General features: G+C 36.2%; 1 protein-coding gene across 1 annotated transcript; it reads left to right on the forward strand.

Moving 5' to 3' along the window:
• The first annotated feature begins 25,963 nt into the window (after positions 1-25,963).
• On the forward strand, positions 25,964-72,053 carry LOC149541877 (2-oxoisovalerate dehydrogenase subunit beta 1, mitochondrial-like). The gene is made up of 13 exons (XM_089796953.1): positions 25,964-26,400; positions 43,857-43,968; positions 44,112-44,147; positions 44,356-44,415; positions 69,051-69,108; positions 69,221-69,318; positions 69,610-69,699; positions 70,020-70,088; positions 70,719-70,805; positions 70,893-70,988; positions 71,128-71,205; positions 71,333-71,419; positions 71,522-72,053. Exons 1-13 carry the CDS (start codon positions 26,216-26,218, stop codon positions 71,555-71,557), a joined length of 1,092 nt encoding a protein of 363 aa, XP_089653079.1. The 5' UTR covers positions 25,964-26,215; the 3' UTR covers positions 71,558-72,053.
• Positions 72,054-144,179: the final 72,126 nt, after the last annotated feature.

A 144,179-nucleotide genomic window follows, 5' to 3' on the forward strand; every position in this document is an offset into this window, starting at 1 on the left:
ATCTTCTCTGCCAAACTTTCATAGTTGGCCCCATCAAATCTAGGACTATCCTTTCTAAAAATATTTTCCACTAATCTCCCAAATTTGTTAAGCTTATCCTTTAAGGACCTGATGCTCTGATGCCAATAGTTAGAATATATAGTCCAACAATATAATTGAGAGGGGGTAGGGGGTGAATTAGTTATCCAACTATTATCACAATTATCAAATTTAAACAAACTTAACCATATGAGCAATACAATCATAAACCACTACAAGATACTTATGCACACTAACACTAGATATGTTAACTAGAGAAACCCTTGATCAGAGGGAAAACCTCAGTGGGGATGGTACCCACAAGATGATGTACTAATATAACTATTCCTTGTTAGAGGATGAAACCTATTAGGAGTATATAACAACATTCAATACATATCAGTTTCTATTAGGAGACTTTGAATCCCTATTAGGAGATTCCAACCCTGTTAAGAGTTGTTCCAACCTTGTTAGGAGTTGTGGAAGACAGTTGGACCCATTACCCAAATAGCTTCAAGGGCAAGACAAATGAACCCACTATCTAAATGATCTATGTATTATTCCTTGCAAAGTAATATAAATTAATAGTACTTCCTTCCTCTATCCTATCAACTAGACCTCTTCTCCTTTTTATCTTGTAACTAGATCACAAAACTTGCATCTAATAATCTCTTGGATCGCTTACTCACATTCGGTAAACACTCCACTCCTTTTTGCACTTCACACTTCATATAATGATCCCAACACACTTACTCATATTAAAAACAAGGAAAACATCTTTCCTTTATACCATATCTTCAAAATAATTCCTTGGGTCAACCTTGATGCTTTCTTAATTAATTACAATTATAATAGCATTGTTGGCTCACAGTCTTAAAAGGATTCACATGTGTAACACTAGGGCTTGCACATCTACTAATGTCACCATTTGACTATCCTCTGTCATTGGCTGACCACACATGTTCTTATTATATCTTAGATGAAAGATATAATACAAACATTAGAAACTACTTTCTAAGCACTCTATCTCTATACTTCTCTTAGTAAATCAAGTACAACTTTCATGCGTCTCTGACTTATGTGTTGCACATTGAACCTTGTCATCAGGACATAATATAAAACATGTCCATGATGTGCATCATCAGATAAGAAAAACCTTATCCATACAACTAAGATCTCTTGTTGTTACTCTGCCAGTCTTCATATATTTAGTGCTATGTTGACATGAATGACAAACACAATCATGAATACAACATGTCAATATTGTCCAATGATTAGGGTACTTCCCCAATGTAGTATCATCAACATTCATGCTAACATCTTCATCTTTGACCTAAATATGATTATAGCATGAAAATGCATTAAGCATGGATAACATTTGTGATTTGGTAAATGTGTACAAAACATGGTCCATGATTGGCAATGTGTAATTATCCTTCAAAGATGCCTGATTTAAATTCCAAAAATCCACATAGAAATGGATCTCACCATTCTTTTTTCTCACTAGAACAATGTTTTCCACCCAAGTTGATGCAGGACCACCTCAACCCCAGTGCATTATGATGAGTTTTGTAATGTTGAAATGTTTGAGTCCTGTTTGGATTCATGACACCATGTGAAGAAATGATGTAATTGTACTAAAATGTATTAAAAAATGCTTGAAATATATTCAAAATAAAGAAAGATGGATTTGCATTGAGTAAATATAAGGTGGATTAGATAACTACCTAGGATCTCTTTAAAAGAGAGAAATATGTAATTGAAAAGGGATATATAGAGAAAGGCATGAAGAGAAATTGATAGCAACAAGAAAGAGGGAAAAAGAATGATGGCTCTCCGCTAGAAATCCATGCAAAATATGCAATTGAAATGTTTGTTAATGGACTATATTTTTTGTGTCATCAATTTATGGTTAGTGATGTTTCATTCTTGTATTTCCTTTTTTTCATATGGTTATGTTGCTATTGTGTTTGAAGTTTCTTGCAATAGAAAATAGCATTGATTTAGAAAATAGATCCTCAGTGTGGAGGCCATATCTCCCTAATGCATTGGTGGATCTTCCTAATATTTAAGTATGTTTTTAAGAAATTAATTCCACCCATCTTCACTAGAGTGATTGAGGATATTTGGTCTGGTTCAAAAGTTATACCTCCCTGAGTACGAGTCTATCCAGAGGATAGCAAGAAGGTATATTCTTGGCTATTTGTTTTAAGAGTTTTGTTTAATGGATTTAGTGGATGGGAAAGCATATGGAAAGGGCCTAGAAGGATGTTAGGGAGTATATTTTATGAGAGGAATGTCCCTAAATGTTCATAGGGAATGTTTTAAGTGATTTTCTTGAGTGTGGAGTCAAGAGATGTTGAGTCACTATCTTTTAGGAGAGAAGTCCCTAGTTGGTGTTTAGATGTGGGAATGAGCAGTTTTGGGGTCTTGGGAATTTGATTTGAGGTGTCTCTGATTACATTTAGTAGCCATAAATGAGGAATGAGAGAGCATCACCAAGCCTATTACATCAGAGTGGTATCAGAGCCATGAAAGATCTGGGTGGAGTTTAGTGTTTGTTTAAGTTAAGGAGATTATAGTCACATGGTGGAAGTCCACAAGCTGTAGGAAGGTAGAAAAACAGTTTGTCAGGGGCCATAGAGATTGGTCCAAAGGCCTGCGTGAGAGGTCCAAAGGAAGCATTGTGAAGTGGACAAGAAGCAACATCGTGAGAGCAATCCATCTACACTTTTGTGATGGGAATCAACTACAACATCAGAGTGCACAACCAAAGCATGGGAAGACAAAACTTCATTTCAACTGAGTACAACCATTTTCATGGGACATGGAAATATTTTAAGTCTGAGAGTATGATGTAGGACCACCTTGACCCTAGTGTATTATGACGAGTTTTGTAATGTTAAAATGTTTGAGTCCTTTTTGGATTCATGATACCATGTGAAGAAATGGTGTAATTGTACTAAAATGTATTAAAAAATGCTTAAAATGTATTTAAAATAAAAAAGATAGATTTTCATTGTGTAAATATAAGGTGGTTTTAATAACTACCTAGGATCTCTTTAAAAGAGAGAAATATGTAACTGAAAAGAGACATATAGAGAAAGGTAGGAAGAGAAACTGATAGTGAGAAGAAAGAGGGAAAAATAATGAAGGCTCTCTGGTGGCAGCTAGAGAGCCATGCAAAATATGTAATTGCAATGTTTGTTAATGGAATTTATGTTTTTTTTATTGATTTCTGGTTAGTGATGTTTTGTTCTTGTATTTCCTTGTTTTAATATGGTTATGTGGCTATTGTGTTTGAAGTTTCTATAATAGAAAATAACATTGTTTCAAAAAATAGATCCTCAGTGCAGGGGCCATATCTCCCTAATGCACCATTGGATCTTCCTAATATTTAAGTATATTTTTTAGAAACTAATTGCACCCATCTTCACTAGAGCGATTGAGGATATTTGGTCTGGTTCAAAAGTTATACCTCCCTGAGTACAAGTCTATCTAGAAGACAACAAGAAGGTATTTTTTGGTTATTTGTTTTAAGAGTTTTGTTTAATGGATTTAGTGGATGGGAAAGTATATGGAAAGGGCCTAGAAGGATGTTAGGGAGTATGTTTGATGAGAGGAATATCCCTAAATATTCAAGGGGAATGTTTTAAGTGACTACCCCAAGTGTGGAGTCAAGAGATGTTGAGTCACTGCCTTTTAGGAGAGAAGTCCCTAGTTAGTGTGGAGATGTGGGAATGGGCAGTTTTGTGGTCTTGTCAATTCTATTTGAGGTGTCTCCAGTTACATTTAGTAGCCATGAAAAAGGAATGAGAGAGCATCACTAAGTATGTTACATCACAAGTATAATGTTGAACTGCACTCACCTTCAAGGGAATTTCATGTTGCAACTCTTTAGGATGAAAAGACTTGAGATCATCATATGAATATGCTAGGACATCCATGCATTCATGTAATAGATTTACGAAGTGATCCCTTTCTTTAGGCATACAACACTTATCAATATTCACAAATTTTGGATTAGCATCCGATCCAAGGTTGTACCTCTCAAATTCCATTGTTGAACTAGACCCAACTTCTTGTTGATGTTTGACATATCAATCATGCTTATCAAACAATCTTTCCAAAGAAACCAAACCATGAGGAATTTTTTTTACCTTTGAGTTGAATGAATTCCTCACCCATTATAGGGAAAGAATCTTGAGGAGGTGAATTACTACCTTCAAAATAAAGCTCATCAAAGTTTTCTTATGTCTTCAAGAAACTAATAATCTGATGATCATCATTGAAGAATTATCACTGCTCACAGTTGTTTGGAACACTGGGATCAAAGACCAGTTAGATAGAATATTTGTCTTGTTCAAAAATCTCATGAGGAATTAAGAGTGTTGCAAAAATAACAAAAGAATCAACTTTAGCATTAAATTCTCTAGCAACAATGGACATCTTGAAAGCATCAAATCCATCAACATAAACCCAAACCATAATTTTGTAATGCTTAAGCCTTTCATTCTTTGTTTGATACTGATTTTGAATTTGGCATACCATGAGCTCAGTATCACCTCAAGCATGCAAATTACATATTCCTTTAATTTGTGCAACATTAATCCCAAGTATCAATGCTTCATACTCTGCAATATTGATGGTGTTGTCAAACTAGAACTTGTAAGAGTAAGGAAATATTTCTCCTTCTAGTGAGATTAGAACCACCCCAACACCAACACTAGTTGATGCACACCTGCCCTCAAATTCTAATATCCAAACGTCATCACAATCAAAAACTTCATTACTTGGTTGGATAATACTTGCAACATCTTCATCTTCCATAGTAGGAAGCATAACTTTTTCAATCATAGTAGAGGGCCTTGTTGGTACTTCTTCACTTGCATATGCAAATCTATCACTATTTGAAACACAAGATGTAATAGAATCATTGGAGAGATAATATTTAGCAAATTCTAAAATTTCATTAGCATGAAGATAGTAATTTCCCATTCTAGCTGATTCAAAAAGGATTTGTGCATGAGGATCTTCCAACTTGATGATTGTGTACTTGGTTTCTCTTTCAGGAAGTAGCTTCTGCATAACATCCTTAACAGGTATTCTTGCTTAAGACATATCCATGCTAAGTTCTCCTCCCACATCTTTGTAGAAATTACGGCCAAGCAACATGCCATAGGAAGTAGGAACATCAACAACCAAAATAGTCATTTTGATTTTCTTTTTAAGGAAGGACGTGAATGAAAATTGAGCATTGTTAAGTTGTCTTCGAAGAGGAATTTACTTATTCTCCATGGAATAGCGATTTCCAAAAGTCTTTATTAGAGTAAGACCTAGTGCTTCAGCCACCTTAAATGACATGACATTATCGGAAGCACCAAAATCAATAACATAGTTACTCAACTTGAAACCATTGATTAACAAGGAAATATAAAAAGGTTCTATCTTTCTAGGAATACTTGAGGGAATAGTATCTAGGTTATTAGTAATACCTTTAGGTTCTGGAACACCACTTTGTGTTTGAGTAGGTTGAGACTCTTTAACAAACTTATTAATTCTTTCTAGCCAATCTATATATGCTTGTAGCTATTCAACCCTAGACATTTAAATTTTGGTTCTTTTAGCATGGTCAATGATATAAAATGCTTGAAAATAATTACTCAATGAAGAACTAAAAGTTTCAGCTTCAGGCTTTGGACTAGGCACACTAGGTTTTTGTATACTAAAGGAAGTAGGAGTAGTAGATGTACTTACTTGGTTGCTGCATTTTTGGAAGAATGGGCAGATGCATTCCTCTTTTGAAAAGAGTAATGGGTGTTTGAGCATCCAATTTTTCTTTTATAGCATCTTGTTATTGTCTTGCTAGTTGTGTTTGAGAATGTGTCATAACAACATATGCATGACCAAAGCTATCTTCAAGATCTTGATCTTCATAATAGACATACCCAATATTAGAGTCGCTAGCTATCTCATCATCATCATTGTATGGAACAACAATATCTTCCTGCAAATAATTCTCTGGTAGAGAACTGAATTTCTCTTTTTTAAAGTATCCTATAGCTTGATTGCTTGGTGGGGCTGTAAGTGCAAGCCTCTATGGAGGAGGGGGAATGTTTTCCTGATTCTTAGCTCTATAGATATGTGCAACATTAGGAAATGACCTTCGTGGAATATCTTTGTACGAAGCTTTAAATGAATTTTGAGATATTTTATTTTTCAAGGCAAGTACATCACTCACAAATTTTTTCATCATAGAATCCATTCATCTAGTGATGGAAACACCATTGGAATTGCTAAAATTATCTTTGCAATGATCCTTTTGTATCTTACCAGTCATGATAAGATCAATTTATGTCACCAATGTTTGGCTTGTAGTGAGATATGGAGGGGCATATCTTCTCAGCAAGAAGCTAACTTTGGGAAACTGAGTTTTGATAAAGAAGCACTTTATATTTTTAGCAGTAGGTTATGAAGAAGTAGGAATCCAACTACCCAACTTATTAAATTTGGCAATGAATTCACACGTGCCTTCTTGTGCTTCTTTCTTCATCTAGGTAAGTTGTGTGAGAAAATTGTACTCATCCTCAACAAGCATGAAATGGTCTTCAAACTTAGTCTTCAAAGAATTCCAATTGATGATTGCACCTGTAGCTAGGGTGTAGAACCTGTAATCACCTAAAAATGGTTACCTAGACCATAAACCCCCTTCTAGCATTTATTGCTAATATTTTTATTAAAAGAATTTGCTCCCTTTTATTTCAAATATAATTCTCAAAAATCCATCCACACATTTCTTATTTCATAAATAAAAGAAATGCATTTTTTTCCTACAAATGAGCCTTCTATTTTGACAAAATATTTTGTCTATACATGAAAGTTTAATTTTCCATGTGTAGAGCCTTCTATTTTGACAAAATATTTTGTCTACACATGAAATTTTAATTTTCCATGTGTAGAGCCTTCTATTTTGATAAAATATTTTGTCTACACTTGAAAGTGTAATTTTCCATGTGTTGAGAAGCCTCCCATTTTGACAAAACAAAATCATTTTCTATAAAAATGCATATTTTTCTATGAGTGGAGCTTTTTATTTTGACTAAGGACATTTTAATGTCAAAAATTAGGCAAGGATTATTCTCCACCCTTGATTAACCATTTCTTGTCTTTTGATCTCAACCATCCAATTTTCTTTAAAAAGAGGGCTCTCCCCTCATATGAAAACACACTCTTGAATATCGTTATGCTGCAGATTTTCTAACAAATTTTCTTGGAGCTTTTGGAGAACTTCTCATTTCTTGTCTCATTCTTTCATCCACTTCATATTAGTCTTAAGATCATATTGCATGTTAGTGTAGTTTCTTTGCAAATAGTTAGATCACATAGCTTAATAATTGGATTTGTAACATTCCCATCTCATTTTAGCATAGCTTGCATTGCACATCTCATCCTAATATAGTTTCATTTTTGCATTGCATGATCCAAGAGTTCTTTGACACTAGCACTCTTGCTCTTGTCTAAAGAATCTCCCATTTTGTGGTTTACTAACAAGGACTGCGTTTCTAAGGCTCAGCTGAGAGCTCTTACATGCTCATTTGTATGCCCCTTGCACTCCATGACTAGGGAGCTCTAAGTCGGCATTCAAGTTTTCCAATCTATGGAGAACCTCAAATAGAATGGTTTAGAGAAGTGCACCTTTTCTAGTGTACATTTTTGGCGCCCACCGTGGGGCATGAAACCAAGTTTCTAGCTCCATTTTTTTTATTTAAGTGTTAGTTGCATTCTCATTTATGATTTTTACAGCAACTCATTAGATCTAATCAATTGGTTTTTCACTTGATTCTCATTTTGTTATTAAGGCTCACTCTCATGCAAGTTGGTTGAGGATCAAAACAATAGAAATTTAAAAGATTTACTCATATCTTCAAAACCATTTATCATACGAGTTTGAATTTTTTTTTGGAGGGTGGTGATAGTCTAGAAAGACTCTAGTCTGAAATTCAGATTTATTCACGTTGATTTGCATTATTTGTAACAATTTCTTTTTTTTTCACAAAAACACGATTTCATGTGCAAATCGGTGAATTTTTAAGTAAACTCTGCATTTTTGGATAGGTCTGAAAATTATAGAGGGGGTTATTTTTTTGAATTTTTAATTTCTATGTCATATCAATGCTCAAATAGTCAATTTACTAAAAATGGTCTATTTTGACAAAGTGGGTCCCACATGAGCAAATGATAAGATACAACTAAAATTCTTACATTTTTAGAAACCTCTATCATTTTTGGTATGATTCTCTTCTTTTTACTTTTATTTTTGAAGCTGAAATCATGAGAAATAAATCAAATCTTGTTGACTAGTAAAAAACAAAGAGTAAAAAAGAGATCATTTTGTGATTAGCTTGCAATTCCTTGCATACACTTGGTGAAGAGGGATAACTTGAATGTTTGAGGAAACTAACCACTTTGCATTTTCAATCTTATTTGGTAACTATGCCCTAACCTATATTGTTTTGTAGGGATTCTCTCATTACTTGCTTGTTAAGCGCAAAGCAAATCAACAAAAAAAAGGAACACATGCCAAAAAAAAACTCATAAACAAATTTGCTAAACATTTCTTGCAAAACGCATGTCAAAGATGAAAAAATTTAAAAAAACAAGGTGAAGACCCTTAAAAATGTGCCTAGCCCTTGCTAGCTTCGAACAAGGTAAGCCTAAACTTTTGTTCTTTGCTTAAATTGTGGCATTCATTTTCGAAATCTAGCCTAAGTTAGGAGGGTTAATTCACTTTCATGTGCGACACTCTACTAGTTGTTTTCATTTCCTAGGCACATTAAACCTGTGATTGAGGTTCTTTGGTGATAGGAGAATATGCTTTTCACCCTTGTGGTGAATCAGAAATCTTGACCCACCTTTGAATTTTCAAAAGCAAGGGAATAATTGAATCTTTTTGGCATGTTTGGGAGAAACAATCAAGATACGAGAGTATGCTCTTCACCCTTGAGGTGAATCAAAAATCTTGACCCTTGAAAGTGGATCCAATTTTTTATAGTTAAGATCCTTTAGCGAGCTTGCTCTTGGGCAACCAAGAGGAATGACCCAAGTGGGGAGAAGCGAACTTGGCCATTTCAACCCACTATAAACTCAAGTCTATCAAAGACACAAAACCTTGTTAGACATAGCACTTTTCTAACCTAGTGTGATTTCTTGTAGGATTTTGACCATGAGGAGATCACTACGGAGGAATGCTTAAGGTACTCTTGTGGTCGCGAGATCGGTTACTCACCGTAAGGGGAGGGGCCATGTATCAGGGACAAGAGGAGTGCTATGAAGGAAAATCCTTTCTAAACACCCTAGTCTAGTAGCTACCCTATTTATCCACTCAACTTCTTAGTGCAAGGTTGATCCTAGTGGGTTACCCGGATCTCCCCAAGATTTTACACTCACCATTCATGTCCCTTGAGGGCACTTAGCATGGGCTAAGTTGTTGAGTAATGAGTTGTGACCTTTAGGTAGATCTGCTTGGCATGTGTTTTCGATTGTGAATGACCCATGTAAACATTCTTGAACATCAAACACAACGATAGCATTCATAGGCTTTCATTGGTTTCAAATATCACAACTGTGTGTTGGCAAGGTTGCTTTGTCCCTTGTTCAACTAATTGAGACATGTAATTACCCCTATTGTTTTCAAACCAAATGCTTGTTGATTACTACTTGGTGTTACTTTGCATCTAGACACGAAAAACAAAATAATCTGTTGGAGGCTAAATTTTGTGAGAGGCTATCTTAGGGAATTTCCTATTGCTCTAGTTTATAATCAATGCGTTCTACACCAATCTAAGCTGAAATTACTTCCTTGATGCATAGATTACACACTTAAGTTGAGGAATTGTTCACTTATTTTTTCCACTTGCCTTCTTGGCTATGCAACTACCTTGTTGCTCCTTTGGCTCGAGTCCTTGGTGTCGTAACTTGCTTAGACACCATTCTCACTGCTATGCTTAATTCCTACATTAAATGAACATTTTCTCTTCTTGGTGTGGACTTCTAGTAATCTTGCATTGTCCTATTAGTTGAGCATTGTGCTTTTTACATGTTAGTTACAACTAGGTTGTAGATTAACCAAGAAAACCACCCTTCCTTTAGATTTATAGAGTTACCTTTTCATACTAGATGCTCGCACAAACAAAACTTTGATTCTCAACCTATTTTTGACATAGAGGGGGATAACCACTCTATGAACCAGTTTGGTAGAACTCTAGACACTCCTCTCACTACTACTAGGTCAAAAAATAGTGTTTCTCTCACAATGAGTAGGGAGGAAAGGAATTGACGAATCGAAGCATTTTTTGCAAACAATGAAAGGTTACAATGACAAGAGGGGGAGAAAAAGGTTTATATGGATGAACAAGCTTCTCTCTTTGCCACGAGATTTAATGCCAAATTATTTGGAGGGTTGAGTACTAGTGAGCCTCGAAATAATGACAACATAAATCCTTTCGGTAATCATGGGGATGACGGGGGTAATTCTCCCCCTATAACTCCACGATCACATCATGGTGGTTTTGTATCACCTTCTAAATCATCTCAACATGGGCATGAATCCCATAAGTCCCACCATGAGAGTGATATAGACATGGATATAACCAATGAAGATCTCATAAAGTTTCAACAAGATGATTTCCTTCAAAAATTATTGCTCAAGTCACTGGAACAAAAGGGTGATCAATAGTTCATGCATCTTTCTCCTAAGGGGTCAAGCTACCACCTAATTTTGATGTAAAAAATCTAGTTCAAAAGAGGGAGCCCACTCCCCTTGAAATGGCTATGCAAAGAATACAAGACTTGGAAATACAAATGTCCAAATTAAAGACACAACAAGGGAAACCTAAGACCTCTTTAACTATAGAATCGATATGTGCATTGCCATTTGATAAGAATTTATACATGATACCATTCCCAAGAGATGTTGATATCCTGAAGTATGATAAGTACAATGGTAATGGAGACCCTCATGACCATATAAGACAATTCTATGCACTAAGTATGGACTTTATAACTGATGATACATATCTCATGCGATTATTTTCAAGAAGCTTAAATGGTCGGGCCATGGAGTGGTTCACCAAGATCACACCTCCTCTTAAATATTTTGATGAGCTAGTAAAACGATTTATCCAACATTATTCCTACAACATCTCACATCCTTTTACCATGTTAGACTTGTGCAACATGAAACAAAAGGTGGGAGAACCCTTTGTTACTTATTTACAAAGGTGGAGAAAGCTATATTCAAGTTACCCATGACAACTGCCCGAGAATGAGAAGATTGATATCTTTGTGTCTAGTCTCATTTCAGAATTGCATTATGACTTCAGAAAACAAATCTACCTCACTTTTAATGATATGGTTGCAAGTGCTTTTCGTATAGAAGATGTTGCCATTAAGAAGGGTGAGATTACTATTAGCAAGGATAAATCTAATAGTAATTGGAAAGATAAGAATAAATCTTTGAATAAGAACAAGTATGCAGTAAATGATGGTGTTGTGGATGTTCCATAGACTAAAGAACCCATTTTCAACTTGGCTAGTGCTCTACTTGCAACAAAAGAACAAGGGGTATCTACAAAAAAAATTCTAACAAGTTCAAGCTTGTAAAAAAACCCAAGCATGTGTTGACTCCTCTCGGAGATTCATATGAAATTATCCTCAAAACTCTACTTGCGCGTGGGATCATCACATTACTTGACAACTCTAAAGCATACGATCCTGTTGTTAAACCTCCTTGGTGGAGAGATGACGATTATTGCAACTATCATAGAAACAAAGGCCATACAACTGATAATTGTTTTAAACTAAAGGACATTATTCAAGATCTCATCGAGGATGGGAAGATTGGTGTGGATGGGCTCATTAAAAAATTAGATCATAAGGCTTTCAAGGAAACTTTACCTAAATGTAATCAAGGAGAAAGTTCAAACACCAACATGAATGTGGGAATGAAGAATCATGATGCTAAAATCAACTATACGTATGCTCATACTGACAATCTCATTGCTACGCTTGAACTTGTTTGTGAGAAAGTCACTATGATGAGGCCTAGATATGATGACTATGGTACTAATGATGAAAGACCAAAACTTATCTTAAAAGGTGTTGGTTCTATTGAAACACAAGATTCAACTAAACATGAACCCTTGATCATACTTAGAGGGGCTACTCCGTCATCTCATGGTGATAAATTGAATCCTGTTACTAGAAGCCATCCAAAATTTGTCCTTAGAGGAGCCAATGTTTCTAAACAACCAAGTGCTAAGGCAACCAGTTCATCAACTACCTCTGCCTTGACGTATGACCTTGTCAATCAACTGCAAAAGACCCCCGCACAAATTTCCATTTTTGAGTTGTTAGAGTTGTCACCTCTCCACAAATATATCCTTGAGAAAGCTTTACGCTCTACCAAAGTTTCCACAAACATTGATGCGGAACAATTCCAATCTATGGAGAACCTCAGATAGAATGGTTTAGAGAAGTGCACCTTTTTTAGTGTACAAAACCATCTGTTGTAATTCCTTGTAAAGTCTCAATAAAGAGCCTTATAGAAACATCTTGATGTTCCACACCAAACACACCACATGCTATGTAGAATTCCTTGATATGTTCATCTAGGTGTTATTTATCATCTCCATAAAACTTGTGAAAGTTCTTTTATGAACCTTGTGGTAAGGCGTGTAGAGGTGGTGCAAGATTTAGCAGACCAAAAGTTATCCCCCGTGGGCCAATAGAAGTAGGAGCAACAATGCTCTTAGGAATATGAGTATGGGTAATGGAAAGCAACTGTCTGAGAATGAGAAGATTGATATCTTTGTGTCTAGTCTCATTTCAGAATTGCATTATGAGTTGAGAAAACAAATCTACCTCACTTTTAATGATATGGTTGAAAGTGCTTTTCGTATAGAAGATGTTGCCATTAAGAAGGGTGAGATTACTATTAGCAAGGATAAATCTAATGCTAATTGGAAAGATAAGAATAAATCTTGGAATAAGAACAAGTATGTAGTAAATGATGGTGTTGTGGACGTTTCACAGACTAAAGAACCCATTTTCAACTTGGCTAGCACTCTACTTGCAACAAAAGAACAAGGGGTATCTACAAAAAAAGATTCTAACAAGGTCAAGCTTGTAAAAAAACCCAAGTGTGTGTTGATTCCTCTCGGAGATTCATATGAAATTATCCTCAAAACTCTACTTGCGCATGGGATCATCACATTACTTGACAACTCTAGAGCATACGATCCTGTTGTTAAACCTCTTTGGTGGAGAGATGATGATTATTGCAACTATCATAGAAACAAAGGCCATACAACTGATAATTGTTTTAAACTAAAGGACATTATTCAAGATCTCATCGAGGATGGGAAGATTGGTGTGGATGGGCTCATTAAAAACTCAGATCATAAGGCTTTCAATGAAACTTTACCTAAATGTAATCAAGGAGAAAGTTCAAACACCAACATGAATGTGGGAATGAAGAATCATGATGCTAAAATCAACTATACGTATGCTCATACTGACAATCTCATTGCTACGCTTGAACTTGTTTGTGAGAAAGTCACTATGATGAGGCCTAGATATGATGACTATGGTACTAATGATGAAAGACCAAAACTTATCTTAAGAGGTGTTGGTTCTATTGAAACACAAGATTCAACTAAACATGAACCCTTGATCATACTTAGAGGGGCTACTCCGTCATCTCATGGTGATAAATTGAATCCTGTTACTAGAAGCCATCCAAAAGTTGTCCTTAGAGGAGCCAATGTTTCTAAACAACCAAGTGCTAAGCCAACAAGTTCATCAACTACCTCTTCCTTGATGTATGACCTTATCAATCAACTACAAAAGACCCTCGCACAAATTTCCATTTTTGAGTTGTTAGAGTTGTCACCTCTCCACAAAGATATCCTTGAGAAATCTTTACGCTCTGCCAACATTCCCACAAACATTGATGCAGAACGATTCCAATCTATGGAGAACCTCATATAGAATGGTTTAGAGAAGTGCACCTTTTCTAGTGTACAGAACCATCTGCTGTAATTCCTTGTAAAGTCTCAATAAAGAGCCTTATAGAAACATCTTGATGTTCCACACCAAACACACCACATGCTATGTAGAATGCCTTGATATGTTCATCTAGGTGTTATTTATCATCTCCATAAAACTTGTGAAAGTTCTTTTATGAACCTTGTGGTAAGGCATGTAGAGGTGGTGCAAGATTTAGCGAACCAAAAGTTATCCCCCGTGGGCCAATAGAAGTAGGAGCAACAATGCTATTAGGAATATGAGTATGGGTAGTGGAAAGCAAAGGTTTAAGGAAAATCTGGGAATATTCATTGGGTACAATGGTTTTCTTTTTAGAAAGTGGGTAACTTGTGGTTCTAGAAAGAGAAGGGATTTTGGTGAGTAAATCAAAATGAGATTTTTGGGTCCAAAATGATCCAACAAAACTTGATGAACATTCAACCTTCTTTCTTTTCAAATACACGTACTCAAAACTAGCTAGTGTGATAACCTACAACTTTCCAAATACAAAAAACAAGGGTGTAAAAATTCAAACAAAAGCAAGAGGATTTCGAATGCATTTGATCCCTAGAAAATTTGCCAAAAACATTTGGCTAAATTTTTTGTAAGTAATTGTAACCATAACTTAGAAAATAGGAACTTTAGGCAACATTGTAGTAAGATAAATATCTCCTCTCAGCAATAAGGGAGGATTTCTTCCTACTATAGGTGGCTACAACAAAGACCTAACTGGAATTAACAAAAGGGTGTTTTACTGAATCAATTCCTCTTTTTTAAGGAATGATTTTATAGTACCAATTCCTACTTCAAACTAAACAAAAGGAATCTGTTGCTACGATAATACTAGTGGCTTAAGAATTGATGTGAAAATAACCTTAAGATAACAATAATACTTGACTTGTGTGGTTGATAATAAGAAACCAAAATATCCTACAATCAACCTTCTTGAAACACAAGGGTGAATAGCTAACAAAGCTCAAAGTCTTTGTTCAACTATCTGAATATGAAATAATATACTAAAAAATCAAGCTCAAAGTCTTCAAATCCTAGTACTTGCACCCACTAACAAACTAGATTAATCTTGTTTAAGAAAGCTCAAAGTCTTCCAAAAATAACATCAAACACTCAAATGCTTCCAAAGAGAGAAGTAAAAAAGATGAATGAATCAATGTAACATAAGAGACAATGATCAATTCCAAGTATATCAACACAAGTTTGGGAAAAACATGCTTCTTTATTCACTTCAAATTTTTGCAACAAGAAATACAAAGACTTCTAGTCATAAGCCAACCTTCTACTATAAAGAAAAAGATGATTATTTACAATGAACTCTCCTCTTTATATAAGAAAAAAGAAAAGATAAAGGTGGAGGAAAAAGTGGAACAACCTCAATCACCCATACTTATCCTAACTAACTACTTTGACTTTATTCAAAGTTGCATGCCTAATGCAATTACAACTAAACTACATGAGTTGATTATATGGGTTCATATTATCATGTATTTACAACACGAACACTCTTGTAGTCTTCCTACACCTATTCTGCTTAAAGCATATGAAAATTTGAAATGTTCACAAGGTCTCAACAATCTTTGCAAATTTTTGTAGTGAATTCCACACAACCTTGGCATCGGGCTCATGGGTGTACTCAACAACCATTATGATCCTTCAATATGTGTTGTTGCCTCCAAAATCTCCTTAAAAGAAACCTCCTTTTTAATTTTTAGTTCATCTAATGAACACTTCCAACTTGAAAATGTATTCATTACACTAAGATTGAAATCATCCACTTCAAGTTGTAAGCAAATTGTTTTAGTGAACTATGTAAGAATATCCTTTTCTTTCATGAGTTCATCATTATCAATGATATCTCCACATGATATCTTCTTGAAGGACTCATTGATCGTGTATTCTTTCTCATCAATCTTCACTGTTGCTGCTTCTACATCCTTCATGAGTTGTTGCAAAACTTATTCTTTATTAATCATCATATGCTTATAATCATGATACATCTCAACATATGGGATAACTTCATTAGCACATGAACCATCCAAGTCAAGCTCCATCATACTCTTCCAAGTACCAATATCCCCATCTAACAACTATAATTTTTGTTTAAGTGATCCTTGATTATCACTTAATCAATTAGCAACTTCATTACCCTTTCTCAACATTATGTAAATATCACAAATGAGTTAATAACCTTGTGATTCAATGTTGGTTACCCATTCATCTATGAAATGTACCTTCATCTTCTCTCTTTCTCTACATACAACTAAAATAGGTTCATTACCTACAAAGGACCACTTTATTTCTTCAATGATTCCCAACAGACATGCATTCTCCTCTTTGAGTTTCATTTTCTTTTCCCGCAGCTCATCATTCTTTCAAGAAAGAAAGTTAACTGCCTTATGTGCATCATGTTAATAACTTAGCCTTGTTTGTTTACCAAGTTCAACCCTTGTGATTAAGTAATCAGTAGGTTGCATGTCTTTAGTAGATTTTTCCACAAGTGGTTCAGTGACTTCAACATACTTGATGTGATTTTCATCAACCACTACTCGAGAAATTGTCTTAGTATTTTATTCTTTGAGACTCTTGGTTGTCTCACTTTCCTATTAGATTCCTCATGCAGGATTTCTTATTTCTTCCTTTCCTATGTGATAGTTCTCAAACAATGAGGAAGGTTGAAAGAAGATGCATTGATTGAAGAAGTAGTTACCATAGTTAATGCTAGATTACCTTGCATAACAGTGGTAACTATAGCTAGTGTCTTAGTTTGAATGGTCGTAGGAGAAGAACTGTTATGTGTGACCTCAATCATGAATTATTTAAACTGAGTTGAAGTCACATCAACTAATGTTGTAGACCGAACAATGATAGAAGGAATCAACATGGAATATGCATCAAAAACATTCTCAAAATCATACTAATCTCCTCGTGTTTCTAGTGTAGGTGTGACTGATGACATATACAACACTAGTGTAATAGTCATAGAATATTTAAAAGATGGATGCTCAATGGAGAATACATCCATAGCAATGCCTAAATGCAAATCATGGGATTTATTAGATACTAGAACCAAATTCAGAAGAGAAGTTGTAGTGAGAACTACAAGAGGACACTAAGTGAGAGGTGATGAATCCTTTTTGATGTTCTTGCTTCATCATCACTTGAGTCAACTTGAATTGATTGAGATTCAACCCTTTTCACCTCAAGTACTCTTGAATCATTTCCTCCTTGGATAGATAGCTTGTGAAAACTTTGAATAGGAGGTTCAAATGTAGATGAGGATGTGTCATCTTTACCTTTACCCTTTATTTCTGATCTCAAATGAATTAGACCAACAGGATCAAAATCTTTGCCAGGGTTTTTTTTTATGCATTTGAGACCCCTTCTCTTCATCCATATATTGGTATTAGCAATAACCATGTTGGAGGAAGAATGTATAACTTCTCCACATCGTGTTGAAAATATTTAGGATCTAGGATTTGATCATCATCTTCAAATCCAAGAGGGATTGATGCCAAGTTGCAATCTATAATCTTCTTCATTGTCAACCAATTATAATCCATGTGTTGTTTATCCACCTAAGTACATACATCAATCTAGAGATCTTCTAGATGATGTATGTGCAAGAACTGCTTCCTCATCTTGTCATGCAATCCTCTCTAATAAAAAAAAATCCTAGCTACAAAATTTTTCAATGTGATCCTTTGGAGTTCAAACTCCATGTTCTTTTCCTTAGGCACACTGTCTATCAAGTATCCTCCAATCTTTAATGGGTTTCAAGATGATATTCCCATTCCAAGCCGGTGCAAACTAGACTGATAAACCTAGAATTTCATAAGATGCCTTGCCAACTCCATGAGTAAGACTTTATTAGTTAGGTACCTTGGTAGTGTGTATGGCTCTCCCTTGAAGCATCCAAATCGCAGATATGTGAAGTTAAATATGTTCCATGCTTCATCAGATACTCACCTATTAGGAAGTTCTTTATCAAATAAGCACACAAGATACCCAAACAAGATATTTTGAACCCTTCTAAAGTGTATCCAAATTTTCTTTAAGGGTAGTTGCTCATAGTACTCCCACACACAAACTATAGAACTATGGTGTCTTGTTGATAAACTAGAAAAGGTTCTTAGAGCAGGAGTAATGTATACTATGTAGGAGATCATGTTGAACACACTAGTAGATAATACATTCACCAATTTCTCACATATTGAGTCACTCACCAATTCAACCCACAACACAATCATTTTTTACCATATTATGAGTGAGATGTACTTATATATGCAGGGTTCAAAGGTGTTTGAATCCTTGAGCCTTACCAAGCGACTCAAAAGTGTGATTAGGTCATTGATTTCTTCCTTGAAATCACATGTGTGCACTCCTTTGACTGGCCATTTGACAAGATTTGGCTTCTTGGTGATCAACCAATTGTCATTTACAAACTAAGTATAATAAGGAGTATCCTCATTCCACTTGTCCATATCCTTCTTCCTAGTGATATTTGTAACAACTAGAGTGTGAGGAACATGAAATATATGATCAATAGTCTCAGGATTGGGACTAATGATAGTATTATCATCTTGGTCTTTGATAGTTCATGAAGCTGCATCAAAGTGTCTTGCACATGCAAGGATGAATTCTGGTTCATGGGTTTCTAAGGGAAAAGTTGATAGAAAATGAATATGATTAAGCTTGATCCACACCATATCTTTAGTAGCTGCAACATCAACTCTTTGAATAAACTCTTCAATACTCATGTGTGATATATCAATATCCCGCACTTCATCACAATATGAAGTTACTTGTGATGAAGTGATGGAGTTATGATACTAATCATATTGAAACTTCATCTTCTTTTTGTCTCTGTCTTTTGCTAGAGTAGGTTTTCTTAACATTGCAAAATGGTATGCATGCACAATTGTTACATGAAAATCCCATTAAATGAGAACATCTTCATGTGAAGGATCCATAGCAATATTTTGATGGATTTTGGACAAGGAATAGATGGGGAAAATGGATGGAATGAACAAGGATAGAGAATGATTGAATGGATCAAGCTTAGAATGACTAAATTATGACTAAAATAGCCTAAAACAAGTTTTCTGGGATGAATTGCATATGCGAACAACAAACTTGGATTTAAGTGAGCAAGGGGAAAAATGAATAACATAATGATCATCTCATGTTTTAACAAGTGTAAAATGTGAAAATTTATCCAACAAGCATATGGGAAGGACTTCAACCATAGGGCAACCATATGGAGGCACATGGAATGTGTAATGGTGGGGTTTTAACTTCCATTCACATGTGCAAGAAAATAAAACTTATCTTTCTTTTAAGAATCCGATTTTACACCCAATTGCATATGCAAGTTAGATGAAACCTTGCATATGCAACTTGGAGAAGAAGACAAAAAATAGAAGTAACAACTTCAAAAACAAAAACATGCAAATCTGAAAATAAAAATGACAATGACTTGCAAGTACATTCAACAAATATATACAAATGCCTTAGAGAAAATAACTAAGGAAAATTACCTCAACTCCTCCAAAAATGAGAAAGACAAATCCTTATCCAAATCTTGAGCAAATCTCAAAAGAATCTAGAAGATTTTTATATTTTAGATTTGTCCAAAACCAATACTTAAATATATTTTAAAATGATCATAACATGGTTCAAATTTGGACATGTGGATATGGTTAGAGAAATGCAATGCCCAAAATGTGGAACAACCTTTGACCTAGAAACTTCAAATGCAAAGACATATGAAAATGATGTCTAGGGAAAAAATGAGCTTGCAAAATATTAAAAAATAAGCTTGGAATAAAAAAACCCTTACTTTAGGTAGCTTCTTAAAGAATTTTGATGCAAAAACACCTTGAGATCACAAAGTATTTTGATACAAATCAAGCCCAAAACAAGTTGTTTTGCTCAAATGAATGTATTGGGAATGTATGCAAAAGCCCTTAAAATTACTGCCTATAGCCTTAGAGAGGAATGAAAGCTACAAACACACTTTGGAGAAGCATCAACATGTTATGGAATGCATGTATCTCTTCCAAAAATGGCTGCCTAGAAGGGTTAAGGCATTTGTAAGCCAAAATAAACAATTTGGAAGTCATAACATATTACAAAACATATGTATTTCCTTTTGAAAATGTTGCTCAATCTAAAAGAAGGAAAACAATTTTTAGAAGGGCAAAACCATGTTTCAAAATACATGTAGTTGCAAGAAAAATTGCCATCCATGAGAGATAAGGCGTTTTCAAGATGAAACACATTTTTAGGAACTTATAACATGTTTGAAGTATATGCATTCCCTTTGAAAATCACCACTCAATCCTAGATAGAGAAAACACAAATTTTGGGAGAAAACATAGTTTATAAAATACATGCATATCACCAAAAATCACCACTCTTAGTTGATCATTTCGATTGCTAATGAAAACACATTTTTAGGAAGCATATGCATATTGGGAAATATATGCAACACGATATAAAATCTCCACTTTTTGTCCGAATGGAATTTATAAGTCAAAACACACATTTCAATAGCATTTACATGTTTTATAAAATGTATACAGTTGGCTTAAAAATCACCACTTATGACTTAGAATAAAAGGAAAGCATATTTTTAATAAAAATATATGTATTTTGGTCCAAAATCACCACTTTGGATTAAAATGAATAAAGAACTCATCTTAATTTTATATTTACATGTAAATGAGTTTGAAAAACCCACTTTAAATGGTGATTTAAAAACACATATGCATTTGATTATTAAAAATGAGCTTTAAACACAATACATATGCATTCATATTTAAAAAGCACTTTTAATGATGTTGGGACTTAAAATTTATTAAAAGTGAATTTTCATAGAGTATTTTGCATGGGGATATATGCAATATGAAATAAAAATTCCACTTATACACTTAAGTTGTCTCATGTAATTATATCTAATATTTAACTATAGTTTTAATGAGTAACATGAAAAATAACCTTGAAGTAAGCTATTTTCATAAAACATAAAAAGCTATGGTCAAATCAACTTAGAATGAGTTGAAATTTTAAAATGGACCATAAAAGCCACGTTAAATATCAAATATAACTTTATATCATGCAATTTCCAATAAAAAGCCACTTTTATGAGGTTTTTAATAAAAATATGTAGCTGACTTGAAAAACTCCACTTTTTCCCTTATAACTTGAGCCATACAATTTTGATTTGGACCTAAGTTAACTCAAATTAAGAAAAATTCTAAGGGCTATTCACGTAAGGAAAGAACAAGACCACAAACAAAAGAAAAACAAAGAAAAGATGAGAAATTTAACCGAAAATTGAGGGTTTGTAGTGAAAGAAGGAAAACTCTTACAAACAATTGAGATAATCTAAGCAGAGAACTTTCAAAAGAGCACATAAATATGACTTCATAGAGAATAATTCAGAGATAATAAATTGTTTTCATGATGCCTCATGAATGTGTTGAACAAAGATGACGCACCTACAAATCCATGAGAAAGTTCCGCAAGATTGCCTTAATTTTGTGATGTCAAAATTGAGAACAATATATATGCAAGTTTTGAACATGAAGCAACACAATACGAATAAACATTTTTTTTTAAGACTTTGTAGAAATAAAAGGGTATCATCAACATAATATGAATTAGTAACAACTCTGTTATCAAGGATAAACATTCCAAAGATCAATCTCATATTGTTAGTCTTTTGAAGTAAATATCTCAGAGCATTCGCAACAAGGACATATATGTATGGAGCTATTGGACAACCTTGATAGATAGATTTTTGTAAGGCAAATGAATACCCAATAACATTATTGATAACAATTAGAGCATTAACATCCTTAAAAAACATTTGAACATAAGCTTGAAGTTTAGGACTAAAACCAAGCTAGAAGTATTTTAAGATAAAGCTCCAATACATTCTATCATAAGCTTTACAAAAATTGATCTTGACCAAAACAATACTTTGATATATTTGTTGAGTTCATTTACAAGTCTCCCATGCTAACATGAGATTGTCAAGAATAAATTTGGGAGATAAACCTTGTGCATTCAACTCTAACAATGCCTTCCACCACTAATTTGATCCTAATAGCCAAGACTTTGACTATTATTTTGTGGGAAGTATTAGAGCAAGGTGATAAGGCTCCATCTAGAGACAAAGTCTTCATGCCTTCCTTTAAGCAAAAGTTTAGTTATATTGCTATTAGTAATGGGGCCTAATGACCTATTTTTAAAGGTCTCAAGGTATAAAAAGATAAAAAATAAAAACCACCCTTGACGTGCTGCCACATAACTTGGTAGAATTATATGAGAAAGCTATCGCTACGAGATCTTTGTAAGGGATCATAGAGAAGAATTTTTTTCTAGTTCTTCCAATAAAGATACTCTATTTAAATGTTGATGATAATTATAATGCAACATATTAAGAATACAAGTATTCAGTTTCTCTTTCTACTAATGAAACATAATCAACAAATATAAAAAAAATCAAGAGAAAGAATTTGTTTCTAGTTCTTCCAATTAAGATATTCTATTTAAATGTTGATGATAATTATATGTAACATATTAAGAATATAAGTATTCATCTTCTATATAATCAACAAAAATAAAAAGAATCAACAAGAACATATTTTTTTTCTAATTCTTTTAATTAAGATATTCTATTTAAATGTTGATGATAATTATAATGTCACATATTAAGAATATAAGTATTCATCTTCTCTTCTCTTTCTGCTAGTGAAACACAATCAATAAAAATAAAAAAATCAACAAGGGCTAAGATCACCTCTAAACTTATGAAAAAAGATGCAATATTTTCAAATGTTTTAAAAGATGATCAATGGCTCTTACAAGATTCTCCTCTAAATTTAAAGAAATGTATTGATGATGGAAGGCAACGTGGCATGCAAATCTTGAATGAATGCCTCGTCCGAGGATGAGATTGATATAATATACTAACATTAAACATTTTCTTCTCGTTTCAATATACCTACGTTAGGATCCTCTGTTTGGATTAAGAATAGGCAGCATTCTTTTTCATTGATATCCAAATTACATTACAACACATAATTTTTATTACCCTATGATGATTACCACTTCCTCATTAGAACAGGGTTATTAGTTCCTGCCTATGGCATGAATACTATTGCATTCATGCAGGTGCTTTTAATTTTTTAGTCAGACCAATAAAATCATAGTATTTTACCACTTCTATAATCTAGTCAAATGTTTGTTTTTTTAAAACTATTTTTAAAAAGAGGAAAATGTTGTTTATCTCATGCTTTATTGGTTGTGCTGAATTTAGGCAAGAGATAAATTATTTTCCTCAAAAGAAAAATAGGATAAACATAAACATCAAACTAAAAGTTATATACCAAAAAATAATTGCTGACTGACATACATATCTGTTGCTAGATACATGGACCACTTAAAATTCTTCATTTGTATTGGGTCGGCGCAGGAGATTACAGCCTTATTAATGCTTGGTTGAAAGGATAAACCTTCATTGAATGCTTCTAGTCAGTTGTAAAGCAGGTGAGGCGGTGCATTTGTGTATAAATGAATGCGAACATAAGAGTGCGGTGCAATAGCAGGCAGCTCCAGATGCCAGAAGAAAGCAGTATGTTGTTCCCGATAGTTACAGAAAATTAATTATTGGCACAAGCTCTAGATAGCTATAGAAGCTTTGTGTGTAATCATATCATATTTTGCGTTTGAAATCTTTGTAAGTGACGATTTTATGTTGAACAGGAAATGGTTTTTTTGTTTTTGCTTCCAACAATCTCTTCTAGTATTAATTTCAAGTGTACCGTCAACTGTTTGATAGACCAAATAGCAATTGAATGTATGTTTTGAATTTTATTTCAATCAAGTATGTCAGCTCATGTGCCGTCGAACTCTTCTTTCATGTATTGGTTTTTCTAAGCAGCCCCCCAATCAAGTGTAGTGATAACTAGAGTGTTATTTAAAAGTAATTGTTTCACAATAGTTCTGTGGATTTTCAGCATGTTTCTTCCATGATGCAGCTCATCAACATCTTCATGAAGGCTCTTCTTAAGGATTCTTAAAGCTTTGTGTTTGGAGAATGGGAAAAAACAGTTCATCTGCTAGCTCTGAAGAGCAACCACAGCACTAAGTGCTGACGAATCAGTCAATGTCCATAGCCCAACACTGAATGTGCACATTGCTCTTATGTGAAAATTTTATATCACTTTTCCCATAAATTTGAGCATGAGTAGAGAGAGAGACACATTGGGGATCTAAGTCAATGAACTCCAGAACTAGGTCATATTCATTACAACCACAACCAATTGGAGACGTGGAGGCATGGCAATGTTGTCCTATCAAATGAGAGTACAAAGACCTTGACAATATGTTGTTGGAGACTATGGGGAAGTGGAATAAAATAGTGCCCAGATGACAGAGTGTTGACCATTTGGGGAAGGTCCGTAGCCAACACAATATTAATGGTGCGGGTTACACTGAATTCATAATCACGTAAAGGGTTTGCAAATATTGCCATGGCTAATCAAGTATACATATTTTTAAATAGTTTTTCATTGTTAATGACAAGTCATTTAATTTGTCTATTCTTCTAGTTTATAAATCATTATATTATTCACTAGTAATCTTTTTACAATCATTTATATATTATATATATTTAATTGCATATTTATGTATACATACTTTTTTTCTTTTACTATTCTATTATAAATGATTATAATTAGAATATAATTCAAAATTAGATGAATCTAATATGAAGGATTTGATGAGCAATATCCACTATAAATAGTTATATTTCAAATAAAATTTGAAATTGAATAAGTTTAGTATGAAGGATTTGAAAACAATATCTACAAAGGTAATATCATGTTTAATTCTATCAATATTTTTAGTCTTAGTTAATGATTGATAAAACATTTTTCTAAAACTAATTAATTTGTGTATGAAATTAAGAGTAACCAATTTTAATATTTTAATGTTTCTGAGTATTTAAGAATGAATATATATGAAAATAATTTAAATGTAAAGATATATTTTTATAATAAAAGTTAATTTATAAATGTAAAATAATTTATTTTTATTTTGTAATAAATGGTTCAAATTTAATTGTATAAAATGATTCATTAAACTCTTATTTCACACTCTCATTCATCAATCAAGGTTAGAGGGCAAGAGAAAACATGAAAATGTTATGCTCATTATTTGACAGAAATTCTTTTACATAATTAATTCATAACATTCAATATTAGAGAAATTAGGAATTTTTATTATTCTAATATTTTGCTGAACAAGCTATGAAAATAAACATCATTTATATAGAATTATGTTTACTGACAATTTGGTCAAATAGAAATGTTTATTTACTTAATACTTAAAATTTCTTATTTCTTATTTTTTAAATATATTTCTCATTAGTTTTATATTAATATTTATCTTTAACAACTGTAAAATATTATTTCTTAAAGTTTACACTATGTTTTACTAGCCATTATTTTACAATTTTGCTCTAATTTTTTTAATACCATTTTACAAATTCTAAAACTAATATTGGTGGTCTGAATTAAGTAGTCAGCAAATTGTAGATTTTGTTATATTTAATTTGTTTTAAACTCATCAAAATATAATAGTTTTACTAACTATTAACATCTCTCCATTAGTTTATAGATTAGTACTAATTTGTATTAACATTGCAAATTGTGAGTTTTGTTATATTTGATTTGTTTTAAACTCATCAAAATATAATAGTTTTACTAACTATTAACATCTCTCCATTAGTTTATGGATTAGTACTAATTTGTATTAACATCTCTCCACCAGTTATAGATCAATACTAATTTCTTCATGTTCAATTTATAGTTAACTATCACCTAATCCCAAACTCTTCCTTTCATCCTCCATAACACTACAGCTATCATGCATATGGCAGGAACTATGACGCTACGCGTCGCTTGTTTGGAAAATGGATTGATGCACAGAAGTCCCTCCTCGAATTTTGACACAAATTTATAATTCTGTCAAGAACCCCCTCCCTGCATCGTTGTAATTAGTTTTAGAGTGTTAGGAGGAGGATATGGCAATAATGAAGATAATGGCGAGAAAACTAGGTTTAAGGAGATTAATGACAACATTATCTTCATCTCAATCTTCACCCTGTGCAACTTCAACTTCCCCTGCACTACAACCCGCGGGGAAGCGAATAAATTTGTTTACTGCAATAAACCAGGCCCTTCATATTGCTCTCGAGTCTGACCCACGGTAAGGATTTGTTTAGTTTTTCTCGAGTTTGTTAGATTGTCCCGGTCTTTCAGTATAAATAAATTTCAGTCTATTCTCCAAGTACCCATATCTATTTTTGGAATTTCAACATAAGTATCGTGAATGTTTTGTCTTTTCTAAGACTTCGCTCATCACTGGAAATTTCGATACGAAGGAAGTAAACTGTTGTCAATTGTAATCTGCATTAACTTTTATTGAACCGTAAACATTGATCTTGAAACAAGTGATTTTCGATGAAGAAAATTTGAGAAAACACAATTTTTTGACTGGTAGTAGTTTTTGAAAAATGAATTACCCTTGAAATAATATGAAACTATCATGTTTTCCTTTTTTTTCAGTTTTAAAAAATTCTGTAGTATGTTATATATTTGCTGGAAGTTAAGTGGAATCGAAAACGGGTTTTCTCTAGTCTGTAAAAGTTGGATGACATTTTATCCTCTATTTACAATTTCTTCCTCTGCCTTTATCAGTCAATGTTATTTCTATCTTTTGCTTTTCCCATGTTCGGGGAGAGAATAAAGAGTAGAGACCTTACTGGAACTATGCATCTCCAATCTGGTGAATCTAAGTTCGTAAAATAGAATTCTGCTGTGAAGGTTTTCAACTTATATAGAGCCTGGCCATGTTTATTCCGTAAGGCAATAGGGGATTAGGCCTGTGCAATTATCATTGTAGATTTGGGCTGATAAATCAGCCCTCAGCTTATCAGGAGTAAGGAGTTTGTGGGTGGGTTAGTTTCAACCTACAACCAGATAGAGGAGTGCCCCAGTTGATTGGGTAACCCGGTGATGGAGAAGGGAGAGTAGTAGTGTGGAATGAAATCCGATCACAAGGGCATATCAGTGCTGTAAACTACTTGCGAGTTACTAATGTCACATCAATAACAAGTATTAGTTATAGGGGGGCTTCAAGCCATGATTCTGAAATCACTGGGGATTTTTCTACTTGAAAGAGGGTGGATGCTAACATGCCAACACTTCGGTAGAGCAAAGTTGCAAAACTTTTTGGAAGCTACAAAGAGGTGATTGATGGGGTTTACCATTTGTGGACTGGGGAGACACCTTCTGCAATAGGCGCTCTCTAGTTTTGGTAGGGTCATTTGCGAAGTAGATTGTTATCTCCAGTCGACAAATCAAGCAGCAGCATTCACTTCAGAATCTCACATGCACATATATATCTTTCAACCTTGAACTTTAAATACTGGAGACTCGACATGCAATGCGCTATACCGAGGTAGTTTGTTGATTTGTTTTAAATTATAAATCTCCAAAGACAACAAAGTACACTAAGTATAGCAAACCAAGTTGCTCTGCTATAAAGAGCAAGAAAAGGTATCTAAGAAACTTTGTTTCTAATAGTTGGTTTAAAAAAATTAGTTGCCATAGAACAATTTCTCTGTGATTCAAATTCTCAATTATCATAGAGAGACTATTAACACAATGATTTTTCAAATGAAGGATCTCAATTCTGTATTGACATTTCCAAAAGTCTGACAATTTCATTGCATTAGCATTTGGCTTTTTCTCTATGATTGCACCTTTTCTACCTAGGGAACAAAGTACAATATTAATTTGACTGTCACATAATTAAATGCTGACTGTGTTGCATGATAAATTGAATTTTAAAAGAAATTTTGCACTGGGGTAACTTGTCCTTTAAAGCTTAGCTACTTCTAGAAAGAGAAAGATGTTTACATGAATCACTCATTGTGGCTATGGACAGTTCTATTCTTCTCTTGCTAGTGGATGTGATAGTTCTTATTTTTGTTTTAGATATTCTTTGAAAGACATTTTGCATTCTGAATAAGTGGTTCAGTAAATTCAACTACTCCAAGGAAGGGAAAATCCATTTGTGACGCTCAATGTGACAGAGATGGTTTGAATCTATCTTGAAAAACTCTTCTGCCTAGATGGAATTGAAGATAGCATTTTCATGAGTAGTCGTTTATTCAAAATTCTAACACTGAAACGTTTTAAGATTAATTGAAACATCGGTCTTTGAGTCTTGGGGTTTTTTTTCGCTCTACTAGGGTTTCATGCGTTCTTTGAGTTTCCTTGAGTACAGCTCTCTGTCTGAGCTCTCTTTCTGTGTTTACCACTTGTCAAACCGCATTTAGTGCTGGAGTTTCTAGGCTAGTTTATAATGGTCCCGGCCAGCGGTGACCTAGTTTTTGATACTAGTGTTCAAGCTGCTGCTTTGGAAAGCCATGGCGCCTCCATTGAACAAACGTCCTCGTAAATTCGTCCTGAAGGTCTTTCACAAGGTAATCTTGATATTATCCTTCCTTTGCAAGAATTTGATGCTACTTGTGATTGGTTAGAACAACATACCTTAATAGGGTATTTTGTGGGTAGGACTCCTCCCGAAGCTATGCTCTGAGAATGGGTTAACAAGAGCTGGACTCCTCGTGGAGTCCGCCTTGACGCTGTGCAAAACCTTACTAAAGGTTTTTTTTTATTTTGTTTTGCCAACCTGTCTCAAGCTGACGTGGTTCTTAACAATGGCCATTGGTCAGTGCGTTCTTCCCTGCTAGTTTTTCAAAGATGGTCGAGAGACTTCACTGTCTCCAACGAAAAAAAGCTTAGGATTCCTGTTTGGGTTGAGTTCCTAGGTTGAGCCTTGCCAGGTTGGCCTTTTATTGAGTCCATTGCCAATACTCTTGGCAAATTTATTACCAAGGAACATGAATTTTTTTCAATGCTTGTCCTCAAAAATGCGTGTGTTGAGGTTGATCTCTCCAAGGATCTCAAGGATTCTGTGGAGATACAGATTGGTTCTCAAACCTTCTCTCAGAAGGTCCTCTATTTGATCCTGCCCAATACTTGTTATAGGCGCCAGTCAGCGGAACATAAGATTAGGGATTGCCCTTTGGTTGTGCCCAGGGTTAAACCCCCGCCTAAGGAGGCCCCTGCCAAACTAGCAAAAGGGAAACAAAAAGAAGAATGGACTACTGTTGGGCACAAGGGCAAGACTCCCTAGGCTCCTAAATAGTCATATGCGGTTGTCATTTCGGTTCCTCCTATTTCAACAAGAGCACAAACCCCAGCCATTGTAGGGTTGACGACAATTTTTCCGAAATCAAACCCTATTGTTTCGTAGGTTTCAAACCTGGTAGTTTACAGGGGATCAAGGTGGCCGCAAGGGCTACCACTTCTGTTGTGGTTTGCACTCCGTTTGCTGCATCCTCCATTGCGACTCAGAATGTGTGGCGTTCTCGCAGTCCTCCCGGACGTGTTGAGAAACTAGACGAGAAACGACAGGCTATCAGTCCAAAGGAGTTTCCTTTTGGCTACAACCAAGTTTCAACTTTCTTGCAAAATAGTTACTCCTCTCTTGAGGACGAGGAAGATATGGAAGCATTTTCATGAATTTTTTATCATGGAACGTGCAGGGTCTTACAGACCTCTCCAGAAAGTACTATGTCAGGGACACCTGTCATAGACTTGGTAATTTAGATTTTCTTTGCATGCAAAAGGTTAAAATTTATGGTTTCATGCTTTCCTCTGCATGTTGTGTCATTTGGCCGGATGGCATTATGTTTTCCTCTTAGCACAAAACTGGTAGAGGTGGTGTTATTACTCCTTTGTCACCTCGTCTTCATTCTGCTATTATTTCACATGGTTCTGACCCCATGCACATAATAATTTGGCTTTTGCTTTCTATCAACAATCATTCTTGGAGTAGTTAATGTTTATGCTTCCAATGATGCTGTGGATAGATCTCAATTGTGGGGCCGAATGGCTGACAACTTGCCTTCAACTACCTGGGTTATGTGTGTTGACATTAATATGGTTGACTTGGCCTCTGACAAAGGCAACATTTTGCCTTTTTGCTGGACGGCTGGGGAAAGGTAAGTCTGGTACTACATGCATAATAAATTGGGCCTTTATAATCCCAATACTAAGCACCGCCACCATAGTGGGGTCTAACACACTTGGTCTAACTTTCGAGCTGGCTCTGATCTCATTTTAAAACCTCTTGATCGTGCCATGATTACTGCACAATCTTTTTTCTCCTTTTCTGAGGATCAAGATTTACTTGTCATTCCTCTACCAAATGTGACGTTATCAGACCACTATCCCATTTATTTTTCCATTTCTTGGCACACAGCTGTCCAAGGAGCTATCAGGATGTAGTTTTTCCTCAATATGTCAGTGAGCGAGCTGTCAGGATGCAATTTTTCCTCAATATGTCAGTGCTGACACATGCTTCCACTGTTGCTCATATCCAATGTGTCTAAAATTTGGAGCCACGTCCGCGTTCTCAGACCAGTTGGATTTAATGGTGGAATGATTCTGTTACCAAAGCTGCTAGATTTTTGCGCATCTATGGGCAGCAGTTGGTGGTTTTTAGATGACGATCTTATGAATCCACTACTACGACTCTCAAGAAAGCTTCTGAAGCTCTCACCGTCAACCCTTTTGATGTTGATTTGCAAATTTGGCTTGCCAAGCTTCATCATGACAAGCAAATTGCGGATAATTATGTTGCTCGAGGAGCCCAAATCAAAGCTCGCCTCCATTGGTTGGAGGTGGGTGATAAGGCTTCTAAAGAATTCTTCTAGGCTCTTAGAGCCCATCATACCAATTTTGGGATTAAAAAGATCAAACAAGGCAATTCTGTTCTCTCCGGTCTCCTTGACATCCTGCAAGCTTTTGCTCACCACTATGAAAATGTTTTTGCTTCGCAGGGAAATTCAGTTGCTTGGGAGGAAGCCCTCAAAAAGTGTATTTCTGTTACTCCAAACCGCTTAGCAGTCGAGCAACGCGCTTTTTGTGAGCAGCTTCTAACCATCCGAGACTTCAAGGAGGTGGTCTTTTCCATGGCTGATAACAAATCCCTCGGGTGTGATGGGTTTCTCTGTGAATTTTACAAACACTTTTGGGAGTCTATTGGTCCCGACTTGCACAAAGTTTATCTTGAAGTCTATCATTCTAAGAGTCTAGGAGCTATTATCAACAAAGGAAACATCAAATTCATACCTAAAGCTGGCGATCTTGAGAATATCTGTACTTGGAAGCTCATCACTTAGCTTAATGTGTCTTGTAAGATTATTGTTAAGGCAATTTCTCTTAAAATTTGCCATCTCCTGCCTTTAATTGTGCGGCTAGAGCAAATTGGCTTTATTAAGTCTAGGCATATTCTTGAGAACATCATTGCTGTTTGGGAAGGCATGGAGTGGGCTCGCAAATCCAATCAGCCGTCTATGTTTTTGAAAATTGATTTTGCTAAAGCTTATGACCGGATTGAATGACCTTTCGTCTTGGCTATGCTTCAAGCTCTTGGTTTTAGTCCTAATTTTCTTCAGTCTGTGGAGATGCTAATGCTTATATTACTATCAATAGCTCTCAATCTGAAGCCTTTGGGCTCTTTCGTTCCATCTGGTAGGGTTGCCCTTTGGCTCCGGCTTTATAGGTTCTTGTTGTTAAAGGGTTTGGTTGCTAGCCCTCTCCATTTCTTCTGGTTTGGTTCGTGGCATCTCCTTGCCAGATTCCTCTTCTCAGTTGGTCAATGGGCACTTTGTTGATGATTCCTTTCTCACTCTTTTGGAGGATGAGGAGAACATCACTAATGCCTTGCAATGCCAGGACACCTTTTGTCAAGCCTCTGGTTCTGCTATTCAATGACACAAAATGCTCTGTTATAGGCAATTTTTTCTTCCAGCTCCGCCATGGCTTGACCAATTCAAATAGAAATGGGTCACTCATGGGGAGATCTTTCGCTTTATGGGCATTCCCTTTGCCTTTCAAGCCTCGCCAGTTGATTTGTGGAACACTGTGCTTGTCAAGATTGAAAAGAAGCTTGACTATTGGCTTACTAAACCCCTTTCTCTTGCGATGAAATTTTAGATTTGTTTGTAATGTCCCCTTTTTAGCATTCATAGCATGATGTTGTCGTAAGCCTATTTCCCCACGGTACCGTAGGCTAACCAGGACATTAAAGGGGCTTAGAGGCCATTTGGCCTAGATAGTTTCAGTTGCAGGTCTTTTTGAGGGGTTTTGAGGCAACTTTGAGCATACTTACTATTTATAGTAAGTCATCTTGCGCATGGGTGGACATCTAGTGGCAACGGTATGTCGATGGTAATTGTTTAAAATCGACAAGAAGACTTGTTTATCATTGACAAGATTTGTTATGCATTGATAAAGCTATTTTATAAAGTTAAATCTAAATATTTAACTTTATTAATGCATAGACTATAGTTTGTGGGAAATATTTAAATTAAAAGTCCCCTTTATTTTATAACACATTGGAGACATAAGTTACATAAAGGGAGTTATGTTTTATCCCACATTGAGAAAACAAAGGATGAAGCTCTTGTGAGAACACTAAAAAAGAAATGGAAGAGCTTCTTTTATGCATGGTTGGAAATATCAAAGAAATTGGGAAATTTTCTGGAGATTATGTCTCAATAGTTTGAAGGACGAAATCCCTTCAAGTTGGAAATCTTGACGCTATTGAAAGATATGGTCTTGAGATTCAACAGGGTAGCAGTTTGGAAAAGCAGATACGAAAAAAACAGTCCGAAAAAGCGGAACTGAAAAAGCAGGCCGAAAAAGCAGCCCGAAAAAGCAATCCGAAAAAGCGGAACCAAAAAAGAAGGCCGAAAAAGCAGTCCAAAAAAGCAGAATCGAAAAAGTAGGCCAAAAAAGCAGGCGAAAAAAGCGGAACCGAAAAAGCAGGCTGAAAAAGCAGTCTGAAAAAGCAGTTCGAAAAAGCAAATCGGAAAAACAAAGCAGAAGGGGCAGCATTGAAGAAAATTATTACAGCCATCTACAACCAGGTTCCTTTATTAGTATTGTTTTTTTAGGGTGTTATAAGTTTCAGCTGTAAGTGTGCATTATACCAGCATTATCATTTTGTAATCCATGTAAATGCCCAAAGTCTTGGCCATATTTCATGAGCATTGTATTAGAAATTTCATTGCAAATTAAGAAGATAATAGTTGCTGGTGTCATTTGAGCAATTCACTATTATTATTTATCAGCTAGTTAGTTAGCATACCAACTGTTTGTAGAAATGCCAGTTGGCTGTAGGTGTTCATTTCATTCATGATCAGCTTATTAGTTTGCATGCCAATTGTTTGACAAAATGTCAATTGACTGTAGGTTCTCTTTTTGGCATAAATAATGTTATAATTTTACATCCCAAGTGTTTGTCAAAAATACTAGTTGCTGTAGCTGCATATTGCAAGTAGTTTTAGTCACATATATGCATTGAATATTGTCAGAATAAGTTGCACATTCATGTTAGGTCATTGTGTAGTCTATTTTGAGTCTTCTAGCACAAGATTCTATGCAAATTGAAGAAAAAGTCATTTAAAGCAAGCTGAAATACTATATCAGTCATACGTCCCATGCATGTGAATTGTTTGATGAAATTCCTTGAGCTTTTATCAACATTTTTGAGAGCAGATTTGAGGAGAGCCATTACAGTGGTATCAGAGCTTGCTTGCAAAGTGTTTGACAAAATGTCAAACAACTGAAGTATAAAATTTTTTGGTGTTTGAAGAAGTTATAACCTATTGGGGTTATTACAGTGGTATCAGAGCTATAAGTCTTGCCATCCTGTGGAGGTCTTATAGGGAATTTGGAATAGCCAGATAAAGAGAAAAATGTTTGACAAAATGAATGCCGGTCCAGATCAGGGAAAGGAAAGATTCTTACAATTATTAGACACCTTAGCACAGGGACAGCGATTAGCAGAGCAAAGAGCACAGGAACAGAGTCAGAGATTTGAGCTTATGATGCAGATGATGGCTTGTCAAATGGGGTTGAATGCTAATGTGGGTGGAGGAAATAATCAAAATGGTAATAATCAGGATGGGGCACATAATGGAGGCGAACAAGTTGGGAACAATTTCGGTCATGCACCCCAGCAAACTAGGACAGTGAATTCGCCGCCCATGATTCCCATATTTCCTCCTAGAGCTCCAGAGCAGCCCGTACCAGAGCCCCAGATCACTGATATACAAGACCAGCTGAGGAGAGATTGGGAAGCCGGAGGTCCAGATTTTATTGCTGCAATTACCTTTAGGGAGTATATAGATGTGCGGATGAAGCATATGCTACGTGGACATGACAGGAACCAGAGCTATGAGCTACAAAAGAAAGTAGGGAAACTTCAGTTACCATATTATGATGGCTCAGGGAAGTCTACAGCAAGAGCTTGGGTTCAAAAGCTTGACACATACTTTCAAATGAACCCTATGCCTGAGAAAGAAGCTATTAAGTATGCAGCAATTCACCTGGATGGGTTAGCACACAAGTGGTGGCATCATGGTATGGTCACTATGGGTCATGCACACATTACCTCATATGTGGAGTTTTCGAGAGACTGATTGAACGCTTTGATAGGCCTAAGGATCATACCTTCCCTATGACAAACAAAAACTTGTATGAGGAGTTTAACAGACATGCAGATTCGATACAGGGAGACTTCAACACATCTTCAGGTAATAGTTTATCTGCATCATCTTCACAGGCAGAAGGGGTTTCAGATGTTGTGCAGGTTGAGCCAGTTGCATCAGAAGGTGATATCATAGGCACACCGGATTGCATGATTGACACAAATAGTGATTCCAGTATAGTTGGGCTGGATGAAGTTACAGCAGTTGAGGATACTGTCATGTTTGAGGATAGTACAGTTGATCAGAAAGTGAGCATTCAGGACTTTGCAGAAAATGAGTATCAAGCACAGTTGGATGCTTCTTCACATGAGATAGAGGCTAGTAGCTCTTCACTTGGTTTGGCAAGCCAGTTGAAGACAAGGGACAAGGATATTTTTGTGGCTTTAGCTCATCATGACAGGATGTATGGATTGATTGAGAATCACATTTGGATGATTCAACTGCAGGAGAGACAGAAAGGAGTCACAACAGGTTCTTGTGACGACTTACAATAGATCAAGGAAGGCATGGAGGCAATGAAGGTAAGTTACATACATCGACTTTCAGATCACAATCATCTCCTTAATCTTGCAGGGATCTATTTAGATGCATTGAAGAAGAAGGAGGAGGAGGTTGACCAGCTTTCTCATGAGCTAGAGGATACTCGGAATTCCTTGGTGTGTATTCAGTTGGCTCTCCAGGATTCTGAGAGACATGTGGACGAGCTTTGTCTTGAGGTGAGCTCAGTTCGGGAGTTAGCGCTTATAGCAGGGACTCGGTTTTCTTTTACAGTCAGATCACATGTTGATGATTTCTCAAAGATGACAGAGTTTACAAGAGAGTCCCAGGATCTAATTATTACAGACGACACCCAGGGGGATGTTGTGGATAGTTTTGAGGACTTAGTTTCCTCAGCAGTTTCTTATGGTACGTAGGGGTTGGACAGCGATGCTACAGTTTTTGATACTATGTATGTTGATATGAGCTTTGGAGTTGATTCGCAGGATATGGATGGTAATAGTCTAGAGACCAGTAACTTTGAGGATGCTCCTTTAGACAGTGCGTCAGAGGAGGTTTGCAGGAGACAGTCTAGCCAGTGCCATCATGTGTCTAGTCAGTTGAGAGTTAGTGAGCGAGACATTTCTATCGCTTGCCAGCATTTCGACGCTGCTCGTCAGTTGTTAGCAGTTTATGGATGGGGTTGTCCTACTAGTGATGAGCAGGGAGGTAGTTATCTTTCCTTGACAGAGATCCACTCTTTATGGGAGGCTATTCGGATTCTGAGACAGGATTATATGCAGTTGGTAGCCGACAAAGATTATCTTATGGAGTGGGGGAGTACAGCATACGATGTATTATTGGCCAAGGAAGATGAGGTGAGTGAGCTTACTCAACAGCTCGAGGTGACTTCTGAGATTCTTGAGAGTACACAATTGGCTTTCGAGGAGTCACAGTTTCATTTGGCTAAGGTGACCATGGAGTTAGAGCGACTGCAGTCTTTACCAGATTCTGTACAGTCACAAGCTGTGGTGTCTAGTGATCCGAGGATGTCCATGGTCGAGATTGTCAGAGACAGTGGAGATGGGGATGCATCCACCCTTGATACTAACATTGGCATATCGGTTCCATTCCTACTAGAGTCAGGTTCAGTTGAGTTGGGTGCTATAGAAGATTGTTGTGGTATGCCTGACATGGTGGTGACCTCTAGTAATGATGGCTCGGAGATTAGAAATGTTGTATCAAAGATCATGTGTGCCAGCAGTTGGCATGGTTCCTGCTAGTGATACTACTCCCTTGGCGATGTCTTCGGAGGTAGTAGTCAGTTCCAGCTTGGTTAGTGATCAATTGTAGTTAGTTTCATTTGGGTTGCAGTCTGAGCCACTGACTAAGATTGGCGCATTCTATCGGCATTGCACTGTGAGGTATGCTCATCAATTTACCTTTGATGACCATGTTGATGAGATGATGATATGGAGATATACTTTGATTCCTAGTGCTTGTCATCAGTTATGGGATGGTTTGACGCCATAGGATGAGAGTTGTGATGGGCATGACATGGCAATAGGTTCTGCGGTTGATAGCTTGATAATACATGACTTAGAGCAGGAGTTTGGGAGTGATGCTTCAACGGTTGTTGTTATTGATTCTACTCCTTTGGCTATGACATCTCCTGACTTAGTTGGTGATCAGTCATAGTGGGTTGTATCACTTGTTCATGGTGAGCTGTTGACTGGGGTTGGTTCTTTTTATCAGCATTAAACTGCAGGGTATGTACATCAGTTAGCATTTGATCCTTGTGTTGAGGAGTTGGTGGCAGGCAGATTTGGTTTGGGTTCCATTTCTTGCTGTTTATCTTGTGATGTCTTTTCACCATCAGCGGTGCATGGGAGTTATGGTTATGAGACAGTGGCCCGTAATCTACAGAGTTGTGTTAATTGCAGTAGATGTACAGTGTGTGGATTCTTTGTATTTGGTGCAGTTTCATGTGGGAGTGGTCACCATTGTTGCAGAGTTGGATTGTACATTCCATATAGACCAGTGGGATGCGTTGATGGTATTTACTGTGTTGGCAGTTTGGGTTATGTACTCTACTTGGGTTCTGATATTTCGAGAGCTTGTTTCTCATGGGTTCTTGACTTTGGAGTTTGGGTGAGTTGTATTCGCCAATTTGATTATGGATTCCTCTTGGTTAATTTTTAGAGGTTGTTGCAGGAGCCTATGTTGACTGACAGCAGTATAGTTCATGACTACATTTGGGATCCAGGTGGATTGATTGGGTTGTTGTTCAGCCATTGCTTGGGGACAAGCATTTTTGGGAAGGGCAGACTGTAATGTCCCCTTTTTAGCATTCATAGCATGATGTTGTCGTTAGCCTATTTCCCCACGGTCCCGTAGGCTAACTAGGACATTAAAGGGGCTTAGAGGCCATTTGGCCTAGATAGTTTCAGTTGCAGGTCTTTCTGAGGGGTTTTGAGGCAACTTTGAGCATACTTACTATTTATAGTAAGTCATCTTGCGCATGGGTGGACATCCAGTGGCAACGGTATGTCGATGGTAATTGTTTAAAATCGACAAGAAGACTTGTTTATCATTGACAAGATTTGTTATGCATTGATAAAGCTATTTTATAAAGTTAAATCTAAATATTTAACTTTATTAATGCATAGACTATAGTTTGTGGGAAATATTTAAATTAAAAGTCCCTTTTATTTTATAACACATTGGAGACATAAGTTACATAAAGGGAGTTATGTTTTATCCCACATTGAGAAAACAAAGGATGGAGCTCTTGTGAGAACACTATAAAAGAAATGGAAGAGCTTCTTTTATGCATGGTTGGAAATATCAAAAAAATTGGGAAATTTTCTGGAGATTATGTCTCAATAGTTTGAAGGACGAAATCCCTTCAAGCTGAAAATCTTGATGCCATTGAAAGATATGGTCTTGAGATTCAACAGGGTAGCAGTCTGAAAAAGCAGATATGAAAAAACAGTCCGAAAAAGCGGAATCAGAAAAGCAGGCCGAAAAAGAAGCCTGAAAAAGCAGTCCGAAAAAGTGGAACCGAAAAAGCAGGCTGAAAAAGCAGTCCGAAAAAGCGGAATCAAAAAAGCAGGCGGAAAAAGCGGAACCGAAAAAGCAGGCTGAAAAAGCAGTCCGAAAAAGCAATTCGAAAAAGCAAATCGGAAAAACAAAGCAGAAGGGGCAGCATTGAAGAAAATTATTACAGCCATCTACAACCAGGTTCCTTTATTAGTATTGTTTTTTTAGGGTGTTATAAGTTTCAGCTGTAAGTGTGCATTATACCAGCATTATCATTTTGTAATCCATGTAAATGCCCAAAGTCTTGGCCATATTTCATGAGCATTGTATTAGAAATTTCATTGCAAATTAAGAAGATAATAGTTGCTGATGTCATTTGAGCAATTTACTATTATTATTTATCAGCTAGTTAGTTTGCATACCAACTGTTTGTAGAAATGCCAGATGGCTGTAGGTGTTCATTTTATTCATGATCAACTTATTAGTTTGCATGCCAATTGTTTGACAAAATGTCAATTGGCTATAGGTTCTCTTTTTGGCATAAATAATGTTATAATTTTACATCCCAAGTGTTTGTCAAAAATACTAGTTGCTATAGTTGCATATTGCAAGTAGTTTCAGTTACATATATGCATTGAATATTGTCAGAATAAGTTGCACATTCATGTTAGGTCATTGTGTAGTCCATTTTGAGTCTTCTAGCACAAGATTCTCATTGATGCAAATTGAAGAAAAAGTCATTTAAAGCAAGCTGAAATACTATATCAGTCATACGTCCCATGCATGTGAATTGTTTGATGAAATTCCTTGAGCATTTATCAGCATTTTTGAGAGCAGATTTGAGGAGGGCCATTACAGTGGTATCAGAGCTTGCTTGCAAAGTGTTTCATGAAATGTCAAACAACTGAAGTATAAAGTTTTTTGGTGTTTGAAGAAGTTATAACCTATTGGGGTTATTACATTGTTCAAAGGTCCTAGCAGCTACGCATGTTTATTATTCTTCCTGTTGGGCTCCTTCCAAAGCCTCTTATATGAGATTAGAGTGAACACTTTGTGACTTTCTTTGGGCTTCTGGTTCTGACCATCATGGCTTTCACAAAGTGGCTTGGGATTTTTGTTGTCTCCCCAAAGAGTTTGGAGGCCTTGGCCTTCTTTCCACATAGAAGCAAGGCCTCGCTCTTTGTGCCAAATGGATTATACGTGCCATTACTGGAGATGAAGCTTGGAAAGTTTTGGTTCGGCATTGTATTTCTTCTGGGTTTCCTGTTAATAGGCTTGCATGGAAGGGGATTGGCTTTCAAACCCTTCTCATCATGTGGGAACTTGTTCACATACAGGCCTCTTTTGTTATCAAGAGCATATGGAAAGCTTGGGAAGTTGTCAAGCCTTGACTTCATTGGTCTGATGATGGGTTCCGTGATGGGCTCTCTTTGAATCAACAGAATATTTGATGGTCTCCAATATTTGCCATCCAGGGTGTTCCTCTGGCCAAGACTCAAGGTGCTAGTGCTCTGCGTTTTTTCAAATGTCGCATCAAGACACCTAAGGACCTCTTTTCTAGGTTCTTTACGAGTCTCAGATCTTGGGAAGATATGCAAGTCCAGTTTTGTCTTGCCTGTTTAGATTGGCAAACTTTTGATCTATTGCTTTCTACAATACCATATCACTTAATTCACAAGGTGGGTATTCAGTCTGTTCGACCTTGGTGGACAGACTAGAAGTGGTATCCTGCCACTCCCTTCACCAGCTACAAACCAAGTTTGGGGTATCGATGACTTTCTCCGCATTTGCCGATGGCGGATACCCTCAACTAGTGCTGGCATCTATAGTCTTCCCTTTCTTAGTGGAGAAAGCGTTTCAACACTATATGGAGTGCCATTACTGAGAACAAGATTGCCCATTTTGCTTGTGCTTGATGTTTCAAGGTCTTCCCTTGGGCCTCGACTCAAGGATATTGGGGTTCTAGATCCTCGGTGTCCATTTTGTGGGCAACTAGTCTTTTTTGCATATATTTTGGTTCTGTAGATGTGCTCAAAACTATTGGCACTATATTCATGATTTCTTCAAGCCATTTTGGCCAGAACCTTTTTCTTGGCATATGGTTTTGTTGGGTGACTTCCCCAGGTTCTAGATTTGGCATACTTTCAGGATGAAGATTTTGTTTACTTTGTGGAAAGATAGGAATGTTGTTCTTTTCACTCACAGTTTTCTTGACATAAATGTTGCTATGTACACTAAAGCATGCATTTGTAACAATGTAATGATGCAGATTCAAGTCTAAGTCAATAAGGTGGCTCTAGAGGTGGCCCACCTCTAGGAGCTACTCAATCATTGCGGTAATGCTCCTTGTATAGTTGCTAGAGTGCCTCCTGATGTCTCGACAGATCACACTCCACCCAGGGGCTGCCATTGGGGGCATAGCTGATTTGCTTGCCGCTCTCACACACACCACTCTCACAGGCTTCCCGCACCACTCTCCTAGTGGTGGCGATGGTGGTTGGTGTCGCTGCTTGGTCTTCGCCTTGTTGTGGCTCCGGTTGGTCCCTAAGGCTGGTGGCTCCCCCTTTTGGTGCTCCTCGTGTGGTTTTTGGCAAATGGTCGTTTCAGTTGGAGTTGGCTATTTCACTCTCGCGAGCTGATATGAAGGATGGAGACGAGGTCCCTGATGATGTTGTTTATGGCTGGATTGTTCCCAGCTCGCCTGCCAATCCCAAGGATGATTGGGGTTTCCATGATCGCGATGAACCACCCCCCTTAGCTGGCATTGCTTTGGCAGCTCGAGGGGTTGCTTAATGTTGTTTTTTGATGAATAGTTGTTCATTTCGGCTTCGGCCGTGTGAACTCTCGCAGGGTGATATTGTATCCCCTGGCCCTTTTTTGTGAATTGTAACTAGTATATTATTTTTTAATAGAAAAGGACTATTCATTAAAAAAAAAAAATTCTAACACTGGTAATTTTTCAACTTTATATGTCCCGAAGGCATCCCATCTGATTTTTGAATTTCTCTTAGCAACTTCCAGACCAATTAACATACTGTAAAATATGCAACAAATAAGCCTGTTTGATGATGTAGATGGTTTATATCTTGACAAATGAAGCACATAATTTCTCTCAGGCTTTGATTTGTGCCATTGATAATCACAACATGGGTAATAACTGGCAATTGATCAAATCAAGAATTTAGTATTTTTCTTTATCTTGTGGTAAGGTAAAGCCTTTTTTTCCTCATAAATGATTTGTGAATCTTAGTTGGCTTTAAATTTTGCATCGAAACCAAGAATATTTAAATGAAATTTTGATCACCAAGAAAACGTTTGGGACGAGGAAAACTGAAAACTCTTCTCATCGATAACCTTGAACTTGTTTTTGCCAGCTCAACAAATTTCATCACGCTTCTATAAGCATTCATCACGCTTCTATAAGCATTAAATAATAGTCATCTACAATGAAAATGTTTGTTTAATTTGGATTAACAAGTGGGACTGGGGGTTACATTTGGGGATAATGCCCACTAGAATTTAAAAGGTATAATCTGAACAATACAATAACATAGGAAGAGTTAAAAACAAAGGGCATAATGCTTTTATCAGCCGCCAGCTGACTAATTAAGATCGAGTTTCAAACTGGTGTCCATGGCTATCAATTGCTACAAGCAGAAATCTATAAATGGACATAGTATGGAACCTCTATTACAATATGCTGAAACGACATACAAGAAAATAACTAAGAATCTAATCTTGACTACCAAAACTATATCTCAATAGAATCTGAAAGACAGATCAACTTACAGACTGGCAGGGCTATATTAAATACCAATTACATCAAGCTTCTTATTGTTTGCATGGCAATCCTTCAACTTTTGAACATTGACTACTGCCATCATCATTGCTAGAGCTGTCTTTCCTTGCACCATTCAATTGGCAGTAATTTCCATAGCTGGGAAGCCATAATATCTCTTGATTGGGAAGAGCGTAGGAGCAGATGAGCTACTACTCTGTGGCAGGCATGTCCTTGGAGGTAGAGGGGACTTATCCCCTAAAGAGTCTATCTCCTGGCTAGACCACTAGCTTCAGAGCTAAAGAGTTCTTTACATACTTGACAATCTAGATGAGATTCAGGCAGCTGATAGTGTATGATGTAAATCAATGCCTCTGTGTTCTTGACTCTATTGTGGAGTCTGATTGGGAAGCACTTGTATGAGTGGGCATGAAGCCTTGGTGCTAAGCACCTCCTTTTTCAAAACCTCACAAAGCCAAAGTGGGAGCATCACGAGTGCAGACAGATTGATTGAGTTACAGTTGCCAAAATCCCAAATTCTTCATCCATCTTAGCAAAAGCTGTTAACTTCAAAGTCCAAACACCAAAGATAAACCACACAAAGAAGACTGACCCAGATGAACCCCGAATGTATGGTTGGATGATTTATAGCCACAAAATGATGAAGAGATGTCAAGTCAGATACAGCTAGGGAGCAACTATGTTCTGGTAAATGAATATAGAATGTGAGTAGGGGATATGACAACGAGCTCAAAAAGTGTCAGTCTGTTCAACTTGACATGACATGGGGTCAAAATGATATTTAAGTGTTCCCAATCAGAGAGGGTTGACTTACTTTAAAACCGGGCCAATCTACATGTCAATTAGATAGATGGTCCACAGCATTGTTCCCTTATTCAAAATAATACTACCATTTGATTTTCTTGAATTCTTGAGCAAACAGATAGGCTTCTCTCAGGATACTAACCAACCACTAATCTATAGATACATTTTGATACATAGCTCCAAGGATGATTTTGTGATTCCTCTTAAATAACTAGATTACTGATGTACAATGACGTAGTTAACATAAGCCTTTCTCCAGAGCTGCAAAAGAGAATAGAACCTGTCCCATCACGATCAAAATTCAGCTTCTTGGGGCCCAATGAAGGGGTTCTGCAAAAGATATGATTGTGATCCCCATCTTTACGTTGCCTGTTATGACTGGGATTATTTTGGAACAAAAATTGAGGATCATCGTATGCAATTTTTCCCAAGGTCTGAATTCTCCTCTTGGATTGCACCCTAGAATAATGCCAAAGGAGCTCTTTACTTTTCACATTTACCTTTCACAAGCTCAAGATGGCTGGTGCTAAACAAAATGCATCATAGTTTCATATCAAAAAATGTCTCTGCTTTAAATTCCCAAGTTTGGTCTGACCATTCTACTGAGCAGCACTCACGGCATTTTAAAGTTTGTTTATATATTATAATCCTGTATTAGTATCGCTTGTATACATATATTTAGAAAGGCTTGTGTCTTCTCACTCAAATTTGTGAAAAATCTACACTAATAGTAAATAATCTTTATCATTTCCATTGACAGTCACAACTATTGTTAATGGATGACTGTGTTATGGTTATAGGGGTTTAAGGCTTTTGTTGTTCAACAATAATCATACTGGTTGTAGTTCATAAGGCAAAAGGTCCTTTCTATTTCTGTTATTTCAGAGAATTGTTGACATGCAGATCTTATGTATTTGGGGAGGATGTGGGCTTTGGTGGGGTTTTTCGTTGCACAACGGGATTAGCAGATCAGTTTGGTAGAGACCGAGTTTTTAACACTCCTCTTTGTGAACAGGTACTCTATTTTGTTTCTTTGTATTACTATTGATGCATGTCATTCATTGATTTAACTTTCCTATCAAATCCAGGTCAAATATTTTGCTAGAGATAGATAATGCACATTTATATGAATCTTACAACATAATTCCTGATATTCAGGGAATTGTTGGATTTGGAATTGGACTGGCTGCAATGGTGAGTACTGCACCTTTTTTAGTTACATCTTCCCATTAATTAGAATTGGACATCAATTTTTGTTTCCAAATCATGGACTTCGAATCAATATTGATCTGTTCAAGGGAAAAAGAAAATTCCCAGTCTACTTTTACATGAGTAAAGTTGTTTACAACTAATTTTTAATCACTCTTATTTGACATGCTTGTGATTATACAATTATATACAGGGAAACCGGGCAATAGTAGAAATTCAATTTGCAGATTACATTTTCCCTGCATTTGACCAGGTACTTATTCTACAATTCTACAACTTAAGCTGTTGATTTTTTTCATCAAGGAAACTGGAAACTGAAATTACAAAACTCTTTATACTCGTGAACATGTGATGTTTTGAAAAGCTAAATTTGTGTGCTTGTAAATGTTTAACTATTTTTCAAGTTATATATCTGCTTGTACATTTTTAACTTTTTTTTGGAAGACTGATCTTAATTTACATGAAGTTTCAATCTGAGGTGTTTGTGCTGGCATACAAAAGTATCATGGTTATATTTGATAAGTGGGAGATATTTTCCGCAGCAAGTCAAATTGTTATATTGCAATCAGGATTCAATTGTGTAGTTTATTGAGTCAAATTCATTGACTCATGTTTCATGAGTAGTGGTTCACAAGAACCCATCTTTCAAGAGAATGAATGGAACTCTTAGCACTCATTGCATCTAGGTGATGCTCACAGAGCTGAAGGACTGAAACTCCTTGAAGGTCACTCATCTCAGTACCACTCTAGCTCAAGTGCGCTTAACCATGGAGTTTCCTCCAAGGTTAAGCCCACTTTGCTTGCAAACCCATTTGCAAAACCTTCAACAAGTGTTGTGCTTTATGAACCATTCATTAGAAAGGCCATTAAGCTCATCAGTTCATAAATAGGAGATATTTGATATTGCTATAAGGATTCAACTGTGTAGTTTTTTTGAGGCAAACTCATTGACCCATACTTTTTTGTTTTTGATTTAGAAAGAGTGTTTCATATGCTCTTGTTCATAGATATCATGGGCATCAATTGAAGCCAAATCACTGTGATCATGTGTAATTTGTGTTTAATTTTTGAAATTAGACGTATTTCTTGTGTTATTCAGATGGTGAATTAATCATCATTGTCAATACATATCAGATTTTGATTGTTTGTAATTGTGATATTGTTTATTCTGGCTATTGGTGCAAGTCGGGTGAGTCCTGTTATTGATTAAAAAAGGGTAAAAGAGGTTTTGGAGGAACCCTAGGACCCTTCACAACTAGCGAAAATTTAGTAAACTATCAGTATAAATACCAACAAAGCTGAAGAAAGTTGCACAGAGTATCATACACAACAGAAAACACACCACTAGATAGACGTATGACCTTTTCAAAATTTCTTCAGCTTCAAGTTCTTGTTTGTAATAATTATATTGTAGGTCCAAAAAGTCTATGTTGATGTGTGTTTTATGACCCCTCAAACAATAGAACAAAATACCGAAATGCAAGAAGATCATACGATGACTCCAAGGTTCCTTCAATGTTAGGTCTTGACTGTAGACAAGCTTGGTGGTTGATGTGATTTTCTGATGATCACAAGGGGCCTTACCTATGTTTATTTAGATTCATTTCAAGCCATACTAGATGTGGGAGCTATCTAAAGGTTTTGCAATAAAGTACTTCTTTTTTTGGATTTTCACAAAAGATGCAGAAATGAAATAAGATAGGGTTTAGATGTTCTATTCTACTCCTAAGGGAAATGATGACAATAGATGGTATTCCGGTGGACAAATTCCTCAATTTACCGAGCTTTGCTTTGCGAAATTATACTACAACTACGTGTGAACTGGTGCAATCTTCAAGGGTTATGCGAAAGATTTTCAAACCACCACATACACCATCATAAAGAACAATGTATATGAATGATAGAAGTTAAACATATGCATGAAAGGGGTCCAAGCTAACTTTGCACAACGATTTAGAATCACTAAAATGTCAAAAGTATGGACCAAAGGAATTCATCAATACACCATCATCTTCTCCATTGCAATCACAACACTTTAACTAAACTAAACTTAAATCTAAATGAGAGAATTTAAGAGAACAAGCAAGCACCAAGACACATCAAGTATTCACCAAGCTTCAATGAAAACTCTATTTATCTCAGTAGCTCATAGCAACAATCTCAAAAAATCCTCCTCTTTACAAATGAGGAGTGAGGCCGTTATATGGGCCCTCGATTACAACAGGTGGCCTAGATGATCACAATAACCAATGACCTAGATCATGTCACATCAGCCCTAATTAGGGTTAGGGCAAAGAAAAGGAATCTACATTAATGCAATAAGAAACCCACTACCATTGTGGGTAATAAATTTCCACTATGCATGCTTGCGCAAAAAGAGAGTGAGGTGCAATAAATATCCATTATGCATGTCCATTCCTCGATAAATGCTTAGTCTTCCTTGAATAGATTATTCTTGATTCCATTCTCTGAATGCATAGAAGTCTGACTTGGAGACCTCAACTCATCAGTATAGATAATTGGGTACGACAAAATCATGATGGAGGCCACGTAAGCTTGATTCCTTTCTAATTGCGTCATTTTTTTAACTAAGATTTAACTTTTACTGACTTTTTTGACAATCTCTCCTCGAACATCCCATCTTTCATGTACCTGCTTGGAAATTTATCTCCTTGTAATGGATTGGAATCTGTTGCCGATGATTTTGTCACTTTAGAATTTCCTCATATTGAACTTCCTAAACCATGTTCTTGGACTTTTGGATTTGAACTTTGATCTTTGAACCTTGAATGCCTGGGACCAGATCACTTAGTACTTGGATGTCTTTGATGTTGGTACTAGAATTTTGGATTTGAGCATCTTTCTTGAATTTCTAGAACTAGAGTTTTCTCCTCATTTCTCCTAAAATGCTTTAAATTCACAGTTATGCCTTTTCTTATGTTTTTGAAGAATTCCCCCTTTTTGTTTATCATCATCAATCATTTTTCCAGTCATGGGTGCACACTTGAAGAGGGTGAAATTTGAGATTTGGAGGAGAAATTTTTCAATACCTAGCCATTTTTTCTTCTATGAGGTAGAAATTTCTAACACTTAACCTATCTTTTCTTCCATGAAGGAGAAATTTCCAACACTTCGCCAAATTTCATACTTACCAAATATTATCTATTCCTTGAACTTTGTTCGATGGAGAAGAAATTTTCCAACACTTAATCATAATTCATTTTTCCATGAAGGAGAAATTTCAATCACTTAGCCATTTTTCTTCCATGAAGGAGCCATTTTTCTCTTCCATGAAGGCAAAATTTTCCGAAACTGAGCCATTTTTTCTTCCATGGAGGAGAAATTTTTCAACACTTAAGCCATTCTTTCTTCTATGAAGGAGAAACTTTCCAACACTTAACCATTTTTTCTGCCATGAAAGAGAAATTTTCCAACACTTCGCTGTTTTTTCTTCCATGAAGGAGAAAATTTCCAACATTTAGCCATTTTTTCTTCCATGAAGGAGAAAATTTCCAACACTAAACCATTTTTTCTTCCATGAAGGAGAAATTTCCAACACTTAGACATTTTTTCCAAGATTTCCAGTTTTCTTGTTGGAGAAAATTTTGAGTGGTCATGGATTTTGTCCATGATGGAAGAATTTTGCAACAACTATCGTTCTCGAAGATGGGTTTTTTGAGTGGTCAAGGATTTTGTCCATGATGGAAGAATTCCGCAACAACCATTTTTCTCCAAGGTAGGATTTTTTGAGTGGTCATGGATTATGTCCATGATGGAAGAGTTCTGTGACAACTATTTTTCTCCAAGGCAGGAATTTTTAAGTGATCATGGATTTTGTTCGTGATGAAAGAATTCCACAACAACTATTTTTCTCCAAGGCAGGAATTTTTGAGTGGTCATGGATTTATCCATGATGGAAGAATTCCACAACCATTTTTCTCCATGGCGGTATTTTTGGAGTGATCGTGGATTTTGTCCATGATGAAAGAATTCCACGACAACCATTTTTCTCCAAGGCAGAATTTTTTGAATGATCATGTATTTTGTCCATGATAGAAGAATTCCACGAGAACCATTTTTCTTGATATTTTCATGGATTTCCACTTTTGGATATTTCAAAGGTGATTCTGGACTTAACCATTTTTTGATTGACTGTCTTGCTTGCTCATTCTTTTGGATATAGAAACAGATACCTTTTTTGCTCTTTATCAACTAGAGGTCACTTGTTGCCAAAATGAACCTGCCAAAATTAGACTTTCTAAAAATAGTAAGTTGTCCCAAAGTCAAAATAAGGGCAATCCAAGAGACAGTGAAATTTACTATAAATAGACTTACTAAAAATAGACTTTTAAAAAATAGTAAGTTGTTCCAAAGTCAAAATAAGCTCAATCTGGGAGGTAGTGAAATTTGCTATAGATAGACTTACTAATAATAGTAAGTTATTCCTAGGTTGAAATAAGGTCAATCTAAGAGACAGTTGAAATTTACTATAAATAGACTTACTAAAAATAGTATGTCAAGACATTCAATTTTCAGACAAGCAAACAATTTCCACTTTGGGAGCCACATGGACAACACTTTCTAGACTTGACCAATTTTACCAATTCTTATTCGAAAGAGGGGACCTTAGAAGACCTAGCCCAAGACTACCAAGAACTCAAGCCAAAAGGACAAGACCAAGAGAAAAAAGGGGGTCCCCATTTGCAATGGGGCCATGGTGTGAAAACCCCACAACAGTCTATATAAGTATATATATACTTCTTTGTGGCTTCTTTTCCTGCTGCTTCTTATTCTAGCAATGTGATCTGTTGTCTCATCATACCCTTTGAAATGGAAATCTTCAGTTCTCCATCAGTCTTCTGTAGCCTCTGAGTCAGGATCTTGATTCCCATCTTGCCGTTTCAAATATTGCGTTTACTAACTTCAATAAACCTGTTTAGGTTGTCTTTTATGGTCTCCATTTTCTTTCCAGCAGCCACAGTCTATTATTTTAGTTATCTGGCCCCTTTTTAAATCTTCACTCAGGGTTTGAATTTTAACCTTTTGTTTTCTGTATTCATTGATTAGTTTGTTGACCTGAGGGATGACTTCTCAATTCTGGAAGATATAATCATCCTTCACGTTCTTAATTTTGAGTTTGCCCAATGTGTTTGTTTTCCTTCATTGACAACTTAATAGCGAGTCTGTTAACTTCAACATAAAACTATCTGACAAGGATGTGCTGCGCCTCATAAACTTCCTGCAGGGTCTCCATTTTTTGAATCACACAGTTCACAATTTCAGACAATTTATTTAAAGAGCAAGGTTAGACTCCAGCAAGGTAAACTTCATAGGAAATGGTGGACATGGATCAGGTACCAGGGAAGGGAACACCAGCAGCTGGTTCTCAAAACAGTTGGCTTTCTCCTTTCTCTTAGTAACTAGATCCTTCAAATGCTTAGGTTTTTCCAGAATATTAATATCTTCCTTTTTACCATTTTCATTTATAGCCCTGGGGTCCTGAGTTTGACCTTTGATGGGTTCTCCTTTCTTTCTTCAACCCTCTTTACAAATATTGATTGAAGGTCTGGCAGCCTAGGATTTACCCTTGATGGGTCACCTTTCTTACTTTGACCCTTCGTTTCTTTCTCAATTTCTAATGCTCATCTTCCATCAACCTCCCATCTTGTAATCTGCCTTCATCAAGTAATCCTGGACTATCAACGTAGATTGTGTTTCCTTGGTATCTGAACCATGGCAAACACCTCTCATGTTGCAAACAAAAAACTAATCAATTTTTATTACATTGGTAAGAATTCTAAAACAAAATTGACTTATAATGCATTGCATTTTCCAAAAGCTCTACGTAAGGGGAAAGAGGCTAGAGGGTGAGAAGCCCAAAGAAGTGGAACATGTTTTCCTTTCCTTTCTCATACAAACAAATGCTTTAAGGTAATTGTGTGCGAAGTGGGCATTCTTTTCTTGTGACAATTGGAGACATACGCAAGGAAGAGTATCATGAGTCATATGAGTCTGTTGATGTTTTTTTAGTTCAGTTGGATGAACCTATGAGACTGAACTAATTGAAGATATATATATATATATATATATATATATATATATATATATATATATATCAAGATAAATTAGTATATTAATGAGTCATGGAAACTATATATATATAGTTATATATAGATATATAGATATAGATATAGATATATATTTTAATAACTATTATTAAAATTGTCATTATAATAAGCAACAACCTTCAACACAACGGTAACTTGTGAGCCTCTCATGTGAGAGATCTTGGGTTCGAATTTTCTTAATACAAAAATAATTAATTATAACAAATAACAATAACTAATCTAGGCTTCGGTCGTTTACCGATCCAAAAAAATAAAATAAAAAAATTGTCATTATAATAATTGTATACACTAATCTAATATGCTAGAAATACTAATTTAATAGAAGCATTTACACATTAAACTACCATAACATATGAAAGAGACAAAGACAAGCCCTCAATTGAGAATATGAACCATTAAGAGGTTCTCTCAATGAGGCCTTTCTTGTTTTGGGGATGAGTCTATTTGATAGATTTAGGATGTATGCTCAAATACTCAAAATGGCTTCAATGGAGGATTTGGATTTGGATGTGGATGTATGTAAAAGTTATGGAGTTTTGTTCTCAAAATGGCATTATAACTTTAGCTAATGGATTCTGATGAAATGGCTTGGGAGGGGATTTAATTTATAGGCCAAGGGCTTGAGGGATTGATGGCCAAAATGCAAGGAGAGATGAAAGCTTAAGGAGGGCTTAGATTGCATGAGAGGAGAGCACATGGATTGTGCTTCCTTACAGCCAATCAGGGAGTGACACATGTCACAGGGTGAGTTGGTGGAAGAAAGGGCATGGAAGAGTCAACAAAGGAGGCTCAAGGCCTTAAATGGCCCTCATAAGTGCTTGTAAGAGCATTTAAGGGCATTTAAGGGATAGTGGGCTTCCTTTATGACTAGGTGGGTGGGATATTTGGAGAGGAGACTTTGGTTTGGTTTAGGAAAGTCTTAAGCTCACTTAGGAATGTGCAAATGATTAAGGGATGGGTTAGGCTTGGGTTAGGATTAGATTAGGGAGGTTAGAGATGGGCAAGTGGATGACATTAATGAGGGTGGGTGAGTTAGTGGCTAAGCTTGGTTAGTATGGGTGGATGGGATGGTTTAGGCTAAATGGAGGATTTAGGGATAGGTTAGGGGCTATTAGATTTGAGGGCTTTATTTATCAAATAGACTTATTTAATAAATGAGGGTTTTGGAATATTATAGGAGAATAGGATTTAATTGATAAATGATAGGTTATTTGATTCATCAATTAGGACTATAGATGATTTAATAAGATTAATCAGCTAAGGGATGACAAAAGATTAATTAAATAAGAATTTAACTAATGATGCCTTTAGAGATAGCTATATAGGATTACCAAAGTGGTGTAATCAAATTTAGGTGTCTACATTTTGCCCCTCTTTGACATAGTGTTGAGACAACACTATTTCAAAGAAGTTTGAACGGAGACGACACGAGGAAGATGTTTTAGCAACAAGGTTGCCCCAGTCTCGGATAAGAAGAGGAGAGACTAGACTTAGATGATGCCCCCTCAAGCAGGCGGCGGGGAGAGAAATGGGGCTCGACGGCTTCTTGAAAAGTACAAGAAATCGAGACGAGCAGAGACACAGATTGGCAAAGAGAAGGGGCTGAATTAGTTGAAACTCTCGCTACGGGAGAATGATAAAGGGCTATCAGATGCACAAGAGGAAGCAAGCTTAGGACGTTCCAGGATTGGGGGGAAGATGAAGGAGCGGAGCGCGATAAAAAGGAATCCAGGATAAGGGAAGTGATGATGGGATGAGATGGATGATGCTAATGTAACAGGATTTCCAAGAGTCGGTTTGATGGAAGATGGGTTTCAGAGATCCCTAGGACTAGGATTGTGGATCTCGAAAGATGAGGCTTGGTGGATTGATTTGATTGGTGGATCCCTAAGACTAGGATTGTGGATCCTTAAAGTTAAAAGTGATGATTGATCCAAAGAGATACTGATGCACAAGCTGGGGTAGGAGAGACAAATGCGGGATATGGATGGGGGATAATGGGGATGAAGGGAATCCATTGAAGCTTTTGAGCAGGGGATACTTCAAAGAGAAGTACCACCATGTAGTTGAGCACTAGATTTGCTATAGGACTGTTGGTTAATGGCCAAGGTTACCAAGAACATCAAGGCCTTTTCACCAACCGTCCAGAGGACTGACGGACTGACTCAAAACAAACACGCAAGGATTGCCCCAGCATCACACATGATTCCCAGAGGAAGTAGCGTGGAACCGACACTGGGTAAACCACAAGCAGAAAAGAAAAACAAACAAAAGACTTGATTAAGACCTTACGCTCTGATTGCCCCATTCGCAGTATACCATGATATGGAAGATTGTGGCAACCTTGAGGAGGGAACAAGGAGATTGCTTGGAAAAGATACTTCAAGACCCAAAAGGGAAGATTCCAAATCAAAAGAAAGCGAAAATCCAAAAGAGAATCGTTTGCCAACAAGATGGGTAGGACGAGGTACTAACGGACCAAGATCAGACATGAGGAAAGCTATATCCTGCAAGGATCTATCTGAGAGCACCTAAGCTGATGGATTTGGATGGGTGATGCGTTTGGCAAGCTGAACTAAGAAGGATAACACTTTGGTGACAGGAGATCTAGCTAAAGGATGCATTGGAATAGCTAACCAAGATGTGCGATGTGTGCAAGATGCTGATCAAGAATGAACTGACACGAAAGCTGGATAGATACAATGGTACTAAGCTAAAGAGGATGTACAAGCTGACAGACCAAGATATGTTACAAATGTACAAGATTGTTCATGTTTTGGTTTTGTGAGATGGAAATGGTTGTGAAGGGTGGGATGTCTGTAATAGTTGATAGGTGGATAGGTAGATGGTTTGTGAAAAGCTTAAGTGAAAATGGGATTCTTTGTGTGCATGTGGTAGGATACAAACTAGGATACAAGCTTTGGCATATAATACAAGCTGGAATATGGTACAAGTTTTGGACAAGATTTGGATGTACAAGGTATGGTACAAGATTTACAAGGTGGGGTACAAGATTTACAAGCTGTACAGGAGATATTTACAAGCTTCATTAGATGTTGGATATTTGGTTGGAACACCAAGGGAACAAGCAGGTGTTTTATGGAATGGTGGGTGGATGAGGGATAGGATAGTGATAGATAATGGATTAGTCTTAGTACACAAGGCGCCTGAATTGCCAGGTTTTCACCAAGGTAGTTGTCCAAGGCGCTTGAATTGCCAAGTTTTCACCATTGGACGCTTATTTCTTTTTACTATTTTTTTGTATCTTTCAAAAGCTGGGTATACCAAGGATCTTCAAGCATAGAACTTCTTGAGATGAATGATGTTAGTAGGATCATTCAAGAGTTCTCCTTCTGGTGTAGATAGCTGATAGGCTCCGGAGCCGAAGGATGCAGTGACAACATAAGGACCAAGCCATGTAGGTTGAAACTTACCTTTCTTTTCTCAATCTGCTTGGACTTTCATTTTCTCTTTGAGGACCATGTGGCCCGGCTGAAAGTGTCGTGGAAGCACCTTCTTGTTGAAATTCCTTTTGAGACGAGTTTGATAGACTGTGAGGTGATCATAGGCTTGTTGTCGCTTCTTGTCTAAGAGATCTAGCTGGGTGAGCCGAGCTACCCTGTATTCTTCATCTGATATTTGCCCTCGCAAAGATATGCGCAAGGAGGGAAGTTCAACCTCTATGGGTAGTACCGCTTCGGCACCATAGACTAGGGAGTATGGAGTTGTTCTTGTGGATGTATGGAAGGAGGTTCGATAGGCCCATAGGGCTGGATTTATTTGTAGATGCCAATCGTGGCCGGAATCATTGACAACTTTCTTTAGGATTTTGGGAAGGGTTTTATTAGTTGCCTCTGCTTGGCCATTACCTTGTGGGAAATATGGGCTAGAAAAGTGGTGATGGATGCGGAGGGAAGTGCATAATTCTTCCATGTTGAGATTTTTGAAGTTACCTCCGTGGTCGGTGAAGATGGTGGATGGGATGCCAAAGCGGCAAACAATGTGGTACAAGATGAACTTGGAGACTTGAACTCCTGTAGCTGAGACTAGGGGGACTGCTTCCACACACTTAGTGAAGTAGTCTGTAGCTGTTATTATCCATTTATGTCTATCAGATGAGAGAGGTGTGATAGTTCCAACTAGATCAAGGCCCCAACATGCAAAGGGCCAAGGTGGTGCAATAGGCTGTAGATCCTGTGCTGGAGCGTGCACAAGATTTGCGTGCTGCTCACATGGGAGACACTTTCTGACAAAGTCACAGGAGTCTTCTTTAATGGTAGGCCAATAGTAGCCTGCTTTAACGATTTGTCGTGCGAGGACAATACCACTCGTGTGGGCACCGCAAAGTCCGGAGTGTACTTTTTTTAACGCCATCGTGGCCTCATTTTCATCTAAACATCGAGAGAGAGTATCGTGATAACCTCGACGATATAGGGTATTGGCTATGATAGCATAGCGGGATGACTTTCGAATAAGGTTTTGGCGTTGGGTACGTGTGAGGTGAGGGGATATGATACCATCGTTAAGGTAAGCATGAATCTCATGGTACCAAGGGGATTGGGGACCAACCAAGGTGCAAACACGGTTTGAATCCTCATTCGCATAGGTGGTTGTGAGGAGTTGCTCGACTAAGAACTCATACTGCGTAGCCGCTTGCGGAATTTCCAAGAGCGAGCCAATAGTAGCCATAGCGTCTGCTGCTTTGTTTTGCATTCGAGGAACTTGTGTAAACTGAAGCTTTGTAAAATGCTGGGTTAGCTGATCAACTAGCTCTTTGTAGCGTAATAGCTTTTCATCTTTGGTTTGATATTCATTTAAGACTTTCTTGATGATGAGCTGAGAATCCCCAAAGATTTGTAACTCAGTGATGTTCCATTTTGCGGCTATCTTTAATCCTGCTACGAGAGCTTCATATTCTGCTATATTGTTGGTGTTAGGAAGTTGTAGCTTAAAAGCTTTTGGAATGTAATCTCCTTGAGGTGTGACTAACAATATTCCTGCCCCTGATCCACGAGATGTGTATGAGCCATCAAAATAAAGTTTCCATGGGGGCTGTTCTTCAATTAGACAGATATGCTCGTCTGGAAATTCTGTGATCAAAGGATATGTATCTACTAGAGGTGCATCGGCTAGGTGATCTGCTATAGCTTGCCCTTTGATTGCCTTTCTGTCCACATACTGGATGTTGAATTCGCTAAGGAGAATAACCCATTTGGCCAAACGGCCTGTAAGTGCTGTTCTAGAGAGCATATACTTGAGAGGATCAATTTTGGATACTAGCTGGATGGTATGACTTAGCATGTAGTGGTGAAGCTTTTGAGTTGAGAAAACAACTGCTAGACAAGCTTTTTCCATAGGAGTGTAATTGAGTTCATAACCAACTAGGGTTCTACTGATATAGGAGATGGCTCGTTCTCTGCTGTAGTCATCGTGTTGTGCTAGAAGTGCCCCTAGAGCAGTAGGCGTTGCTGATATGTACAAGATCAAGGGACGACCAGGAACTGGTGAAACCAAGATAGGGGGATTGGCGAGATACTGCTTGAGCTGATCAAAGCTGCGTTGACATAAAGGATCCCACTTGAAGTTTTCATCCTTTAGTAAATGTGCAAATGGTGTACACTTATCTGCAAGCTGGGAGATGAAGCGCCGGACGGATTGAAGCTTTCCCTGAAGAGTGTGAAGCTGTCGCAGTGTCTGGGGAGGAGACATGTCTAAGATAGCCTTGACCTTCTTGGGGTCGATCTCTATACCTCGTTTAGAAACTATAAAGCCTAGAAGCTTGCCAGATGTGACCCCAAAGACACACTTCTTGGGATTCAGCATGAGATGATATTTGGATAACCTATCGAAGACTTTCTCCAGGTCAGCAAGATGATCCATGAAGGTATGAGATTTGACCAAGATATCATCCACATAATCTTCCAAAATGCTATGGATAAGATCATGGAAAATGGCTGTCATAGCTCTTTGATAGGTAGCTCGAGCATTCTTTAGGCCAAAAGGCATCATGTTGTAGCAAAAGGTTCTCCAAGGGGTAGTGAATGCTATTTTATGCTGATCTTCTGCTGCAATCTTGATTTGATTGTACCCGGAGAATCCATCCATGAGGGACAAAATTTCATGTCCAGCTGTAAGATCTACAATCATATCTATGTTGGGCAAGGGAAAATCATCTTTTGGACAAGCTTTGTTAAGATCTCTGAAATTAGTGCAGATTCTGATGTCACCGGAAGGCTTAGTGACGGGGACCATGTTGGAGATCCACTCTGAGTAGTCGATAGGTCGAATAACCTTAGCAGCTAACATTCTTTCTAACTCAGCTTTGACCAGTAATGCCACCTTGGGGTGCATTTTTCTAAGCTTTTGTCTGACGGGCTTGATCTTTGGATCGACTGCAAGATGATGAACTACAAGCTTTGGATCAAGTCCTGGCATGTCCTGATATGACCATGCAAATCGGCCAATGTTCTCTCTTAAGACCTTAAAGAGGAGGTCAGCTTGGTCTTGCGATAGGGATGCAACAATGTGAACAAGTCTGGGGATCTCTGAAGAACCGATGTTGACTTCTCTAGTATCCTCAATTAGAATAGAAGACACCTCTGGTCGATTATCTTGAGGAGGCAATGCTAAATTCTCATGTTCTACTTGTGACTCTGGATTTTCTTGCCGAGGGGCTCTCTTTGCTGCCTTAGCTAGTCTCAGATTCACCGTAGTTCCAGTTTTGGGTGTATCGGAACTAGGTTGGGGATTTTCTCCAAAATATCTCTTGGGATCTAGCTTATAGATATAGGTAGAATTTGGCTTTGTTTGCTTGTGAGGAGTTTCGGCTCCCATGAATCTTAGAAGCGCTTCCTCTGATGTGAACTCATCAATGTGTATGACGCTTGGTTGGTCCCAATCTATGAGTTGTGGATGGGCGAGTGGTAGGTCAATGAAATGGATGGATAGTTCTTGGAGAACAGAGTCTCCGAGGAAGATTTGGTCTGGGATATCGTCGTAGGCTCTCTTTTCAACTTCCTCTGGAATGTCTTCGATTTCGACAAGGTTGCGGTGGATGTTCGAAAAAGCATGACCGTTTTCATTGGTGCCCCTAGTTGTGGATATGCCAAAGCCAAGACCTGACTTCATTTCCCAATTGTGTGCTTCGATGGGGCAGTGCATACCTCTTTCCTCTGGTCCTAGACCACCACCTTGATAGTTCCATTTGTTAGTGATGAGCTTATTTTCTTGGGGATACTTCTGGCTGGAGTGATCAAGGCGTGCTTGATTTCTTGAAGGTGCATCCTTATGTAACCAATTGTTGATATCTGGAGTGAGCTCCTCATGAAGAGGGATTTTTGAGGATACAAAGGTTGTTGGGCCAAGTTGTTTGTATCGAGGAGGTGGAATCTCCTTAGGTTTGTGATATGTAGGTCGTCCATGGGCTTGTGGATCAAGTGGGAGTGCCTCGACAACAAATGCATCTGACAGACTATACTCTCCACAGCCTTTGTTATTGATCTTCACGGTAGATAGGGTGGAGGCGAGAATGGATTCTGGGTCATTACAAGTGTGGGATGAGTTGGCGATGGCTGTGCTGATATCAATTCCAGGGCAATGGTTTGCATATGAAGCTTCAATCGCATTGCAGTAAGCAAAGGGTTCTGAATCGGCATGGATGGTTACCTCAGTGCCCTGATGCGGGAATTTGACGCATTGATGGTAAGTGGATGGAACGGTTTTCATGGCATGAATCCATGGGCGACCGAGGAGGATGTTAAATGGTAGGTTTAGATCAATAACATTTTTCCTTGATTGGCAGCAAAATATTTCCTTCTGTGGTTCTTTCCAAGTTGTCATAAGCTTTGATGGTGATAACCTCATTGATGATATCTGCCTTAGTATACCTAGCTTGTTTTATGAATTTTAGGGTGCAAATATTCAAGGCTGATCCATTATCTATCATTACTCTTTTTACGGCAAAATTGGATACCATGATGGCTATGTGAAGCGGAAGGGTGTGATCTGGCTCGACCACGGGTATGTCGGTGGGTTTGAATGATAGGGCACATGAGGATGAAAGGTGTCCAACAAGATTATGAAAATCAGTTGCATTAATATCCGAAGGGACACGGGATTCTATGAGAGCATTGTCAAGGATGTCTTTATACAGAGGACTGGTGCGGAGAAGGTCTAAAATGGAGATTTGAGCTGGCATGTTCCCAAGGTGTTCCAAGATATTGTATTGGCTTTTGGACGGAGCTGATGATACTGCTGGGGTTGATAGTGTTGATGGGATTGATGGGGCTGCGATGTTCAATCGCGCTCTTCTAGTGGTGACTCCACACTCATTGTTTGGGCCTTGGATATTGATAACATTGACAGAAGGCTCTTTTTCAGATATACAACCGATGAGGCTACCATAGTCTATGTAGGATGAAGTGTGGTCATTGTTCTTCCCATGCTATTGGTTTGGCTGGCAGTTGTTGGTGTTGTTGTTGGTTTGGATAGGTGCTTTTCCAGGATTTTGGTTGTTGTGAGGAGGAAAAGCATTTTGATAGATCTGTAAGCCTACGTTGGGAGAGGTTTGGGCACCAACGGTGATTTCTTTCCGATCAATGAAGTCCTGCACATAATCTTTCAGTTTCATGCATCTGAGGGTGACCCTATGAAATTTGCAGTACTGATTGTCTTTGTACCATGCAACTTTGGATTGACCTGGGTCAATTTGCTGGGTAGGAGGAAATTTGATGAGGTTTTCTTTAGTCAATTTCTCAAAAATGACATCCAATGGCTCACCAAGGGGTGTATAATTTCTAGGTGTAGGTTGGAACTTGGGCTTTGGTCCTGCAGCTACATTGATGGCATTAGCTTGATTGCTAGACCTTTGAAAGTTGGGTCTTGGATTGTGGCTTTGATAGCTTTGGTGATTCTACTGTGGGTAGTTGATAGCTTGTTGATTGTTTGGTTGATATGGTGGGTTGGACTGATTTTGGGAAGGACCAACAATATTCACATGTCTGGTGTCAGTGATGCCATCTGTTGCAACGTGCTTGTTTTTGTTTCAATACCTAGACTTGTCATTTGAATGTGTTTGATTTTGGTTGGCTTCCTTGTAAATCTTGACCACACCATCTTTAATGAGTCCTTGCTCAAGGATCATTCCTTTCTCTTTGATATCTTTGTAGGTCTGCAAACAATTCATGGTCATGTGGTGGGCCAAGCTGGGATGGGCATTATCAATAAACATTTTCACCAAATGGCGCTCTGGGAAGGTGCAAGATATGTGGGTGGTAAGGGTTTGCCATCTTTGCAGATATTCGGGAAGGCTTTTTCCACCTTTTTGCTTAGTGTGGACAAGATCAACTACTGATAGTTCTGTTTCAACAAGATGGGCATATTGGGCTACAAATGCCTCAGACAATTCAGCAAAGTTTTTAATTGTGCCATATGGTATTCTATAAAACCATTCAAGAGCTGGTCCGGCCAAGCTTTTGGGAAAGAGACGCAAGAGGAAGACGTCACCGTATGCCACTTCTTGGCAGTGCATGTAAAATTCTTTGATATGTGTGACAGGGTCTCCTTTTCCTCTGAATTTGTCAAACTTGGGTATCTCAAAGTGTTTGGGAAATGGTGTCATGGTAATGGCTTTGTCAAAGGGGTAAGGACACACATTCTCAAACTTGAAGGTTTTTGGATCATTTCCCTCCTGGATGTTCTTCAAAGCTGTCTTCATGGCTTCCCATTCTGAATTAATGGGTGATGGCTGGGGTGCCCCCAATGTAGGAGTGCCCTGAGGTAGGTATGTGCTAGATGGGGCAATGGAATATGGATGGCTTTGAGGTATGGGCTGGTAGGGATTGTACATGGCTTGGGCAACTGAATGGTGGATGATGGGTTGCTGAGGTGGAGGTGGCACATATTGCTGCATGTGTTGCGAGGCTTGCTGCTGATATTGGATTTGAGGTTGGGATTGAGGAACATGAGCTGGCTTTGGGATAAATGGATTGCTTTGTGGAGGCAAGGTGTAAGATGGTTGTGGAGCTTGGGGAAAGGATCGGGGAGCTTGTGGAACGTGACTTTGGATTTGAGGATTTGACCAATATATGTGGGTTGTGCCCCCATTTGGGAAGGTATCTGCATGGCAAAAGAGGCCAAGTATTTGGTGGTTGGGGGTGGTGGATTTCCTCCCAAAAGTGGCATAGAAAAATAGTTGGTAATAGGAGGTAATGGATTAGTTGGTGGTGGAGGTGGTGGGAATTGAAAACTTGGGAATGGAACTGATGGGGTTCGGTAGCTTGGTAGAGTGGTGGCAGGAGCTTGGGTCACTTGAGAGCTTGGCAGAACATTGGTAGTAGCTTGTGGGGTTTGATAGCTTTGTGGAGTGAGGGTAGTAGCTTGTGGATTTGTGGCTGATGGCACTGAGCTCCAAGGACCTAGTGGAAATGATGGAATTGTGCTCTGGGCTGTGGTGAATAAGCTAGGGGAGATGAAAGGCTGATTACTTGGCCCCATGGGTGGCATCCCTGTTGTATATTGCTGAGGTTGGCCAGAGATGCTAGCACTAATTTGGGAGATGGGTGGATTTGGAAGGCTGGGTTGGAGAGCAGCAACAACAATAATGAAGGGAGCTAATGGTGAAGTGTTTTGGGCAAAGATAGTTTGGAGCGGCGAGGTATGAACCAAGGTTGGAGTGGTGGTGGCTGGATTGGCTTGCGGAATGGAGATTTCAACTTGGGTGGAGGATGGTATGTTTGGGTCTGTTGGATCAAAAGGATTGGCTTGAGGCTCTTCTTTTGGCACATATTGAGGATAATATGAATCAAAAGAGCCCATTGGGAGTGGTAGTTGTCCAAACAACGGGTGAGATGGATCTGATAAGGGAGGAGGTCTTCCAAAGTCGAAGGCTCCTATATTGTCCCTTCGAAAGTTAGCCATGATTGTTTCTTTGTTCTTGTCTATAAATGCGTTCACCAATACAGCATTTCCTGGTTGGTTCATGAAAGCTTCAATGTCAGTAGGTGATGGTATAGCGTTCTCTGGGCTAAAGGATGGTTGAGTGCTCAAAGGGAGCGATGCTGTTTGATCCAAATGATAGGGCTCCATTGTTTCCTTCTTCTTCTTGGCTAATCGAGTGATGGGTGGCATGAAAATGTTCTTAGGGATGAGATGCAACAATGCTGATGGATGCAAAGGGGGAAGGCTTTTCTATGCAAATGATTTACTAAGGTGAGGCAAAGCTATATGACAAACCTAAGGAGGATTGGGTTGGGGATTCTAACTTCAAAGATATGTTGCCAAAGCACGAAAGGTCTGTTTTCCTATGTGCAAGCTTGGTGCTGATTGTGTCAACTTAAAGATAGACTAATGATCCTTTAGGAAGAACACGAGATTGACCACTTGTGGATCCCAACCTTTAGCTCAAGGTGTTGAGGGATAACAAGTGACAAAGCTAGATTACCCTAAACAAAGCTCTGTCAAAGGGATAACCTTGGTGAGGCTGGTGGATTTGCAAGATGGTAGGAATGTTAAACTTTTGGCAAGGTGACAACAATTCTGAAGGCTTGGGTGCGAGGTTTAGGCTTTTGGGATGCTAGCTAGGTTTGAGGGGATTAGTTTGGTTCTAAGGCAAAGATCTAAATGAGATGGATGAGCTAAAATGCTTAAGGTTATGACTAAGGATAATTGGCTTTCCTACAAAGATGACTCTAAAGTGAAGCTTATGCAAGAAGATGTGGAGAAACAAGGAGTTCTAATCATAGAAATCATGCCTTGTTGGTAAGGCATAAGCAGGGTTAATTCCTAGATGTTTGCTAAATTTGATAGTGCGATCTAACCAGGTGTCTTGACGGGCTTCGTCAGTAGCTTTGTCTTCTGCTTTGTGGAGCTTGGCAATTCGAGGGCTTGGTGTTACTTCCTTTTTTTTGGCTGAAATTTCTTGGTATGCCTGAGATGGCTTGAGTTTGGCTTTGTGAAACTTCTGTTTGGGTTTGGGTTGTTCTGACATAAATTCCTGAATCTGCTTGGCTTTGAGAGATCTCGGTTACTTTGCTTCAACTTGCTCAACTTTTGAAACAGGCAGTGACTACGCTAAGTGTGCCCTAAGCTAGGATTGACCAAGTTTGGCAAACATTCATTCAACAAGTAAAAGATCAATCAATAGATAGGAACAACTAGATAGAAGTTTGTGATTCTCAGAAGATAGTACCTGCGCCGTGGAGTGTGTATGTTTTACAAACGTTTCGAACAATCACTTCAAGCACATGAACATCCTAAACAGTTGTCTACAAGGCTGACAGTTGGTTTAGCTAAGGAGTCCTCGATATACCTAAGGTACGTGAGGCCCAAATCCGTAGATGAAACCAAAAAGATGTCACACAGCCGAGAGGAGCGGTAACCCACTTCTCCTCTTTCACTTCTCAAGGGTATAAAGTTCCTTGAGGCTTAGCCTGACTGACAAAATCTTGATCCCAAGAGAGGTGTCTTTGGATTCACCTCCCGATCTTTATACTCTGCCGAAACACTAGAGTTGAGGTCGTCCCAAGGGGTGATGAAATCCCCAAGCAGGCCCCCTAAAACTTAAACAAGATTTTGGATCCTAATCTTATGCACCCAAGATGGCCTCGAAAGACGACAAGGGGAGAGAAGACTTGGATGATCTTGGGCTAAAAGACAAAGTTCTTTTCCAATTGACACTTAAGTTTTCTGATCTAGACTTTGCAAGCACTCATGTTTAAGATACAATGTTTATTACAATTTTGAAGTGTCAACAAAAGCAAAATCGATCGAAGAATGCGAACAAGAAGAAGAGTTAGGGTCAACAAGAAAATAAACCCGTGCGCTTGGAGGCCCTCCACGTCAAGTATCAATTGATTTTCTTTAAGGCATTCAAGATTGAGTGTGATTTTGTTTTAAGCCCAAAATAAAGATGTGTGTAAAGCTCGATTTCAAGCACACGCCTGGAGGCCTTTCACGTCAATTGATTTTTGTTCAATTTTAAAACCCAAACTTGAAGTGTGATCGATTTAATCTAGATTTTTGGACATTTAAGAAATCTTATAAGTTAAGACAAACCCTCAAAACTAATTAAGTAGAATCCGATTATGGAACACTTAACACTCTCTTAGGTAGACCCATCCCCATATATGGCACTGATATTGCAACCAATGGTTAGAATGATGGGTGATTAAAGAGGGTGAGTCCAATGAAAAACTACTTAATTTGATTTTTGTTGATTTGTTTTTTAACTTAACAAATTTCGTAAGTGTTCAAAAACATCAAATTTGCCTAAGTTGCATGCAAAAGAGAGATTTGTTTGTTCTTTTTAAAGCACCAAAATGAAGTGTTGATTCGTACCTAGTGATTATGCAAACAAGTCAATTTCTCCTAACTTAGAAGCATTCAAGACAATGACTAAACATGACAGCCAAAATAAGGCAACATTTCCGTAGGAAAAAGGCAAGAAACAATGTTCCCGCGAGGGTACCCGCGTTCCTGCAGGCAAGTTCGCGATCCCGCTGGAGTTCCTGTTTGTGGGAATGACAATCCCGCCACGATTCTGGATCGCAGTAATGACAGGAAAGACTGTAAAAAGAAAAAATTAAAATCACGAGCCAAAAACCCGAGAGCTCTTTTTGACAGAGCGATCTCGCGGGTTTATGCCCTTACAACGTTCCCGCAAGTGGGAATGACGATCCCGCGGACAAAAGTTTATTACAGTTTGAGAAGTTTAAGACAAGAAAGGTAAGCGTTCCCGCAAGGCGGGAATGACGATCTTGCTGTTCTTAGGCACGTTCCCGTTGAAAGATTGGCCGGTGGGTTCGTTTGTAGGGTTTATCAACACGTGTGAGTTGGTTGGCACTGGTCTGTTGGCGTTCCCGCTGGTCTTTCTACGTTCTCGGGGCTGCGGGTTCGCGATCTCGCCGGAGTATGGCGCGTTCCCGGGACTGCGGGATCGTGTTCTTGGGGTCGCGAGGATGCATAAAGTTTTGTTTTTTTGACCGTTCACTGGGTAAAAGTCGAGGATAGGGTTGGGAGCATGTTCTTGAGGCGTTCAATGTGGCCCTGCAAGCAAAATCAAAAAGTAACACAAACAAAAGATATTGCCATTAATGTTAGTTTTGCATGGTTAGCCAAAACATGAAAATGAAAAATAAGCATGTAAAACTAGCATAAATGAAGATTAAAATGACCCTTGCGGGGTCCCACCGGACGTGCCAAAATGTATACACTAATCTAATATGCTAGAAATACTAATTTAATAGAAGCATTTACACATTAAACTACCATAACATATGAGAGAGACAAAGACAAGCCCTCAATTGAGAATATGAACCATTAAGATGTTCTCTCAATGAGGCCTTTCTTGTTTTGGGGATGAGTCTATTTTATAGATTTAGGATGTATGCTCAAATACTCAAAATGGCTTCAATGGAGGATTTGGATTTGGGTGTGGATGTATATAAAAGCTATGGAGTTTTGTTCTCAAAATGGCATTATAACTTTAGCTAATGGATTGTGATGAAATGGCTTGGGAGGGGATTTAATTTATAGGCCAAGGGCTTAAGGGATTGATAGCCAAGATGCAAGGAGAGATGAAAGCTTAAGGAGGGCTTAGATTGCATGAGAGGAGAGCACATGGATTGTGCTTCCTTACAGCCAATCAGAGAGTGACACATGTCACAGGGTGAGTGGGTGGAGGAAAGGGCATGGATGAGTCAACAAAGGAGGCTCAAGGCCTTAAATGGCTTTCATAAGTGCTTGTAAGAGCATTTAAGGGCATTTAAGGGATAGTGGGCTTCCTTTATGACTAGGTGGGTGGGATATTTGGAGAGGAGACTTTGGTTTGGTTTAGGAAAGTCTTAAGCTCACTTAGGAATGTGCAAATGATTAAGGGATGGGTTAGGCTTGGGTTAGGATTAGATTAGGGAGGTTAGAGATGGGCAAGTGGATGGCATTAATGAGGGTGGGTGAGTTAGTGGCTAAGCTTGGTTAGTATGGGTGGATGGGGTGGATTACGCTAAATGGAGGATTTAGGGATAGGTTAGGGGCTATTAGATTTGAGGGCTTTATTTATCAAATAGACTTATTTAATAAATGAGGGTTTTGGAATTAGATAGGAGAATAGAATTTAATTGATAAATGATAGGTTATTTGATTTATCAATTAGGATTATAGATGATTTAATAAGATTAATCAGCTAGGGGATGGCAAAAGATTAATTAAATAAGAATTTAATTAATGATGCCTTTAGAGATAGCTAAATAGGATTACCAAAGCGGTGTAATCATAAATACAAGAGATCGCTGCCTTTGGAAAATACATACCATATAGGCTGTGCTATTACATTTGCAGCGATCCTCATAAAACATGGTATCAGAGCTAGGCTGCAATTATAAGAATGGATTATAAAGAAAACAAGAGAAATAAGAATGAAACCAATGCTAAGGAAATTGATCAGAAATGAACATAGGTTGACCAACTCCATGTAAAAAAATAATTATCCTTATTTGCAAAAAAATCGACTTCCGAATGTTGACTTCAGCGAATAGAGCTCATTGTATTGCCTTAGATTTGGCGATAAGGCTATGAGGGATAGTGGACACCAGACAAGAAGACTATCACCAACTCAACGATAAGTACAAAATCACACACCCATTGATTGCTAATCTTCAATAGCCAAAGTTTTATTTGATCTAGGGCTAAAAATTGTTACCTGGTACCCATCAACATTCGTGAAAGAAGAATACAATGGTATCTATGACCTGAAAAATATTAATTGGTGGAAGACATTTACTGTGATATGCCTTAGTGTTATGGAACAATATCTAATTTGGAAGTAGGTTGAATCTCATATTTCTGCAAGTATTTTTAATTGGAATCCAACCAAAGAACACCCTAGTCAATACAAAATCCATGTCAAAAGAAATTAATTGACCATTTAATAGAAATACGATTGGATGCATAGTGTTAAGATGATATGATCAGACCTTGCAATGATATCCATTGTGGCAGAATATTTAATTTTCAACATGTCTGCAAATGTTATCCCCACGCGAATAAACAACTATCAGTTGTATAAACATTTCTCCCAATGCTATCAAAGAAAATATTTGAAGGGGTGAATCCTGCAACTATCTATCCAATATAGATACAATTTGTATTACCATCGAATCATATGTGGGCTCCATATGTGGGCAAGACGAATTCAATCTGATTTTGAATCTAACAAATGTGCAGGTGGCCATTACAATTGTGAACCAATCATAAGGCATCTACCATGTGTTCTGGTGACATTTAAAAAGGACGAGTAATTAATGAGCAGAGGAATCCAATTCTATATTGGTCTGCAAGTAAATCAAGGAGATCCATCCAACTTGGCAAGGGAATATCGTACCTGCCAAACTTTCCAAGGCAAGCAATCGGAAAATGGAATTGGAAATTTCATCAGGATAGGTTGGGAAGAGAACACGATGCTCATTGCACGGATTGGCAGAAACCATCAGTGCCAAGCTGGATAGATAAAGGGGATAAAGCAAGACTCCTTTGACCTCCGGTCATCCTGACAAGACCCACCATTAATTGCAGTAATTAATTGGAGTAGATCTAATATAAAGAGATCCATTATGGGAGTATAAAAGTTAAAGACAAGGTGTAGTTATATTTTAACTTCTATACATCTTTATATAAAAATTAAGTATTATGTTATCTTATTTCTATCATTGAAAGTATAAAATGAAGAGTTATGTTATAATCATTTATTTTTTTGTTAGTAATAGGCATGAGTTAAATTACTAACATCCTAACTAATGTTAACATTCTTATTTGCTTTGATCTTTTCCAAGGATTTTCTTGCTGGAAAAAGAAGATCAATACCATATTCAAAGGGAGTCCGACAGTTCATTAGAGGCAACATTGGATGAAGAGCTCAGAAAATTGATATTTAGAGAGAGTCCAAAATTCCATTTGTGTGACTGCATGATTTTAATGGGCCTACCCCCTGTGTACATCATGAGGAAGTGACTACTCATCACTTCCAAATGATTATCCCTTGTATTTGTAGAAGCTATTGAAAGTTGACGATCTCTCAATAATTAATATTCTATTATGATGGACATCTTATGATGTCTAAGAAGATCATGATAGATTATAACTTGCATAGTGGATTAAGTTCCTTATACAGACCATGGCCTTCTATTGTGATGGACATCTTATGATGTCTAAACAGATCATGATAGATGATAACTTGCATGATGGATTAAGCTCCTTAAACATACCATAGCCTTCTATTGTAATGGACATCTCATGATGTCTAAGTAGATCATGATAGATGATAACTCGCATGGTGTATTAAGTTCCTTCAATAGATCATGAATGTTTCTATGGTAAGTATTATTGAGGATACATTATCTATGGACATTTTTTTGAGTACTTGGTGAATATCATGTAACTTGATATTCTAAGGCCATTTCTCTTGATATCATGAGATGATATCTAAATGGTGGATATCTTCTGATCAAAGATATCCTTAAATCTTGTCTTTCTTGATTTTACATTGAGGTAACCTTGTGTTTATCCTCCCTAGCTAAGAGGGAGTGTTGATGTTTAGTAGCTTCAGTTGGATAAACCTACGAGACTGAACTATTGAAGATATTATATGTATTTAATTAATATCATCTAATATATATCAAGAGAAATTAATATAATAATGAGTTATATATATATATATATATATATATAAATTGTCATTAAATTAATGAATAGACATGTCTCTCCCTGTTTATTCTTGAATATAAATACAAGAGCGCTGCCTTTGAAAAACACATACCGTATAGGCAGTGCTATTACATTTGCAGCGATCCTCATTAAACAACATAGTCAACTATCCATGTAGGTCATCTTGAGATACTTTTTGTGCACACAGAAAATCTTGAGATACATTTTTCTTCTGATTTCCATCATGGATTTCAACATTTTGTACTGCTCTCTAGCTTACTGGCTATTGGGTGCTAACCTTTGTTACCCTAGGTCAGGACGAGGGGAAAGGGAAATGGGTTTCTGGGACGACAGAGGGATCAACTATATAAAAAATCATATAAAACCATGGATAAGACATGCTTATATGAATTATAAAACCTTAACATATAATATTTGTGTTAAATAATTTAACTTTAGAGTTCACATGAGATGGAAATTAAACAAATTATTAAAACTGAAACATTAGTTTTATGAGACAGCCAAGGGAAAGGCTTCTAGAAGTTTTTGAGTTTCTAGGAAGTGGGGATGGGTCAAATTTTGCAGGAAACGCGTCCCTGGGTAACACTGGTGCTAACTTACACTACATGGATACTAGAAGGAAGTAGTCAACTGCATCTCTGACTTAGTGAAACAAAGTTCTTTTTTTGTTTTCTTGTTTTCAGATTTTGTTGATCAAATACCATGATCAAGAACGACTCATCTTGGGACAGGGTTGTATTGCTATTGCGTTTTCAGTGCTTCAACATTCAAATCTTTCTGCTTTCAAATCTAGGACTAGAGATATGTTGTGTATGTTTTTTAAAGTATTATAGCTACTACAGCTGTTCTCATGACATAATTCTGCACATTTTTTAATGATTATTAGACATCTGAGGTAACCTAAAACAGTCATCCTATGTATTTTGATTGCTAGTTGACAGTCACACTCATATATCAGAGAGGTTATTTAGTACTACATCATATTAATTTTCTGTAATGGTATAGTCCTCAATGCTCACCGAGAAGATGCTTTTGTCAATTGTAGATTGTGAATGAAGCTGCAAAGTTTCGTTATCGGAGTGGAAATGAATTCAATTGTGGAGGTAGTATTTCAGTTGTTATGTTGACTGTCAAATATCCCTGGATCAACAGGGGTATCCTAGATGCAGCTTAACGATTATAATTTGATTTTCCCTGATATTGTTATCTTTATAGGGCTCACTATAAGATCTCCTTATGGTGCTGTTGGCCATGGTGGGCATTATCATTCACAGTCACCTGAAGCCTTCTTTTGTCATACACCAGGGATCAAGGTGAACTCTATATATTTTACTTTCTATGCACACAGTTGATTCCTTTTCAGTTTGGCTTGTGACAATGTGACCACAATGAGCCTTCTTGTTTACTTCTTGTTGAGATTTGAAAGACTGAATATAAGTGTGGGCCAATAATGAAATCTGCTTGTCTAATGTTTTAGTTGTCTGGAATTTTTTTGTAATCATGAACAGTGGAAACTTTGCTTGAAATGTACTAATGGACAGTAATAGGAGTTGGCATGCAGCTGAAATGTTGTGTTTCATATGTTTGATCTTTTTTTTGCTTAGGTGGTTATTCCTCGGAGCCCAATGCAAGCAAAAGGTCTACTTCTTGCATCAATACGTGATCCAAATCCTGTTGTCTTTTTTGAGCCTAAGGTATGCTTGTTCTTTTTATTAATCCTAATAAAAAATAGTTCCTTGTAGTCACTGCAAAAGACAAACAAGGGTTTATTGCTTTGTAAGTTTAACATCAAGCAGAGATTTGGGTCAGCATCCATTCCATCTGTTTTCTACTTTCATTATTGAAGTTTATGATTTGTATGTTTAAAATGCCGAGCAGTGGGAAAATGCTGGATTTGGAATTCCTATATAGTGACCTAAAATAGCTACATTATTTATGTATCAACTTTTATAGGACTCATGGAGTTTGCTAATTCACTCTAGTAATGATGTTCTTATTTGTTCATTCTCTGCAGTGGCTGTATCGATTGGCAGTAGAAGAGGTTCCTGAGCAGGATTATACACTGCCTTTGTCCCAAGCAGAGGTAGAAAATTTGGCATTACATATATTCCCCTCTTTATGATCATTAAAACATAGATCCAATCACCAATATGACAGATAAACATTCTTACTGGCTTCACCCAAACTTGGATTGGAGTTTTTATACAATGAACATGTTGGGTGGATAAAACTGGTTTGGACTGGATACATCCTTATAAATTTTAATTGAGAAACCTTTAAACATCAAGGACAGTACCTTTATATTAGTGTCGGATTGCAACCATAAATGAAAAGATTTGTTACCATTAGAGTTTCATTTTGAAAGGAACAAACTGGATGGCAGAGAGGGAAGGTGTTCAAACAGTTCCTGGAAACTGACATAGATTTAGTGATTAATGATGGGTGTTACTGTTCCATTTTGCCAAATTTAATGCTTCTGGTATGCAAGGATGGATGATGTTGGTTTTGCTTAACCAAAAAGTTAAAAAAAAAAAAAAAAAAAAAAAAAACCCTTTAGAAAGCTCTTTACATTTGTGAGAGAAAGCAAAAGTCAAACATATCAAATGCCATGGAATGATTGTTATTGTCAGGGATACACACACACCGTAGCTTCGAACCATTTTCCTCAAATTTTTTGCAATTGTCAAAATATGTAACCATGCTGATAATACAGGTGATTCATGAGGGGACAGATATTACTCTTGTAGGATGGGGAGCTCAGCTTGCAATTATGGAACAAGCTTGCCTTGATGCTAGTAAGGTACATGCAAGATCATGTGATAGTATTTTATGTTGATATGCTCAACTATAAGTCATGCAGTCTCATAATTATGAGGCTATTTGTCAGGAGGGGATTTCATGTGAGTTAATAGATTTACGAACATTGATGCCATGGGACAAAGAGACAGTTGAATCATCTGTCAGAAAGACAGGGAGGCTTCTTGTGAGTGATATCTTTCAGCCCCCATGAAACAGTGCTAAATGCTGGTTTATGCTTCCCCCAAATGAATATGTTGATTGCGATGAATAATTTTTGTTAATTTAAATTTTAATCGTAGAAAACTGTGTTCATTTGGTCTCAGATTAGTCATGAGGCTCCTATTACCGGAGGGTTTGGTGCAGAAATAGCTGCTTCTATCGTAGAGCGTTGTTTCTTAAGAGTATGTTATGATGTTTCTAATAGAACTGTGCTTAGTATTCAATTCCAAATTAATTTGATTTTGTATAAATGTTATATATAATTGGGTCATTGATATATCTGATAGCTGATATGTATTCATGATGCAGTTAGAGGCTCCAGTGGCTAGAGTTTGTGGCCTTGATACTCCATTCCCGTTGGTCTTTGAGCCTTTCTATATGCCAACAAAAAATAAGGTGCTTCACCTGAAACAAAGAAGCAATAATTCAAATGCTGGTGTGTAAAACTGGAAGCATTCTAATGATATTGATTTTGAAAATTTCTCTTTCATTTTGCAGGTCTTGGATGCCATTAGAGCTACTGTAAATTACTAACACTAAAGAAACATTGCATCTGATTATTTTGCTGGAACCACTGCAACATATATAGCCTGGAGCTTTCCTAAAACCATTCTGATAACTAGTCTTGCACGTTGTCTGAAGTTACAAATTCTCAGCGCCATAAAAAATTGTAGTCTGCATGTGGCAATGTCTCAAAGTTTTGGACAGAAATTCAAATTCATAATTTGATATCCTATAAAAAATCAAGATGTAAGATCTTGAATCTGGAGTCAAGATTAGTTGCATATTATCTATCCATTTCATGAGACACCATAGTACAGAGGAAAAGGATTATGCTGGCAGTCTCCAAGTTACAGACTTTGCTGGAGTCGACAATTACATAAATTCTACATCCATATTGTGATTGAACCATTCTTAGATTCATTTCAAATGCCTGTTTGTGGGTGTGCAGAAATGTATGGATGTCATACCTCTATGTATGGTATAACTTATCGGTAACTTCTCAAGTTTAAATTTCTGATTTTGTAAATTTGCTAGTATTCAAAATAAACTAAAAATAGCAATAAATGAATGTAGATATGGCGGTACATCATGAATCTTGTGGCTGAGATTAAAAAAATGCTAATAACAGTAGAGATTAAACGAGAAAAGCGAATATAACACTGGAATTTTACCATCAAAACTTCAGTGTGGGTCGACCAGCTTAGTTGTGCTAACTGATCACCACCTTACCTTCTCTCTACTTTGGCAAGTTACAGAGAACACCAATGTAGTCTGCCAAGTTACAGAGAGCACCAATGTAGTCTGCCACAACAACATTATTCTCTCTCTCTCTCTCTCTGTTAGCTCTTACACTTTCATTGCTTGCAAGACTAGTTCCTTCCTTACTTTCTATAGTTATGCTTTAGCCAATTATCCATGCTTGTTACTTGTACGGATGTCCATAAGTTTCACTCCAAAGGGACCTTGAAGAGACAATGTTCTACAAATGTTCCTAATGCTTTCTTTTGCACCATAGCAAGACCATCAGTTTGAACTTTGCACAAAAGGCTTGTAACTGCCATGTGCAATCACCCACATGTAGAGCAAGACATGTTGGGATAAGGTGACTCAGCCTTACCATAATTTAATGTTTTATTTATGCTTTCATGGAAAGTTGCTAAATAAAACTGGATTCTTCCACAAGAAGAGACCCTCGTTTCTAGTTTTCCATTATATTTTTGTATACCCTTGCAGTTCAACAACCTCATAATATCCTTTGTATCCTTATTTTATCTTTTCAAAATCTTGGTTTGTTGTTCCAAAGTAAAACTCCTTTTGTAATGTATTGATTTTTTGTTTTGTTTAGAATTTCTGTAATACTTATATATATTAAAATTCATGTTCTTTACCTTTTGATTCATCCATCTTATCTAATTTCGTTGACCACTATTTCCTACACACACACAGACACACTTACTTTCATGTTCATTACCTTTTGACTCATCCATCTTATCTAATTTCCTTGACCACTATTTCCTATATATATATATACAATGTACATACATACTTTCATGTTCATTACCTTTTGACTCATTCATCTTATCTAATTTCCTTGACCACTATTTCAGATATATATATACACTCCTTTTGTAATTTTTTTTGTAATGTATAGGATTTTTTTTTGTTTTCAATTTCTATAATACTTATATATTAAAATACATGTTCATTTCCTTTTGACTCATCGATCTTATCTAATTTCGTTGACCACTATTTCCTTCATAGATACATATAAACTCCTTTTGTAATTTTTTATTATTTATAGATTTTTTAAATAAAAAATTGCTATAATACTAATATATATATATATATATATCATGTTCATTACCTTGTGACTCATCAATCTTATCTAATTTCGTTAATTTCCTTGACCACTATTTCTTATATATATATATTGTTCTATTACTTGTAACTGTTCCTTCCCATTTATCGAATTTCAACTTTACCTATGATAGATGATAGTGGACAACTAGCCATGATCCAATCTAGACAACAAATTTGGACATAACTAATTGCTAATACTAGTACCATAGAACAACATTATCAGAGTGCGAAGAACTATGAAGACATTAGAGATAATGACTTGAGGGCCCATAGGAAACTCAAAAGTAAACATCTTATAGCAACCTATCCTCTAAATGATGCAGATGAAGCTATCCTAGCTTATGTCAATGAAATAACCTCCAACTTTCCCCAGAAACCCATTCCCCACACAAAATGCCTAGTGGAGATCCCATATCCCTCAATTTGAGCACAAGAATTGATTGTGAGCCAATCTCATCTGATTGACAAATCCGTACGTGCTCTGTACCCTTTTATTGATCATTTACTACTGACCACACATTATTTCTCTTCTTACATTTTCAAGTTCATTTAGAATCATCGCAGACCAACTATATCAATAGATTTTTTTAAATAGAAAACTATGGTCCACAACTAAAAGAATGCTCAAAAACTCTTTCATATCGACAAATTCTTCAAAGAGCAGTTATCGAGCAAATCCTAGAATGGGTTTTTACCAAGGTTCACATTTAAAGTCATACTAGTTTCTTTAACACACTTTTTTGCCATTTTTACAATTAGAAAATTATGTGGAAAGAGGCCACACTAGCTAACCCCAACTCACCTAATTGACTTGAAAAGTTTCCTCCCTCAATTAGAACCAATATAATTATTTTGTTTCTTCATCTCTAAATGACCTCCCTACTGTCATCAGCGACTATATTAATTCATAATAGTCCAGGATACTACACAAACAATAATACAACCTAACAAGGGAATTGTAACTAAGCATCATAGAGACATTAAGACTAGAATATTAAGCAATTGGAAAATGTGGAATATTTTCTCATTCACGAATATCTCTTGATATTCAATGGCTATCTTTATTATCTTGTAATTAGATTACAAATGACGAAGGCATTTCATTACAAGGAGAATTGGTGTCTAGTGATAAGAAAATCAACATGGATGCCTACCCACAAAAAAGGTGTACACTACCCTCCAGAGATAAAACCACACATCCAGCTCCTGATGTGACCAATGCACTGGGTCTTGATAGCAATTCACACCCTCCTATGCATTGTGAGCAAAATACTACAATTGCAGTCACATTTCACACTCATAGAGCCAGGGATGTTACTCCTTCAAATTTAGAAGTGGACTTGCTTTAGCCAGTGGAGATTGATTCAAATTATCTATTACATATGGTTCATGTAGGTGAGAATGAATGAAATTCTCAAATTGACTTGGTTCTTCCATAGAAGTATGAAAGTGTGAGCCTTGGATTGCCATCATAGCGAATACCACTCGCATGGTTTGCGTAAATGGTTGAAAATGTGGGTTTCAACTTGGTAGCCCCACACTTTTTGATGGAGTTCCTCTTTCTTCAACAATCCCCTCAGCTATTTGTCCCGATCTTTCATCCCTAAGAGGTCGGTGACCAATCAATCTATATGTGAATTCATTTGCTGATGCAACTAGTTTCTCAAACTTACACTCAATCCACCACTTTGTAAAATCCAAGATTGACTTTGAAAGAGCTATACATTTGTAACCTCTTTCCTTTTCCAATCATATGGATGAGCTATCATTTCTGGATTGAATCCTTTCTGCATCATGTTTGGATCCTCCATTTGATCAAGAACTCCGAATATTTTGCATGTTCTGATAATGTTCAATGGTAATCTTGAATGCATCTTCTTTTTAATCTCATTCTCATTTGCAATATTTGCCCAAAAATCTTCAAGGCGAACTTTATGTTGGTAGTTTGATCCTGCTACTGATGTGATCTTGTTGTAGTGATCAAAATCAGGGCTTTTTAGAGAAAGCAAAAGATGGAAGAAGTGGAGCTCATTTGATGATCTCTCTGCAACCTTTAGACATGGGCATACCTCAGTTTTTCTTTCTATGGAATTTGGGAATTGCAATCCCAACTTCTTCTAGATCTTTTCATAGGCTGTAAGTCATCGAGTAAGCTCTAACAAGACCATCTTATCCATTGGGTACCTGGGAAGTTTGTATGGCTCTATGGAAAACACTAAACTCAGATGTATTGAAAGGTAGGAAATTGAATGAACCAAGCATTGTAATCTTCGACCAACTTCATCACACCAACTGACAATCTCATATGTAGCATCTTTTGTAGTGTTCTCACTATGTGCATGGAAAAGGTATCATTAACCCTTATGTAATCATCTTTTCAATACAAATGCAACTTTAGGTTGTATTCATGAACTTTCAAGTGTTGGGTTCCGCTTCTAATTGGTCATTTGCATCGCAATCTATCATAATTCATCCTCAGTGCTAGCACGTAGGTATTGAAGTTGATGAAAGATCAACCCTACAGCTCCCAAGAATCCCCTGCATGCAAACACGTGTCAAAGAAGAGAGAAGTCAAAAGCTATGGAGGTTGGAATTACCAGATCCATAGATGAGACATTCTTGATGAGCAAAAAAAGAGATTGCTAATATCAAAACTAAATAATAATTTGCAATGAGAAATCATCCTTATAAAGGGGATCAAAAAAGTAAAAAAGTCTAACCTAGGTTGCATCATAATAATTAATAAAAGAATTAATGATTAGATGCCTAAAGTTTAGCTTAAGTAGACTATAGCTAATTAGAAAACATCTAATTACTCTAACACCCGCCTTTAAGATAAACTTAAGGAGTATCTAAAAAATTTAGAAACTACTACAGAAAGTAGATTTGGGTCACGACAACAAAGCCTGATAAGGTACCCAAGCACAACCAAATATCTGAAAAGAAGAGATAGAGAAAACCACATGGGAAAAACCCTACTCCAAAAAGAGGTGGAAAACATGCTGAAAGAAACTAGTGAAGGACTAAAGAAGCCTCCAAATTAGGGAATGTCCTAGAAGATAGGAACAAAAGATGATCATGAAGAACATCACTGAAGCATGTAGAAGCTGCAAAGCTTTGTTAAAAGTAATTGCTGATTTGAATTACCTCCACTGAAATAGAACCTGACCAAGTAGAGAAGACTATAATCTACATTGAATCAAGAGGCACACAAAGGCAAACAACTGAACTTGAAGATACAAATGACATGACACATCAAAGCCCGAAGAGCTGATCAATCAAACATGGAAGGATGCATCCGAAATGCATAGGTACCCAGTCTCTACATCCACCTAGTACATAGGAAAATATATTAAATACATAGCTCATTCCATCAAACCAAGGAAGCATGAGAAATAACAGAAGAACCCCCCCTAATGCAGACAAGGGTGAAGTGATAGGCAACTAGAAAAGTGGGCCAAAGGAACTACATGTCAAGGAATCATGATCAAGATGCACAAAAGAGTACAAACGTATGTACTAAGGTGATCAATCTCAGACACGTCATGAAGCTAATGTCATAGAAGGAAAACTCACTAGACAAAGGAAGATGGCCAACAAAGGCAAAAACATCAACCCCCCATGGCACTTTAATCAGAGTAGTGCATGTACAATAAGACACAAGAAATGGTGAATACCAAGAATACAATAATCTATATGAGTGTCCTCATATGACATTGCTCAAATTAGAAGGCAAAACAAGGCAAAACAACTAAAACAAAAATATAGATACAGTATGACACTTTATCTTAGTGTGTTTGCAAGAATGTATACAAATGATGTTTAAATAGACCACAAGAGACATAAGACTAATACAATAGATAGTACAAGTCATGACGAATCATCTGAAGCAAGGAAATCGATCCTCAGACCCGAAACAACCAAGATATCCACCAGAATGCAAAAATGCAAAAGACTAAATAGAATGTGCCTAGAGAATAATTTGGAAAAACAACCAACATCATTGAAAAGAGCTTGGAAGACCTTTCCAATGATATAAAGAATTCCAAAATCGGAGATTAGATGCTCAAGATATGTCTCCCGAAGTGCAAAAATGTACTCTTGACTATGATAGCAGAAAAACAATAACAAAAGTATTAAAACTGAAAAGCACCTATACCACTGTGGCGACCTTAGAACCAACTTTCTGACAATATTTTGTTTATAGAAAATAGAGTCTGTATGCTCAAGATATGAGCAAAAATACAAAGGTAGGTCCAAACAGAGCTTGAAGAGCTAATAACAATGTTGATGCAATGTTGATGTTAGGAAGTGACAAGCATAAATTTGACAGTCAAACGACCATCGAGAAAAAAAATGCCTAAAAAAGACCCCCACTGGAAAAAATCTAGTCACCGAAAATAAGAGTTGCATCAAAGGGTTAGTGCTAGAAAAATAATTCGGTGGCCAATAAAAGTACGCCATGTGTCACAAATAGATTTGTGGGATGAGAACCGCCCAAAGAAGGCATAAAAAATGCTAGACCCACTCCATCAACATTTCATCAAAAAATGTTGCACCAATCTAGAATGGGCTCGCCAAGGAAGTGATAAAAACCACCATAATAGAGAAACAATCCACTAAATAAATTGTATCACTAAACCATGCATGAAAAAATCTATGCTGATGTGGCATGGCGAGACCCCTAAGTGATTGCTACACTCCTTGAAATTTGTAAAAAAAAATTATGTGAGGTCAAGGTCACAAAAAATGGGCCCATAAAAAACAAGGCTTTTTGAAGGAAAAATGTGCCGAGTTTTTGAAAAACACTGGCAAAGTTTTGGAAAGGAGCCCGTGCTAAGGGGCTGCATGTGTTGGTGGGCAGAAGGCTTTTGTCCAAACTGCTCCACTATCCAAGTTCGTGTGAAACCCACAACCTAAAAATTTGCGACTCCAATAAATGCCATAAGTATTGCCCATGAATGCATGCGTAGACCAAGATGAAACAAGAGTTGATGGCTCTTAAATAGGCATTGACATAGGAGTTGGTGCTAACCATGCCTCCTTAGAATCGCACGAGAGCAAAACAAAAATAAAAATGCCCATTCAAATGTAATATTCTCCAACCAAAAGAGAAGGCAAAGGTTGGACATGGGTAAGAGCCCATGATTGGAGGGCAGTTGATAGAGGACATCCATGGTGGTGGCTGAAATGGGCCTATCCAGGGCACATGTTGTGTAAGGTGATGTCCATTGAAGACGTGGTGACATGTAGGGAAGAGAGTGCTCTACTTCTCAATCATAAAAAATTGCTCATTCACCAATGCATTGATGGCACTCCAATGATCAAATCCTTCATGATCCACCAAATCCGCAAAAAAGAAGCCCAAGGCGTGGTAGAAAACTATAGTCACCCTTCAAAAAATCATGGCTTCAAATGTCACGTCACATCTCACCACTGCAAAACCCAAAGAAATGATTTGCATAACCAATGATCCATGTAGCCTCCAAATAAAGCATGCATAGTTTGGAAAACCACCAATGGAATGAATATCGATCACCAAATATAAGTAAGGAAGTGCTGATGGTGTACTATGTCCAAAAAAATTGCTCTTCAATAATGTATGGCGTACTGTCCAAAGTCCTAGGCACTGATGAGGTTGTATAGGGAGAGGACCCAGTACTAGAACACCCTAACTTTGCACTTATCAAAACCCTATGTAAAAATTTCAAATCGCTCCCAACTTTTTATAGCAGTTTACTTGGCGAGTCACCTACTTATAACTAAGGTTTCAAGTCCGCGTCACCTATTATGATGCCACATCAACATGCTTTTTGCCAAGTTGTCCAAAACAACCCAAAAAAAAGAAGTGAGACCAATGGTTGTGCATAAAGGGTACCCATAGTTGAACAACTGATGTGGCATCACATTATTGGTTAATTTTTATAACTAAGGGTATATTTTATTCAATTTGGGGTAGCTAGCATTGTACTAACAACTTTAAAGTCACAAGTATTGGTACAATGTTGTAAAAAAAATTGGACATTAAGTCGATAAGTGTAGGTATCAAGTGAACAACTACTATCACAACTATTGGAACGTGTTCAAGTACTGACTCCTCTCCCCTAGTGCACAAAAAAAAATGAAGCAAAAAAAACTAGAGTGGGCCACAAAAAATGTTATCCATAACAAAGTGGCATGAGAAGTGCTTTACAAAATAGGGGTCCACTGAAAGTGATAAGGAAGGCACAATACCCAATAACTTGTATGCAAAGGGGCGTGAATATCATGTGGGTTGAAGATGCCCAAAACATTTGTGTTATAGGGGCCACCAAAAGGGTCTATAGGAAATTATTTTGCATAAACTAGAGCGTGACCTTGACTGTCCAAAAAAAATAATGGCTCCCAAAGAAAACACGCATTGGAATCAAAGACCACAAACCACCCAAGTAGAGAGGTCACATACCCCAAACAACCATGCCTTGTCTTAATCAAAAAATTGTTGCCTCCATTTGCATGCGTAGGTCAAAACGACCTGGGTGCAAAATTGTTTTTGCCTCAAATTTCAACATCATCGAAACTAGACATATTTTATATGGAAATGGGGAATTTTGAGCACTCTTAGCTCAACGATGATGTCCGTTTGAGGTCAAAGTGCTCTGAGAAATAGGTTCCCCTAGATCGAGAAATAGGTTCCCTAGATCCAATACAAAACACTTCTAAAAATTGAGACCCTCTAAAAGAGAAAAATTAGATTTGATGTAGTGCCTCTCCCATTTGACTTTTGTAAGTCGTCCTGTTGGATGCAACCTTGATGATCTTTTGTTGTGATAGGATCATGATTGTGACCCTGAGTGGTCTACACCATTGAGGTGTTTGGATTTATGGTTATGTATCAGTTGCTTTGTTTATGCTTTTGTCTGATCGATGAGATTATGATGTGATTTTGGTTCACTGAGGTTTGTGCCAGTTGTTACCAGGATTGATGTGGTATCATGAGGTTGTTCCGTGATTACCCTGAGATGTGTGTAGAGATTGCACTGTGTACTATTACCATGCTACACTGGACTAGGTTCCTGTAGTAGTGGTTAGTCATGTTTATGACCATTTTTGCTTATGCGTTTTAAGTGCCCTTTTTAATGTTGTTTAATCAATCATTATTAAAGCTGAAGTAATTAGAATGGATTGTTCATGTTGGATTCTTTGGTTAGGTATTGCAAACCTTTACCTTGTTATTTCTCTGATTAGAGATATATTTGTTACTCATGTTATGTTTACATTTGAGATGACCTGAAGGTCAGATGTTACACTTTGATTTCAGTATCATAGATTTTAGACTACTATGCTGTTCAGTTAATCATATTGCATGATGATGCCATTTTGAGATGACAGTGTGTTTTATGATGATATCTGGTTATCTGGTTTTAGGACATACCTCTGATTTTGTTATGTGATGGATTTAATGCTATGGTTATTTATTTCATTCCTGCGTTGTTGTGCTTTATGCGAACGTGAGTGATGTAAATAGATTATTTTAATATAATTAATTAAATGGTTAAATTAGGTGATTTAATGCATTTATTGCTTCGGCTATGTTATTATATGCAATTGCACTTGATCGTGTTATTTAGTGTGTAGGATTTATATCCCTGGCAGTGGCACATAGAGTTAGTGATTCAGCCATTCATATTTTACCAATGTCGTCCTTATATGGTCGACGTATCCTTTATTAAAATGTTTAAATTAAACCTTTTGGTGATTATTAAATCCGAACTCATTTGCATTATCTGATTAGACCAGTAAGCGTGTCTATACATTTAGAGGTTCGCATTGTCGTGAAAGTTATTAAGGAGATTTATGTGTTTTTGGGTTTTCAGGCTTTTTAATTGATTTATTTTAATTTCTGGCAGCTTTGCCATAGATGAATTCCTATTTATAGGAATAGCCTATTTTTGTTTGGGTCAATTCGGGGTTTAACTAGGTTGGTTGGTTAAATGCCCTAATCGATTATTCACTTGAAAAGTGAATAAGTATCCAAAGAGGAATTTAATTCCTCACTTCTCACTTTCAAATTGGAAAGTTGGAGAGTAAAACCCAAAATTCTCTTCATGAGGATTTACTGTTTTGTTTGTTGTGGGAGCTACGGGCGTGGGATCGTCGCAAGGTTGAGCTCATTGGATCCAGCTCGGGGAAACCTTGGATTGCTGCGATTTTCAGCCACTTCTACGAGCATTTTATTTTCTAGTTCAATTTTTCGTTTTGCCTTTTTGGCTGTGAGGTAGGGCTTTCCTATTTTATTGTTTCTGCTCTGTTTCTGCTTCTATTTTTGGCAGCCATTTGTTTAGAGGTTGAGAACTAGTGTTCCCCTTCGTTTTTGTATGTTAGTTCTACCCGGTTGGGCAGGTATGAACATTTCCTTGTTTTCTGTAATGAGGGTTTGGGATTTTACGCCGTTATGCTGGCCATTTTTGCATACGGTGTCTAATTTCATTTATTTTTGGATTTTTGGAGTTTTTGAACCCAAAGGTCAAATGGGTTTTAATTTTGGAATTTTTCTAAAATTTGAGGTTTTTACCTCATTTTGCGTGTCGCCCTATTTTTTAGTTTTTTTGGCACAATGTGGGTCGTGGACTTGGATGATCCATTTGGATATCAGTCAGACCACTTTTGCACTTTTTTGTTGCATTGGGATGCGTGTTGCATCTGTACTCCCGACGTTGTGATCGATTGAGTGATTTTATATCTGTTATTTTTGTTCCTTTTAGACCTTTGCTTTTGTTTCGTGAATGCTAGGATTCGTGTAGAATCCATACTCTCGGATTGAGGCCAGTTGAGTGAGTTCATGATGTTTGGTCTTGTGTCATCATTGGGATTCGTGTAGAATCCATACTCTCGGATTGAGGCCGGTTGAGTGATTTCATGATGTATGATTTTGTTGGCTTTGGGATTCATGTAGAATTCGTCCTTCCCGTGTTGCTTTCAGTTGGGTGTTTTCTTTGCATTGTGTTCTCATTCCTGTCCTTGTGTTATGATCTTGGTGATGGTGGTGCGCCACACACGAGTACGTATGCGTACATTTGTTGGGTGACTTGCGAGGCTCGATCTTCCGTGGATTTGTCAGAAGTTATGATCATTGGGGTTGGGATGGGAGTATGCATGCCCACAGGCACTTATCGTAGGATGAGCATGGGTAGGGTAGGGTAGCATATGGAGGGGGCTTCTATCTCGCAACTCGACGATCATGGTGTCATGGGTTGGAAGAGGAAGCTTTATATAAGTGATAATTAAATAAAATGTGTGAATGATAATAAAATTTAAGATAATAAAAAGGTTTGGGGTGCTAGAGCCTTTCCGTTGAGGGATGTTGAATCTACATAAGTCCTAGCTTGAGCTTTTTGATGCCAAGCAACTCTCCATGATGTTAGCCCCTACTTAGTAGCCTTTTGAGTGTCTGACTAGGACCTGTACTCCTTGCATTGTCTTAGGTTCTTGGTTGTAACCATCATACTATCTGGCGTGAGTGTTAGCCTTGGATGTTGTGCTTTATGTGTGTTTGTGGTTGGATCTTTATCTCCATCAGCACGGCCGGTGTGGACCTACGGGTTCCACGTGGTTGGGAGGCATAGCTACCTTCACCACTGCTAGGGATCGGTGTACAGAGATGATCTTTTTTCCTAGTGCGAGCGTTGCTGGATGTCTTCACTTGGTACTTCGAGTTCTGGAGTATGCTTTCTTGTGATTTATGCTTTCATTGGGATGCTTATATATCATGTTTAGATGATGTTATTTTATTTGGCGCATTCTCTTATTATGATGTTTAGCATATGATTAGATGATGTGATTTGCTTTAGCAGTATATCTGTTGCTTACTACTGTTTAGCATGTGATAGGTGATGTTATCTACTGTAGGATTATCTTATGCGTTATCACTAGCATGTTAGATTTTTTTATGTTGTTATTGTGCATGTTTTAGTAGTGATGTCCCTATTACAACAGTACTGACGATTTGGTTGGTGGCTTGGGATGTTACGCGTGGGAGATGGCTAGGACCCACGATGGTCTTATGATGCTATTGACGGTTGGGAGGAACCACACACTTAGTTTGGTTGTTCAATTCACTGCGATGTTTATTTCAGTGTGTTCTTTGCTGCTGTAGTTTAGATGGATAGATGTTCTCCTTTCTGTGTTGTTCTTGCACTCGAGTGTTCATTCCTCAAGCCTTTGTGGATCCGGTACTCCCTAGTGTGGAGGTTCTTTTCTCTATTTTTGGTCCTTTTTGCTTCTGGGAGTGTTTTCGTGTTTCTATGGGCGACATTTGTTCAGCATGGTGTGACACTTTAAAAAGTATCGCACGCTCATGCAAACTATGTCGTACGACACTGTAAAGTATCACACGCCTTCTTAAGAAATGTCGTACAACACTGGAAGAGTGTCACACGCCTTCTTGAAAAATGCCGTACGATGCTAAAAAGTGTCACATGCTTTCTTGAGAAATGTTGTACGATACTGGAAGAGTGTTGCACGCCTTAAGGAGAAGTGTCTCCCTCCCTTAGTAAAAAGTGTCACACGATTTTTGTGAAAAACCTGCGCGTGCCATCAGCGAGCACTTTTTTTCGTGATCCGATCTTTTTGTGAGTTATTTTGGATACCCTTTTGGGCATTCTTGGACCCTGTGTTGTTGTCTTGGGGTTTAATTTCTTATACTTAAGATATATTTTAATATATGCGACGAATCTTTTGAGATAGGTTTCAGACCTCTCGGAGATAAGTTATGGATTCTAGGAAATTTTAGGTCTTCAGAAATCCAGACTTAGCCAATTTTCAGGGCTTCAGGATTTCAGGCTTAGCCAAATTTTCATGTTTCTGCATTTTACCCCAGCTTGGTGTTTTGTTGATGAGTGGTTGTTTCTTGTGCCCTCATCAAGTGCGTTGTCATTGTTGGCTTTGTTTGTGTGTGTCAGTTTGGTAGTGGCATTTGGAGATTCGTTGGTTGCCGGAATTGTGGCAAAGTCTTCTGTTGCGATCGTTGTGATCCCTGTATGATGTTGTCATGTGCATTCATACTTGTAAAAAAAAATTCTTGGCTTGTATTTCATCCTTGTTTCCAAGGATCTCCGAGCGGGGCACTACATCTGGTATCAGAGCCCATGTTTAAACATTGGGATCTTTGTGTTTATGTTGCCCTTGTTGTTGTTGTTGCGTTGGTTGAGTGCGAGTGTCTTGGTGAGAACTCGTGATCTTTGTTGCTTTGGTATCTACTCATGATGGACTTGCTTGTCTAGTAGATGCAACTAGAGCAGTGTGTAGAGAAGGAAGTGAGTCTTCCTGGCCTTGTTGGTGGGATTGATGTGCCTTGGTTGGTTGGTTGCTTGTGTGACCCTCTTTGGATGGAACCACTGATTGTTGTCCATGTATTGGCTTGTGTGCCTCTTTTTGTTTCTCCTTGTGGAGTAGGTGCATTGTTTCCCTATTTTCTCCTAATTGTAAGTTGATGAATGAATCTTATTTGTGATTCTATGTTTTATCTTTAGGGTGATAAAATGGTTCCTTTCATTAAAAATGAGTGTTTATTGTGAATCATTGCAAAGAGTAGGTTTGCATTATATCCTTGGGTTAATGACTTAAGTCCCCAATTTGATTGTTTCTTAAGCTTATGTAGAACTGTATTAATTTGATGGATATCTAAATGTTGCATTGCATGGAAATTATTGTTGTCTGCATATGCATGAGGTTACTGATGGTATATTGTTTGACGTGTGTGAGTGTGTTCTCTAACATTGCTAGGATGATGTATTCCTTAGCATTGTGTGGCGATCTATCCCTCTTGTGTGACTGTTCTCAGTCATCACCTGTAATTTGATTTGTTTGATGCCTTATTTTATTTGGCTGGAGGTACTTTCCTCATGTTGTTGGGCTAGCATTGGTTTTTAGTTTCTTCCTCTCTTGGAGTAGTCATCAAATTTTACCTATCGCTCTCTTTGTGACAGTTGTCACATTTGACTTATTGTTGAAATGAGCTCTTTTTGGTACTTACTGCTGGAATTGATAATTCCCCCATTTGGGCTTCTTGATTATGTTTCATGATGACTATTCTGGATGTGTTTTATTGCTGCCCAGTTGTGTGTTGTGACTCTATTATGTTCATATCGAACCTTTGGTAGTACGTTCAAGGGATAATATCATGGAGAACATGCTAGTGTGTCTTTGTTAGATTTAAAGTTGTTATTGTTATTGAATGGTTTAAAAGATGAGTAAACGTAGTGTATTCTTAAAGAAATTGAAAGATATGTACTTGATTTAAGGAAAGTGACTCTTGAACCCTTTCTTGAAAAACCTTTCATTTTCATTGTGCATTAGTGCTTATATTATGTTTAATTAATGAAATTATGAAAGACGAGTAATGATGGTTTCAATGTGTGAACTACCTTTCATTCCATGTCTTATGTTGTTTTGGGCATGTGTGGTCTTGTGTGGATTTGGATGTTTTGTCCGTCGCTTGTCTTGGTGACCAAGACTGTTGTTTTTACCTTTGTGGTTTTGTTTTGAGTGGTGACTCAATCGTAGGTCTTAGGTCTCTCTTAGCTTCTTCATGTTGTTTTCCTTGTTGATATCTTTTCGACGCTTTTGTCTTGGTGACCAAGACTGTTGTTTTTGCCTTTGTGGTTTTGTTTTGAGTGGTGACTCAATCGTAGGTCTTAGGTCTCTCTTAGCTTCTTCATGTTGTTGTCCTTGTCGATATCTTTTCGATGCTTTTCAAATGGATTCAATCCGAGTCCGGACGTGAAGCTATGGCTTCTGGAGTTGTTGATCACTGTTCTGAGCACCTTCTCAAGTAGAGGCCAATTCAATCATGACATATCATATTTATGGCCATTGGAGAAGTTTAACTCTTCATGATATTCATATGGAAGAGTTATCTTGTCTTCATAATCTACCAGGTACTTGTTGGGGTTCGTGCTTGGGTTTTTGTGTTTCCTATTGCATTGAATCACCCTTGTGAGGTGTAGTGTGGTTTGTGAGCATTCCTTGGTTGAGGATGATGTTGCCTTGTCTTTTGGGAGTGACTCATTTCTTTGATGAGTCTAGATTCTCCTTCTTGGACGTTGTCTTGGGTGCACCTCTGTATCCTTTTCTCTCTTGTGAGAGTAGGCTAGTATGGTTATGCCACTAGCTCAGTTAGTGTTTTTTGGTGAGTATGTTGATGGATGGTGAAATTGTGAGTTTCCTAATGCATCATGGACTGGTTAGTGTAGAGGTTGAGAGAGAGACCCCCTCTCAGTCCTAATACTCTGTAGTATCCTTCTCCCTAAGCTTATATCTTCATGTGGATTGTCTCAGTCAAGTTTTCTCATTAACCATTGACTTGAGGCTAGAGATTGAGTTTAGCAGTAGATTAGGTGTAGTTTTCCTAGCATGGTGCTATAGGGACATGGTATCGTTGGACACATGTTACCATCTCATGAGTTGGTATGAAGACATTTGATGATTGTGTCCACTGACGAAAGTCTGTGCAACCTTGTGGAAAGGTGATATCTTGTCTAGTTGGGTTATGTTACCCTATTTTCTAGTGGTAGTTGAGCTTTTATGCCTTGGTGAGGTGTTGTGCTCCTATGCTTGGTGGTGAGTAGTCTTTTAGAGCGTGTCCTTTTGTTGGTAAAATTTCATCCTCTTTGTTCTAAGGGTGAGTTTACGTGGATTCTAGAATGATCATGTGTGACATGATAGTATTCTTGAGAGTTTGGGATGGTTATTCCCCATGATTCCAACTTTTTTTGGAAGTGCTTAGTGTTTTAACCTAGTTTTGTGGTCATGTGGTTGGTGCATGTTGTGGTTGGGCACCTGTTGACAAGGTAGAGTGGCTTGTTCCTTACCTTGTATTGTTGATTTTATGGCTAGATGGTTTTTCCTAGCGCATAGAAGGCTCCTTGTGTCTGTGTGACACCCATTCTCTTGTGATTAACCTATTTGGGGGTTAACGTGATGGTTTGATAATGTTGGAGTGTTTTGGGTTTGACTTGTAGAGAGTTGTTGAGTCATTCCTATTGCTCACTTTTGATTTTGTTCTTGGTGTGTTTTGGTTTCTATTCTTGGATTGCAGGCTTCTAGGAGTAAGCCTAGTCTTTGGGGGGGATGATGTAGTGCCTCTCCCATTTGAATTTTGTAAGTCATCCTGATGGATGCAACCTTGATGATCTTTTGTTGTGATGGGATCATGATTGTGACCCTAAGTGGTCTACACCGTTGAGGTGTTTGGATTTATGGTTATGTATCAGTTGCTTTGTTTATGCTTTTGTCTGATCGATGAGATTATGATGTGATTTTGGTTCACTGAGGTTTGTGCCAATGGTTACCAGGATCAATGTGGTATCATGAGGTTGTTCCGTGATTACCCTGAGATGTGTCCAGAGATTGCACTGTGTACTATTACCATGCTACACTGGACTAGGTTCCTGTAGCAGTGGTTAGTCATGTTTATGACTGTGTTTGCTTATGCGTTTTAAGTGCCCTTTTTAATGTTGTTTAGTCAATCATTATTAAATGCTGAAGTAATTAGAATGGATTGTTCATGTTGGATTCTTTGGTTACGTATTGCGGACCTTTACCTTGTTATTTTTCTGATTATAGAGATATTTGTTACTCATGTTATGTTTACATTTGAGATGACCTAAAGGTCAGATGTTACACTTTGATTTCAGTATCATAGATTCTAGACTACTATGCTGTTTAGTTAATCATATTGCATGATGATGCCATTTTGAGATAACAGTGTGTTTTATGATGATATCTGGTTATTTGGTTTTAGGACATACCTCTGATTTTGTTATGTGATGGATTTAATGTTATGGTTATTTACTTCATTCTTGCGTTGTTATGCTTTATGCAACGTGAGTGATGTAAATAGATTATTTTAATATAATTAATTAAATGGTTAAATTAGGTGATTTAATGCATTTATTGCTTTGGCTATGTTATTATATGCAATTGCATTTGATCGTGTTGTTTAGTGTGCAAGATTTATATCCCTGGCAGTGGCACATGGAGTTAGTGATTCAGCCATTCATATTTTACCAATGTCATCCTTATATAGTCGACGTATCCTTTATTAAAATGTTTAAATTAAACCTTTCGATGATTATTAAATCTGAACTCATTTGCATTATGTGATTAGACCAGTAAGCGTGTCTGTGCATTTAGAGATTCGCATTGTCGCGAAAGTTATTAAGGAGATTTATGTGTTTTTGGGTTTTCGATAATTGATTTATTTTAATTTCTGGCAGCTTTTCCATAGATGAATTCCTATTTATAGGAATAGCCTATTTTCATTTGGGTCGATTTGGGGTTTAACTAGGTTGGCTGGTTAAATGCCCTAATCGATTATTCACCTGAAAAGTGAATAAGTATCAAAAGAGGAATTTAATTCCTCACTTCTCACTTTCAAATTGGAAAGTTGGAGAGTAAAACCCAAAATCCTCTTCATGAGGATTTACTATTTTGTTCGTTGTGGGAGCTACGGGCGTGGGATCGTCGCAAGGTTGAGCTCGTTAGATCCAGCTCGGGAAAACCTTGGATTGTAGCGATTTTCAGCCACTTCTACAAGCATTTTATTTTCTGGTTCAGTTTTTCGTTTTGCCCTTTTGGCTGTGAGGTAGGGCTTTCTTGTTTTATTGTTTTTGCTCTGTTTCTGCTTCTATTTTTGGTAGCCGTTTGTTTGGAGGCTGAGAACTAGTGTTCCCCTCCATTTCTGTATGTTAGTTCTACCTGGTTGGGCGGGTATGAACATTTCCTTATTTTTTGTAATGAGGGTTTGGGATTTTATGCCGTTATGCTAGCTGTTTTTGCATACGGTGTCTGATTTCATTTATTTTTGCATTTTTGGGATTTTTGAACCCAAAGGCCAAATGGGTTTTAAGTTTGAAATTTTTTTAAAATTTGAGATTTTTACCTCGTTTTGCATGTCACCCTGTTTTCTTGGGTTTTCTTGGCACAATGTGGGTTGTGGACTTGGATGATCCGTTTGGATATCAGTCAGACCACTTTTGCACTTTTTTGTTGCATTGGGATGCGTGTTGCATCCGTACTCCTAACGTTGTGATTGGTTGAGTGATTTTATACCTGTTGTTTTTGTTCCTTTTAGACCTTTGCTTTTGTTTTGTGAATGCTAGGATTCGTGTAGAATTCATACTCTCGGATTGAGGCCGGTTGAGTGAGTTCATGATGTTTGGTCTTGTTATGTCATTGGGATTCGTGTAGAATCCATACTCTCGGATTGAGGCCGGTTGAGTAATTTCATGATGTATGATTTTGTTGGCTTTGGGATTCATGTAAAATCCATCCTTCCCGTGTTGCTTTTAGTTGGGTGTTTTCTTTGCATTGTGTTCTCATTCCTGTCCTTGTGTTATGATCTTTGTGATAGTGGTGTGCCACACACGAGTACACACGCGTACATTTGTTGGGTGATTGCGAAGCCCGATCTTTCGTGAATTTTTTGAAAGTTATGATCATTGGGGTTGGGATGGGAGTATGCATGCCCATGGGCACTTGTCATAGGATGAGCATGGGTAGGGTAGGGTAGCATACAGAGGGGGCTTCTATCTCACAGTCTGACAATAATGGCGTCATGGGTTGGCAGAGGAAGCTTTATATAAGTGATAATTAAATAAAATGTGTGAATGATAATAAAACTTAAGATAATAAAAAGGTTTGGGGTGCTAGAGCCTTTTCGTTGAGGGATGTTGAATTTGCACAAGTCCTAGCTTGGGCTTTTTGATGCCAAGTGACTCTCCATGATGTTAGCCCCTACTTAGTAGCCTTATGAGTGTCTGACCAGGACCTGTACTCCTTGCATTGTCTTAGGTTCTTGGTTGCAACCATCATACTGTCTGGCGTGAGTGTTAGCCTTGGATGTTGTGCTTTATGTGTGTTTGTGGTTGGATCTTTATCTCCATCAGCACGATGGGTGTGGACCTACGGGTTCCACGTGGTTGGGAGGCGTAGGTACCTTCACCACTGTTAGGGATCGGTGTACAAAGACGATCTTTTGTCCTAGTGAGACCATTGTTGGATGTCTTCAGTTGGTACTTCGAGTTTCGGAGTATGCTTTCTTGTGATTTATGCTTTCATTGGGATGCTTGTATATCATGCTTAGATGATGCTATTTTATTTGGCGCATTCCCTTATTATGATGTTTAGCATATGATTAGATGATGTGATTTTCTTTAGTAGTATATCTATTGCTTACTGTTGTTTAGCATGTGATAGGTGATGTTATCTACTGTAGGATTATCTTATGCGTTATCACTAGCATGTTAGATTTTTTTATGTTGTTATTGTGCATGTTTTAGTAGTGACGTCCCTATTACGACTGTATTGACGATTTGGTCGGTGGCTTGGGATGTTACACGTGGGGGATGGCTAGGACCCATGATGGTCTTATGATACTATTGATGGTTGGGAGGAACCGCACACTTAGTTTGGTTGTTTAGTTCACTGCGATGTTTATTTTAGTGTGTTCTTTGCTGCTGTAGTTTAGATGGATAGATGTTCTCCTTTCTGTGTTGTTCTTGCACTCGACTGTTCATTCCTCGAGCCTTTGTGGATTCAGTTTTCTTTGGTGTGGAGGTTCTTTGCTCTATTTTTGGTCCTTTTTGCTTCTGGGAGTGCTTTTGTGTTTCTATGTGCGACATTTGTTCAGCATGGTGCGACACTTTAAAAAGTATTGCACGCCCATGCAAACTATGTCGTACGACACTATAAAGTATCGCACGCCTTCTTGAGAAATGTTGTACGACATTGGAAGAGTGTCGCACGCCTTCTTGAGAAATGTCGTACAATGCTGAAAAGTGTCACATGCCTTCTTGAGAAATGTCGTATGACACTGGAAGAGTGTCACACGCCTTAAGGAGAAGCGTCGCCCTCCCTTAGTAAAAAGTGTCACACGAGTTTTGTGAAAACCTGCGTGTGCCATCAACGAGCACTTGTCTTCATGATGCAATTTTTTTGTGAGTTGTTTTGAATACCCTTTTGGGTGTTCTTCGACCCTATGTTGTTGTCTTGGGGTTTAAAATATATCGTTTAAGCATAAGTTGACGTATATTTAATTTCTTATACTTAAGATATATTTTAATATATGCGACGAATCTTTTGAGATAGGTTTCAGACCTCTCGGAGATAAGTTATGGATTCTAGAAAATTTCAGGGCTTCCAAAATCTAGACTTAGCCAATTTTTAGGGCTTCAGGATTTCAGGCTTAGCCAAATTTTCAAGTTTCTGCATTTTACCCCAGCTTGGTGTTTTGTTGATGAGTGGTTGTTTCTTGTGCCCTCATCAAGTGCGTTGTTGTTTTTGGATTTGTTTGTGTGTGTCAGTTTGGTAGGGGCGTTTGGAGATTCGTTGGTTGCTAGGATTGTGGCGAAGTCTTTCGTTGCTATCGTTGTGATCCCTGTATGATGTTGTCATGTGCATTCATACTTGTAAAAAAAAATTCTTGGCTTGTATTTCATCCTTGTTTCCAAGGATCTCTGGGTGGGGCACTACATTTGAAAACTGATGTAAAATCTCTCACAAATAGACCAGGGGCATGAAGATCCAAAGCTTTGATACCATATTGAAGTTGATGAAAGATCAACCCCACAGCTCCCAAGAATCATTTGCATGCAAACACCTATCACAGAAGAGAGAAGCAAAAAGCTATGGAGTCCAAAAATTGTCAGATCCATAGATGAGACATTCTTGATGAGAAAAAAAAGAGATTTCTAATATCAAAACTAAATAATGATTTATAATGAGAGATTGTCCTATATAGGAGATCGAAACCCTAGAAAGGTCTAACCTAAGTTGCATCATAATAATTAATAAAAGATTTAATTATTAGATGCCTAAAGTTTAGCTTAAGTAGACTAGAGTTAATTAGAAAATATCTAATTACTCTAACAATATGAGATCGTGTAAAATTGCCTTCTATGCTCTAGATTCATCAACAATTCATTCAAATTGTCACTTATGAGCCCAACCCAATCTATTCTATTACCTTCCTCCATCACTCGATCAACAAAATACCACATTTAAGATTCAAATCTATAAGAATGAGGCATGCCAAATATGTGACTCAACATCATGATCATGTCACTATACTCCCTCTCCAAGACAAGCCATACTATTTCCTTAGGAATCTTCGAATGATGCAATCTATTCTTTTTCAACCATATTTTGTTGATTATTTCTTCACAGAAATGTAGATTTGAAGTGCCTGCTCCTGTGTTTTCATGTGCATCCTTGGGTGAAAAGAAATCCCAAATACTTCAGAAATGGATGCTGGGGAAAATTTCGCTAGAATATTTTCTTCAGAATCCTTGATGGTTATGTCCCTAGGACTATATTGTTTGGTGCATTCCATGACCAACTCCAGTAGCTGAAAGGAAGGAGGGAAACCAACTGTAGAAACAATTCCACTTCTCACAATTCTTGTAGCTAGGTGCATTGGATGATGGTCATTGTATCCAAACATTCTCCAATTAAACTCTTTCAAATCAAGGCCACCGAGGCTTGTATCTCCAGTTTCTACCCACTTTGACATGATTTTGGATTTGGGGTAGAATCCTCTCCTTTCATTCTTTATCAACTGTCCATGCGTTTCTCCTATTCCCCTAGGTTCTGCCATTCTTCGTTCCTGCAAAATAGAAAATGTCCATATGTAAGAATATGTAGAAAACATAAAATGTAGATGCAATTTGTCCAAGACAAAGATTCTAGAACTTCGTCAAGATTTAAAATTCTTCTCCTCAGAATTTACTTTTCTAGATTTCCTCAAGAAACATGCAATTTTCTATAACTAACTAAAGAGTTCTTTTCTGATAAAATTTAGAATCCTTTGACACAAATTCCAAGAAAATTCCTCAACAATCTCAAAAATTTATCCAAAAATCTTCCTTCCAACCTCTCAAGATTTTTCTCCCTTTTCTCAATTTGCTCTCCAAATTTCTAGGTGTGAGAGAAAGAATGAAATGGTTTCTTATATAGTTTCCCTTTTAAAAAGCTGCCATTAAAGCCAGAGGCTAAAATTAGTCAACTACTTTTCTTAGCCACCAAGCTTCCCACTTTTCTGCAACTTGTCGGCTTTTGTCCTTGTTTTTCAAGAAGTTGCCAATTTGTTGCTTTTAGCTTCAGGATGAAGCTAAGTCTTCAATTATCCCATTATGATTATTTTGAAATTAATTGATTAAATATCAATTAAAATCAATATTTAATTAATTTTCATTTTTTAATGCAATTTTTTTTCCTTTCAATTTCTTCTCCATTATTTTGTTTTTGGATTATTCTTTAAAATAATCAAATTAAATATCAATAAAATTAATATTTAATTTCCCATGTAAATGTAAAAGAAAATTGCTTTTTAAAATCCAACTTTTCAATTCATGAAGAATTTTTCATTCTTTCACTCTTTTCGATTTCGATTGTTTTCTTTCCAAATTTGGGATTTTTTTCAAATTTTCCAAAAAAAACAACTTTTCATGACTTCCACACCTATTTGGACTTCACAATTTTTCTCATTGTCATGAATTCTCCAAAATTCAAAAATTTTAGACTTTCTCAAAAAATTTCAATTCTCATTTTTTTTCCTAGATTTCTCTGGAACTTTTCTCATTTAGATTCCAAAATTGTCGCCCTTTAGGATTTTCGAGACGTCTTGGATTTTCATGCTTTACAAGTTGTCAAAAATTTCTGAACCTTTTCCATGGCAGTTCTGAAATTTCTCATTTTTTGTTTTTTGCCACTTGAATTTTGCGATTTTTACAATTTTTTTGAAAATTTTCAATTTTTTCAAATATTTTGAAAATTTTCCAATTCTTTTCCCATTTGGATTTTGGAATTTTCATGGATTCCAAAATTTTCACAAATTTTCAATTTTTCAAATTTCAAATTTATCATAACAAGTCATATATTTTTATTCAGAGTAGACAAATTTCTTAGTGAGGTCAAATGTGCACTACAAAAGGTTAAGAGAGTGTGGTTTAGCATGATAGTGAATTCTATTCATGAGGGAAAATAAAAATCCACACCCCTCATCCTTTTATGTTCCAAGAAGTGTAGAGTGAAGTTTTAGGGGAATCATTAATTCTCATCCATGATAAGCATTTCATGAAAAGATAAAAAATATGCCCTATTCATTGAGGAAAGTGGAATTTTAGTGATATTAAGGATAACCATCCTTTGGAGACTTTTCCTGCCATGCACAAAAGTGTGCTTCACAATTTGTGGAGAGAACAATTTTCACCGTGCAAAGGATTTTGTCCCTTCAAAGCACATTCCAACACCATCGCAAAATTTCGCTTCAAGGTTTTGGGAGAGCACATTTTTTAGGACACCATGGAATTATCTTGCTTTGACCATTCCTTGAGATGTGTTGACCAATGCTCTAGAAAACTAGGAATCCACGACGGGTCATGGAATGTGTTGATTTCTATTTTACAACATCTTCCTTTCCTCCAAGCTACATTGACATGCAAATAAGGGGACTTTGCATATTACTTCACTGGCGAACACTAGTTTCTACATTAGACCTATTGTTTATACTATGATCACCATCCATCGCTTCCACAATCCACTCTAAGCATAAAGACAAGCATGAACAGGGAACCCATGAAATGGGCGATGGTCATAAGGAGTCACAACATAACGTATTGCATATCTTTCACTTGGTTTACAAGATTGTATTTTTCTCCTGCTTTGTATTTAGGTTTCAAGGCCCCTTCAAAACTTTTTTTCCTAATAAAAAATATTGAACCAAGACATATCGACAGTTGCCACCTCAATGGTACTATTCATACCTATATTGCCTTTGTATATGTTACCACCCTTTAGCACTTAAACATGACCCCATCCCATCAATCTAGGAAAACTATATCGTGATTCTTCCTTAAGTGTACAATATGTGGTCACCTAAACATTAGACCACCCAAAAATTCAAAAAAAAAATTCAAGGGCACCAACAATCATTAAAGACCCATCAAAGCATAATTGAAAGCAAATATCACATGAAATCTTGCAAGAAAAGCTTGAAATTCAAAATTCTAAGACTACTCAAAGTAAAGACAAGTAAACTTCAAAGATCTCATTCAATACATTCAACATGTAGCAAATAACACAAAGAAAGAAGAACAAAGTGCAGGAAAAAATGAAGATGTTTAGCCAGGTATGTACACCTTTACTACTGGTTAGTATTGTTTTTATATCACCTTTTTTATTGAATCCATTTGCACGTATGTATCTGCTCTATTATTTCCTTCATATTATTTTTGTTTGAAGTTTATAGATATAGTTTCATAAGTATATACGATCCTATTGTTTCTACCGTTTCATTCATTTATTGTTTTTTATACATCCATGTACTTATTGTTTTTTATAAATCCATGTTTCTATCTTGTCTGCTATTATGATTCTCTTCATTTCATTTCATTTCATGATATCTATACCATTATTTATGGTCTTTGCTTCATTCCACTTATTGTTTTCTAGACACTTACTTCTATGCTTTGTATATGTTCATTTTGGTTACAGTTATCTAAAAGCTCATATATAAGGGAGACAACTAATAGTTGAATAATATTCCATGTATTTATGTGTTCATTAGTCTTATGTTTTCTTCATTTCTTGTCCTTTTTGTTCAAAATTCCTATCTGCCATTTCTTTCATCTTAATTTCACTTACAGTTTTGAAGACCCTTGTTTCTAGTTTTCCGTTACTGTCAATTTTACTTGCATTTTCGTATATACTTGCAGTTTAACAACCTCATGGTTTTCTTGTATCCTTATTTTATCTTTTCAAAATCTTGGTTTGCTGTTCCAAAGTAAAACTCCTTTTTCAACGCATTAATTTTTTTTGTTTTCAATTTCTATAATACTTAGTATATTAAAATTCATGCTCATTATCTTTTGACTCATCCATCTTATCTAATTTCCTTGACCACTATATATATAAACTCCTTTTGCAATTTTTTTGTTATGTATAGATTTTTTTTGTTTGTTATCAATTTCTATAATACTTATTTATTAAAATTCATGTTCATTACCTTCTAACTCATCGATCTTATCTAATTTTCTTGACCACTATTCTCTTCACAGACACACACACACACACGAACTCCTTTTGTAATTTTTGTTGTTGTTTTTAATTTCTATAATACTTATATATTAAAATTCATGTTCATTACCTTTTGACTCATCGATCTTATTTTATTTCCTTGACCACTATTCTTTATATATATATTTCTATAATACTTCCATATTAAAATTCATGTTCATTACCTTTTGACTCATCGATCTTATCTCATTTCCTTGTCCACTATTCTCTTTATATATATATAATGTTTTGTTACTTGTATTTGTTCCTTCCCATTTATCAAATTTCAACTTTATCTATGATAGATGATAGTGGACAACTAGCCATGATCCAATCTAGACAATGAGTTTAGACATAACTAAGTGCTTATACTAATACCATAGACCAACATTATTAGATTACAAAGCACTATGAATATGTTAGAGGCAACTACTCGAGGGCCCATAGGAAACTCAAAAGTAAACAACTTATAGAAACCTATCCTCTAAATGGTGCAGATGAAGATGCCCTAGCTTAAAATCGAGTAGACTCAAACCCAAGATCTCCCACATGACAAGCTCACAAGTTATTGTTGTGCTATAGGCTATTGCCTAAAACAATTTCATACTTAAGGGATATACAATTCATTTCATTTTATTTGTGGTGGGGTTTCAAAATTAGTGTTGAGGGTTTTCAATGCAAAAATTTAATGCACATAAATTAGAATACATAACTTGCAATTGACATATAGAGGGGAGAGGAGCCAAAATGTGCACACCCTACCATTTGTGACCCACATAGCCACTCTCATTTAAAAAAATTTTCACCTTAGATGTTCTAGTTGGCAACTCTAATGTAATGAAATATTAATCTATTAAGGTCGGTCAACCTTAACTTGTAGGGTTAAAACTTCTAGATCCTTCTTGAGTGGAGGAAAATTGCCTATATAATGAAGGCTCGTAGAGTTGTCTATGAAAACTTTTTGGGGATGTTTATGGTGGCTCTAACTTACAAAACATTGGAAGGAAAATACCCATGTGTCTTTGCATGTTATATAATTTCTAAAATTTATAATTCCATACTTTTGGAGATAATAAGAAGCCAAGTTTCTATTCTCGCAACTTGTTATTTCTCTAATTTTGTTGTGTTTTTGTGTTAGTAAAGGGAGTGCTCTTCATTAGGCGTACATGATCACAAAATGATATCTTAACTTTTATAATTGATGAATACTTGCTAGATGTCAAAGGAATATTGGAATTGAGAAGGTAAAAGAGGGGGATTGGATGCAGTTAGACCTCTACTCATTTTTTAATGAAAATGGCTTGTTTTATGATGATTTTGTGAAGAAGAATTTTCTTGAAAATCAAATGGACCTTTGAGAAAATTTGAATTTCATTTACCAATGAATTGTCTCCTGTATATAAGTATAAACCATATTAGACATGGATAATAAGAGCATCCAAATAAAATGATAATGATCAAAAGATAGGGGTATAGAATCAAAAAAAAAAATCCAAAACATCTTCAAACATGGCAAAACCAACTAGAAAAATTATATTATTAAATTACCTAATTGCGATAAAATATGAGGAATAAGACCATAGTAATGTTTTATGCTTGTAGTCAGTTTAAGTTCACTTATCAATGCACTATTTTAAACTATCAAAGTACTTAGTAATCAACACGCAATAATGACTTGGAATGTGCAATAAGCATTGTTAAAGCTATCAAAGCCCTTTTGTAATGATTATTCATCTAATATAATAAGATCATTATGCAATGTATTATGTTAGGGATCATCCTCAATATTTTATCAACATGGTGTACATTAAGATCATTATCCATTGTAGGGGAAGGAAACATGCTTGAAGGAACAAAAATAAGTGAAAGATATCCAAAAAAGAAGGATGAATAATCATCAACTCTATAAAGGATGTAAGATCACAAACATTAATAAATAGTAGTTCCATAAAAAATGCATTTTCATCCATAGGATAAAATATATAAAAATATTAGTGATTGAAGGAACAAAACAAATGTTAAGAAAAATAATTCAACTCCAATATCGGTTGTTATGAAATAATGGAGCAGAAATGTGTAAATGGCAAAACAATAATCACAACAAGAGTAAGAATAGAGAAAAAAGAGAGAAAGAAGATTCAATCAAATAATACTTTCTATATTCAAGCTCTTAAACAACATTCTATTCTATTACATTCTATCATGAGATACATTTGGTGTATAGATTATAAGAACAATAAATAGGGCACCAAAAACTAATTTGAAATACAACATTGGGCGCCACCATCTAGAAGCTTCAATAATTCAAACTTCATAATAAATACTTCAACTACTCGTGGATGACTTTTACACGCATGGTTAACACATCGTATCACTATTTTGCAATGGGCAACAAGGTGAATATTGCAAAATAGAGAAGCACACATAGCACAATGTTTATTGACAAACCTAACTTGATGTTAACTAATGTATTTGTTAGTGTAAATAATTAATTATTATTACACTTTACTTAAGTTTACTTAGGTTAATGCATTATTTTATTATTTATTAGTTAGACACTTAGGAGTACACACACTCATATGAGTTGTCTTGTTGACAACATAGGAGTTAGCAACTCATTTTAGCACATGGTGTCTACAAAACAAGAGTTTGCATATTTATCTGAGTTGTCATGTAAACAACACAGTTGTTCACATTCTAATTAAGCACATGGTGTCTACAACATCTCTTTACAAGATACATCTATGTAAGTTTATCCTCTCATCATCGCACTAACTTTTGTGCTCAATGGAGGATAATCCACTCTTAGTGGACATGTGCTTAGTTGTAAGACTTATCACTTTGCTAACTCTTGGTCATTCTAGAGGCCTTTATATATAGGCACTCCTAGTGTGTATGTACATCAATTCAATTTCATATTTTTATTCTAATCATACTTTATTGGTCCATATTGTGCTAGTGCTTGAGCTTCTTGATCTTGGGTGATTTTTCCCTAAGGAAAATTCTTATAGTATTTAATAAATTACATCTCAGGACTTCATTTGCTTCACGCATACATATTATTCTCCCACTTGAAGCAAATGAAGAAGTTCCCACTTGAAGAACACAATCAATGAGACATGCATACATAATGATTGAAGGTAATGATGTTTGATTATTCATAAGGAATGATCAATTGACAAAGAATAATCATAAAGGTGGGTTAGTAAGGAAAAAATATAAATCCTAGTTGGAATAGAGATAATAAATAGTTAAGGGTACACTCAAACCCTAATGCAAATTGAAATAAAACTAAGTAATTTAAGAATTAGTTATGAAAGTATTAGTAAAAGGATAAACTTGATGGTTAAACTTTAGGTAATGTAAGAAATAATATGTCAACCAAACATTAAATTGACTGGCTATGCAAATCTAATTTATAACTTTTTTTCCTTAAAAATTGTTTGTTGTGCTCTTTAATTTAATAAAATATGAACTCAATATTCTTTTATATGACAAGGGTAACCCCTCCACATTTCAAGTTGTATGATAATATAGAGTCAATGGCTGATTAATAGTCAAACACAAAAAGTAACCATGGAATATACCCTAGAATGCTAGTACATTTTTAGTTTAGCTAGATGATTTTTTTAAAACTAGTTGGTTTGTACAAGAGAGGCCATCATTCCAAAATTTACTAGATATTTAAATGAATAAAGTTAGACCTAAAATACAACTCCACATGTGAAAATGAAACATTTTTTCCTATATGTTAACAAATAGTAGCTAAATATAAGAAAATCCAAAGGTTTAAAGACCATTTGTACAAATGTATAGGCAATAGATCATTGTTATAAATTCTGGATTTGCTATGGGTCAATAAATGAGTGAATGTAAAAGATAGGATAAACTCTTCAAAATGGATGAAAATAGAAGTATAGGTTATGTTGTGTAAGGACCCTAACCAAAAGTCGCACTACTTATACACTTATTATTACACCAAATAATCTAATTGTATTTTATCCTTTTGGTAGTTATTCTTGTTTTCCTCTTCCTTAAAGAGAACTTCTTTCCACCCTCCTTATTTCATATCTTTGAAAACTTTAAAGATAAAAAATCTTAAATATAAAATAAAATACAAGATATATGATTTTCATAATTACAAATATAGAATACTTACACCAATTATAAAGACTAAAGATTACTAAATGTTGACAAAAGAAATTAAAAAAATCATTTTCAATAATATAATTAGATGTATAAATAAAGTAGAAACTATAATGTACCCATGTGGAAGCTACTTATTTATCCCTTCTGAATAATCTTGTAATCGATCAAGTTTGTTTGCTGAATGGGTTTGATCTCCTCCTCGTTCACAAGGAAAAAAAGATAAACAAAGGATTAGAGGTTACTAAAATTGAACTTTGAGGGAAAAAATTAAAAAAAAATGAAAGCATAAATAGAAAGAAAATATATTTCCTTTGAATATTTTAACTTGTATAAAAAGAAACTTCCATAGTGATTATAAATGCTTACTTTTTTCCTTCCATGGGAATCACATCGTTTATTTGTAGAAATATACATTTATTATAAATCATTACATTTATAGATTAAGTAGACACAACTATCATTCCTACAAACATTACAATTTTATTTATTCTTGATAAAACCATTATTCTTAATTTGCCTTGCATAAGAGAATATGGGTGTTAAATAGTGCACAATTTATTGACTTTGATTAGGAGACATATTGAATTTGATTAGGAGACATGTTTTTGTAAGATGAGGAGCCTTTTTAGGTTCAATATATTTGAAGTATCTTCTAATTATATACCACTATTATGATTCATTGTACTGTAGTTTTCAGATGGGTAAAGGTTAGCATCAATATGGATAGAATTATGATAATGCAATTGAAGGATTTGAGCAATACAAATCCACAAAACTTGAAGAACACTTGCATGCAATAAATTTTCACAGAGAAGCAAAGACAAAGAGAAGGCAATGGTTTGGCTCTGGGAACATGGAAGAATACATTACCAAACTACAAGAATGAATGAAAATACAATGCATCAATCCTAATAAAGGATATCGTAAAACCCTAGTAGGGAAACCAAAGAGATAAATGACATCTAATAATTAATATTTAAGTATTGAATGGAAATACATGTGCACAAGTGAAATCTTAAGAAGGGAGTAAAGGTTAATAAATGAAATGAAATTAATCCTTTACTTTAACAACTTTCTATGGAGAAGTTGATGGTTTAGGCATATTGGATAAGCCTTATATTGTCTATTTTGTCAATTTCAATAAAAATAGCAGAGATTTGATCTTATATAGATTATATGCACTCACATGTATTGATCAAACATTCTATATATACTCACAATTTGAATGGCTCTGCGTGACGCCTCTTCGATGATTCCTGCACCCTCTGCTGCGCTCGTCTCTGTGCCACTGTGCACTGCTTCTCCTGTTGCACCCATATCTGTGCCTACTGCATCCAAGTTGTTGCATAGGTTTGGCACTCCTATGGGTGTGTGGGCTACTGGGCTGGCCCCTATTGTGGCATCGGCTCCTAAAATGACTTTTCATGATGCCCTAGCTCGGGCGCATTCCCTGTCTACAACCATTGGGCCTGGTTTTGGTGGCTTTGATCCTGTGGGGCTGGCCTCTCTATCGCATTGTGAAGGGGGTAGGTCAGCTATTTCATACGCTGATGTTGCAGCGTATGAGGCCGACATTGACCCGATCAAACCTTTGGGGGTGCAGGAGGCTATTCCTATTGCTGTTGGCATCCCTATCTGTTTGGATCTTGAGGATGAATTTTTTGATGAGATAGCCTCATTCGTGGATGATTACTCATCCAATGCTGCTATCTTCCAGTTTAAGGACTTTTAGCCCTCTTTGTTGGCCCTGCATGCCTGGATCTCTTGTGAATGGGAACCCCTCATTACGGATGAGGCCCAGATCTTCCCTGTGGCTCAGGGTTTTTTCATTGTGAAGTTTTCCTCTACTAATGATAGAAATGCCATTTTGGAATAGGGTTTCTCATGGGGGGAGAAGTTCCCCTTGATGGCCAAACCCTGGTTTTAGGATTTCGACCCATTGACTGAATCCTTCAATAAAATCTCACTTTGGGTTAGGCTACCAAATCTCCCCCTTCACCTTTGGTTGGATTTTGTCCTTGAGGCTATAGGGATGGCCCTTGGGGAATTCTTACTAGTTGATACAACGTCATCCAATGTGTTTTGAATGAGGTATGCTCGCATTCTTGTGGAGATTGACGTCTCCAACGGACTCCCTAAAAAGATTAAGCTGGTTTCCTCTTTTGGATCTTGGATTCAAATGCTTGGCTATGATGACATCCTATTGGAATGTCTTAATGGGAAGAGTGCTTCTAAGAGGGGGGGTGAATCAGAAGTACTAGCCTTTTAACCACTTTTAAACCCTTAATAACATATAACTAAAATTAAAATGCATGCATATAAACATTAAACAATCATTAGAAACAAACATGCATCACCACATAACACTTGAGATTTTGGTGACCCAGAAACCCGCCAAGAATAAGAAGGTAAAACTGGGGTGGGGATGATACCCACAAAATTACTTCAGCAATTGATTTCAACCACTTCTGATGGTTTGCCCTGTTAAAGGCTACAACACACTGTTAAATGTGACCCTGTTAAAGGATTTCTACACCCTATTAGGAGTGTTCCTTGTTAGAGGACTTAAAAGCATTCAACTTAGAATGCCACCCTGTTAAAAGATTTACATAGAGCTGTTAAACCCACCTAACTCAATAGGAATTTTTAAATTCCTAATACAATTGTGAGAGAGTATTAGAATAATACACTTGATCTATTGCAATCTCTAATGCTAATCTCAGGCTCTTGATCTGCTCTTCTATAAATGATCTCTGCTAGATCTAATCTACTGATTGTGTTCCTTGTTTTGTTCTGATCAACTAGATGTGTAAATACTGTCCTTTCCACTAAATCATTGACACCAAATGTTCTATAACGACCTTAATAACAGGCTCTACTTTTCTTTCTTCTTTTTGCACTTATCACTCCTTACTTCTTTGTTCAATTACGTCAAGACTCCCTTATAAAGATTAGTGGTTTTTTATGCATCCTTGATTCAAGTGTTCTCGCTCAAATCCTAAAAATTCACCCGTTGGCTGCATGCAATCTCCAATTTTTTGATTGGCTGCATGTAAAATGCATGGACAAAAGAAAGGGTTCGATCTTATCTCCTTATCCTGCTATGAGTCATGCATAATAATTTTACATCTTTGTTTGTGATTGCAAAAACTTTCATGTTGATCATGCATTGCTTGGCACATGAAGTAATACTGATGCTCGACATCATCTATTCTGGATTTCTCAGCATCCACTGTGCTTCTATGTTACTCGGCTCTTGTAGAATTACTGTGTCACTTGGCACCTGTTAGTTTTCTTCATTGCTCGACACTTGTTGGATCCTGAGTCACTCGGCACATGTTGACATCTGTATAGCTTGGCATTTTCTATAATGTGTTCTGCTTGGTAGCAATTGTAGTTTTCTTGGCACAATATGTGACTCAGCACATAAAGAAATTCTAGCTTGGCTTCCATTGTATACTTGACATGTATAGTGAAAATGGTTAAGTGTGTTGACACTCATTTGTCAATCTTATTTATTTGATCAACAATCTCCCCCTTTGACATAAGTGTCAAAAACACTTAACTGATCATTCATGATCTAAACCTTATGTGTCCATTCTTCACTTACAAAATTTCAGAAAAAAAAAAATTGTGAACAACAATATACCTTATGACTCCCCTTGAATTGATTATGTCATGAATTCTGATGTCTTGTGCCATTGTGCCTGATGTATTTTGTTCTTTGATCTGTTCTTAACTTCTGATCATGTTATCTCCTTATTTTACTATATGCATTTCTCCTCCTTTAATATATCTCCCCCATATTCACTATATGCATTTCTCCTCCTTTAATATATCTCCCCCTTAGAATATGTTCTCCCTCTTTTTGACACTTATGTCAAAGGATCCTAAATGGTAATGCCATGCTTGGCCAAAAATGTTATATTTACCTCAAGGAGTATTTTGAGAGCTACATCCCAGTTATTCAATGCAATATCCAATGACTTGTGTTGGATTGCAAGCTCTGTTGCTAGATCAAAAAGTCCTTCATGTGTAGAGATGTTTGGATCCTTCTTCAAGACTATTTCTACATACATTTTCTCCTTGTGTAAGATTTCAAAATGGGGAGTGATAGAGGCTTGTATTTGCATTAGCTTTTCTTTAATAGTGGCCTCTTCTGCTAATAATGCAGCTAATTCCTTCTGAGTGTGAAGCGTTTGAGTGAAATGCTTTTCACTGTGTGCAGGATTTGAGGGTAGTTGCATGCTGGAGAGCTTTAGTTTTCTTTCAAGGTTCAAAATTTTTGGATTTATTTCTTGTGTAAACCTAGAAAAATCACACAATTTTCTATAAAGGGAAAAGATGTTCCCTAGTACAACCTTTACCTTATCCAATTTCTTGGCTAGGTCAACCTGTCCCAAAATAATGTTGTTGCCTATCTTTTGGTTGACTTGGACTAGAAACTTCTTCTCTAACCATTCCATGAGTTTTAAATTTGTATCATGGTCTTCATTATTTACTTGGTCAACTATATCAGATAGTTTCTTAGGGATTGGCCTGCTTGAATTTGGAGGTTTTAGGCTGAATGCATCCATGAATATATCTTTGATCTCATTTATTGCCTACTTATATTTGTAGTCTTTCCTCAATGCCTCTTGCCTCCTTCTCTTATCCAATGCACTCTGTATTTCATTCATCTTTTCTTCAGTTAAAGTGCTTGAATCATAATAGGGTATTTTAATTTCTTCATCAAGCTCATGAATACCATAATGAATGGTCCTAACTACCCTAGTAGAACTTGAGCTTGGTGTACTGACTTGTAAGGTCAACTTGTCAGTACTCGGCTGCTGAACAGGTTTGGTAGGAGTCTCTATTTTTGGCAATTCAACCAAAGTTTGTATTGCAGACTCCTTCTTATCCTGTGTTTCTTCCTTATCCTCTTCTTGTGTCACTGCGGCTGGGGGTGTACTTGTTATCTATACTGATGTACCTGTGACTTCCCCTACTATTGCACTCGGCTCCTGATGAGCTTGCATGGCTATTCTTGGTGGTGATGGAGATGGTAGAAATGAAAGTCCATTAGTTTGAATGATCTGAGGTGGTTCTTGTGGTGACACCTTGGCTTCTTTTAGTTTATCTACTGAATTTTGGAGCTCATCTATGTTGACCTATATAGGATTTGTACACAACTGTGCTTGAAGAGTTATTTGGTCAAGGATCTTAGTGAGATCCTGTATAGTTAATGGATTGATGTTTTGACTTGAGGTGTCAACAACATCCTTAATCTTTATGATTTTTGCAGGTGTGATAGTAGAGTGAAGAGGGCTAGGAGGTGGAAGTTGTGTGTCTTACACACTTTGCTACTCACTAGTACCCTTGTCTTCATCTTTTCCTTCCTCCTCTTCAACCTTTTTCTCTACTATTGTCTTCTCTTCTCTCCTCTTTCTTCTCTCTTCTAGATTAGCAGTGGCTTCTTCTTTGTATTCCTCTTCAAGGACATCTTCAGTTTTCTTATACAAATTCTTTCATTATCTTGTGGTTTTCTGTACAACTTCTTCAATTTTGTTTTGGAGAATGGAGAATGCCCTATACTTAGGTCTAAACCTAGTGTTATGCCTTTTGACTACTTTAGTTATCTGTTGCTTGGTCAAATCAGGTAGTATGCTTGCTAGGGTTGATTCCCTCATCTCCTCCATTTTCAAATAGAAATGCCATTTGTCTTCTACAATTTTACACAATTCCTTTGTCAATTGTCCATCTAGTTCAAGAGGTGTATACTTGAACTGTGTCATCATTACATAGACTGATTCTTCTATTTTGTTTTGTTCCTCTTTAGTGAACTTATTGAAATCAATCTTTTCCATGTTACTTAAGTTTCCATTCCTAATCTTTTCACATAATATATCAACTGAAGACTTAGGAGGATGACTTAACTTTTCAGACTGATCTTCTTCATCAGTATCAGGTTGAGCCACACATCTTTTCCTTTTCCTTGGCTCTTCCTAAGCCTTACTAGTTGTCTTCTTCTTTTTAGCTTTCTCTTTGGCTTTTTGTGTGGTGGCCCTTGTTGTAGCTCTGGTTGTTGGCTTCTTTGGTGTAGGCTGAGAAGCAGGAGGTATTTTTGCCTTCCTTTTAATGACTTTGCCTTTGATGGGTGCTTCCTTGGCTCCTTCTTCCTCGACACTCTCATCTTTGTCACCTTAGCCTTGTGACAATTCAAGTGGCCCTTGTTTTGGCTCATCTTCATCTTTCTCATTATTCCCTTCCTCTTCATCATCACTAATCTCCTTTGCTTCTCCTGCTGCACTTGTTGCTTCAACACCAAATTTGTTCTTTATTTTCTTTTCCAACTTTTCCTTCTTCGTCACTGCTGTGGTAGTCTTGAGTTCTGTAACAACTCTTGATTTGACAATGTCACAAGTTCCAAATGCCTTGGAAGATTCGTCCATTTCCTCTACAAGTAATGCTGTAATAGCTGTAGAAGCTTGATCAACATCAAGCTCATATCGCAATGGTCTAAGCCATCTTACTCTTGGAAGGACTGCTTGGATATAAGTATAGTCAATATCAACAAGAAAGAATATGTCATTTACATGCTTTTCTACCAGTGAAATTGGTATCCTCATTCTTTTCTTCATTGCATTCTTGAAATCATCAAAATAGATAAATATTTGATTATCAAAGCTATCTCCCATTTGTGCAATGAAATCATTTATTTGATCAACAATTGTTTTGTTCTGACTCCAGTTGACTTTGCCAAATGAAGGGAATTCTTTCATCACATAGAAGAACATACAAACTAGTACTGACCCAAATTTACATTGTGCTCCCTTGGACTTTCTAATATCTCCAAGATTTTGATTAATCTGTTGCAACATGAGCTCTGCAAGGTCATATGTATGATCCTTCTTTATCAGTTTGTATGCAACATCAATGGCTATACAAGGCACACTATTCAATCTACTGGACTGATAAAATTTGTGTGATATGATCCTCACAACAAAATCTAATAGGGGCTCTTTTACTATGTCAATTGTCATTCCCTTGTTATTCCATTTTGCACCTATCTTCTTCTCTATTGTTTCCTTCTTTTCACTTCTCAGAGTCTTGGGCCGATCTAGGGTTGGAAAACCTGTGACCCTATGAACCATTTTCTTGTTAATTTTAACTGGTACTTGCTCTAACCTGAATGATCCATCATGAATTCTGCTAAGTATTATGCGTATCCACTTAGTTTTTAATATGATTGGAAAAACTAGGGCTTTGGTTAAACCCTTCTTCTCTATGATTGAAAATTCATCCTTCAATATACCGTTGTCACAAAGTTTTTCAAAGGCATTAAAGATTTCCAAGTCTCCTATGGATCCTATTTTGTAGTTATAACACTTTGGAACATCCTGAACCATAACAACTTTTTCAGGGTTCGCAAATAGGGCACCAACAAGATCATTTTTATATGCAACTTCTAGGATTGGCTTGAATTCGGGTTACTTAACCTCGTTACTAACAAGTTGAATTTTATGGCTCTCTTTTCTTTGGGTCGACTTTGAACTAGATGCCATTTTTAACTGAACTAGGGTTTGACGATTTTAAAATAAATTTCTCAAATTGTACAACTTGGCACCTGAAGGAAAATACCTGGTTAAATGCTTAGATTGCTTGGGTAGATGCTGAATCACTATAAATCGCTGGTTGAATGCTCAAAAATTGCTCAATTGTGCTCTTGGTAATCGCTCTTCATTTGAATGGCTCAAGATGAATTGATTTTTACCTTTAAGTGACTCAAAAATCTTGCATTTAATGCATTTTGTACCTTCACCGGTCACTCGGCTTCAAAAGGTTTTCAACTCAGCATTTGTTCTATTTCACTCGGCAACTCTTCTCACTCGGCATCTACTAATTTTGGTAGTAACTCGGCAACCACTGTGGTTTTACTTGGCTTCCACTAAACTTCTTAACTCAGCATTCAATCAGTTTTACTCAACAACCAAAGATAGCTCGACATCATCATTCAAGTTTTGTCTTAGCATCTCATCTCATGCAAATTTATACTTTGCAGTGCTTCTTCTCTGTTTAGGGCTGATGTATTTTACTTCCTTATATGTATTAGCCCCAAAGGCTCATCTTATGATTAGTTGGATGAGATATGATCACTTGACCTCTTGGGTGAAGTGACCTTTCCATTGGATGTACTTGGTCCATCCTTTTTGTGCCATGTCTTCTTTATGTTTGTTTTGATGTGTTCCTCATCAACTTTTTCTTTGCCCTTATTTACTTCAGTCTTGGGGGCCTTGGCCTTTGTTGGATAGTTCCTGTTGACATGTCCAATTTTCAAGCAACTGAAACAAGTAGTTTGGTTCAACCATCTTTTATAGTTCCCCTTGAAATGTGTTCTTATGCAATTCTAGGGCATATGTCCATACTCTTGACAATAGTGATAGCTTTGCCTTGTATTGTAGTCCCAATTGTAATGATGTACATAGTTGTCCCTTCTTACATGCTGATTTGGTGTCCATATAGGCTTTGATCTACATTCAAAGGCTCTATGTCCATACCTTTTGCAATTGTGGTAGTGTCCATAGAATCTTTGTGTCCTTGTGACTTTAGACCTGCAGTCTTGTGTCATATGTCCTTGCATGTTGCACTTGTGACAGTAACCCTTTCTTTAGGGTGTGTTTGACTAATTGACCTGTCTACTCCTGCAAATATTAATAATATGCCCTTTTTTATTACAGTAATGACAAGTGGGTTTAGAATCCTTACCTTTGTCACTTCTTTGCTCAGCACTCTTTGATGATTCACCACCTTCAGTGTTGATGTATCCAAGTCTTGATGTATCATGGGTTGATCTTGGGGATTTCAGCAACTATTCAAAGTACTTGATAGCTTCACTTGACTTTTTGAGATTCTCTGCTATTTCTTTTTCTCTCTTCAATTCATTCTGTAGTTGTTCATTCTGCATCCTCAAAGTAGAGATCTCAATATCTTTCATGTTGAGTTCATGATGAAGGTTCATCAATTGGGCAAGTGTATCCATCTGCATGTTTGAGATCCTTGTTAATTCAATACATTTTTCTTCAAGTCTATTTGTAAGATTTCTTTTGTCATCTTCCATCACGACTCTATCCTCAACTGCTCTTTTCTTTTGCTCAGTGATTTCACATAGCATCATATACTATGATTCATGCTCTATCTTAAGAGTTCTTATCTCTTCTGCTTGAACTCTATTTTTCTCCATCAGTTCTGCTATTGCTGCATCAAATTCTTTGGAATCTCCTTTGGCAAATACTTGTGTGGTGTCAATCTCCTTGTAGTGAATATCATTTTTGGCTATAGCTATTTCCTTCCTTCTTTTTAAGGATTTTCTTAATTCCTCTCTAGCTTCCTCTATCTTGTGTAGAGCGAAATGCACATCTATCACTTGGTTCTCAATGATCTTCCCAAGTTTGAAGATTTCCATCTTCAGATCTTTTCCTCCAAGCTATTATACTTCTTCTTAAGAGAACTTGGCTCTGATACCAATTTTTGGAATGTCTTAATGGGAAGAGTGCTTCTGAGAGGGGGGGTGAATTAGAAGTACTAGCCTTTTAACCACTTTTAAACCCTTAATAACATATAACTAAAATTAACATGCATGCATATAAACATTAAACAATCATGAGAAAAAAACATGCATCACCACATAACACTTGAGATTTTGGTGACCTAGAAACCCTCCATGAATAAGAAGGTAAAAATAGGGTGGGGATGATACTCACATAATTACTACAGCAATTGATTTCAACCACTTCTAATGGTTTGCCTTGTTAAAGGCCTACCCTATTAAAGGCTACAACACACTGTTAAATGTGACCCTATCAAAGGATTTCTACACCCTTTTAGGAGTGTGCCTTGTTAGAGGACTTAAGAACATTCAACTTAGAATGCCACCTATTAAAGAATTTACATAGAGCTATTAAACCCACCTAACTCAATAGGAATTTTTAAATTCCTAATACAATTGTGAGAGAGTATTAGAATAATAAACTTGATCTATTGCAATCTCTAATGCTGATCGCAGGCTCTTGATCTGCTCTTCTATAATTGATCTCTGCTAGATCTGATCTATTGATTGTGTTCCTTGTTCCGTTCTGATCAACTAGATGTGTAAATGTTGTCCTTTCCACTAAATCATTGACACCAAATGTTCTGTAATGACCTTAATAACATGCTTTTCTTTTCTTTCTTCTTTCCACACTTCTCACTCCTTACTTCTTTGTTCAATGGCATCAAGACTCCCTTATAAAGATTAGTGGTTCGTTATGCATCCTTGATTCAAGTGTTCTTGCTCAAATCCTCAAAATTCACCCGTTGGCTGCATGTAATCTCCAATTTTCTGATTGGCTACATGTAGAATGCATGGACAAAAGAAAGGATTAGATCTTATCTCCTTATCCTGCTATGAGTCATGCATAACCATTTTACATCTTTGTTTGTGATTGCACAAACTTTCATGCTGATCCTGCATTGCTCAGCACATGAAGTAATACTGATGCTCAACATCATCTATTCTAGATTTCTCAGCATCCACTGTGTTTCTACATTACTTGGCTCCTATAGAATTATTGCGTCACTCGACACCTATTAGTTTTCTTCACTGCTCGGCACCTGTTGGATCCTGAGTCACTTGGCATATGTTGAGTTCTATATAGCTCGGCATATACTATAATGTGTTTTGCTTGGCAATAATTGTAGTTTTCTCGGCACAATCTGTGACTCGACACATAAAGAAATTCTAGCTCGGCTTCCATTATATACTCGACATGTATAGTGAAAATGGTTAAGTGTGTTGACGCTCATTTGTCAATCTTACTTATTTGATCAACACATCCCCTTCTGATGCCAGAAATGCCACAAAACTAGACACCTTGCTGCTCACTGTTGTTCTGATATTTCCAGACCGAAGAAGTCTCCCTCTTAGTGGAAAGGGGTTTTAGAAGATCACTACATGGTTCAAAAGGCCTCACATGTTGGGGATGTTTGCTCGCCTATAGTTTCTTTGGTGGTTGACTCAAATGGTGACGTTGTTGCCCCATTTGCGTTCTCATCTAGTATTGCTGATGCCCCTTCAGTGGTGCCATATTTTATTCCCCATCCTCCAGTAGTGGAGTCCCCTCCTTCAATTCTTGCCTCAGTTGTGGGCTCCTCTCTTGTGGTTCCTTCTGCTGTGGATGTTCCTACCTCGTTCCAGTGTCTTCAGGCTACAAGGGTTGTGGGGGATGGCTACGTAGATGATGACTTCGCTTGGTAGAAGGCTGCCAGTTTGGTGGAGGACAAATGGACTACTGTCAAGAAGAAAAAGGTCAAGTTCTCCAACTCAGCTTTTGACATGGCTTTACGTTCTCAAAAGGTGGGACCGATTGGGAAATCTGGAGTCCTGCCCCACTTTCTGTTGTTGTGGTTCATGGTTAGGGACTTAATGCTAATCTTTTTTAACCATGGGTTTCCAGGTGCCCAGTCAAAACTTGGTGTAGTGGCTGAGTTATACTGTGTTATCTTTGTAGCCACCTTGGTCACCTTTTTGGTTGGTGACCTATCTCTCCTTTGGTCTGTTTATACTATGTAATGGGGTTTCAGGGCCCTTTCAAATCCTATTTTCCTTAATCAAAAAAATTCTGCAGATACTTACCTCTAATTATTTTATAGAATTTTGATATTAGTTTCTCTTATTATGATCTCTCATCTTCCACAATAGTGTATATATTAGAGGTATATCATTTTGGTTTACCTTTATTATTTGGAATTGTATTGTATTGAATTTTATAATATTTGATTGTCATTGTTGTAATGCCCTACCAAGGGATCCAAAAGAATTAACCTAAAGTTTTACTAAATTTGCTAAATATTACAAAAAAAAATGAAATAACATACACATCAAACATAAAGTAGCGGAAGCAATAACATACAATCATACATAAGCAACAAAACAGATTACATTCCTTAAGGATCCCAAGACGTTGAGTCACATTTAAATTTAATTAATACTAAGTGTAATAAATACCACATCAATATTAAAGTATTATTAAAAGTCTACTATCCATTTAAATAATATACATTTGTTCCAAATGTCACTTGGCAATAAAATTCAAAATGATCAATGATCCACTATACATGTCATAGGGTATGAAAGGCTAAAAGAATAAACATTTATAAAAATAGAATTACATCATCCTTCTCAGATCCATAATACAAAGTACAATACCATAAATGAAACCATCCATCATGAAAGATATAAACATCAATCATAAGATATAACCATCCATCATAATGATACAAAGATATAATGAAAGGAAATGCAGACGAGGAAACTCCAGCCACAGTATCAACGGATGGATCTCAATGGTAAGAGTGAAAAGCACTACCACCCGACTGCATGGTAACCCAAAAAGGTCCACTCCCACCATGCTAAGGAGATAGTCTCAAGTCCCAAATAGGATATCAATCCAAGTATCAAATGTACTCTCTAAGTCCAGGAAGTCCTAAAAGTAATCTAACTCAAAGGTTCCAAGATAAATCAACATCTAAACCTAGAGGCACAGAAAGACATGTAGGAAACCTACTATGTAAGCAGACAAGTGTCATCATACGAATCAATGCTAGAGCTACCCTGGCAGTCTCTTAGGACTCTAACCCCCTAGTGATCCATATGCGGCACTAGTATCTTCTCGTACTAGCAAGGCATACTAATGATGCAAGGTCACAACCAAGCACTCTCTCTACTCCCGTCCTAGTCTGTACTAGCACTTGAGGCATGGGTGAGAACATACAAAAACTCTTATTGGGTTCATTTTAATCTCATTTAGCGTAGTGTTTTCACTTATTAAACAACTTACAATGGGTTACCTTGGTAGCCACTTAGGGCCTCAACCTCCATTACAAGCCACTTCCCAACATTACATATAGATAACCTACCCTAAGCTCATGAAATCAAAAATCTAAGAATCATAGAAAAATCACCTCAGCCCTATACAAGTGACTAGAAAGCATCAAAAGATAAATCACAATACCCATCAGTTGTCAATGAGCAACCAGAAAGTATTCCAATAATATTGATCCAAGACTCAAAATGGTTAAGTCAAATATATCATAGCAGCTATGTCGCTATCCCACAATGACAATAAAAAATAGTAAACAATAATATAATCACACTCATCATAGAGCATACCAACACATTACCAGGGTTGAGTTAAAAAAGACCAAGATCAGATCAATATAACATCACATTCACAAAAACCCCAAGCCTCTAGTCGACGTCCTAAAAATAGTCAACACTATAATCAACCCAAAACTAAAACATAGACAACATACAGATAAACAAAGTATAGGTTTCATAGTTTGGTTTGATTTTGAAAACTTATTGATGAGTTAAATGTAAGGTTTCAGTTTTTGTTTCAAGTACGTTTCAAGTAAAAGATTCCTAGTTTACTCTACAAGTCCACCCATTCATTTATTCAATTAAAATATAGAATTACCCCATTATATTTTAAATCAATTTCCTAGAAATAATAAGAGGATAATTATTTATTTATTTAAATTATTAAAATAATTCCATTGATTTAAAATAAAATAATTTGAAAATTTATTAAAAAACAAGGATTATTAATAATTAAATAAATCTCCATTTCTATTTAAATAATTCTCATTATTAAATAAATTAATTAACTTCAATTTGGTTTCATTAATTAATTATTATAAATATATATAAAATAATTATATTTTAATTAATTATTAATAATTAAAAATAGTTAATAAAATTTATTTATTAAATAATAATTAAAATTAATAAAAATATCAGGACCCAATAGGATGCAATCCTCTAGATAGTCCCAGTCAAAGGTGTATGACAAGGATGACCATACAAGGCCTAAAAGGTGCCATGCCAATAGAACTCTGATATCCATTGTTGTGAGCAAACTCCACTAGGTAGAGATAGTCCTCGCACAAAGTCTATCTATCCATCACATACATCCTCAACATATCCTCCAATACCTAATTCACCCTCTCTATCTACCTATCTATCTGTAGGTGATATGCTGAACTAAAATTGAACTGCGCTCCAAGATCATGCTACAACGATGTCCAAAATGCAAAAGTGAATACTAGATCCCTATCCAAAATGATCTTCTGGGGAATTCCATGTAGTCTCATGATGTCATGCATTAAGACATTAGCTACAAAAGCTACAATGTAGGATGACCTCATCGGTGAAAAATGTGCCACCTTAGTCAACTGATCAACAGTGACCATGATAATGTCTTGTTGACGAGTAGTCATAGGTAATCCTACTATGAAATCCATAGAGATGATGTCCCACTTCCATGAAGGATAGTGGGCTGCAATGTGTCCAATCTACCCACAAGAATAACATCCTATGCATTTTCTAGATCTCCTTTCTATAGAAGGTCCACTTGATTGATGGTGGCTACCCCTACTAGGAAAAGACTAGTTGCTCTACATAGGCTGAGTGTACTAGTTTCGCCTATTGTGCTATGCATTGTGATTATTCTTAAAGTTAGAACCACCACCACCACTCTATGCTTGAGGGTGTGATCCCTTTTGCTGCTATGATTTCTTTTGGTTTTGATTCCCCTTAGGAAACATAGGCTTCCTATTCCCACCTAAATTGTGGTTGCCCTTAGGTCTTGATGCTATAGATGCTCCCACAAAATCCCCATGTCCCAGGTTGACACTTTTCTCTACAAGGATGGCTCAATGTACTGCATCTTTGAGGGTTTTGGGCTCAAACACCTTAACACCCCCAATGAGATAGTTGTTCAAGCCTCTAATGAAATGTTGTGCCAATTGTGATAGGTTATCACTAATTCCTGAGAAGGGCATGAGCTCATAGAACTTGCACTCATACTCTACTATGGTCATAGTGAATTGTCTCAAGTTGTGGAACTCATCTACTCTATGCTACTTCCATTGCTCTGGTAGGAATCAGTCACAAAAGTTTTCCAAGAATATCTCCCATGTGACACTGTTCATGTCTATGACTAGCTTCTTCTCTTTGATAGTCCACCAATTGGCTTTGAAGTTTTCCAAGTTGGTAATAGTAAACCTTGCTTTGACATTACTGTTAAAGTCCTGAATAGTAAAAACCCTATCAAGAGCAATAAGCCACTACTTGGCTACATATCCTAAACCATGCCCATTAAAGGGATTGACCTTGGACCTCAGAAGGTCCTTTATTTGAGTAGCTACTATGGATCTATGTCGATCCCTCCAAGGGTTCCTAGACCTAGGTCTATGCTTATGTCCTCCATGCTATGATCTATCCTGATCCTGAATAGGAGGTAGGTGATCAATGATGGTTTTCATCATTTGCCTAAGGTCAACCTCCTCAGAGTCAGCCTAGTGCTCTCTATGGTTCTCTTCCTAATGCTCACTAACATACCCCTCCCTATTCTCTTCTTGAATTGGGCCTTCATGGATAGACTCATGTACACGGATAACTCTACCTCATCCACAACCTCTACCATGGATGAGGCTATGACCTCTAATAGAAGATCTCATCCTAGATACCATCCTATAATAATATCCAAGATATCAGATACTATAACAACCATAAAACATACTACTATAAGGCATACATAAAAGACACATTTTTGAAAACAATAAGTTCAATTTTCAATTTTTCCTAATTTTAGGTTTACATATATTTCAGTTTTGAAGTTTAAGTGTTCAAGTATGAAAATATATAACTTCAAGTTTAAATTCTGTTTTAGTTCAAGTTTCAATTTGAAATAGATATACATAATAGTTTTAAGTTTTGATTTTTTTTTTCAACTAGTTAACAACTAGTGGCGTTCCAATATACACAAAGCTCTCAATGTAGAAACTTAGGCTCTGATACCAAATGTAATGCCTCGAAAAGGGATCCAAAAGAATTAACCTAAAGTTTTACTAAGTCTGCCAAACATTTTTTTAAAAAGAAATAACATACACATCAAACATAAAGTAGTAGAATCAATAACATACAATTATACATAAGCAACAAAATAGATTACATCCCTTAAGGATCCCAAGACATTAAGTCACATTTAAATTTAATTAATACTAAGTCTAATAAATACCACATCTAAATGAAAGAATAATTAAAAGTCCAATGTCTATTTAAATAATATACATTTGTTCAAAATGCCACGTGGCAATAAAATTCATAATGCTCAATCATCTACTATACATGTCATAGGGTATGAAAGGCTAAAAGAATAAACATTTATAAAAATAGAATTACATCATCCTTCTCAGATCCATGATACAAAGTACAATAACATAAATGAAACCATTCATCATAAAATATATAAACATCCATCATAATGATACAAAGATATAATGAAGAAAAAGTAGACAAGGAAACTCCAAACATAGTATTAGCGGACGAATCTCAATGGTAAGTGTAAAAAGCACTACCACCCGACTGCATGGTAACCCAAAAATGGCCACTCCCACTACGCTAAGGAGATAGTCTCAAGTCCCAAACAAGATATCAATCGAAATATCAAAAGTACTCTCTAAGTCTAGGAAGTCCTAAAAGTAATCTAACTCAAAGGTTCCAAGATAAATCAACATCTAAGCCCAGAGGCACACAAAGACACGTAGGAAACCTATTATGTAAGTGGACAAGTGTCATCACGTGAATCAATGCTAGAGTTACCCTGGTAGTCTCTGAGGACCCCGACCCCCTAGTGATCCATATGTGACACTAGTGTCCTCTCGTACTAACAAGGCATAGTAACAATGTAAGGTCGCAACCAAGCATTCTCTCTACTCCTATCCTAGTTTTTACTAGCACTTGAGGCATGGGTGAGAACATAAAAAGACTCTTAATAGGTTCATTTTACTCTCATTTAGTGTAGTGTTTTTACTTATTAAAAAACTTACAATGGGTTACCCTAGCAGCCACTTAGGGCCTCTATCTCCATTGCAAGCCACTTCTCGACATTACATATAGATAACCTACCCTAAGCTCATGAAATCACAAATCAAAGAATTATATTAAAATCACGTTAGCCCTATACAAGTGACTGGAAAGCATCAAAAGATAAATCACAATACTCATCAATTCTCAGCGAGCAACCAAAAAGTATCCCAATAATACTAATCAAAGAATCAAAATGGTTAAGTCAAATATATCATAGCACTTATCTCGCTATCCCATAATGACAATAAATAGTAGTAAACAACAATATAATCACACTCATCATAGAGCATACCAACACATTACCATGGTTGAGTTAAAAAAGACCAAGATTAGATCAACATAACACCACATTCATAAAACCCCCAAGCCTCTAGTAGACCTCCTAAAATTGGTCAACACTCTAGTCAACCCAAACCCAAAACATAGACAACATACATATAAACAAAGTGTAGGTTTCATAGTTTGGTTTGATTTTGAAAACTTAATAATGACTTAAATGTAAGCTTTCATTTTTCATTTCAAGTACATTTCAAGTAAAAGATTCCTAGTTTACCCTACAAGTCAACCCATTCATTTATTCAATTAAAATATAGAATTACCCCATTATATTTTAAATATATTTCCTAAAAATAACAAGAGGATAATTATTTATTTATTTAAATTATTAAAATAATTTTGTTGTTTTAAAATAAAACAATTTGAAATTTTATAAAAAAACCAAGATTATTAATAATTAAATAAATCTCCATTTCTATTTAGATAACTTTCATTATTAAATAAACAAATTAGCTTAAATTTGATTAGATTAATTAATTATTATAAAAATATATAAAATAATTATATTTCAATTAACTTTTTAAAATTAAAAATAGTTAAAAAAATTTATTTATTAAATAATAATTAAAACTTTTAATAAAATTAAATTTAAAATCAAAACCCAATTTTATATCGTTGACATTTATTTTTACAAGGCCCGTTAGCCTTACGAATACGGGACCCTTTTGCCGCAAGCCTACGCCAACAGTGGTACCCCATAACACTGCTATCACAGTTCTATGGCAACAGTAAATGGATATCAAAAGGTATAACAACAGTGGGGGGTGTGGGGTTTCCCACCCTTTATCCAATCAATTTTTAAATTTTTTTTAAAATATATTTTCCTTAAAAGATTTTGTTACCAAACAAAATAATGAAACCCCCCCCTCTATAAATAGTTATATATATATATATATATATATATATATATATATATATATATATATATATATATATATATATATATATATATATATATATATATATATATATATATATATATATATTTTAATAGAATTATGACCAAACTCTGATAGGGAAAATTCAGTGAACCAGTTGAATTTTTAATATAAAATTTCCATATCATTTCAAACCCTTCCTGAATGAAATTGAGACTCCAAATCTATAGAACATGATTTATTTTACTATATTTTAAACCTCCACATATACAGAAGATATTGACATGCATTCATTAATTTACACTATTGAAATATTCACGAGTTCATCATAGAGAAATTTTGATTTACAATCCACAGTCACGAAGAAGACATGAAAGGAAAAAGTGTAATAAATTTTGCAAATAATCACAAGCATCTTGTAGTGCCTCTCCCATTTGACTTTTGTAAGTTGTCCTGATGGATGCACCCTTGCTAATCTTTTGTTGTGATGGATCATGATTGTGACCCTGAGTGGTCTACACCGTTGAGGTGTTTGGATTTATGTTTCTTTATTAGTTGTATTGATTATGATTTTGACTGATCTTTGAGATCATGATGTGATTTTTGGTTCACTGAGGTTTGTGCCAGTGGTTACTAGGATCGATGTGGTATCATGAGGTTGTTCCGTGATTACCCTGAGATGTGTGTAGAGATTGCACTATGTTCTTTTACCATGCTACATTGGACTAGGTTCCTGTAGCAGTGGTTAGTCATGTTTATGACTGTGTTTGCTTATGTGTTTTAAATTCCTTTTTAATGCAGACTAATCAATCATTATTAAATGCTTAAGTAATTAGAATGGATTGTTCTTGTTGGATTATTTGGTTATGTGCTGCAGACATTTACCTTGTTTTATTTTGATCTGAGAGATATAAGTTACTCATGTTATGTTTACATTTGAGATGACCTGAGGGTCAGATGTTACTCTTTGATTTCAATATCATAGGTATTAGACTACTGTTTAGTTAATCATATTGCATGATGATGCCATTTTGAGATGACAGTGTGTTTTATGATGATATCTGGTTATTTGGTATTTGGACATACCTCTGATTATGTTATGTGATGGATTTAATGCTATGGTTATTTACTTCATTCCTATGTTGTTATGCTTTATGCGAACGTGAGTGATGTAAATAGATTATTTTAATATAATTAATTAAATGGCTAAATTAGGTGATTTAATGCAATTATTGCTTCGGCTATGTTATTATATGCAATTGCACTTGATCATGTTGTTTAGTGTGCAGGATTTATATCCCTGGCAGTGGCACATGGAGTTAGTGATTCAGCCTTTCATATTTTACCAATGTCATCCTTGTATGGTCGACGTATCCTTTATTAAAATGTTTAATTTAAACCTTTTGGTGATTATTAAATCCAAACTCATTGCATTATGTGACTAGACCAGTAAGCGTGTTTGTGCATTTAGAGGTTCGCATTGTTACGAAAGTTGTTTAAGGAGATTTATGTGTTTTTGGGTTTTCGAGCTTTTTAATTGATTTATTTTAATTTTTGGCAGCTTTGCCATAGATGAATTCCTATTTATAAGAATAGCCTGTTTTCGTTTGGGTCGATTCAGGGTTTAACTAGATTGGCTGGTTAAATGCCCTAATCGATTATTCACCCGAAAAGTGAATAAGTATCCAAAGAGGAATTTAATTCCTCACTTCTCACTTTCAAATTGGAAAGTTGGAGAGTAAAACCCAAAATCCTCTTCATGAGGATTTACTATTTTGTTCGTTGTGGGAGCTACGGGCATGGGATCGTTGCGAGGTTGAGCTCGTTGGATCCAGCTCGGGGAAACTTTGGATTGCCATGATTTTCAACCACTTCTATGGGCGTTTTATTTTATGGTTCAGATTTCTGTTTTGCCTTTTTGGCTGTGAGGTAGGGCTTTCCTGTTTTATTATTTTTGCTCCGTTTCTACTTCTATTTTTGGTAGCCATTTGTTTGGAGGCTGAGAACTAGTGTTCCCCTCTGTTTTTGTATGCTAGTTCTACCTGGTTGGGCGGGTATGAACATTTCCCTATTTTTTTGGGATGAGGGTTTGGAATTTTACACCGTTATGCTGGCCGTTTTTGCATACGGTGTCCGATTCCATTGATTTTTGGAATTTTGGGGTTTTTGAACCCAAAGGCGAAATGGGTTTTAATTTTAAAGTTTTCCAATTTTTAGGATTTTTACCTCATTTTGCGTGCCACCTTGTTTTCTCGAGTTTTTTTGGCACAATGTGGGTCGTGGACCTTGATGATCCATTTGGATATCAGTTAGACCACTTTTGCACTTTTATGTTGCATTGGGATGCGTGTTGCATCCGTACTCTCGACGTTGTGTTCGATTGAGTGATTTTATACTTGTTATGGTTTTTGTTGGACCTTTGCTTTTGTTTCATGAATGCTAAGATTCATGTAGAATCCATACTCTCAGATTGGGGCCGGTTGAGTGAGTTCACGATGTTTGGTCTTGTTACATCATTAGGATTTGTGTAGAATCCATACTCTCAGATTGAGGCCGGTTGAGTGATTTCATGATGTATGATTTTATTGGCTTTGGGATTCATGTAGAATTCGTCCTTCCTGTGTTGCTTTCAGTTGGGTGTTTTCTTTGCATTGTGTTCTCATTCCTATCCTTGTGTTATGATCTTCATGATGGTGGTGTGCCACACATGAGTATGTGCGCGTACATTTGTTGGGTGACTTGCGAGGCTCGATCTTTCGTAGATTTTCCAAAAGTTATGATCATTGGGGTTGGGATGGGAGTATGCATGCCCGTGGGCACTTGTCGTAGGATGAGCATGGTTAGGGTAGGGTAGCATATGGAGGGGGTTTCTATCTCACAACTCGACGATCATGACGCCATGGGTATGGCTGAGAGGAGCTTGTTTAAGTGATAACTAAAGAAAATGTGTGACTGGTAATAAAACTTAAGATAATAAAATATTTGGGGTGCAAGAGCCTTTCCGTTGAGGGATGTTGAATCTGTGCAAGTCCTAGCTTGGGCTTTTTGATGCCAAGCGACTCTCAATGATGTTAGTCCCTACATAGTAGCCTATTGAGTGTCTGACTAGGACTTGTACTCCTTACATTGTCTTAGGTTCTTGGTTCAGCCATCATACTGTCTAGTGTGAGTGTTAGCCATGGATGTTGTGATTTTTGTGTGTTTGTGGTTGGATCTTTATCTCCATCAGCACGGCGGGTGTGGACCTATGGGTGCCATGTGGTTGGGAGGCATAGCTACCTTTACCACTACTAGGGATCAGTGTATAGAGATGATCTTTTGTCCTAGTGCGACCGTTGTTGGATGTCTTCACTTGGTACTTCGAGTTTCGGAGTATGCTTTCTTGTGATTTATGCTTTCATTGGGATGCTTGTATATCATGTTTAGATGATGTTATTTTATTTGGCGCATTCCCTTATTATGATGTTTAGCATATGATTAGATGATGTGATTTGCTTTAGTAGTATATCTGTTGCTTACTGCTGTTTAGCATGTGATAGGTGATATTATCTACTGTAGGATTATCGTATGCGTTATCACTAGCATGTTAGATTTTCTTATGCTATTATTATGCATGTTTTAGTAGTGATGTCCCTATTACGACAGTACTGACGATTTGGTCGGTGGCTTGGGATGTTACGCACAGAGGATGGCTAGGATCCACAATGGTCTTATGATGGTATTGACGGTTGGGAGGAACTGCGTACTTAGTTTGGTTGTTCAGTTCACTACGATGTTTATTTCAGTGTGTTCTTTGCTGCTATAATTTAGATGGACAGATTTTCTCCTTTCTGTGTTGTTCTTGCACTCGAGTGTTCTTTCCTCGAGCTTTTGTGGATCCGGTACTCCTTGGTGTGGAGGTTCTTTGCTCTAATTTTGGTCCTTTTTGCTTCTGGGAGTGTTTTCATGTTTCTATGGGTGACATTTGTTCAGCATGGTGTGACAATTTAAAAAGTATTGCACGCCCATGCAAACTATGTCGTACGACATTGTAAAGTATCGCACGCCTTCTTGAGAAATGTCGTACGAGACTGGAAGAGTGTCGCATGCCTTCTTGAGAAATGTTGTATGATGCTGAAAAGTGTCACATGCCTTCTTGAGAAATGTCATACGATACTGGAAGAGTGTCGCACGCCTTAAGGAGAAATATCGCCCTCCCTTTGTAAAAAGTGTCGCACTATTTTTGTGAAAAACTTGTGCGTGCGAGCAAGCACTTTTCTTCATGATCTGATCTTTTTGAGAGTGGTTTTGGATACCCTTTTGGGCGTTCTTCGACCCTATGCTGTTGCATTTTGAATTCTATCGGTTTCTCTTGAAATTAAGTTTTCGTGTTTTTGTTTTAGTCTCTTGGGGTTTAAAATATATCGTTTAAGTATAAGTTGACTTATACTTAAGATATATTTTAATATATGTGACAAATCATTTGAGATAGGTTTCAGACCTCTCGGAGATAAGTTATGGATTCTAAAAAATTTCAGGGCTTCAGAAATCCAGACTTAGCCAATTTTCAGGGCTTCAGGATTTCAGGCTTAGCCAAATTTTGGGATTCTACATTTTACCCCAGCTTGGTGTTTTGTTGAGAAGTGGTCTTTTCTTGTGCCCTCATCTTGTTGTGGTGGTTGTTGGCTTTTGTTTGGGTGTGTCAGTTGGGTAGTGGCATTTAGAGATTCGTTGGTTGTCGGGATTGTGTTGAAGTCTTCCGTTGCCATCTTTGTGATCCCTGTATGATGTTGTCTTGTGCATTCATACTTGTAAAAAAAATATCTTGGCTTGATTTGAATCCTTGTTTCCAAGGATCTTCAAGCGGGACATTACACATCTACTTGGAATCTGATGCTAATTTCTACACCCAAGAAGTTTGTGAGAGAAATTTCTCTTCTCAAAACCTTCTCTCTTCTGAAATTCTTTCCTCTTCTAAAATTTGTGGTCCTTCGAAAATGAACTCTCAATTGGTTATAGGGAGTTCTCTCATAAAATCGAGGCACTAATTGTGCATTCACTCGAGAGGACTCCTTGCTCGCCAGACTTCAACTCTTTATTAACTTTTCTTAATCTTTTCTTAATCTTTTCTTAATATTTTCCATGCACATTTATTGAATCATAAAATAACTTGATTTAATTTTCACTTGACTTCTCTTTTCAATTAATTTATTAAATTTTAATCTCATGCACGCATTATGCAATTTGGAAACTTTTAATAAATTAATATCTTTTTCACTTTTTAATTTATTTTTGAACATTTAATTGATAAAATATTTATTAACTTAAATAATAATAGTATTTAGCATTTATTTAAAAATGAGCTCTAAATATATTATTATTAAATTAAATAAATATTATCACATTCTAAAATTAAACTTGTGACTTTTCTTTAAATTTAATTCTTTTCATTTAATTAATTTCCCAATTAATTAAATATTAAAATATCATAATAATTCTCTATTAAATTAAATTATTAATTTAATTATTTAATTTGACTTAATTAATAGAAAAGCCACCAAAGACTTATAAAACAAAATATGAAAACCCATCATAGAAAAACACATACAAGATCAAACTAAATGTTATAATCACGAATTAACATCATCCAATGCATTCAGAAGGTAAACAACTCATATACTTGTCCTAATTTTCTAGGATAGATGGCTTAAAGGTTTAGGATTTGGACATAAGAATCTATCTCCCCTATCTTACCATTGAGATAATGCGATAGGGTATGCTCATCTTGGCAATTCAGGGAAGTCGATACAAGTACTTGCAATCTGCATAAAATTTATGCATGTACAAACACAATATTCTAAGATAAATAGACAATGGCAGGAAGGGGTGCATCGTGTAGATCCCGACTAGCAGGTGACTATGACTCCCTTCCTTAACTACATTAGAAATTTCATACATAAAGAAAACATACATGCACACCATACACATGTAGTATAGGGTAAGTATCCATAAGAAATCACATGATAATTCATCTAACTAGTGATCATCAATAAGTGAAAACACTAATAATCATCATGCATACATGAAGTATAGAGTACCAAGTAATCTCATCATAAATCATTGAATATGAAACAATAACTGATAATCTCAAAACAATGCTACTAATCATCAAGCATAAAACTGGCCTAAAAGAGTTCAACAATGATAACAGAAATATAAACTAGGGGTAGACACTACAATTGTATTTTATGTTTTTCCACCACTTGATATTTAGGTTTTTTTTTATCATATTGAAATTTACATGGTATTAAATTATATAACATACCATAACTTATGTGCTATCAAATTATTTGATACCAAATCTAACATGATATTAGAATGATATTTATATAATTTCATAATCTCAATTTTTATTCTTAATTATTGATTAACCACCCAAATGACATGAATGTAGGGCTATATCAATAATAAACCATAAGTTAATTGCTCAAATGATGAGTTGATAGTAAGTTGATTGATTGTAATAGGAATCCCCCCAATAGATCTTTAGATAATTGATTGGTATTATCATAACCCTTAGATGAGAATATCAAAGTCTCCTATTTTTTTTGTTGCCATAGTAAAACATTTCAAATAGTCTTCAATATAATGTGTGTTCAACCTAGAAATGTTAACAAAACAAGCTTAGTATTGATATACCTACACTTCGTCATGTTATGTAGAGGTAAATACTCATTAATTATGACAAGTGAAATCTCTACATCATTTAAAATGAATTAGAATGATTGATTACTTGACCCAATAGATGTAATCCATTAGTTGAGTGTCAAATTGGAATTGTATCTTCTTTGAATACTCTTGTATAGTTTCTTGGTACAAGGATGATGCACATACTAGATCCCAAAGTGATATCTTAACTCATTTATTTTGTGATTGGTGAGTGATAATCATAGTCATCTATATATTTTTTAGTGTAGATGTTGAAGGAAGATTGAGATTGGGAAGGTATAACAAGGAGATTGGGGTGAAACATTTGAATTCTTTTTCCTTTGAATATAGCTCACTACATAATATCTTTGTGAAGAAGAATTTGGTTAGGAATCAATTGAGGCTTAAGGAATTTCAAGCTTCCTTAAACAATAACTTTTTGTTCCTTACAAATATAAATAATATTAGTCATGTTGATAATAAGACATCCAAAGTAGATCTGGAAGATAATGATTAATATATATGTCAACAAAAACATTAGAAAAAATAATTTATCTTCAAATATGGTAGAACCAACCAAAATAATTATTATCTAATCATGTACCATACCATAAATGAAATAAAAACTAAAATGAATCAAACCATTATATAATACTATCTTCCCAAAGTTAATTTACTTATTAAAATAATTTTTAATTAGTAAAATACTGGTAATAAAGACTTAACATGTGATAAAGCATTATTATAACTACCAATGTTCTCTTATATTAATTTTTCACCAAAATCAATAATATCATTATGTAATGTGGCACAAGGGGAATAACCATCCACAATATTTGATATACATAGTGGCACAAGGGGAATAACCATCCACAATATTTGATATACATAGTGCATAGATATTGTGATCCATAGTTAGGAAAAGAAAGTGCTTGAAGATAATATAACTTTTTACATATGAGTGACACTAGTAATGGAGAAAGAAGTATCCAAGTAAAGTTAATAGAAATAAATGAGGCAATGATATTGAAAAGTGAAGGATGAAAATCCACTAATTCTATTAAGGATGTAAGGTATGTATGCAATCATTTTTATATGATACCTCCATAGTAAATACATATCCATCAATATAATGAAAGACATAAAAATATCAATAATTTAAGAATATTATGATATAAATTGAAGAAACAACCCAAAATCAAATTAGGTATGCATGTATAAGCCTATAGAAATAATATATGGGATTCTATAAAGAGTGATGAATCAATGAAGTACAATCAAAATAGTGGGGATATGGATCAAATAAAATTCCTATTTCAAAAGGAGCAGTGAAACAATAAGGGTGGATTTAAATTTTGATACATTCTTAACTAGAATAATGTAATTTGAAAAGTATATATGAAAATATTTATAAAATGATAAATTCTTAAGTCAAAACTTCATGTCACTTTAGGATATGTTAACTTCACCAAGAATAACATTGAAATAAAATAATCTCTTACATTCATCTTTAGATATATCAGTTAAACTAATAAATTGTTAAATAGAAAATCTAAGAACATGATTTATAATTTATAAATGATAAGACTTTAAAAGATACGTCAAAATGATTTGAACCTAGATAACATATGGAATTTTAGACAATATTTTATATCTTTCAATTATTTGTTGATAGATTCCATTATTTGTAATCTAAGATAAGTAAATTAAAATTGATAATATTAGATCAATTCTACATATGCATATATGCTTTACTCAAGTATACCATTGATTGTATGCCATATATTTAATCCTACTATTCAAACCTAATTTTTATTCTTAAATGTTATTTTCATTGAAAATTTGTACAAAATATTTTTTCATCTTATGTCAAATGTTATAAATATATTGAGTCAATTTGAGCTTAAACAATTGTCAAAGGAAACAAATAGTCATCTTCGAATACCAATGCAGTGCTAATGACAATATATCTTCTTTTCAAGCTCTTTGATTTATGTTTACATATATAAAATGTTAGACCTTAAATATGACATAAGTGGAAGAAAAAAAACTAATCAAATTTTGAACTCAATTCAAATAAGGATTATTTGTGAAGAAGAATATATCACTTTCACAAGTTGTGAATCATGAGTCTAACGAAGTAAACAAAAAGAAGTGAATTTGGAGCAAGTTGTGGGTTTTTTCTAATGAAAATTATAGCACTCATACACTTGCCATTGGATAAAGAATTATTCAACAAAATCTTACCTTAAAGATCTACAAAATATACAATTTTCATGATACAAATATAAAATAGTTTTTTATAGTTCTAATTATAAAGAACTAATAATAATTATACATTAAATTTTCTTTTTTCTAAATAATAGTTTAAAATGTAATCATATAATTAAAAGTAACAACAAATGTCAATGGCCTTTGATCTATAGAAGAAGTTGAATGGTTCTTACATAGCTCCAAAATTATCAAGTCTTTTTGAGTGCAATATCTCGAGATCATAAGGAACAGTGCAAAGATCATGTTCCAAGAAAGAAATGATAATATAAATAAATCTTAGTCTTTGGCATTAGACACACTTATGAAAATTTGGAAAAATAGATAACCATTAGTTTTTGACATTCAATACACTTATATAGTTTGGCAGAATAAATAGCTGTTAACCTTTGACATTCAACCCTTCGTATTCCCATATCTCTTTATAAATGATATTAAAAATTTGATAGAAAAATATACCAAGAAACTCCATTACACCTTATAAAAAGCCTTTATGATTCTTCTTCATCAATAATACTTATAATCAACCATGTGAGCTTGCTGGATACATTTGATTTTCTCCTCATTTACAAGGAAAAAAGTTTGACAAATGAGTTAAAAGTAATAAAATTGGAGGACAAACAAAACATATAAAGAGAAAAAGAATGTTAAAAATAAATGGAAAAATTAAATAACATTATAACCATCAAATGTGACATGCTAGTAATTCTAATTGCTCAATTTTCTCTCACTATAAATCATTAAGCTTAGTTGTAGGATTGGAGGTGTTGGAGTAATTTAGAATAACTAAGAGGGGCATGGGAATCAGTTATCCAAGGTCCAAATGTACAAATAAAATTTTTGAGTACTCAGAAAATACATGTGCATGCATGTTGAGAATTGTGTCTCAACCTTGCAAGCTCTTTTCCCAGAAAACTCTAGAAAATTGTAGCTAGAAAACTCTAGATTTTTTTAAGAAAATTCTAGAATTTGTTTGTGGTAGTTTTCCACATGTTTATGAGTTGGAAAAAGGTGTATGAGTTGTTAAAAATGTGTCTAGTCTCTAGAACAATTTAGAAGGGCTATTTTTAGAGTGTAAACAACTCATTATATGACTTTTATGGGGATCTAAACTAGAGAACAAAATTATGGACGAAAATGGTATTCTTGAAATTACAAATTAAAAATGGGTAACATGTGGCATCATTGTTTTGCCCATGGTTTTGTAAAGCCACAAATGGTTTCCAATTGGCAAATCACTATAAACGGAGGGCTTGGGGAGGTGTTTGCATCATCAAGTTTAGTTTGTAAGACTGGTGCTAGAAGGAGTATCTCTCTGAGTCTGAGTTTAAGTTTGAGTTGTGGTGATGCACTCCTGTAAGAACTTGCATTGAAAGTGTATTGTAATCTTCCAGATTTGAGAATACATTGTGCAGGTTTTGGAGGGTGGGGTTTTCTCCTGGAAGGGTTTCCCCATGGTAATTAGTGTTATGAGTTTATTGTTATTTTGATTATGTTATTATGCATTTCTTGAGATCTCTACAATAGTTAGTCTAATTTGCATAATTTTCCTCTCAAAGATTAGTGTAGGAAGCATTTCCATGCACCTTTGCTTCCTTACAAGTGGTATCAGAGTTTGGCCAGTTTTGGTTCTATTTGTTGGGTACAGGGTTTTTTGAGCTAATTAAGGTTTGAGTGAGAGCTTATGTAGAGGTTTTTATTTCTGTGTTGTAGAATTGTAAAGATGGCAAGCACATTAGGGAGGATTGATGTAGAGAAGTTTTTTGGCATAAACTTTGAAATGTGGAAGCTAAAAATGGAAGATCTATTGATTGATCAGGATCTATGGGATACAGTCGATGAAAAGAAGCTGAGGCCTATAGATCTAACTTTAGCCACTGAGTATGATGTGAGAGACAAAAAAGCTAAAAGTCTCATCAGATTATGTCTTGCAGACTCTATACTGATTAATTTCCATGAAGAACCTATCGCTAAGAAGCTTTGGAAGAAGCTAAGTGAGATCTATCAAGCGAAATCACTTGTGAACAAGACTTTCTTGAGGATGGAGTTGTATTCCTTGAGAGTGGAAGAAGGTGGAAAGATTTTTGAGCATCTTGAAATTTTTAATATGTTGGTGACTCAGTTTACTTCAATTGGGGTGTGGATGGATGAAGAAGAAAGGTGCCAAATATTGCTATGTTTATTGCCAGACTCATGGGATAGCCTTGTCATGGCCATAGGGAGCACTTCAGTCATCTTGAAGATGGAGGATATTATTGGTTCTCTACTTTCTAAAGAGATGAGAAGGAAGGTCTCTCTGAATGCGAAAGAGGCTTTGAGTGTTCGAGGAAGACCAAAGGAAAGAGGCAAGAAAAAAAAGTAGCATGGCCATTCTTAGTCCAAGAATAAGGGGAGATCAAAATCTCATGGTAAGTCCAAGGCAATCTACTAGAATTATGGCAAACCTAGACACTTCTGAAAGGACTGCAAAGAGGAGAAAAAGAAAAAGAAGAAGCAAGATTCTGATTCTGATTCTGAGAAGGAAGATGGAGATGCTTTCATTTTAGCCTTAGCCACTCATGCAAGTGAAAATGCATGGTCAATAGACTCAGGTGCATCTTTTCACATGAATCCTAATAGAAATTGGTTTAGTGAATATGAAAAGTTTGATGGTGTTAAGGTGTATTTGGGTGATAACTTAGTTCTTGATATTGTTGGTTGTGGAAGTATTCATTTGAAATTTTTTGATGGTAGAATTAGAAGATTTGATGGTGTCTTGCATATCCCGAGACTAGCTAGGAATTTTTTAACTATTAGTAAACTAATATAAGCAGGTGTGAAAATGATGAGAGGTGCTATGGTAATAACAAGAGGAAGTAGATTGGGTACATTGTACCAACTTGATGCATGCATGGTTGAGTACAATAGTACTTTTGATAAGATTGTGAAGGGGACTACTTTGTTAGAGAAGGAGAGGGTTTCTCTTTCAACATATGGTCATGGTTTTTGGGTACCCAAGGGTGCTCTATCTACTAAATCAAAGTTACCTATAGAGAAGACTATATTTTGGAACTAGAGACTCAACCACATAGGTGAGAAAGGTCTACGAACCTTAAAGAGAAAAAACCTTGTTGATGGGTTGAATGAATGCAATCTTGATTTTGATTTTTGTGAGCATTGTATCTATGGTAAACAAAACTATGTTTAGTTTTACTCAAGTTTTCATAAGTCCTCATGTATTTTGGATCTAATCCATTTGGATGTATTTGGTCTAGTTGATGTTCCTTCTATTGGTAGATCAATTTTTTTATGTTTCTTTCATTGATGATTTCAGTAGAAGAACATGGGTTTATTTTCTTAGAAGTAAAGCTAAAGTTTTCAATTGTTTCAAAGAATTTAAGCAATGGTTGAGTTGTAGACTAGAAAGAAGATAAAGTTCTTGAGAACTAATAATTGTGGTGAATATTGCTCTAATGATTTTGACACATTTTGTAAAGATTGTGGTATTAAAAGAGAGAAGACAACTCCATATTCTCTACAATAGAATGGAGTTGCAGAAAGAATGAATAGGACCTTGATGGAGAAGGCTAGGAGTATGCTGAGTGGAGCTAGATTGGAACAAAAGTTTTGGGTCAAAGTTATAGCCACTACCTACTACTTGATAAACAGGTCTCCTACATCAACTGTTGTTGATAAGACACCAATGGAAGCATGGTTGGGCCACAAGCCTTCACTTAGACATCTGTGAGTTTTTGGTTGTGAGGCATATGCTCACATGCCAAAGGAGAAGTGGACAAAATTGGACAACGAAGCTACCAAATGTATTTTCATCGAATATAGCTATGGTGTGAAAGGATACAAGCTTTGGGATACTATTACATAAAAGGCATTTTATTCCATAAGTGTTATTTTTAGAGAAACTAAGCCTTCTTCTATTGTAGTATAGCTAGAACTGATAAAAGAAAAGAAAGATGTGATTCAACTTCTCGCTACACTTGAGAAAGTTGAATCGAGGCCCTTAGAAAAACAAGTTGTTGAAGAGAGCTCTATGAGTTCTAAATCATTAGAGGAAGAGGGAGAACTTGATCATGAACCTAAACCTGAACTTGAACTAGATCTTTTTCAAAGGTCTAGCAGACAGAGGAAAGCACTAGAAAGGTATGGATATTCTCCTAATGATTGAAGGTGTATATTTTCTTTGAGTGGTAATATTGATGAAATGAAATCTACAAAAGAGGCCCTTGGTATGAATGATTTAGAGTCCTAGAAGATAGCCATGGAAGAAGAGATTACAACTCTTAAGAGGAATAACACATGGGACCTTGTACCATTTCCTGAAGGATGGAATCCTATTGATTGTAAATGGGTGTTCAAAAGGAAGATGAGTTGAGATGGAAGCATTGAGAAGTATAAAGCACATTTGGTTGCAAAAGGTTACTCCCAAGTTGTAGGAATTGATTATGGTGAAATTTTTTCTCCTGTAGAAAAAATGACATCCATTCAATTTTTACTTTCTATTGCAGCAGCTTATTATCTAGAAGTTGAGCAGATGGATGTGAAGACAACTTTCCTTCATGGATATTTGGAGGAAGAAATTTATATGACATAGCTAGAGCACTTTGTGTGAAAGGTAAAAGTCATTTGGTCCATAAATTGAAGAAATCCTTGTATAGTCTAAAACAAAGTCCTAGGATATGGTACCAAAATTTTGATACATATGTATTGAGTTTGGGATTTGCACGATCCAAATATAATCATTGTATATACTACAAGTTTGATGGTGAAAATTTTTTGGTTATTGCCTTATATGTTGATGACATGTTGTTTATTGAAAAATGAAAAGGTTTCATTGCAAAATTAAAATCTTGTCTCTTAGAAAAGTTTGAAATGAAAGATCTTGGTGTAGCAAGGTGCATTCTAGGAATGGAGATTACAAGAGATAGAAAAAATAGAAAACTTTGGCTAGGACAGAGTAATTATGTTGGTATTATTCTAAGAACATTCAATATGTAGGATTTTAGACCATTGACTGTTCCCATTACTATGGGAATAGAGCTTTCAAGCTCACAGTGTTCTTCATCCCCATTAGAGTTGGAAGAGATGAGTCATGTAGCATAGTAGAGTACTTTCAAAATTTTTATGTATGCTATGGTCTATACAAGACTAGACATTGCCTAAGTAGTGGGAGTACTTTCCCATTATATGTCTAATCTAGGAAGAGCACATTGGGATGTAGTAAAAAGAGTTTTTAGATACTTGTAGGGTACCTCAGAGTACTCTATATGTTTTCATGGAATAGGATATGAACATTCCTTGGATATTCAAGGCTATGTGGATTCAGACTGGGCTGGCGATGTTGATAGAAGAAGATGAACATGTGCATATGTGTTTACATTATCCGATGGTGCAATCAATTGGATGAGCACGTGACAAGCTATGGTCACTTTGTACACTACAGAGATGGAGTATATGGTAGCTACTCATGCCTACAAGGAAGCCATTTGGTTTAAGAGACTATGTTCATATACATAATTCAAATAGGGTATAGTGACAATTTATAGTGATAGTCAGAGTGCAACCTACCTAGTAAGGAATCCAAAATTTCTTGCTAGTACCAAGCACATTGATGTACAATATCATTTTGTGAGAGATATGGTCGAGGATGGCAAGGTGAAGTTGGAGAAGGTAGATACTTTGGTGAATGTTGTTGATGCATTGACTAAGCCTATGAGCACATAGAAGTTCAGATGGTGTTAAGAGTTTATGGGTCTCTCAGCCACTAGCAATTAAGTCCATGAAATTGTGGATCCCCTGACTCTTGCAAGGTGTTTGACAAGTGGGAGAATGTTGAGAATTGTGTCTCAACCTTGCAAGATCTTTTTATGGAAAAATCCAAAAAATTGTAGCTGGAAAGCTCTAGATTTTTTTAGAAAATTTTAGAATTTGTTTGTGGTAATCTTCCACATGTTTCTGAGTTGGAAAAAGGTGCATGAGTTGTTGAAAATGTGTCTAGTCTCTAGAAAAATGTAGAAGGGCTATTTTTAGAGTGTAAAAAATTCATTATATGACTTTTATGGGGGTCTAAACTAGAGAACAAAATTATGGATGAAAATGGTATTCTTGAAATTACAAATTATGAATGGGTAACATGTGGCATGGTTGTTTTGCCCATGGTTTTGTAAAACCACAAATGGTTTCCAAGTGGAAAATCACTATAAAAGGAGGGCTTGAGGAGGTGTTTATATCATTGAGTTTAGTTTGCAAGACTAGTGCTAGAAGGAGTATCTCTCTGAGTCCAAGTTTGAGTTCAAGTTGTGGTGATGCACTGATGTAAGAACTTGCATTTCAAGTTTATTGTAATCTTCCAAATTTGAGAATACATTATGAAAGTTATTAAGGGTTGAGTTTTTCTCCTAGAAGGGCTTCCCCATGGTAATAATTGTGTTATGAGTTTATTATTATTTTGATCATGTTATTATGCATTTCTTGAGATCTCTACAATAGTTAGTTGAATTTGCATATGCATCCTCTCAAATATTAGTGTAGGAATCAATTATCTAAGGTCCAAATGTACAGATAAAACTTTTGAGCACTCAACAAATACATGTGCATGCATCGATTAGATCATCCAATATCTCAAACCTTTGTATGTTACTATCCTAGGTCAAGTGAACTTTGTAGAAATGTAAACATGAAATATCATAAATTCAATCACACAATTTTGACACAAGGATTTAATGTGGAAACCCAATTTGGGAAAAACCACCAGTAACATGCTACCAATTTTAACTCTTTTGAAGTGAGCTCTATGAGGAGCAAACCTTGTTAAAGATTACAACACACATAGTTAAATGTGACCTTTATTAAAGGATATCAATCAACCTATTAAAAGTTATCCTTCTTAGAAGGGCTTTAGAACATTCCATTAGAATGCCACCTGATTAAAGGATTTACTCATGACTGTTAGGTCAACCTTAATCCAAAGGATTTATCCAAACTGATACAATTTCTAGAAAGTGACAATAAGACTTGATCTGATAACAAAAAAACTCACTTGCAAATTTCAAATCTCTCGTTCAACTCTCCATTCAGCTTGGCATTCATTCCCTTTGCCTCTAATTTCTTGTTCACCCTTCAAGCCTTCACCTTCTTAATCCTTCTTTCTTAGTATGCCAACCATAGGTTTATTCCTTTAGCCACCATATGAAGAAACACCTCCAGAGTCCTCTTTCTCACTTAAACTTGTCTTCAAGCCTTGTATATCCTTAAATAGAGAATTTTGATCTTTTGCCACTTAAACACAATCGCCCATATTATGGTTATGTAAGATTCATTGAATCCTCACTTCACTCCATTATGTTCCCTCTAGAAACTTCTCCTAAAATTCTCTTCAAATTTGTCTTCAAACAATCTATCTTGAATTCTGTGCCACTGGGTCATCAAGCTTATCTCAACACACTTCACATAATTCTAGAAATCAACTTATGTTAGCTCATATTCATCAAATCTTCATCAAAATATTTATATTTCCACTCAAAAATAATATGCTATCACTCAACAATAACTAACTTCTGATGCTTAGTCAACACTAGGTTGCTCATCATAAACTAAATCTTGCTCAGTCAATACTACCATCTCTAATGCTTGACACAAATTAAATTTTACTGGAGTTTGACACATACTGAACTAAATTCTCAACATACACTATTTTCTTAGTCAGGCTTGGTAGACACATCCTTTTTGCCAAGTCTTCTTGTTGTCTTTGCTTAAGTATCCTTTCATTGTAGCCCAAGTAGCTAAACAATACACTATATCATCAAAATCTTACTTGGTCTTAGTGCTCCTTTTATACACCATATAACTCAACCTTTCTTTGGGTACTATTGTTATCCTTTCTTTTCCAAATCCTCTTCATTAATCAATCAAATGATAGCATTCTAGCCAAAGTTAGAAATTATTCTACCAGCAAGTAGTAGGTTTGTCATCAGTGACAAAATAATGATTGTTCCCATAATAGGTTTCATACTACAACAATCTTCTTTATCAACAATCTCCCTCTTTCACATTGATGACAAACCAATAAGAAAAGTAAACTTAATACCTTTTTATTGAAATATCTCCCTTTATTAGTATGCATGACTTTCCTCTGTATACATTACTATTTTCTTTGCACTATGTTTTCTTCTTTAGATAAACTCTTCCTTCAAGATATTTAGTGTAAACTCTTCCTCTTTTTTCTAATAAAACTCTCCCTTTTTGACAAAAATGCCAAATAATTGTCATTTATTCATGTAAATATCCACAATTTAGGCTTCCTTGATAAAGTTCTCCCTCTGTCACCTTGATTGTGACTATAAATCTTCTATTTCAGTTCCTTCCCTACTTTAGGCAGTTTCTAAAGTAAGATCCACTACATCAAGTTGTAAAGTATGCCATTCAACTCAATTGATGTAGGGTGCTACTATTCCTTCTTTAAGTAGTTTAAGATAGGGATATCACCCCTAACTTACCTCTAATATATTCATGTGCATCTTTAGGTAAAACCTTTGTGAATATATTAGCTATTTGTTCCTTTTTATTCACATATTCCATTCTCACTTCTTTGTCTAGAATCAATTCTCTCAAACAATGATACTTGATTGCAATGTATTTTTTCTTTGTGTGCATGACAAGATTTTTAGATATGTTTATAACACTTATATTTTCATAGTATATTACCATAGGTTCAGTGATTTCTTCCTTCATTCCTTTGAGTAACTGTTTGATCCATACCATATTTGTACAATTCATTGCAATAGCCACATATTCAGCTTCAATAATAGATTGCAAAATATAATTCTGTTTCTTTCTTGTCCACTAAACTAATCTTTTTCCTAAGAAAAATGCTCCACCACTTGTACTTTTTTTGTCATCAATGTTTCTAGCCCAATAAACATCTGTATAGGCTCTTGAGTCAAACTTGTCATTCTTCTTGTAGTATAGATCATACTATTCTATACCTTTTTGTTAGAGATAGATAATACTAAGAGTTTGGGGGGGGGGGGGGTGAATTAATATTCTACAAACTTTTTCCCACGACTGACTATTGTCAATTAATTTATAACTTGTATATGGAAGTAAATCAACAATGATGAACAATAAATATAACCATACACATAGAGAACTCATAACACCATTTTTTTAAACTAGAGAAACCCTAACAAAGGGAAAATTGTGGTGGGGATGATACCCACTAGATGATTCACTAAACAATAGGATCAGATTAAGGATATTGACCCTATTAGGAGTCTATGAAGTACATATGGTGTCTTGAGTCCTTGTTAGAAGCCTCAACCCTATTAGGAGTTGGTAGATCAATTACAATGTATGCAAGGAGAGCCCACTACACTAACATGCAATTATACAATCCAATTCCTTCACATAATATACAATTTAGTAGCATCCACAGTGGGCTTTCCTAGCAAGACTTCTTTAATATTTTAGTCTTTCAAGGTTAGATCTTCAGTATTTTCATGTAGAGGAGGGATGGAAATCTGAGTGAACAAGTCTTGATTTGAGTTCTTCATAATAAAGGCTAATGTTCACGCATCACCTGTAGGTAGCTCAGGTTTCTTAAGGGCTTCAACTAATTTTTTTCATTCCCTCATCCACACTACAATATAGTTTCCTTTTATTCCTAACAATCACCTCTTTCTTCAACTAACTTGGAGTAGTTACCATTAGAGACATATATATAGATGAAGAGGGGGTTTGCACCACTAGACCCTTTCCCTTATCACTCATCTATGGAGTTTTTTCTTTTTGTGAGAGATCTACATTAGGCATATGTGTGTTTGTTGAGTCCAAACTCCTTACCTCTATATCTTGAGAAGTTTGCTGAGGTTCTTCATATGTTTCCCCCTCTTCTAATATTTCATCATTGGGTCTTTTTTGTGGCTCTTCTTCTTGCCTAGCTTGTACTTTTTCTTCATTAACAGGAGGGAGAGGAGTGGATGAACCTTTATCCAAGAAAGATAAATCTTGATTTGGTGATGGTGGGGCACTTAGAAGTCCTTGTGGAAAGAGTGGAAATTGGCTCCCATCTTCTTGTAAAAGGTTGATTTGTTAGTATCCCTTGTGTTGTTACCCATGAGTTCAATACCTATAGGAATGAAATAAAAATATGACATGCTAAATATATCAATCCCTTGACCCTCTTGTTCATCAATCCATTTTTGTTGCTCATACTCCAAAGTTGTACCTTGGATAGGTTGTGTAGGAATACATGGTGGCATTATAGTGGAACTCCTTCTTCATTTTTCCTCATTAGCCCTAGCCATGCAAGTCCTCTAACTCAAGGGAAGCTTGTCCTCTTTATCTTCTTCATCCTCTTCTTTAGAAATGGTTTCTAGGACTCAAGGAATAAAAATAACCTTTCTTTGCACTTTATGTCTTCTAGTCCTTTTGATAGGAGTTTTAGTCTTAGCTCTCTTAGGATATGATGGATAGGCTTCTTTCTCTTGAACATATAGGGATACCTCTTATGCTTCTTCTTTAGGTCATTTTTGTTGTTCCAATAGTAGCACTTGTGGATTATCTAGAGTTTGAACGACTTCTACATTTTTGGGCTCTTGGTTCTGAGGTGCTTGAGTAGCTTCCTAGGCTTAAGTCCCTTAAAATTTAGGCTCAACTTGCTGAGGATAATTTATTTTTCTTTTATTCTTTCCCTTTTGTACTTTAAATTATCCAATTTCCCTATCATGTTGATACACCATTTCCAGCCTAATTGGAGACTGGGTAGGGAATGTTGGTATTGTAACTTTTGCCCCTCTTCCCTTTACTCGACAGGCTGTGGCCTGGAAGACTACTATTTGAGGAACTAGGTCCAACTTGTATGGTCTCTTAATCCATTCCTTGGTCAACTAGATGATATGCCTCACCCTAAGATTGATACCTACATTTTTTTCTCTATCAATTTTTGCATTAATGATTGGTTGATCACATAGCTTATCTTGATTATATAGGGGATCTAAGAAATCTGAAGTGTCTTGTTGAACAACCTTCAATGGGACCTTTATTTTCAAGGAACTTCCTGCCAAACAAAGTGTCATCCTACAGTAATCCCTTATTTGGATATCATTGTCATCTACTAAATTCATCCAATGATCCTCTATGTCATCTTCATGTTTAAATTGTTTTCCTACCAAGTATTGAACTCTACTAATATTGTCAAAACATGAATGAAGGGAGTTATAGTCCTCTAAGGGATACTAATCCCATTTTGAATCAAAAGTCATGATATCTTTCTTTTTCTTGACTCTAAACGAGCCTATGGTTATGGGCCATACCCAAGCCTTCTTATGCTATTTCCTTAATCTCTCATATGAAGATGAGAGTTGTCTCACAATCTCCAGCAAAATGAGTCTATCACATGGATACTTGGGGAGCTTCTTAGGATTAAAAATCATACCTACTACCCTTAGGTAGGTGAATGTCTTGAATTGGATGTAGTAGGCACCTATTTCTACAATCCTTTTTGTTGCCTCTTCTAGCATTCTTTTTGCATAATCTCCCTCAATGAATCAGATGATTGCAAAAATGAAAGCATCATTCACTATTCTATATTCTTTGCTATGTTCCAACAGATTCTTCTTTATTAGATGAGGGTATATCACATAAGGCCATGCATTAGCATATTTCATGCTTCCCCTTTTAAACAATCTTGGATAATCCATGGTTCTTAATGTTAATAGATACACCAATAAAATATCATATAAAACCTTAGATTGGTTTTGACCACCACCACTTGTTCATCTAAATTCTCACTAAGAATTGTTACCCAATCAATAGGCATTTTATCCATTTTGATGGTCTTGATGAAATGTACCATCTAGATGTGTAAGTTTCCTACTACTAGTAATCCCAAGATCCTTCTTAGGAGCACTATAGAGTATTTGATATCATCCTTCATATAGCCTTTTTTCATGTCAACTTTTCCCACTCTTTGTCCCATAGGTGTTCTATTAATTAGATATGATGATTGAATAATCTCAGTAGCCTTATGCTCATTGTCCCTATACCACCTTTCTGGTTGATGATAAGTCAACCTAATGTATTGATCTACTCTTGGAACATGGAATACTTTCTTGATATTCTTTTGTCTTAGATCTAGGACAATCTCTCATGTTATTCTCTTCACCACTCTCTCTTTTGATACATAATTCTTTACCAAGGCCATAACAAGTTTTGAAGATTACACTAAAGTAGGATGTGAGGCTACATTTACCAACTTGGATCTAGTAAGTGAAAAAATCATTGGGGATCTCTCATTTGGTTGGTTGTGTTGGTGTTTTGAAACAAAGATATTTTAAAATCACCCCAATGAGAACAATATACATCTAGGGGTAGCTACTTGCCATCCTTAATTTATCATTTTAGACACTGGGCCAACTATAAGGCTAGACCCTTCTTCTACTTTAGGCTCTGTAAAACCTAAGTAGGTGAATCTTAGATTCACTTATATGGTACCTATGCTAAACATATTCTTGAATCTATTAACAATAGATTTAACTCTTATTTCTCCTAATAACTCATGTAATAACATAGATATGCAATAACTAAATGCAAGACAATGCGATTCATAAGTTGAGTGAGGCCATTTTGCTTTAGCTCTTCAAACATACAACATAAAGATGATTTGAATTTAATTTGTTTTATGTGGGTGGGAAAAGTGGATGAAATCTAAGTATGGACAACAAACTATTGATCCTATAGATGATTAGTGCCTCATCTATTGGGCAATTCACAAATCTCTCTCATGCATTTTGGATATCTAAGACACATATCCTATGCCAAGATTTTAGATCTATCCATTTACCTTGTAAATTGGATATCAATGTTCAATCTAAATCTCATTTTTATCTAACATCCTCCTCAATAAACATGTAACCTTGTTGATTTACCTGAAGCATTTACTTAACTCCTTGAATTATAAGCAAAAATAAAACAACATACAACCTTAAGGAACTACAACTATGATCTAGGCCCTTTGTTCAAAGATCATAAAACATTACAAATCACTAATAAAGGAGACAAGATTTAGAGTGACACTCAACACTTTCTATTCTTTGTGCTAATTTCCTCAAAATAATACATTAAGATGCATGAAATTAACTCAAAAAATACCAAATAAACTAGACTATACAATATACATATGCTGTCATATAAGAGAGGAAAAGGTGAGAATGAGAAACTGATGAGATGGGAAGGGGGTATCAAAGCAAAAGAAAATCTTCATGGTCTAGAGCCAACACATGCCAAATACTTTCCATTTAGACTTCATATATTCTAGAATGATTTCTGCTTAAATTTTCAACTCTGAACTTTTCCTTACTTTTTCCAAGCTCCTCAAAAAGAGAGAAAAATACATATATGATGAAAGAATTCAATCCTGAACTAGAGATATTTTTCATTTTTCTCTTTCATTTTGCAAGAATTTGTCTTAGGAAAAAATTCACCCAAGACCAAGGAACTCAAACACAAGCACAATAGTAGACCAAAGAGAAAGTATGATCAAAATGACAATATATTCATTCAATATGCCATATCAAAGTACACTAGGAGTGCCTATATATAAAGGCCTCTAGATAACTTCTAGAATGCATAGAAGTTAGCAACATGATAAGTCATACAACTAGGCACATATCTACCAGATATGGGTTATCCTCCATTAAGCACAAAAGTAAGTGTGATGATGAGAGGATAAGCCTATAATGGTGTAGCACACAAATTAGTATTGTAGACAACATGTGCTAAAAAGGGAATGCCAATAACTATGTTGTGTACATGAAAACTCAGTGAATGATGCAAACTCCACTGTTGTAGACACCATGTGCTAAATTAGAGTTGCATACTTTTGTGTTGTCAAGATGAAAACTCATGAGAGTACGCAAACTCCTAAGTGTCTCACCTAAATAAATAATAAAATAATGAAATATAACAAAATAATGCATTAACCTAAGTAAACTTAAGTAAAGTGTAAATACTAAATACTTATTTACACCAACACCTCCCCCTTAAGTGCAACTTAGGTGAATTCCCTTAAGCTTATGAAAACTAGAATGCAATGCATGATGGGTCCCAACTACTAGGCCATGTTAGGTACCCATGTACATAATGAAATGCAAGCTCTCATAAAGTGGAGAAAGAGGAAAAACCTCATGGGAAAACCCTCCCCCAAAATGAGACATGAAAAACACATACAAGGTATGGATGGATGGAGTAATCAAGACCCCCCCATTACTACATACATCCAGTATATACATAAGAAAAAAATGAGAAGAGGAAGAGAGATAAGATAGGCTCCCCCCCCTCCCCCCCCAAAGAAGAATGCCTACCAATGACTGCTCCAATGAAGGAGTTGATCCAAGACTATAGAATGGTGTTCCTCCCCTTGGGAAGAAACAAGGCCAAGAGTACCAATGAGATGCTTCCACTATGTGTGGAAAGAATCCCATAGGTAAGTGATGTCTCTAAAACTTGCTTAACTGGCTAAAGAACCTGTCTCAAAGAATTATCTGTCTCCTCAACTGATGAAGAACCCTTCTACAACTACTGATCATAAGTATCCACAATTAGTTCAACCTGTGATGATTGATCATGTAGAGAATGAACAAGAGGGTTAGATGGAGCCCTCATGACAACTGAAGAAGGTTCTACTACATCAAGAAGAAGAGGTAGATCACCAATACTATCTTGCAAATCTATCACTAAAATTTGACCTGGAAGAATGAATGTACCCTACTATGCTAGACCTATCATTGTGGAAATATATACACGTGGACTATACTGATGTCGTGACCTCTCGCTGCAACTATTGATAGAACCCCATATGTCTAAATTTTTTTAAGCACTATTGCTAGTGTCACTATTAGTTTCCACATGGTATGATGTGCAAAGAGGATTAGAGGACAAGATGGATGAACTTTCCTCAAAGTGTACATCCTTTTCCACAAAAATTTGATGTGTCTCTAGATCCATTAGTCTATATGCCTTCACACTATCTTCATAACCAATGAAAGTACAAGGCTGAGCTGATTGTGCCTTGCATCCCCTAGAAGATGTCTTTGCCCATGAAGGACAACCAAAGACTCTGAAGTGTGTTACAATAGGTTTTTTTCTACACCATGCCTCAAAATGAGTCTTTCCATCTAAGGATGGATGATGAGACTTATTAAGAATGTGAGTGGCACTACTAATTTCTTCGACTTCATGTGATGGATCTAGAGACTTGGCTTGTATCATGCAACTCACCATAGACTTAAGAGTTCAAATCCTCAATGCTATGACATCTGTCTTATGTGGACTAAAATCTGGCAAATTCTGAAGATCAATTCCCTCAAGTCTGCAAAAGTCTTTAAGTCTTTTGTTCAAATACATGCTGCCATTGTCCATTCTTAGAACTTTGATGGCTTTCCTCAATTTCTATTGAACATGAGTCTTGAAGGCTAGAAACTTGTCCAACACTTCATTCCTATTACGAAGAAAGTGTTGGTGTTTTAAAAGGATTAAAACCACTAAGCAACAAAATGCTTATTACCAAGATGACTGTACATACTTAATCTAAAGACTAGCCAATTCTTATTAACAATTACATATGCAAAGTATTTGGACCCAACTTCAACAAAACCAAAGGTGGTTTTCTAATCTTTTGGCTCTACAAAACCAGGGTGGGTATACCCAGAGATGATTCACAACTAGGAAAGACTATATGCGGATTATTTTAGTTTCATTCTGATTCTCATCTCAAATCCTCAAATACATACATAATTCATGACAATTTGCTAAATACATCCCATATAACAGATATGGCCAAAATTTCTTCTATAGATCTGCAGATGTTCTCAACAATAGTGGCTAACTGAAGCTAAAACATTCCATGCAGACAAGTAATGGCCAACCTTTGAAGATCTATAGGAAATAAAAGTAAAATTTGATTTGATGCTGCATTTTGATAACCATTTATGATATATTTCTCCTTCAGCTAAATCAACTTGATCAGTGCCTAATCCATTGGGGTTCAGAGTCTATAGCAAATTCTTAGATCTAATTCATTTCCTTACAACAAATTCTATTAGTAATTCTTATCAGAATTCGTCATTCAAAATCCTTTCCACTATTGAAGAAACCTTATCACATTTACCAAAGCTTTTATTTAATCCATTGAATTAATAGCAATGATAAATAGATATACAACCTAATTGGATTGCATTCAATTACACAAGCCTTTTACTTATACAATATCCAGATAACCAAGTAATAAAAAGGAGACAAGATTCAGAAAAGAATGATATGGGAACAGTTCACAATTTGTATTTATTTTCTTTGAAAATTGTATACCATTTACAATAGATTCAGAATGACCTTCAGAAAGAAACACAGTTCATTCTATATTCATGTATTCTTAGAGAAT

This window comes from Cupressus sempervirens, chromosome 8 (assembly GCF_028749045.1).
Source record: "Cupressus sempervirens isolate cs-2001-9-10 chromosome 8, ASM2874904v1, whole genome shotgun sequence".
NCBI lineage: Eukaryota > Viridiplantae > Streptophyta > Pinopsida > Cupressales > Cupressaceae > Cupressus > Cupressus sempervirens.

Coding starts and splice junctions, on each gene's coding strand:
- LOC149541877 (XM_089796953.1), top strand. CDS start 26,216: ATGGCAATAATGAAGATAATGGCGAGAAAACTAGGTTTAAGGAGATTA. Junction 44,148..44,355: donor GAATTGGACTGGCTGCAATG/GTGAGTACTGCA, acceptor AATTATATACAG/GGAAACCGGGCAATAGTAGA. Junction 71,206..71,332: donor TAGAGCGTTGTTTCTTAAGA/GTATGTTATGAT, acceptor TTCATGATGCAG/TTAGAGGCTCCAGTGGCTAG.